The 137,165-nt window shown below is 60.2% G+C and overlaps 5 protein-coding genes and 1 long non-coding RNA gene across 17 annotated transcripts; 3 read left to right on the top strand and 3 right to left on the bottom strand.

Annotated features, from left to right (window-relative positions):
• Positions 1-9,790: 9,790 nt before the first annotated feature.
• CDCA4 (cell division cycle associated 4) lies at positions 9,791-22,319 on the top strand. 8 transcript variants are annotated; one of them, XM_082450840.1, is made up of 5 exons: positions 9,836-9,892; positions 14,392-14,507; positions 14,883-16,598; positions 16,693-16,752; positions 18,807-22,319. In XM_082450840.1, exons 3-5 carry the CDS (start codon positions 16,572-16,574, stop codon positions 19,485-19,487), a joined length of 768 nt encoding a protein of 255 aa, XP_082306966.1. In that variant the 5' UTR covers positions 9,836-9,892; positions 14,392-14,507; positions 14,883-16,571; the 3' UTR covers positions 19,488-22,319. The 8 variants fall into 8 exon arrangements, with proteins under 8 accessions (XP_082306967.1, XP_082306966.1, XP_082306968.1 ...); XM_082450845.1 differs by lacking the exon at positions 14,883-16,598 and having other exon boundaries at positions 9,841-9,892; XM_082450839.1 differs by lacking the exons at positions 9,836-9,892; positions 14,883-16,598 and adding an exon at positions 14,182-14,292.
• Positions 22,320-23,899: 1,580 nt separating this feature from the next.
• Positions 23,900-30,749, bottom strand: CLBA1 (clathrin binding box of aftiphilin containing 1). Its single transcript, XM_082450846.1, is given in 7 exon segments — positions 23,900-24,647; positions 25,551-25,655; positions 26,651-26,780; positions 28,276-28,421; positions 29,550-30,044; positions 30,046-30,211; positions 30,643-30,749. Coding segments are annotated over 6 exon segments (1,080 nt in total). The 5' UTR covers positions 30,085-30,211; positions 30,643-30,749; the 3' UTR covers positions 23,900-24,482.
• Positions 30,750-36,908: 6,159 nt separating this feature from the next.
• On the top strand, positions 36,909-65,137 carry AHNAK2 (AHNAK nucleoprotein 2). 4 transcript variants are annotated; one of them, XM_082450811.1, is made up of 7 exons: positions 36,909-37,144; positions 52,650-52,708; positions 52,824-52,922; positions 53,689-53,772; positions 54,636-54,786; positions 55,249-55,433; positions 55,590-65,137. In XM_082450811.1, exons 1-7 carry the CDS (start codon positions 37,090-37,092, stop codon positions 64,644-64,646), a joined length of 9,690 nt encoding a protein of 3,229 aa, XP_082306937.1. In that variant the 5' UTR covers positions 36,909-37,089; the 3' UTR covers positions 64,647-65,137. The 4 variants fall into 4 exon arrangements, with proteins under 4 accessions (XP_082306937.1, XP_082306940.1, XP_082306939.1 ...); XM_082450814.1 differs by lacking the exon at positions 36,909-37,144 and adding an exon at positions 42,140-42,329; XM_082450813.1 differs by lacking the exon at positions 36,909-37,144 and adding an exon at positions 44,591-44,677.
• A 2,886-nt stretch (positions 65,138-68,023) lies between these two features.
• On the bottom strand, positions 68,024-77,882 carry PLD4 (phospholipase D family member 4). Its single transcript, XM_082450829.1, is given in 12 exon segments — positions 68,024-68,486; positions 68,847-68,943; positions 69,018-69,183; positions 69,348-69,487; positions 70,175-70,375; positions 70,953-71,080; positions 71,520-71,640; positions 71,823-72,006; positions 72,764-72,960; positions 75,392-75,465; positions 75,468-75,570; positions 75,747-77,882. Coding segments are annotated over 12 exon segments (1,722 nt in total). The 5' UTR covers positions 75,855-77,882; the 3' UTR covers positions 68,024-68,283.
• A 4,747-nt stretch (positions 77,883-82,629) lies between these two features.
• CEP170B (centrosomal protein 170B) lies at positions 82,630-108,895 on the bottom strand. Of its 2 annotated transcripts, none has more exons than XM_082450816.1 (19): positions 108,762-108,895; positions 105,774-105,905; positions 98,601-98,690; positions 97,047-97,127; positions 96,150-96,206; positions 94,843-94,981; positions 94,120-94,224; positions 93,488-93,970; positions 92,521-93,245; positions 92,268-92,438; positions 91,713-91,803; positions 89,845-91,560; positions 88,354-88,492; positions 86,030-86,189; positions 85,642-85,785; positions 85,439-85,527; positions 84,884-84,977; positions 84,689-84,740; positions 82,630-84,488 (listed from the first exon to the last, which is right to left on the bottom strand). In XM_082450816.1, the coding sequence occupies exons 2-19, from the start codon at positions 105,876-105,878 to the stop codon at positions 84,253-84,255; spliced, it is 4,677 nt and encodes a 1,558-aa protein (XP_082306942.1). In that variant the 5' UTR covers positions 105,879-105,905; positions 108,762-108,895; the 3' UTR covers positions 82,630-84,252. The 2 variants fall into 2 exon arrangements, with proteins under 2 accessions (XP_082306942.1, XP_082306941.1); XM_082450815.1 differs by having other exon boundaries at positions 88,354-88,597.
• Positions 108,896-110,100: 1,205 nt separating this feature from the next.
• Positions 110,101-117,250, top strand: LOC309655540. Its single transcript, XR_014260882.1, has 3 exons — positions 110,101-110,311; positions 110,694-110,865; positions 116,041-117,250. It is a non-coding gene; the product is annotated as an uncharacterized lncRNA (long non-coding RNA).
• The last annotated feature ends 19,915 nt before the right edge of the window (positions 117,251-137,165 follow it).

The following is a 137,165-nucleotide window of genomic DNA, read 5'->3' on the forward strand; positions in this document are numbered from 1 at the left end:
TTTCTCCTTCGTCTGACTCACGCTGCTCAGGGAAACTTCTCACTTTCATAGTGGGGTTACAGAGCCTGACAGCCGGCCAGACAGCCTCCCCTGCCTCCATCACCCCCCTCCCTCTGACCCTCCCTCCCCCTCTTCCGCCCACCCCCTCCCTCCCTCCTCCCTCTCCCACCCACCCCTCCACAAACTGCTCCCCGCGGTTCCGCGAGGTGGGGAGGGAGCCAGGCACAGTGAGGCCCACCCTTGCTGTCCTGGGGTCCATGGAAGGAGGCAGGGGCTGAGGAGGGGAGCCCCGAGACCCCTCGGGGCTGCCCGGCCACCTCGAGCAGCCCAGCCTACACTCCTGGGCTCTCTCCTCAAGTGTGTCCCAGACCAGCGCTCCCTGGAGGGACACCCTGCTATTTGTTCACTGATGTATTCCCAGCTCCCTGGACAGGGCCCGTTGCTGTTCCCTGAGGGACCGATGGTCGTGTGCGTGGGCGAGCACGCTGCCAGCTGGGGAGACCCACCCAGGCTCCCCCGACACTTCAGCACTCACATGTGTCCAAATATTTGAAAAGCCAACAACCTAACAGCCCCGTCCCACCAGACACACCCCGGCTCCCAGCCCTGCCAGATACACCCGCACATCCGGTGCAGGGTCAGGCCCCCTCGGGGGCCCACCCTCACTCCGCCGGGCTCGCGAGTGGCCGCAGCCCACAGGTGTGCCCACCGGGTGGACCCCGTGGGGACAGGCCCGAGGAGAAGCCACGGCCGCGGCGGAGGAGGTGAGTTCTGAACGGTTTGGCTGGGAATCCTGGGGTCACGTGGTCTGGAGTTGGTCTAGAAGGGGCGGCACAGCCCCAGGAAGACACACTGCTGCCCAAAGCCTCCTGACCCAGCGAGAGGGACCTGCCGGGGAGGCCCTCCTGAGCGGACAGGAAAGCACGCTGACATTCGTGGGAGCGCTCGGTCCTAGCGGGGAAACAGCCGCGCTCCCCGTGTTACTCTAAGACCTTCCGGAAACCCCGGACGTCGGCGGACAGCTCGCTTTGGACGAGGTATTTCACCCCCGCCAGCCCAGCGTCGTCACCTGTGATCTGGGAATGGCCACAGGACCTGCCCGTAGGGTTGTTGGGGACGTTCACTGACATCATGTCTGTCCCCCGCTTAAGCTGTGCCTGACACCGAGTGGGCGCTCAAGACTTAGAGCCTCGTTTCAGCTTCCTGGGTGGTCTTTCCCCGGGGTCCTGCGAAGACCCAAGTTCTTGATGACCAAGGCCCGCCCGTCCCAGTGACGGCCCCTAGAGGGCGCCCGCGAGGCTGAGCGCGCCGTGCATGTCCCGCCCGCGGCCGCCAGGGGGCAGCACCACCCGAGGCGGCGGCGGCGGACTAGGCGGCCCCACCGCGGCCTGGGTCTCAGCGCCCCTTCCTCGCCGGATCCGGACCCCTTAGAGCGGTTCTAACGGGAGAAACCGCGCGGGGCCACGCAGGCAGGGCGTGCGGAGCCGGGCCCAAAGCCCGGTCTGAGAAGGGGAAGAGAAGCTGAGAGAGGCCCTGCGCCCGGTGACAAGTGACAGTGACATGATGGTTGACGGTGACATTAACCGGTGCTCCCGGCCTCGTGCGAATCCGGAGAAACTGCAGGGTCACGGGGCTTCGGGGCTGGGCCCGGGGGATGGGAACACACCCCTGGGGCGGGGAGGGCGGGGACCAGCAGGGCCGGCGGTGGCCCTGTCGCTGGGCGCCGGGCAGAGCGGAGGTGGCCAGGGCCGCGCAGCAGGGAGGCCCTCCCGGGAGGCACCCAGAGCGCACCCGCCACCAGCCGGGGCAGCTGCTGTGGACACGGTCTGCCGGTGCCTCACGTTTACACGTGACCCAGCAACGCCACTCCGAGGGCGTAGCCAAGAGCTTTGAAAGCATCCGTGTACACAAATGTTGGAAGCAGCATTATCCCCAGTAGCCAGGTGTCCATAGCAAAACGTGGTCTATCACACGATGGACTGTTACTCGGCCACGAAAAGGAATGAAGTTCTGACACCTGTTACAGTGTGGATGAGCCTCAAAAACATGCTAAGTGAGAGGCCAGACACAAAAGGCCACATAAAGCATGATGCCATTTCTAAGAGGTGTCCAGAATAGGGAAATCCATAGAGACAGAGGGGAGATGAGTGGTCGCCTGGGGCTGGGGGCGGGGCAGTAGGGCGTGATAGCTAAAGGGCAGGGGGCTTTTTCTGAGGGGATGAAAGTGTTCTAACATTGACTATCTGTGGATACACTAAAAACACTGGCTTGTACACTTTAAAAGGGTGAGCTGTATGGTATGTGGTCACATCTCAATAAAGCTGTTTTGTAAAAAAAGACACATCAGACCCCCTTCATCCAGCCTGCAGCCCCAAGGCCCCTGAAGGGACATTCTGGGGCCACCACAGCTCAAAGGAGGGTGGGCTGAGAGGCCTCAGCCCCAGTGGCCCCCATGTATCCCCCACTCATGGCTCTGGGGCTCCACAGCTCCCTAGTGACAGAGGCCTAGGTTTCAGGCAATGGGCAGGCAGGGTGGGCAGGGTGGCTGAGGGTCCCCAGTGGGCTCTGCCCTCAGCCCTGCCAGACCACCTCCCAGCCTCACCCCAGGGTGTCAGGTGAGGTAAGCAGGGTACCTGTTGTTTCTGATGCTCAGGAGATAATCACCTTCCTCCATCATGACCATTCCTGACCCGCCTGGAGATGACAGCCCACCCTGCCCTGCCCGCCCCTCCACTGCTGGGTTTGGGCTCTGGGTGGGCTCTGATTGCTTCTCAAGTTTCAGCCTACATCAGAATCCCCTGGTGGGCCTGTTGAAACACAGACAGACAGAGCCTAGCCCCAGAGCTTCTGGGTTGGAGAATTTGCATCCATAACAAGTTCCCAGAAGATATCGCTGCTGGGGGGTGCAGGCCTACACCTGGAGAACCTCTGCCCTAAGCCAAACACCACTGGAAAGGCATGTGTTCAATTCTGGCCAGTGAGAGGTGGGCCAGGACTTCAGTTTACCTCCTGGAGGAAAGGCTCTCTCTTTCCACAGAACTCCTGTGAGACTGGGTGCAAGGTCTGGTGCTGCTGCAGCCACTCTGAGACTCTGGGGGCAAAGCCATCTGAGCAGGAAGCCCACACACAGGGGAGGACCTTTGTGCTCTGCACCTGCCCATCCTGCTCCTTGGCCTCTTCAGGGCTAGTGGCATTTGCCTCCAGTCCACCACAGCTCCTGTGCCCAGGGCCTGCTCCACATCAGAAGGTGTGCCAGCCACACGCTGATCGACCCCTTTTACTTCCTTCAGCTCTCTCACGCTGCCTCCCCTGCCGTGTCTCTTCAGTTTTACAAAGACACCGTTTTCTTTCCTTTATTATTGTATCCATGTATACTTATAGAAGTTGCACTTTTCCTAAACGTTTCCTTGCCTATATAGGTACCCATGGAAACTACATAAAATTATTTTGTGTATACACTTTTATCCAACTTTTAGTTTTGAAATAATTTCCAGTTTACAGAAAAGCAGCACACACAGTTTTGTGGAATTAAAGAGACTAAAGTAGGAGCTGGGACAGGCCTGTAGGGGAAGCTCTCATGCCTACTATGCATTATCAATTACCCCAAACAGGAAACGACGTTTACCTACATCTCCCACAAAAGGTGCCTCCAATTACAATCCAACAGGAAGAAGAAAACCTCTCTCTGCCCCACGACAGCCCAGTCAGGGGCTGTAACAGCCCAACCAATGAGAAGCCTTCATACTCGGGACTCTGGGCTCGCTCCCACCCTTTGGGTATCACAGCCCCTCCCAACTCCCTTCTTTTCCCTATAAAAGCAAGTTCCTCCTCCTTGTTCCCTGGATTTGCCTGGGGTCCACCATAGTTCACATAGGCAGAATTGCTGTTCCTCTGGCTATTCCTGAATAAACTCACTTTTGCTGGTAAAATAACTGGCTACTATATTATTAAAGTTGACATATTTGGTGTCAGAAGTGGGGTCCAAAGGAGGCAAACCCCGAGAGATGACAGCTCGTGGAATGCAGTGACGTGCCCACACTGAGCCCCTCGTGCTCATCACGTCTGTGAGTTGCCACCTGCTTTCGGTTTGGTGCGTCTCCTCTTGGATTCCACGCCCCGCTCTTTTTGTGTTTTGAGCTCTCAGACTTTACATGGGACCTGGAAAGGTTTTGTCCTTTCTGGTTCAAGGCGTTGTCCTTGGTAAGTGCTCAGTTGTTTTCTGGAGTGCGGCAGCAGGGTTCTCTTTTGGGGATCACGCTAACCGGGACCTTTATTCCCTTTGGAATCTGGGCTCGGACTCTAGCAACTATCTTGGGTTTCTAGGAGAACTGAGGGAAATGGCATCCCAGTCTCCTAAATTCTCTGAGGGCAGCCCGCCTTCAGGGACTCTGGCCAGTTTCATATTCAAAAACTATGGACCCCCATATGCACATTTTAACTAAGTGGGCCAAACAAATTAAAAGTAATCCGGAATTACAGTGCACATTATGGGGAACTTTTAATCTCAAACTCATTTTTGTTAGGATTACATTGGAGGACCGTGGTCCTAAAATTAAACAAAATGAATGGTAGATTTATTTTTATTGGCACCTAAAAGCTTCCAAATGTGCACAAAACTCTAAAATTGCCTCTTTGCAAGGTACCGTTTCTAAATTGGCCAAAACAACAACAAAAACCTAGAAAAGAACAAAATGGCTTATGAAGCCTGGCGCTCCTTGTGTTACCTCCCCCAGCTTCTTCGTCGTGCGGTCTTCCCTGCCTGCTTTGTCTCAGGCCCCACCCCTTTGTCTCAGGCCCCACCCCCTTGACTCAGACTCCACCCCTTTGTTTCAGATCCCACCCCTTTGTCTCAGGCCCCATCCCCTTGACTCAGACCCCACCCCCTTTGTCTCAGCTTCAGCCCTTAGCACCATCTCCCTCTCTCCTCCTCAGCAAAAACCTGCCCCTTTAAAATTGGATCCAAATGCTAAACCTTTAATTACTGTTTCTACCTTAACTGGAGCAAATAACAACTAGAAGGAAAGATTTAAATAGCAATTGCCCTAGGTTTTTGATTATAGACAAATATACTCCAAAACTTCTAGGAGAAAACTTGCTTTCTGTTTCTGTTTGTTGAAGCCTTTAGGTAAGTCACCATCTGTTCTAAAGGCGGAAACTTTGTTTGAAATAAGTCCACCTTAAGGGGCACCCTTAAAAGAGAGGATTCCAAACGTCTCTGGAGACCATGTAATGCGTTCTTTGATTGGTATGCAGAAGCTTCTAAAAGACAAATTGACTTCATAAACAGCTCTAAAAGGATCCTTACAGCACAGTTTGGATCTAACTATTCTTTTGAGCTTATATCTAAGACATGGCTAGAATTTTAAATGAAACTGTAAGGTCCCTGTTTGCATCTATCTGTATTTTCATGTGTGTCTATATATGTGTTGTAGTTGTGTGGTATTGTTTTTCTCTTCTATCTCTGGTTGTTATTGTTAACATTAATTTGTAAAAGGGCTCTAATTAAGTGGTTTAAAAACAAACAAGTCATTATATGAATTAAAATATAACAGACTGGCCTAGGTGCTTTTGGGGTTTATGTGATCTGGGATTAATTTTGGTGAATTAAAGCTAACTTGGAGTTGTTGGTTTAATTAAAATAAACATGTCTCTGGGGTTATCAACGCTGAAAAGAAGGCAGCCATTCTAAGACCTAAATAGACATTTTTCCAAAGAGGATATACAGATTGCCAACAAACACATGAAAGAATGCTCAACATCCTTAATCATTAGAGAAAAGCAAATCAAACTACAATGAGATATCATCTCACACCAGTCAGAATGGCCATCATCTAAAAATCTACAGGGGCTTCCCTGGTGGCGCAGTGGTTGAGAATCTGCCTGCCAATGCAGGGGACACGGGTTCGAGCCCTGGTCTGGGAAGATCCCACATGCCGCGGAGCGGCTGGGCCCGTGAGCCACAACTACTGAGCCTGCGCGTCTGGAGCCTGTGTCCCGCAGCGGGAGGGGCCGCGATAGTGAGAGGCCCACGCACCGCGATGAAGAGCGGCCCCCGCACCGCGATGAAGAGTGGCCCCCGCTTGCCACAACTAGAGAAAGCCTTCGCACAGAAACGAAGACCCAACACAGCCAAAAATAAATAAATTAAAAAAAAAAAAAAAAAAAAGAGTGGCCCCCGCTTGCCGCAACTAGAGAAAGCCCTCGCACGAAACGAAGACCCAACACAGGCAAACAAACAAACAAACAAACAAAAAAAAGTAGCTATTAAAAAAAAAAAAAAAGAGATATGTACCACAATGTTTATTGCAGCACTAGTTACAATAGCCAGGACATGGAAGCAACCTAAGTGTCCATCAACAGATGAATGGATAAAGAAGATGTGGCACATATAGACAATGGAATATTACTTAGCCATAAAAAGAAACGAAATTGAGTTATTTGTAGTGAGGTGGATGGACCTAGAGTCTGTCATACAGAGTGAAGTAAGTCAGAAAGAGAAAAACAAATACCGTATGCTAACACATATGTATGGAATCTAAAAAAAAAAAAAAAGGTTCTGAAGAACCTAGGGGCAGGACAGGAATAAAGATGCAGACGTAGAGAATGGACTTAAGGAGACGGGGAGGGGGAAGGGTAAGCTGGGAAGAAGTGAGAGAGTGGCATTGACATATATACACTACCAAATGTAAAATAGCTAGTGGGAAGCAGCCGCATAGCACAGGGAGATCAGCTCGGTGCTTTGTGACCACCTAGAGGGATGGGATAGGGAGGGTGGGAGGGAGATGCAAGAGGGAGGGGATATGGGGATATATGTATATGTATAGCTGATTCACTTTGTTACAAAGCAGTAACTAACACACCGTTGTAAAGCAATTATACTCCAACAAAGATGTTAAAAAAAAAAAGAAATGAATATGCTCAAACTACAATAAAAGATTTAAAATTAAAAAAAAAAAAAGCAGGCATTCTACCTGAGTTATTTATTTATTTATTAATATTTGTTTATTTATTTATTTAGGCTGCTCTGGGTCTTAGTTGTGGCACGTGGGATCTTTTTTCGTTGCGCATGCATGTGAGATCTAGTTCCCCGATGACCAGGGATCAAACCCGGGCCCCCTGCTTTGGGAGCCCAGAGTCCTACCCACTGGACCAGCATGAAAGTCCCCTACCTGGGTTTGTTGGTCAGACAAGACAAGTTCATGTTATCTTTGTTAAATAATTTGTCAGCAAGAAAAATAACTGGGTATGATAAAATTTTTCATGAGTGATCTAAATATGACTGTTGAAAACAAATGAATTGAATGGATGTGGATGAGATACAAGTTTGTAGGTAAACCTTTTAAATAGGTTCCTCAGACCTTTTTGGTAACCTGAAACCTTACAGTTTTGCTAAGTTAAATTAAATGATGGGTAGTCATTAAATATCTAGATTATTCCCAAATAAGATAAAATACTGAAACATAACTAAAAATAGTTTCATTCACTTTTGGCTTCCTTTACAAAGGAAATAAAGATATTTGGGTCTATTGGTAAACATGCCGCATTGTAAAATTTACTACAAGGATAATATGCTTTTAAGAATTATGAATTGTATTGATAAATTTCTAGTAACAGACCATTCATAATTGTTTAAAACTAGTAGAAATAATAAAAGAAAACAACTCTATACAAGGAAAGTAGGATGTGTGTTTTTGGTAAGAAAAGGTATGAGGAATGGAAATGCACTTTGTTGAGGGAAAGAAAGTACTTTTGTTCTAAAGTGAATCTGATTGTTTCAGAATAGGAAAAAGGAAAGACAGGACAGAAGCTGGATGGTAATACTAAGTTGTAGGTTTGTGGAAAAGGAATCTTAAAAAAAGGAAATTTATGTGTGGTCAAGATGGCTAAAATTGAATTGCTATTACAAGGGTTTTAAAAATAAGCTTTAAAAAATAAATAAATAAAATAAAATAAAAAAATAAAAAATAAAAATAAGCTTTAAAATCAGTAGTGTACTTATGTAAAACTAAAACCTAAGTTTCATATGCTAACAGGACGAGGTTTTCTTGAATTGTTGCCTGCTTCTGATAAGAGATTGTGAAAGGTTTTTCCTTACCTTTTAGTAATCTGCTTAGAAAACCAAAATTGTGTTTTACCCAGATTATCTCCTGTGTTTCAGGTTGTCTTAATCAGGTATTTGATTACTTAAGAAAACTGAATCTTCTCAATATTAAAATAGCTACATTTTGCTTACAACTATGTAACTTTTAAATTTATCTTTGAAATCTTTTATCATTACTTCGGTCAAATAGATAATTAAGCATCATTTCTTAATGGTCCATTGTCCTGTTTGAGCAAATGTCCAAAATCTTTTGATATTTTTGACAAACTTTCCAAAAGTTGGGTTCTAAGTGAAGTCTTTCTGACCTTGAAGTAACTCTGGGCTCTTCCAGCAGGCCTTTGGAAAAGCTCAAAGGATTTGTCTCTCACCCGGTAAAATGTTAAACTAATCAGGCTTATTTGATGTTAAATTACATGGGACACTTGTTAAAGAAGAAGGAATACTAAACCTTTTAACTTTATATTTGTATACGTATGTATTAATATAACTATTCCAAAATTGTATGAAATTCCCAAAATTCTGAGATGTCCTGATATAATGTCATCAGTCATAATTTAAAAGTAGATGACAGAAATAAGATCTTCGTTGAGCTTGGGGATTTCCCTTGTTGTGTAGTAAAGAAAGGAAAGTTGCCCAAGGAGAGGTGTGGTCTTTGCCCTCGGGTCCTGGGAGGGGATGTCCTGCCAGCTAGTAGTGTTTTGCTGGGGGCCTGGGGCCACACCACATAGTCTAAGTTGAGATTTAGGGTGGGGGTGTGGAAGCCCCGAGCGAGCACGGATCCTCCTGGCTCCAGCCTCCAGCCCGACACACGGAAGATGTAATCTTTATCTCTGCATCTATGCATCCTTTCGCAGTAATAAACCATGACAATGACATCTAGTTTTGTGAGTCCTTCTGTGTATCCTATTTAGGACCTCTCCATTAAGAAGTTATTTTTTAAAGAAACCTCCTCTCCTTTCCATTTCTTTTTAATTTAATTTATTTTTGGCTGCGTTGGGTCTTCGTTGCTGCGTGCAGGCTTTCTCTAGTTGCGGAGAGCGGGGGCTGCTCTTCGTTGTGGTGCGCGGGCTCTCGAGCGTAGGCTCAACAGTTGTGGCGCACGGGCTTAGTTGCTCCGTGGCATGTGGGATCTTCCCGGACCAGGGCACGAACCCGTATCCCCTGCATTGGCAGGCGGATTCTTAACTACTGAGCCACCACGGAAATCCCTCCTTTCGACTTTTGTGATTTCATTTCTTACAGGTAAACCTGAAGCCCCTGGAGGGACGCGCAGTCCAGGGAGCACAGGCGCCGGGCTTCCCTCCCCGACCCCGTCCTCTCCCCCTCCCCCACCCCGTCCTCTCCCCCTCCCCCACCCCGTCCTCTCCCCCTCCCCCACCCCGTCCTCTCCCCCTCCCCCACCCCGTCCTCTCCCCCTCCCCCACCCCGTCCTCTCCCCCTCCCCCACCCCGTCCTCTCCGGCCCTACCAGCCCCACCCTCCGGAGGCCAGCGCAGGCGCACTGGGGCCGCGCGCGGAGACCTGGGAGCCGCCGGGGGCGGGGCGGCCGAGGGCGCGGGCCCAACGGCCAACGCGGCCGCGCGGGAACTCGGGCGCCAGGCCCCGCCCATGGTTTGAACCAGAGGCTCCGCCCCAGCGCCCGGCCAATCAGCGGGCGGGGCGGCCGGCGCCACGGTGAGCCATTGTGGGCGCTGCGCGGCACCGCCCCCGGCGGCCCCTCCCCGGCGGCTCCGCCCTTCCCGGCGGCCCCTCCCTCGGCGGTGGCGCGGGCGGCGCGGACGCGGGCTGCCAGGTGAGCTTCTCGGCGGGGACCGGGCCTTTGTGCGGCGGCGGGGTTCCCGGGAGGGCTCGGCGTGGTCGGGGACCCTGGGAGCCTGTGGGGTCCTTGGGGGGCGGCCTGGGGCGGGGGACCCGGAGGGCTGAGGACAGCCTGGGGAGTTGGGGGTGGCTGGGGGTAGTCCGGGGGAGGGGGCGGCTTGGGGGTCCGGGGGCGCGTCGGAGAAGGGGGCGCAGTCGCAATGACCGGCGCCCCCCGCCAGCTCGACGAGTGACCGGCCTCCTGGGGTTCCCCCTCTGCTGCCGCAGACTAAACTTTGGCTGTTCCGCACCATTTCAAGTCAAAAGTAATATATAGCCTTGCCTTTAACCTAATTGGGGGCTCTTTTTAAGAGGAGAAACAGTTACGATGGGTCTGTTGGGCTCCTCCGCAGGGAAGTCCCTACATTGTCTTCTTACCTGTGACTTGGAAGGGGTCAGTGCAGGCCCTCCTGCTCCTCCTGGTTCCCACGAAGACCCTCCTGGGAGACCTGTAGGGACCCTGGGGAGCCACTTGTCTGGCCGACTTGGATTTACAGCCCTGACCACAGTGCCACCAAGTTGCCGCTCCTCTGTCACTCATCCATCCCTCATTCTACGCCTCCTTCCACCCACCGGTCGATCCTTCCATCCATCATCCACCCATCTACCCACCCGTCCACCAATCCATCATCCATTCGTCCATCCTTTTATCCACCCATCTGTCCATGTTTCTAGGTTTCCTTCCTAATCTGCATTCCTTGTAGAGCGAGGAGTGGGTGGTGAGTGTTAGCGATGAAACACTTGAATTTCATCCTAGGTCCTTTTAGCAGAACTGGGATTTGCAATACTATACTGCCTTCCAGAAATGGCCCCCGGCCAGGGGCACCTTTCTCTGGAACCCCGGAGGGCAGGGCTGCCTCCCTGTAGTAGGCTGCATGCCTGCGAGTGTTCAGTTTGGGTTCTTTTACTTTGTGTCTCAGTTTTAATTGCTTTGAAAAGGAATGTTAAGGATATTTTGCAATAGCTTCCCTCCCCATACTGTAGGAGACCCAGCTTCTCTCTAAGCTGGTCAAGGGGGTATCAGGGAGCAAGGAATGCCAGCCTTGGGTGGCCTGAAGCTGGCGCTCTGTCTGCTTCCCCTGCAGGCTGGCCTAAGCTGCCCAGTCCAGTGGAGACAGACATCAGGGAGGGGAGCAGGATGTGGGGGGAGGAGGACTCCCAGGCCCTGGCTGCTAAGGGAGCTGTCTTCAGTGGGCTCCTTGTTCCGCCACATCCTGCTGCAGTCAGAGGACTGGGAGAAGTACCAGGCACTCACTTCCACAAGTCAGAGGCAAGCGCAGCTCTACATTTTCAAAAGCTTATTGTCCCCAAAGCAGGATTCCCAGGAAAAGCATCCACCAGGTAACTGTTTGCTGGGAGAAGCTGTGGTCCAAGTAGAGGGTTTCCCTCTGCTGGAAATCGCCGTGTTTCCTCTTGTGGGGCCCTGTGTTGCTTACACAGAACAGCCAGACTGAGTTTACTGTTATGTTAAAATGAGCCAAAGAAGATACTGTCCGCTTACAAAATTAAGTTAAATATTATATGAACTTCCTACATACAATTGCTCTTTATTTTCAAGTTTCACCATGTATTATAATTAAAGTAGAAATTCAGAATAAAAAAATCAGTTACGACCTTTTTTTTTTTCTTTTTTTTGGAGAGAGAGAATGACAGGTTTTATCTTGGAAGGAGGGCTGGAAGTTTCCCTCGACTTGCTAGGAGAACATATTCCCAGGCAGAGAAGGTTTGTGTATTTTATTCCAAGTAACAAAAGTACTTGAGGGAATTCCCTGGAGGTCCAGTGGTTAGGACTCTGCGCTTTCACTGCTGTGCGCCCGGGTTCAGTCCCTGGTCGGGGAACTAAGATCTCACAAGCTGCACGGCACAGCCAAAAAAAAAAAGTACTTGAAAACAACTTTTTAGTGCTAGCTTATGAAAGCTGCAGACAGGCGATAGTGGAGGGGTGACCGCCACACAACTCAGAGGCAGCCTTCTCAAAATTTTGTTTTGCCTGCTCTGCCTTCAGTTTTCTTTGATGAGTATTTCAAAGCCAATCTGATAGTGAGACAGAAACTGAGAGTGTTCATGTTGATTTGCCTTAGAAACCTGAAACTCACGAGAGTGCTTGGCCGTGGCTGAAGGTCATGGTGACGAGTCTATCCCCAGCGCCCCCAGCCCTGCTGCTCTGGATCTGGGGATCTGCATTTTCCACCGGCTCTTGGGATGGTGGCCACGTGGCGTGAGAGCTGCTCAGGAACGGGGACCTGGCTGTGACTGGGGTCCCCTCTGCTGGGAGTGCTCGGGGTGGGCGGGTGCAGTGCCCCCCCTATCTTCACCGCCACGTGGAACTCCTGACCTGTCTGTCCGTCTTCATGTTCCTCTGTCCGGCCTGCGCCTGGTCTGGAGGAGGTCTGAGGGCGGTGCTGTGCGGCCACGGGGGTCAACCCTGGCGGCCGGCTGTCCGGGGATGTTGGAGGGTTTTGTGTGGCACATGCTAACTGTGGGGACTCGGTAGGCCTCGGGTGTTTAACCAGCTATGTGGCGAGACGACTGTGGAGGTGACGGAGGTGGCTAATGCCTAACATTTTTTTGTTCAGCACTCAGTGGTGAGTCAGGCTCTGCGGTTAGGACAGCCTCGGAGGCGTAGGGCCTTGTGTCACCCCGTGTTGGAAGGGTTCAGTGCCCTCCGGCCACAATCACTGCTGGGCAGGGAGCTGTGCTCCACCAGGCCAGCCTAGGGGTTCTGGGTCCCCACCTCTGCCCTGAGCATCTCTCAGGGTCCCTTCTGAACCGTGCTCTGTTCTGACTTTGTCCCAGACACAGATGTCTAAGGAGGGGGAACCCTCGCAGGCCACCTTCTGAGATCATCGTGACCCCACCCACTCACCCAGCCTCTGGGTGGCGGGCACTGTCCACGGGCTGCCCCCTTCCGTAGATGTAAGTCGGCCAGCATCTTCTTTGTGGAGTGTGGCACAAATTAACAGTCGCTTAGGCTTTGGAACGTTTGTGGGGAGTAGTTTGGGCTGACTTGGAGCCTGTATGTGTTCTGGCCTGCCCATTGGGGCGCCGGGGGGGGCAGTATCTAAGGTATTTAGATTTAATGTGGTAGCCACCCCCATCACATTGGTTATTGATGCATTTTTGTTTACTATGAAGGTATAATTTGATGCAGTGAAACGAACAGATGTTAGTTGTGCAGTTCAGTGAATTCTGACAAATGCATCCTCTCGTGTGACCCAGGCGCCCATCTGGAGGGGCTGTATTCCCACCGTCCCAGGGAGTTCCCGCCAGTCGTGACTCATCAGTGGCAACAACTTGGGTTAGCTTTGCCTGTTCAGTGAGTTCATATACATAGCAGTACGGTCCCTGTGTTCCTGTTCTTGCTTTGTTACTCATATTCACGTGGTGTTTTGAGATCCATCGTGGCGTGTCCTTGCGTCTCATGGTGGGTTTTGTTTGCCAAGTGGTGTCCCGTTGTCAGATACACCACACTTCACCCATTCAGCTGGCTGATTTTCAGTCTTAAGTAATGTTATGTCGGGTGGTGAAACCGGCTGGTGGGGGGGCCCGAGCAGGCAGAAGTGCTGTGTGGGGTGGGAGGGGTAGGGATGTGGTCGGGGAGGGTCTAGCTGGGGCTGGGACCGTCGGTGAAGCGCAGGGGGAGCTCCCTAGCAGCTGTGACACATCAGTGCAGGAGAAATGGCGGAGGGAGAATTGGTTCCTCCTTCCTTGAAGGCAGCTTGGTAAAGTCGCGCTGCCCCTCGCCCTGCAGATGCACTGAGGAGTCAGTGCTGGAGCTATGAGGGCCGCCTCCACCCGCCTGGAAGGCTGGGAGGGCAGAGCCCTGGGTAAGCCGTCAGTATGATCAGGGCGTTGTATGTTGGGACAGACTCGCGGCTGTCAGAAGTGGTGGTAAAGTTCTGAGTAACAGGGAAGGTGTGGTGAGCAAGGAAAGCAGGACTTGCCGAGACTCAAACACGCAGAGGAGAACATGCTCGGGAAGCGCTGGGAGCCGGCGTGATGACTGCTTCCCGAGTGTCTTTGTCTTGTGCTTTCTGCTTCTTTCCCGATTATCTGCAGTGACTGTGGAGGTGAACGAAGGCTGCCTCGCGAGGAGAGCAGAGGCTGTTTATTCCAAGCTGCTGCGGCCAGGGAGCCGCCGCCACCACTACCACCACCGGGCTGAGCAGGGACTCGGGCAGCAGGGGAGAGGGGGCTCGGGGGTCCTGATGGGGGCTGCGGGGCTGGGGAAGCTGGACGGCCGGCGAGACCTGGGCACCACTGTGATGGCTGGGGCACGTCTGGTTTTCTCCGGTTGGTCCTCAGTCGGAAGCGAGCGCAAAGACCGTGGAAGCCGTGGGTTACTGATCAAGCCAGGCCATTGGGGGGGATGTCACAGGGCAGTGGTGGGGCTTCCTGGGCTGTCGCTAGAGATGGGGGTCTGACTTCTTGCAGGTCTGGCGCGGAGGGAGCGGGCTGCTTCCTGGGCTGGTTCCTGTGATGGTGGCTGGGTGTCCCAGGCGGATCGGGTGTCATCGCTGTGTCCCTTCCGTCTCTCAGAGCGAATAGCCGTAAGCCTGCCCTCTGCCCTTCTTTCCTGGCAGTGCTGCCCCAGGTATTGACTACACCGAGCTGCAGCCGGCCCTGAGCTCAGCCCCCGGGGCTCCCCCTGGGTTGACCACTCGTGAATTCGTGGGCTGGGCGTTCTGAGGACCCCTCGAGGAAAGGGAGGTGGGGTCCCAGGGTTTCCTGGCTGTGGGTCAGCTCTGGTCTCCGGCCCGACCCCGCCAGCCTGAGTGGCCGCTGACCTGAGCTGCATGGGGCCCGTGGAGGGTGGCTCGACTTCCTCTGTCGGTAAACTCAGGCTTAATTGTGTTATTCGAGGGAGTTTGGTTTGGGCCTTAGATAATCTTTTTTTTTTTTTTTTTTTTTTGGCCACGCTGCAGGGCTTATGGGATCTTAGTTCCCTGACCAGGAATGGAACCTGGGCCCTTGGTGGTGAAAGCGCGGAGTCTTAACCACTGGACCACCAGGGAAGTCCCTGGGCCCTAAATTAAATTGGTCGCTGTGCAGAGTCAGGATTTTAGGTTTGGTCGAAAAGATGCTAAAAGCCAGAGGTGATTAACTTGCCACAGAGGAACCCTTGAAACTTAATTTTTTTCACCCCAACACAGGGTGTCTCTTTATAGACATAATTCATATGAATTATAAATTAATTATAGTTAATTATAAATTAATTTATATTATAAATAAATTACGTCTTTATTGACATAATTTATAGTAATTCTCAATATGCTTAGACAATTTAAGCCAGTGACTTTTACACAAGTAACTGGGGGGGAAAAGACTGTAAAAGTTGAATTTGTAGCCAAGACAAAAAACCTGAATCCCTTATTACTAGAAGTCACTGAAGTATTTTTCCTGTATTTTGGTGGTAAGCTGCTGCTTTTGTAAACGCAAGTTCGTGTGCCGGATGCACACTGAGGCCAAACAAACTGAAACACCAGAGTCTGGAGCAGAGAAAGGTGTATTGCAGGCCCTGCACGGAGACGAGGTGGCTCCTGCCCGGAAAAGCCTCGAGCTCCCCCGAAGGTTTCGGCAAAGCATTTTTAAAGGCTGGGCGAGGGAAGGGGCGGGGGTGGGGGGGGTGGTCGCAGGGTACGCGATCAGGTCGTGCACGATTTTCTGATTGGCTGATGCTGAGGGAACAGGGCGCTGTCACAGGGGTTCGCAGGACCAGTCCTCAGGCTCCGGGAGGCCTGGGGCTGCGCGCTCGCTCCTGGCCATCAAGTGGTTAACGTCTTCCATTTGGTGGGGGAGGTTTTCACATCTGCAAAACAACTTCAGGAAATGTGCATCAATTACTATCATCTGGGTACTTCGGAGAGGAGCTAAAGCAGAGGCTGTGGGGGAAGGCCTGTACCGGGAAGGCCCCCATGGTGTCCTGCCCGGTTGCACTGTCATTCACTTAAAGACAGTTAATAAGCGGGTGTGTGCAAGTGTTACGATTGGCTGTGGCCTCGGGGTTATGTTGATAAGTTAGACCTGTTTGCTGTTCTGGGGAAATTAGTCTTGAGGGGAATGAGCTATAGTCACTTAGTTTTTAAACTTTTTGTTTTGAAATATCAATAGTTACGGGTCCAGGGGCGGTTGTAAAGAAGCGTCCTGGAGGTGCATCCTCGCCCTGCCGCCCAGCGTGGGCGTCTGCGTGAGATGCCCAGACACGCATCCCCACCAGGAAACTGGCTTCCGAGCAACCACAGAGCTGATTCGTGTGTGTGTGTGTGTGTGTGTGTGAGTGTGCGTGCGTGCGCGCTTATGTGCGGTTCTGTGCAGTCGGAGCTCACGTAGCACTTCCTGGACCCCCCACCGTGGTCCCCACACGGAGCCATGTCCTCGCCCCAGAGAGCCCCTTGGGCTCACCCTTGGCCGCGCACCCATCTGTCGTGTTAGGGTCCTTACAGAGGTGGAGACTGCCCTGGGCAGCCTTCTGAGATTGGCTTTCTCGCTCTGCATGACCCCCTTGAGACCCATCCGAGTCCCCCAGCCACTGGTCACTCCTCCGTGCTGTGTGCTGGCACCTGAGTGGCAGCCTCTCCCGGCTTGAAGGGCTTGGTTTCCAGTATGGGGCTCTTATGAGTGGAGCTGCTGTGGACATTCTTGTACATATTTTTGTACAAACATTGGTTTTCATTTCTTTGGGATAAATGCCCAAGAAGTCACTTTTAAAAAGTTTTTTAAATGTTAAATACACAGGAGGTGAGAGCTGCGACCTTGAAAGGAGATTCAGACGACAGGGGACATTTTTCCGTCTGTGTAAGGCTGCGGCTGGCGGGGCTGGGGGCAGGTGGGGGCAGGGCCGCTTCTTCCTTCACCACAGAGCTTCCCATCAGCCGGTCAGCACAGGCGCTGCCACCCGGTCCCAGAGCCCCTGGCCACGCCGCAGTCATAGGCCAGCAGCAGCCACAGGGGGCCACGGGATGGTTTTGGTTTTCTTTAAAGAAGGAAATCCAAAAATTAGCATATTTAAAAGATTCTAACTCTCTTGGGACTTCCCTGGTTGGCACAGTGGTTAGGAATCCGCCTGCCAACGCAGGGGACACGGGTTCGAGCCCTGGTCCAGGAAGATCCCACATGCCGCAGAGCAACTAAGCCCGTGCGCCACAACTACTGAGCCTGTGCTCTAGAGCCCGTGAGCCACAACTACTAAGCCTGCGTGCCACATCTACTGAAGCCCGCGCGCCTAGAGCCCGTGCTCCGCAACAAGAGAAGCCACCGCGATGAGAAGCCCGCGCACTGCAATAAAGAGTAGCCCCTGCTCGCCGCAACTAGAGAAAAGCCCGCACCCAGCAGTGAAGACCCAATGCAGCCATAAATAAATAAATTTACTAAAAAAAAAAAATTCTAACCCTCTTGATGGATAACTCAAATGGATTATCTGAAATAAAAATGTTTATCTACTTTATGAACTTGAAAAGAGAGACAGTTCATGCGTTATAACTTAACTTTGTGCTTGGAAGGACAGACCTCGCCAGGGTGCTTGTGGGGGGAATGCTGGGGCCCTTTCTTGCTCCGCTTTTTAATTCCCCGAAGGTCTCCCAACTTGGAGTCTGTTCAGAGGGACAGCTTCCTTGTACTTTTGCCTCTGGGAGCTGAGGTGCAGCGAGCTGGCTGCATCCGATTGGCATCGGCCCGGGTGAGGCCCAGGAACCAGCCAGCAGCGTCACGCCGTGGTGCTGGTGCGGAGTCCACTCTGAGTGATGCCGCCTGGGTGGCCGTAGGCTGCCCCAAGCCCTGGTGAGGACCCCGCCCCTGGGCCTGGGCCTTCCAGACACGGAGGGAGGGGAGGAGTTGGAAGCCGGGCGGGTGGCCTAGTCGAGCAGGCAGAGCCCAGCCTGGCGGAGCCCGCCCTTGGCGGGAGAGCGCTCGTCCCGGCTTGCTCCGCCAGTGCCCCGGGGGCTCCCTGCAGGTCCGGCATCTCCCCTGAAACTTCTGGGGCACAGCTTTTCAGGGGGGCTGTGTGGCACGCGTGGGGGCCCCCTGCTGGTGAAAGCACTGAGGAGCCTGCGCCTGCGTGCAGGAACGGCTGTTGGTGGCCAGGACCCCTCAGTCAGCCGGCTGCGCGTCACTCAGCCCGCCAGCGCCAGCGACCAGCGAGCCGAGGCCCCCGTCCTGCCCGCGGCCCCCGTGCTGTGCCCAAACTCCTCCCTCCCAGGCGCCAACACTCGGAAAGTCGGTGTTCCCGTTCAGCCGAGCTCTTTAAAATGCATTTATGCTATTTTTGGTCCATTTATTATTTTTTTAAATTTATTTTATTTATTTTTGGCTGCGTTGGGTCTTTGTTGCTGCGCGCGTGCTTTCTCTAGTTGCGGTGAGCAGGGGCTACTCTTCATTGTGGTGCGCAGGCTTCATTGCGGTGGCTTCTCTTGTTGCGGAGCACGGGCTCTAGGGCCCGCGGCCTTTAGTAGTTGTGGCTCGCGGGCTCTAGAGTGCAGGCTCAGTAGTTGTGGTGCACGGGCTTAGTTGCTCCGCGGCATGTGGGATCTTCCCGGACCAGGGCTCGAACCCTTGTCTCCTGCACTGGCAGGCAGATTCTTAACCGCTGCGCCACAAGGGAAGCCCCATTTATCTTTTCTGATGGAGACGGTTGCGCTGCGATTTAGAGGTGGCGTCTAGAACAGCCTTTACAGGGTCTCTGTGTCTGGGCTTGAGCCAGAGGCGCGCAGGGGCTGCAGCCGCCTGGAGTTGCCCCTCAGCCCCGTCCCGCGCCCCTGTCTGCGTGGGTCACTCCTGACGTTGAGACTGAACCTGGGGCGGGGTCTGCGGGGACCCGGAAGTGGGCTCAACGGCATCTTTCTCGGTTTCCGCAGGGCACGATGTTTGCGCGAGGGCTGAAGAGGAAGTGCGCGGAGGACGAGGAGGCCGCGCCCGCGTACAGTCTGCAGCGCCAGTCGCTCCTGGACATGTCGCTGGTCAAGCTCCAGCTGTGCCACATGCTGGTGGAGCCCAACCTGTGCCGTTCGGTCCTCATCGCCAACACGGTCCGGCAGATCCAAGAGGAGATGACCCAGGACGGGAGCTGGTGCGTGCCGGTGCCCCAGACCGCGGGGCGGGCGTCACGCGACCGCCTGGTGTCCACGGAGATCCTGTGCCGCTCGGCGCGGGAGGGGGCGCGCCCAGCCCCTGACCCCGGAGACCCGGCCTCTGAGCTCCAAGTGGTCCCAGCAGCGCAGGCTCCCGGGGCCCCTCCCGGTGGCGTTTGGGACGGGGACGGTCCTCGAGAAAACAGAGGAAGCTTTCACAAGTCGCTCGATCAGATATTTGAGACACTGGAGAGTCAAAGCCCCGGTGCGGTGCAGGAGCTGTTTTCCGACGTGGACGGCTCCTACTACGACCTGGACGCCGTGCTGACCGGCATGGTGGGCGGTGCCAAGTCGGGCCAGGACGGGCTGGAGGCCTTCGCCGCCACGGCCGCCCCGTCCCCCAGTGCCGGCTGCAAGTCGGACCTGGGCGAGCTGGACCACGTGGTGGAGATCCTGGTGGAGACCTGAGCCGCGGCCGCGGCACACAGCAGATGTGTTTGCGAGGCCCACGAAAGCAGCCGGCGCGCTGGGGGTGTGGGTGCCCGCTGCCCTGCAGCCGGGGCTGGCCTCTGGTTTGTCTGCGATTAGGAGACCGACCCAGAACAGCATCCGGTCCGCCCGCTCCCCCCTCTCTCCCTCCCTCCCAGGGCTGGGCTGCTTTCCCGCAGGCCGGTCATCGCGGCTGCCCTGGGCCCTCGTCTGTGTCCTGCTACAGCCCCGCTGGAGGATGCCAGCCCCCTTCCGCATCCAGCCTCATCCAACTTTAGATAGGTGAATTTTCTAAAATTAAGTTTTATATGTTTTGGGCAATATTTTGTCTTAAGATATATTTTTAAACTTTTAATACTTTTATCACTTTAGATTTTTTTAGCTATTTTCTTAAAAATATATTTTTTCTATAAACATTCTCTGCTGCTACATTAGAAACTTTTATAACCTAAACAGTTGCAGTTGGTGTATTTCATTTTTTTTAAGGTTTAACACACACTGTTCTTTTTCCAACAAGCGTCACTGCCCTGAGTCTGCAGTGTCCACACATTGTGATTTCCACTTTAGACTCGGGTGTGAGCCTTGCCCATACCCACTGCTGCGGTCAGAGCGAGGTCAGAGTTGAAGGCCTTGCACGGTGGTGCCTTTACCAGATCTGCTGTGCGAGCCACGTCTCAGTTAGACTTCAGTGTAGATTTTGGAGGGTTTTATTTATGCCTATTTATGTATAAGTGTCTTCAGAGCCGACGGTCAGGTACGGTCTACCTGGAGATCATGCGCGCCCTGAGGTGTCTTGGGCGGTGCCTCCAGAGGGTCTGTGACTCGGGGCCCCTCCTGCGCGGGTTCCCAGCACAGCTGACCTTCCTCCCGAAGATGCTGCCCTCCGCGTGCCCCTGCCTGGCCGGGCTGCTGGACCCGCGTCAGCAGGGCCAGTGTGCCAGTGTGTTTGGGGAAGGCGCGTGTCCGTGCACCACTGGATTGGAGAGTGGTGGCATAAATTTAAGTCTAGGGTTAAAGAAGTCTGTACACATGTCATCTGTGGGCCCTCGATCTTGAGGGTCGTTGACGGTGGGGTTGGCTGGGTGGTGTGTGTGCCCTGTGACCCTGCCCCAGGCACCGAGACCGCCCGCGACTTTTAGATCTTTTTCACTTGTTTGCAAGTGAGACTGCACTCTCTCTGCACACCCACCCCACGTTTCCCGTTTCTCGTGCTTTTTCTTCCTTCTCCAGCCCTTAGCCAAAAAGGGTTGTTTTCTTTTGCGCATATGTCATTCTTAGTGTCAGTGGTGTGCACCTCATTTTATTAAATTATCCAACAAAGTGGAAATGTGTTGTCAATTATCTACCATGTCGTAGTCCTCGAGTGGGTCTTTTTACCCTAGTTGAGCTCAGCCAGATTATCTAAGGGAGACTGTGGGGCTGCGAAGGGATTCCCCGTGGGTTGTTGACAGGCAGGCGGTGGGACGACTTCATCATCTGACCTCGCAGGGCTCTGAGGCAACTCTCCCCACCCCAGCTCTTGTGGCAGAAGACAGGTGAGGGACAGCGCCCTTGGATTTGGGCCGATGGTGGGAGCCTAGCCTGGTCAGGAAGCTGTGGGTGAGAGGCACGCTGTGGCTCTCAACATCCAAGGGTTGCTTCCTTCAGAGTTTGAAAGTATTTCCTTGTGGAAAGTAGCTTAAGTATGTTTTATAAGCAACAAACCTAAAGCGGTATTTTGTGTCTTTATGGCATTTCTATCTTTTTAAAACATTTGCTCAGTTTCAGGGTAGCTACAGTGTCTTATCTGGCAGCCTTCCGCAGTATGATACAGGCAGGGCTCAGGGTGGGGAGCGGGCAGCGCCTATAGCCAGGCTTCGGCTTTAGGGTCCCCATGCCCTGAGAGGCTGAGACCCCAGCCTCCTTTCTGCCCCTGCGAGTGACCCCTCCTTCCTCCCTTTGCTCCTCGGGTTCTTTCCAGCCACCCACTCGTTTCCGCAGCTCCCTTGAGGTGCTGATGGCCTAGACGTCCCGGGCAGGGCGAGGTAGGGCCCCGCTGGACACCGATTCCTCTGGAAGCATCAGAGTTTTCCAGAGAGGAGCAGAGGCAGGTGGCCAGTTGCTGACGATGGATTTGAATTGAATATGGAAGTGCGGGGCGGGGCGGGGCTTTAAACCCCCGTGTGCGTGTGGTCACGTGTCTGTAAACTTTGGAAAAGGAAGGCTGCTGCCTTCACCCCACCACCTCTCCTGGGCTGGTCCTGGGCTCCGGGTAAGGAAGCTGGGTTTGTGGGGAGCGAGTCATGGTGTGTGTTTGCAGTTGCTTCTGAGCACAGCTGAGCTCCGGCCAGCTCCTCCCCCGGAAGGACTTGGAATTCGCTCGCTGCTGTCCGCAGGGCCCGATGTCCCCGGAGCACGTGGAGGGAGGAGGGGAAGTGGGGTTTCGTGGAGGGAGGCAGCAGCCAGGCCTCGAAAGGAAAGACTGCGGAGGGGTTCCCAGCCCTGAGGACAGCCCAAGGGACAAGCCTTGGCCAGCGGCGGGTCCTCACACTGAGACTTCTGCACCGTCGCTAATAAACATACATCGGCCTATCTTTGCGGACAGTAAGCGAGACGAGATGATCATCACACGAGAAGGTGATGAAAACGCTCGTAGGCAATGCAGCTTGAAGTACTGAGATGTGTCAGGCAGTGATGAATCCCAGTTCTGTTACTTTTCTGGAGTTTGTGAATTCCACTCTAAGCACTGCTTGCGTTGCTTCCCTCCATATTTTGACGTTGTATTTTCCGCGTCATTCATTTTTAGAAGAAACGTTGTCACGTGTCCTCCTGGCTGTCTGTTGCTTCCTCCCCCATGTGGCTGGTTCCTGGGCTGGCCGACTCCAACACTGGGTCCCTGGGCATCTCTCGGCTTCCGTCTGTGTGGTCACTCAGGACCCCTTCCCTAGCGTGGAGGCATCAGGGAAGCCAGGCTCCTTTTTACACAATGGCCAAGGTCTCTCCAGGCCTGTGTCTCTGAACCCAGCTCTGTGACGCTGATTGAGACTTGGTGGCAGAAACCCCAGAGTGCCCGCCAGAGGGGCTTTCTCTCTGCTCTCCGACCCCCACTTCTGCGAGAGCTGCCTCTGCTCGGGGGGGATTTCTTGCAGCTCTGCCCCTCACGCCTGGGCTGGAGGATGGGCCCAGACCTGCCCGCCGCTGGCGCTGCTCGGGACTGGACCCTGCTGGCCCAGCGTGGAGCTGACAGTCTCCTCGCTCGCCGCTGGGGTGATGAGAGCGGCTGTGGGCCTCTTCTGTTGCCTAACTTCAGTACGTATTTTAGACTTCCTTGTAGTCTTAACCGTGTTCATTTTCAACCACGGTTTGGTAGCTGATTGATTGGGCTTGTTCTGCTCAGGGTGGGAGTGACCGCCTCCTACACCCTGTACGTCTGAATCAGGTGACCAGTCAGCACTTAACCGTGTGCCAGCCTGTCTCTCCCAATTCAAGAAGCCCCCTCCTCAAGCACATGGGCTGGACATGAGGACACAGAATCAGAGGCAGACTTGATGTCTGATTAGACGGGGAGTGAGGGGGAGGGGAGCAGTGGTTTCTGGCTTGAGGAGCTGGGTGGGTGGCGGAAGAGCAGAGCGGGGTCGGGGAAGAGTTCGGATTTGGGGCCTGTGGAGTCTGGGACTCCCGTGAGGAGCAGCTGGAGACCCAGCTGGACGCTGGGCCGGCGAGGGGAGGGGAGAGCTCGGCTTGCAGCCAGGGGGCAGGGAGGGCAGCTGTGAGGACAGTAAAATGACAGCATCTGAGTTTGAATCTCGGGGGGGAGGCAGAATGGCATATTTTGGGTTGTCACGTCTAACTTTAACCAAAGGCTGGGAAACGATGGCACGGCCCAGGTGATCTCTGCCGGTGGGGTCCCGGGAGACCCCAGAGTGGATGCTCCCCTTTGACGGAAGCAGCATGGCAGAAAGCAGTTTCCAAATTCCCACCTCTTTCTGGCTGAAAATGGAAATTAGGCAGATTTCCCAAACATACAGCCCCCCAAAATCTGTTACCTCTTAACAAAGGCTCAGATCCACAGGTGGTCTGTGGAGTGGCCGAGGGTGCTGGGGTGCAGGTGACAGCCAGCCACCTCCTTCTCCCATGTGACAGGTGACATCTGCTGGTCACTGTGACCCCACTTGGCCTCTGTCTGGGTCTGACACCTCCATCGATGGAGCTGGCGTCTGAGGCTGCCCCCGGCTGTGGTCTCCCAGACTCGACAGTGGCCTTGGAGGGACAGTGACACCGGGGTCCTGCTGTGCGTGTGCCGGGCCCCGCCAGCCTTCAATCCCCAGGCCTCCCTGAGGCACTGGAAGGGCTGCCTGCCAGGGTTTCCAGCACCAGTCCCCACAGAGCCGGTGATTCAGCAAGAACACAGCTTGTCCAGGCTGTTGTTATTTAATAAAATTTTACAAAAGTCAGTGCCAACTGCTGGGCTCTGCGGTCATAAGGGGTTCTCTCAGCTGAATCCTGCCGGCAGGCAGACATCACCACTGGGTAGGCACCCAGGCACCGGGCAGGCGAGCACACTTGCTTTGCGGAAACAGCACCTACCCTTGTGAGTGCCCTGCCACGTGGACACCCAGGCCAGGGGCCAGTGTGGCAGCAACGCACGCAGGGCCTCCCGGGTCCCTGAACGGCTGCTCCCGGTGACAGACAGTTCCAGCCACGTGCGAAGCCACCCTGGGGTCCCAGGCAGCCAGGCCTGGGGTCCCGCACAGGTGCCCTCAGAGGCTGGCAACACCTTCCCGGGGGAGGGTCCCTGGAGCCAGGCTGGGGTGGGGCTCCTGGGGACCCGGGTGCCCCCTTCCTGGTGACTGGCTCTGCCGAGGGGCACACCCCCCATCAAAGCGTCAGCCCTGATATGGACCACCCCTCCACCAAATAGCTCTGGTTTCCAGTACCAAACCAAACCGGTAAGAAACCGTAAAATCCCTCATCAAGACACAAAGTCCTCCCGCTTTAGCAAACGTCACTGTTAAACAATGTCATCTTTAGGTTACGAGGAGTGAAAATCTTCTTTTTCCTTGGAATTGTGATGTATTGCCCATTTCCGCGTACGGGGGTCTTGAGGAAGAGGCTGTATGTGATCAGCCTGCCCTGTCTGCCGCCCGGCGTCCCTGAGAGCTGGCAAGAGAGGAGGGACAGGTCGGGGAGAGCACGCGCGCCCCCAGAGACGCCCCCGGCCGCCCGCGCCTGCCCTGGGCCCCCGGCCCGTCTCTGGCGGCGTCTCCTTCCCCTCATCTTGCGCCCCTCCCCACGTGCTGCCACCACAGAGGCGCGCGGGGACAGAAGCCACAGCTTCTCCCGGAGCAAACGGGACTTCGCCGTGAGCAGGGCCCGCTCTGCCCCGGGGCCGTGTCGGCCTCCTGTCCTCCTCCCACCCGGCCGGTGGCCCCAGGGACATTCCCAACGAACGGCCGCGCTGCGGGCCCCGCAGGGGCTGCCCGGGGTGGGGGTGGGGTGCTTGCTGGGGACGTTTCTGTCTTGCTGCTCTAAGACGGCCCCAGGCACATGCCTCTAGAAGGTTCCGCCTCCTGCCCCGCGGTTTCGCAGAGCAGAGGGGTGGCCCCTGTGCCCGTCTCCCGCCAGCCGGGCGGCGCCAACTCACACCGGAGCCCCTTCCCTCCACGCCCTCCTGCCGCCCCAGCTCCGGATCAGGCCCTTGGCCTCAGCGCCCCCTGCGTGGCACCCCACACTCCACGCTGTGCCGTCCCGCCTTCTCCCTGGGGGCGGGGGGCGCGCAGAGCCAGCTCCACATCCGGGCAGCACGGGGTCCTGGGGCGCGGGGGTGGGGACGCGCCCCGCGGGAGCTGGGCTGCTTACGGCGCACCCCTCCCAACACGTGGTCCCAGGGTGGGCGGGAGACCCGGTTCCCGGAAGAGGCTTTTCCTCCAGAGGGGCTGCAGGACGGAGGCCGCCTGCCTTCCTCCCGCCTGCCGCCCCTCTGACTCTCACGAGCCCATGAGAGTTAAAGGATCGAAGCGACTGGAACCCGAGACCCAGGCCCCAGGCGTCCCGGGCGCTCACCTTGGTCTGGATCAGGGCTGTGCAGCGGTGCAGGCGGAAGCCGAGCTCTTCGGGCTCGTGGAGGCCAGGGTCTCCCAGAGTGCGGCCCGGGCCCTCCGAAAGGCTCTGAGGAAGTAAACCAGTGTCAGCAGAGGGAAGGAAGATTAAAAGGTCGTTTTCTCCCGTTTTCCTTTTTTCACCTGGGCCCTGCGGCACGTCTCCCTGGAAAATGGCAACGTGGCCCCGACTCGGGCTCCGCTGGGGGCTGCCAGCCGCCCACCCCGGCTCACGCGGCCCTCCGGCCAAGGACCGCGGTGCCCTTCTCAGCCGAGGTCCTCGCCGCCTCTCCTCCCCCGTCCCCCCACTGTCTCCCTCCCGCGGAGACTCACCAGCCGGGTCACTCTCCAGCCCCGCAGGCCCCCTCCAGGCCAGTGTGGCCACGGCCACCATCCCTGTGCCCCCGTGTTCACCGGGGCCTGCCTGCCAGCCCCTTCTGTGTTTTCCACTTTTGAAAATTTCCATAATACTTAAAAAATGGAAAGAGACCTTTGCCAACTTGGTGCCTGAAAGACGACCATCCTTACAATTTGCGTTTCTTTGATGACTCACGAGCCCTATGGCGTGTAAGTGGCTGTGAGTTGGGTCTCAGTGAGACACGTGGCCTCTGGCCGTGGCCTTCCCGAGCGCGTCCCCGGCCACCGCTCTGCTCCGGCTTGGCTGGCGGTGGACCCCACACCTCCCCTGCACCCCCGCCTGCGACCCTCACAGTGAGCCGGCCCCGCCGGAGCCCCGGCCCCCAAGCCCACTGCCTCCAGTAGCACCTGTGGCGTGTCTGCGCCCTGCGGCCCCCAGCGGAGTGCGCTGCTACATCACTGCGCTGCTAGGGCACCTCCTTCACCAGGCGCCGAGGGCAGGGCTGCGCCTGACGGCCCGTCGAGGAGCTGCCGGAGCCAGACGAGGGCGCCCTGGCTCGCCCTTCCCGCCTTCTGAGACGGCAGCATCCCGGCTGCAGGTGCGCGCCCGACCCCTGCCCCGTCCAGGAGCAGCGCACAGCGTGGCTGGCAGAGATGCTCAAGGTCCAGCCGGCCCCCAGGAGCCCACCTCCACCCAGGTCATTTCACCTTCTGAGCAGCGTCTATTCCGAGAACAAGAAGGAAGTTTTCCCGGCAACGGGACTCGCTCCAGAGGCATCGGGAAGTCATCACGGTCCTGGTGTTCTGAAGAGCTCTCCAGAGTTTTCTGGATTCAGAACTGGAAAAGAGCGGCATTAATTACAAACTAGCCCAGAAGGCCTTCAGAAGGGAGGCAAAGAGGGCACCTGACCCTTCAGAACTCTGACAACAGAGCCCCGGCTTCTCACCACTTTGTTCGTTTACTCAAGCATCTACTGTCCTGCAAGTGCCCAGCACTGCCCCCTCCTCCCGGCTTTATTTCTCTCCACAGAGCACAGCCCTGGCCTGAATGACCAATTTCACCATCCCGTGTCTCCTCCGAGGGCAGAAGCTCTGGGAGGCCAGATATTCCGCAGTCTTGTTTCCTGATGATCTCAGGTGCCTAGAACCATGCCAGGTACCACAGAGATGTCCAGAAACTGAGAGGAGCAGATGCCCTGAGGGATAAACACGAGTGTGAGCCGCAGCCCCGCCCTGCTGCTCAGCCTGGCCTCCAGGAGAGGAGGCGTGGCAGGCGCGCAAATGGCTACAGGGAGACAGACTCGACAAGTGCCGAGTCGCTTCCAGACCACCCCAGAGTAACCCTGACCCTCTGTGTCACCACAGCGTCCAGCCCGGCCCGGTCCCGACACTCAGGACCACCTGTGCCTGCGGGTGCCCCAGGATCACACGGCCCGCCTTCTGCCCTGGACCACGACCTGGGGAAGCAGCATGCCCAGAGGGCACACCAGCCACCTGGGCTGTCCTGGTCATCCAGGCTCTGGCTTCTGTCCCCAGGCCTCTGCTGGGGTGGGCGGAGAGTGCTCTGGGCAGGCGCTGGCTGGGACCCCAGCTCGGACCCCCGCCAGAGCCTAGGAGAGCCCACCTGCAGAGCTGTCTGACAAAGTCTCCGCCTGCCCGCCTGCCCGGCAGCGCACAGGGACCAGGGAAGTCAGCCCCCACACACCTCCACCTCCTCCCTCTGCGGCCTGGGTCCAGCAGGTCCCAGCCTGCTCAGCCGCTATTTCATCCATTCGAGCTAAACTGGTTTTTCACTCAGTGCTCAGTGAAAGGGTGTCTTAGAAAATGGCCATCCACAAACAAGTGCCTTTGCGATCTCCCTTAGGGACCTTGCCCTGGGAGTGTCAGCCTTGCTGGCAGCCCCAGGAGCAGCGGTGGGCTGACCCTGTGGTGGGCCTAGAATGTCTCCAGGGCGCTGGGGTGTCTCCAGGGTACTAGGGGGTCACTCGGTCCAGTCCCCCAGGAGCCCCTGTGCCCGCCACCCAAGCCCACTGGTCCCTCCCTCACCCCCAGCACTCTCACCAAGACCCGAGGAGCTGGCACTCCCTGGCCCACTTTGCTCCGGGTGAGCTGGTGGGGGGCGAGGGGGGGGCTGGACATGGTTCCAAAAGGAGGAGCCGCTGCACCTGTGCCACCCGGTCCTTCGACCCTTGGACCACAGGTGGCGGAACCTCGGGAGGGACAAAGCTCTCTATAGAGGTAAAAACGGAAGACCCCATGCGTCCACCATATCAACCAAAGGCATAAATGCGGAGCTGCCAGAAGAAATGTGAGTACCAATTCAAGTTCATTACCACAGTTTATGCACAGATTCAAGGCCAAGTTTTTCTTCATTGCTTGTTTCTAAGAAATGGTCGAAGGTGGAAACATCTTCAGTTGCCTGTGGGACTGGTACTTCTTGAAAAGCGAACCTAAAAATCTTCTCATAGTTGACAATAGGCTGAAAAAGAAGAATTAGGAGAAATACACACATCATGTCACCTTATTCCAAATTTATAATTTTGGTACAAATGAAATTTGTAAATGATTAGATACCGTTGCTGCTACTAAAACATGACATGTTTGTTCTTAAAAATCACTGCACTGTGCATTGTGCAGTGGAAACCAGTGTGTGTGGAAAAGTGTGATTAGGGGACAATAGTCATAAACTTCATCAGTGGCACATGGAAAAAAGATATGCACACAATAAAAATGTGAGCACTGTTTCCCACGTGTTAATTGGTTGAGAAATCCATTCCTATTACAATAAACATGGCCCTTCCTGGAAAAGAGGTTTGCAGGTTGTGAATTAGTGTGAAGTGCTGGAAGGTGGGTTGTCTGACGTCAGGGTGGGTGTTGGTAGACCGAGGTGGCTGGGAGAGGTGGGCGTGTGCGTGGTGTATATTCACATGGGCCTCAGTTCAGCAGGTGTGGTTTTCTGCATTCACCTGGGGTTTCCTGCAAAGTTCACATTATGCTTCAATTGTTCCCGATACAATAATCGCATTGGAAGACAGTCCTGTCTTCAAAACAAGCATTAAAGCAGAGCTAACTGTACGAAGACTGGATCTTGTCAGAGGTCCTGGTTTAGAAAACAAACGGTCCATCCTTAGAACCAGCACATCGTCTCCTCCCTTGTCTGTCTCACTTTCGGTGTTCGGGGGAAACCGTTTGGGAAGAGAAGGCAGAGAAAGAGGAGGCTGAGAGGAAGCCACACTGAAGGGAAACCCTGGAGGTCAGGGCAGGAAGGGTGGGCGGAGCAAGGGGGCGAGTCCTGGGCTCTCCAGGCCACCTCCAGTGCCCGGTCAGTGCACGCACACTGAAATGTGACTCTTGGTGAGGTTTTCTAAATAAGTAGATTGACAACTCAGATGAAATGCTCTTTCACCCCATGCCCTAAACTGGGGCCAGGAAAACACAGCCTGGTTGATGGAGAGTGGGCAGACGCTCCCCTCAGGAAGGTGGAGGGAAAGGAAGGCGGGGGTGGGATGAAGGCCCGGAGAGAAGCAGACCCCCTCCCTGGCCAGCCCACCAAAACATAGGAGACACTTCCTGTGCAACATGGCAAAGACGAGTACTTTAGAAGTACCTCAGAAGGTGTGATGGCGCTGGTTCCTGTCACCCCAGGTCCACCCTGGTGAGATTGGCGAGAACCACGCTCCTCCTGGGCAGAAATGGTTCTCGGCGGCTGAGGTTCTGTGGGCCTCTCCGGGAGCTCAAAGGACTGAGAGAATTGTTCAGACCTGGCTGAGGATTCCCGAAAGCCTTCAAACTCCCCCCAGGCACCGCTGTGTTCCCCTAGGTCTGGACCACTGGCGGAGGCAGACAAGCCCTCTCCGCTGCGCCCAGAGATCCTGGCTTCCCCATCGCCATCCGGCGGGGGAAGGAGGGAGCGGGGACTCGCCCACTCGACAGCGTCACCGCTCTGTCTCCCAGGTGCCGAGCCTGCACCGCTGTCTTTAGAAACCTGGCAGAAGGAAACCCCGCCTGCTTGCTCTGCGAGGTCACTCAGAAACGCGCAGCGAGGGGGCATGTGGCCAGGTGCTCCCCCCAGCTCCCGCTGGCCTTGCATGTTGGTGCCGCCAAGCCCGCATAGACGCGATGGGAAGATGTTCAGGAGACATGCACACTGCTGTGCGCGAGCTGCCCGGGGCTGGACAGGGCCCGAGGGGGTTGCCTGCTCGCCCACTGCCCAGCAGCTGCCGGCGGCTCCCTCGGGAGTACGGATGGCCTGGTGTGGGTCCACTGTCGCTGTGGAACGGACACAGACCGCATACACAGCCTGGTCACCCAGGGAAAAGTGACCGGAGCCGCTGCCCGGCTTCTTCCTCCACGCGTCTGGGCGAACGGTCCAGCACAGGGGCGTGTCCTAGAGACCAACCAGGTGCTGGGGCTCAGCACTGCCTGGGAGGGTGGACGAACTGCGGGGTCCTGCCTCGGCCGCGGTGGGCAGGGGTCTGCGAGGCCCAGTCTGGCAGAGCCGGGGAGAGTCCGGGCGCCCGCGGGAGGGCGGCGCCCGGGGGTCCCCGAGAGTTGGGTCGGGGGCTCGGGTAGTCCCCTCGCGGGGCGGGCGGGGGTCCGAGGCGGCCGCTGAGGACCACGATCGGGCCTGGCCTACGGCTCCCGAGGGGCGGACTTGGGGCGCGCTGGGGCCCCGGCGTCGGGCTCGGGCCCGCACCCACCTCGGCCACGTCTCCGCCTCCGCCCGCGGGCGCAGCAGGCTGCCGGGGGTCTCCTCGGCCTGCGCCGGAAAGTTGCCCGGCAACGACGCGCGACTGTGCAGCTTCCGTCGTCTGCCGCCCTGGCGTCAGTGCGCCGGCGCCGCGCGGGGCGTGGCAGCGCCAGGCCCCGCCCCCGCGCCAGCGACGTTCTGTGCGCGGAGGGAACGGACTGGCCTGCTGGGACCCGTCACCGCCGCGCCTCTCAGCCGCCGCGCGAAGAGGCTCTGGTTAATTAGACGACTCCTCGTGCTGCCACCCAACGTGGAGCGGGCGCCCTACACTCCCCGCGGCCGGGAGTGAGCAGGCGCGTGTTGCCGCCAACGTCCTTCCCCCCGACCCCGGCGCCCAGCTGCAGCCCTCCGACCCGGGCCGCCCTGGATGCCCTCTCGTGCCCCTGCCCCGCCGCAGTGGGGATGTCTGTAGCTGTGCCATCTGTCTTGCCAAATCCTGAATCCCCAGAAGCTAGTACTTCCAAGCGTGGGTCTCCTGGCAGGCAGGAGCGGGGGCGCGACCCCGTCCCTATCGGGTCCCACGTAGTGCCCTGATTCTCGGCCTGGTCACCAGCCAGCCCCAAGGCAGAGCAGGGCCAGTCTGGGCCATGGACCACCAGCCCCTCCTGCTGCCACCTGCCCCAGGACAAGGGGCACTCATGGGCTAGCCCTGCCCTCCTGCTAGCTCCCTTCCCAGGCGCTCCAGGCCTTTCCCCATCTGCCTAAATCAGCCCTCCACAGATGCGGCCATCAGGCCCCGGCTGAAGCCCTGATGCATACGCGGTCTCCCAGTCTACCTCCGTGCTCAGATTTCTCCACCCTGGGACCTCCTGGGGATCTCCCTGGGCCCTGTCCGGTTTGCATGAATCACCTGCTCTCTTAATGGTCCTTCACAGCTAAGCTACCGAAAATTTCAATTTTAAAAATTACCAGATGAGATCGTTCTCTGAACCCTGGACCGTAGCCATCTGCCCCGTCCCCTGCTTCCCGAGGGGCACAACGGCCAGCAGTGCAGTGTTGGAGCAATGCAGTCAGACTGCCCAGTGCTGGGCAGACACCGGGGTGACCCTGCAGGAAGGTGACCAGACACCGGCTCTCTCCTGCCTCGACGTCACCCAGGGAGAGCGGTCCCGTGCTGTCCACCCACTGCTCGGACCCCCTCATCCACTGTCCTTGCCATCCTTACAGTCCAGGGGCTGGAAAGGGGTAGGAGGGGTGTTGTCCTCGTGTCCCGGTGAGGAAACTGACGCCCAGGCACGAAGGCCTGAGTAAGAAGTGTTGCTGGGGCTGGAGCCGGCTTTCCAGACCCTCGGCAGCTCCCCACGCGCTGTCTGGACCTCAGTGAAGAGTGAGGATGGCACTGTGACCCTCAGGGGACAGAATGAGGTGACCCGAAAAGACACAGGCCCGCGGGTGGGTTGCTCTGCGTTATGTGGTGTGGTAGCTGAGTAAAGCCTCCTGCAGGAGCCCCTGCTGATCCCCAGAACCTGTGAATTTGACGTCTTACAAGGCAGAAGGGACTCTACAGACATGATCAAGTTACGCCTCTCACGATGGGAAGAGGGTCCCGGGTTACGCCGTTGAATTCGATGTAATCCCAAGGGTCCTTACAAGAGGGAGGAGGGAGGGTCAGAGTCTGAGAAAGAAGATGGCAGGACGGAAGCAGAGGTCAGAGTGATGCAGGGCCACCAACCAAGGAGCGCAGGTGGCCTCGGAAGCTGAAGAAGGCCAGGACATGGATCTGCCCTGAAACAGATCCCCGGGAGGAATGCAGCCCTGCTGACACCCGGAACTGTAAGGGAATAAATGAGAGTTGGTTTAAGCCACTGCCTCTGCGTGTGTGTGTGTGTGTGAGTGTGGTTACACCTGGCTGACCCCTGGCTACCCCTCTAAGGAGGTGCTGCCTTGGGGGAGCCAAGACTCAGAGGAGGCAGCAGAGGTGACCCCGACATTGGGTGCCATGCCCTGGACGCAGGAGTGGGTGGGGGAAGCCCAAGGAGCTGACAGGTGGCCCCTGGCTCCTCAGGCCGGCATCTGGGGGCTCTGGGCATGACGTGGGCAGAAGCCGAGGGCCAGGCCTCCAGGCGGGTGGGCAGGGCAGGCAGCTGTTGAAGTTTAAAAGGCTTCACGTGCTGGGGGAGACTGGCCAGAGGGGGCAGGTCCCCATTAAAGTGGGGGCGCAGGGCACACAAGCCACGACTCCCCGAGGTGCTGTGCGGGGTGGGCACAGTGTGGTCAGGAGAAAGAGCCCATGTGGCCCTCCCAGGCTGCTCCTCTCTCGACACCTCGGTCCAGCCCTGAGCCCCTGAGCCCCAGCCCTGCGGAACGGCGGTGGGGGCAGCTTCTCCTCTGCCATTGCCCAGCCAAGCCTCCCTTGACACAGCCTCAGGAAGAAGGGGCCGGCTGCCACTCCACCTGGAGCCCCGCAGTATCCTAGCAACTGTGCACATCGCCTGGTGAGCCATGGGGAGGGGTCACCCGCTCCAGGAAGCACCTAGCTTTCCGCTCCTCAGCCCCGAGTCCTTAGGGTGAGTCCCCAGGCCTGGAGTGGGCACTCAACTTGGGGGAGAGTGAGGCAGTTAGAGGCCGGGGGCCAGCAGACGTGGAGCCCTTCCCCCCGCCTCTGTGCAGAGGACTGGGTGTGAGGGCAGATGGCAGTGGAGGGCGTCCCAGGTGCCCCCAGCACCCTGGTGTGCCCCTCCAGCTGGGCTGGCCTAGGGCAGGGACAGTGGCAGAGCTATTTTTGCTTCTGCTGCCGCGGCTGCTGCAAGGAGGCATCAATCATTGATGCTCTGGGCATCCCTGCCTGCCCGGAGTGGCACGGCGAGCAGCCAGCCAGGCGGGTGGGGCAGGCCTGGGGCTCTGCTGAGGAGCTGGGGCCCAAGGAGCTCCGGCCGCCGGCAGCCCTGGCTCCTCACCCTGTCCCCACCAGTGCACTGCACCGCCAGCCCCAGCACCTGGGTACCCAGTCTGAGACCCGCGACCAGCGGGCCGGGCCAGGGCTGGGGTGTGGCGCCAGCCTCCCTGGCACGGTGGTCCTAGGGAGGAGGTTGAGCAAGTGCGGGCCAGCAGGAGAGAGCGCGGGCCGCTCACAGCCCCTACAGGCTGCCCCCCGCAGGGGTGACCCTCAGAAATGGTGCGGGGCCTCGTGTGTGCCAAGGGTGGCTGTGAGTCAGCCCGCATCTCCATGCTTCTTGAGGGGCAGCTATTCCTGAGCCATGCCAGCTGCTGTGGCCTCCGCCAGCGGGGCGTCTGTCCCCAGAGGGGGACCTCAGGACGGGGCTGGAGCGGAGCGTGACGGCAGGAGCTCCTGGCTGCGCAGGGCTCTGCGGCAGGCGCCTGGCCAGGCTTCGGCTGGGTGGTAGGGAGGGCAGGGGTCAGGCACAGATGGGCTTCACAGGTCCTACCCGGGCAGCCTTCTCCCCATCAGGCGCTGTGACCCCGGGGCCAGGCTGGGGTTCCAAGGCCCCCACGGGTTGGGGGAGGGATTGGTAGGAGGAGGCAGGGCCCAGCCTGGCTGGCCTGGGGGCGGACTCATGGGCAGTCTCCCTCTACACAGCTGCAGTCCGCCGTGTGTGGGGTATACTGCCTGAGGGACCACACCCTTCCAGAGATGAAATGGGCCTACAGGGCCCCAGGTGGTACATGGGGGTGCGCACAGTGGGTGAGGCCAGCCCTCTGCCTCAGGGGAGACAGGAGAGGGGAAGGGGCAACCCCTTGGCTGGGGGTGGGGGGCGGTCCCTGCCTACCCGCATCCTGAATCTGGGGCCCTGAGCCAGTGCTGAGTCAACTCCCTGGCTGCAGAGCGAGCTCGGCCCCAGCAGGAAAATGTAAGCCCACCCAACCCTCACCAAGCCCAAAGGCAGAAGTGGCCCCAGGGAGGGTCCCTGCCTCAGCCTCCCCCAGGCCCTGGCTGGCCAGGATTCCCAGGGAGCCCCCAATTGCCCAGGGACTGTCCCCAGAGGGGCCAGCGGTGCCCGCCTCCACTCTCTCTCAGTGGCCACGTGAGACCCCCTCCTCCTGGCCTCTGTTTAGGTGGGGCAGCCCCCTGGCCTCCCCACCCAAGGCGCCATCCTCCCCCTCCCCGCAGAGCTGACAGGAGCCACCACAGCCCTGTGTGCACCATGCTGGACAATCAGGATATGTCGCACAGGGTGAGGCCACTTCAGCTGAACGGGGGCCCAGGATCCACACGACTTATCCAAGTTCCCATGCCTAATAGGGCGGGGGGACAGAGAGCTTGTGCTGACTGCACAGACTGCCCCTTGTTCCCAGGCCCGCAAGGCCAGAGTCACACACACAGAGGACAGGCAGGCTGAGCCCCCCGACAGGCCCGAGCAGATGCCAGACACACCCAGGGACACATACAGCTGTCTCCCTGCGCCCACAAGTAACTGATTCCCATCCGGACAGAGCAGGCCAGGGTCTCGGGCCCCAGGGCAACGCTGCCTGGCCCGAGAGAAGACACCAGGGCAGGAGGGGTGAGACCCAAGCCCCAGTGTCCCCACCTAAAGGACAGGGCTGTGTCCCGTCACGCCATGGGCTCGAGAGACGGGAGGCTGCCAGGGCCTCTTCCCGGCAGTGATGTGTGTGTCCGTCTGACCGTCTGCTGGAAGGCCGCCCGGCTGCAGCCCAGCTAACGGGAACTGCCGGGCATGAGCCGTCCCGCTGGGCAGGCTCACCTGGGCCCTGCCGGCTGTGCGTATCCCTGAGTGAGCCCAGGAGTAAGTGGTGTGCTCTGTGTGTGCACCTGTGTGTGTCTGCATCCTGTTGTGCACAGCCCGGCACATGGGCCTGAGTGGGTGCATGTGTATGAGCGTATTCCCAAGCATTTGTGTGTGTGTGTGTGCGCACGTGTGTGTGCCTGTCTCTGAGTGCATGCGGACATATCCAAGTAGACCTGTGTCTGTGTATTGGTGTCAATGTGTGACATCTCATCTACAAGCGTTTGTGTGTCTGTGTCATGTGTGTCTATGTGTGTTTCTGTGTCTGTGTCAAGTCTGTGTGGTCCTCCTGTTTCAGCCTGGCCCCTTTCTGCCCCAGGAGAAGTTGTTTGTGTGTGTTTCATGTCTCAGCACCACCGGCACCGTTCCAGGGCAGCCCCCAGGAATGTTGTGGCCCCGGCTCCTCACCCCCAACCCCTGCAGGAGCCGCACTCCCCAAGGGGCCCTTCCTCAGGTCTACACCAGGCTGGGCTCAGGTAACCCCCTACTTTCTCAGAAACAGAACTCTACCAGGCATCCCCACTCCCTGCCCACACCCCCCAGACGTGCCACCCACTGAACGACACCCAAGCTGGAGCCCAGGGTGGCCCCTAAACCTCCCCAGTGGTCTTCCAAGTTCCCTCTGCCAGCTTCCAGAACATCCAGGACCCTCCTCCCTCATCACAATCCCGCCCTGGTCCAGCCCCCACCCTCTTGTGGGGCTCCTGACCTCCAGCACTGCGCCCCTAGGGACATCCCCCAGCCACCTGGTAGTCAGTCCTGCCGCCCCCTGCCCCCAACCCCACTGAGCCTAACTTTCAGCGGCGTGAACCAGCTTCGGCTCTCTTACTCCGTCCGTCCTCTGCACACACACTACTGCGTTGCTTCGGTCCAGAACGCTGTTCCCTACTCCTGAAGTCGGAGCTTAGACTGTCCGCCCGGAGCCTTCCAGGACCCCTCCCCACCCACCCCCACCGTGGCACCATGCTACCCCGCTGCGCACACCTCCAGACCAGGAGCCCCCAGGGCCGGGCTAGTGGGGGTCAGATCACATGCCGTGGCCTCCCTGGGCTCCCACTGCCCCTACGCCCTCGCCCAGGGTGCCCCGCTCCCCAGCTTGTGACTGAAATGTCTTGTCTCCGGACTGGGAGGCAAGACTGCGGCGCGCAGGTCAAGTCCGGGAGTCTTGGCGCGGCGTCCGGGGACCCCTCCCTGGCAGGCGTCCAAAGTCAAACCTCAGGACTCCTTTGGGGCGCGGGGCGGGGCCCATCTAGCGGCGGGGCGGGCCTGCCGCGGAGCCTGTGCCGGTGATCAGACTGGAGGTGGGACGTTGGCTGGGTCGGGACTGAGAGGCGGGGCCTTAGGGGGCAGGGCCTGGGTCACGCCGGTTCCCGGCTGGACAGGGGCGTGGCGTGGCCACTAAGGGCGGGGCCTGGCGGGCAGCAGCCAATGGGCTGAATGAGGCCGGCGGCGCCGCCCGCGCTCGCTCCGCAGTGGCTGGGCTCGGGCTGGGCTGGCCGGGGCGGGGTCCTGGCGGCGGCGGGGTTGGGGTCGCGGGCTCCGCCCGCAGTCTGAGGTCTGCAGCCAGCGGCATCGCAGGGCTGCGGAGGCAGAGCGTTGCGCTCGCCCGACCCCCTGGCCGCCCGGGCGGCGGAGCCGGGATCTGCGACTGGACGCGACGGGTCGCCGCCGGCCAGCACCGCCCGGCCGCCAAGATGTGCGACTGCTTCCACATGGTGCTGCCCACCTGGCCCGGAGCCCCCGGCAGCGGTGCGCCTCCTCCCCGCCTGCAGCCCGCTCCCCTCGGGGCGGGTGGGCTCCGCGCGGGGCGCGCGCCGGGCGGGTCCTGGGGCGCGCAGTGCGGGTGGGCTGCGGCGCCGGCCGGGGTGGGGGTGCCTCCGGGACCGGCCCGCGGCCTCGAGCGCGTTTCTGCGCCTCGGGGGCTGCTCGGGTCTGTGCGTCCCTCCTCCTGCGTCTCGCCTCTTACCTGTCCCTGTCGCTCGGCCTCCCACCCCTCTCCATCCCTGCCGCTCACTTTGTTTCTCTGGGTCGCTGACTCGTCTCTACCACTCTGTCACTCCTCGCCTCTCTCTCTGTCACTCACTGTCCTGTCTGTCTCTCCCTTTCTGTCAACTGTACCCCTGCTGTAGCCCTCTGGGACGTGTGCTGTCCCTAGAGGCAGTCGCCTTGGGAGGGCCGCACGTGTAAGTGGGGCATGACTGCCGTGGGTCACCAGGCGGTGGGAACCTGCCGCCAGGGCTGCCCTCTGATCTGCTTTTGGGGAGAGCAGCCTGGCTGGACCAGGAGTTAGGGTTGTTGGCTTTGGTCCAGGACTGCTGGGCTGGGCTGGGCTGGGTCCAGCGTGCGGCTGCTGTGTGCTGGCTCCCTGGCTAGGTGGTGGCTGAGGTCTGGGGCTTGGTGAGGGGCCTGAGTGGGGTCAGAGCTCAGGCCACAGGGTCCCCCAGTTCTGAGCAAGGGTAGTGGGGGTTCCCCATGGGGCAGGACCCCCTCCCTCTGCACCTCTGGCCGCAGAATGAGAACCAGGTGCTCTGTCTGTCTGTCATCTGTCTGTCCCTGCACTGGGCCTGGCTCCAGGGCCTGGGTGTCTCAGCATCGTGGAGGGCAGGGACAGTCTTTCCAGCCCAGGGTCAGTAATGCCGCAGCCTGGCCACACCCAAGACACCTGGCCAGCTGCCGGCAAGGGGGGCTGGGGCCACACTGCATTAGCACAGGCGGAACCCCACTCCCTGGGGAAAGCAGAGATCGATGATGATGGCACTGCTGATGCAGAGGGGGTGGGGCTCCCCTTCAGCTGCAGCAGGAGCCCCCATGGTCCCTCCTGTTGCCCATTCATCTGGTTAGCACTGAAGCCCAGCTGACGTCCTGTTTCGGGCTCCCTTGCCCAGGTGGGAACCCAAGGCACCCCGATTCTCCCTGGACAGCCAACGGGAGAATGATGGGTCCCCAACCCCCTCCTCCTGACTGTGGCGGGCCTGGCCCACATCCCTGGGAATCTGCCGCGTCACAGGGAGAGGAGCAGGGCCCAAAGGACTTGGGGCTGTTGCTCTGCCTCGCATCCCACAATGGCCTTCTCCTCACTCAGCCGCCGCCTGGAGACTCCCAAGCTGCAGGGTCTCGGGCCACCTTCTCCACCCTCCTGCCTTGCAGAGGCCTGTGCTGGGAGCACCTCCCCAGCCGAGGCCCTCATTCTTACTCTGACGTGTGGTTCTCTGACCTCTGGGGCAGTTCCTCCTTGTGTCCAGCCTGCAAAACCGTCCCCTCTTAGGGAACAAGATGAGTGGCTTTCATGGGGCGTTGGCAGGAGACCTGGCCCTGGGGGGTTGTGTCCAACATGCAGATTCCCAGGCCCTCCCCATCCTTCTGAGGAGGCCAGGGAACATGCATTCCTAATAAAGAACCATGGGGATTCAGTCCAGGCATTTTCCAGCTGCAGTTCCCTCCTAGCAGGCCAGAGGTGGGCAGGCCCTCCCCGTCCCTCGTGTTTCTGCCCAGCCCACACCTGCCCTCCTGGACCAGCCCCTCCAGGTCCTCTGAAGACCCCTCCCACATCCTGTCGGTGCCCCAGACAGGGGCCCGGGGGAGGGAGCCAGGTCTGGTCCAGCCTGCACTCGGAGGCTGCCCCCTGGTGGCTGTGCTGGGAACACACCAGCACAGGACCCGCCTAGCCTCCATCTGCCTGGCCAGTCTGAGTAGCACCCGCTCACCCCCACCCCACTACTGCCTTCCCGTTCCCGCGGGGGAAGGGATCTCCGTCTGGGCGCACCGCCCTCATGCAGGCACCAACCACTCCACCTGGAATGGCCGCCCCCCCCCCTTCCTATCCCAGGGGCAGCTGGTTCCTTCCCGAGGCAGAGCTGGGTCCTAGGCAGCTAGACTACTGATAGGGAGCCCCCAGCTCCCCGGCTGGGGCTCTGCCCTGCAGCTTCAAGCCCCTGGCTTGGCCTGAGGCCCCTCCCACACCCACCCTGAGAAGCCCCCACAAGGGTCAGAGAGCCCCAGGTGCAGATGACACCATGAGGGGTATCTGGGTGGTCTCTCCCTGGCAGGGGGCCGCGGCAACACTGGGGCCTCTCCCGAAAGCAATGCAATGTCGGGCATCCCCTGTGGTGGCCTCACCCTTCTGAACAGGGCCAGTGGCCTCTGCACAGGCCTGGACTCTGGGCTATGGGCTCGATCTCGAATCTATGAACAGGAGTGACCATGGCTGCTCACGGCCCAGGCAGGGCAGAGAGGTAGAGCTGTGTAGCCAGGGAGGCCAAGGGGTGGCTCCAGTGAGCTGTCCAAACTGGTGGCTTTGCCTGGGTTGTCCACACTGGTGGAGGGCTGTGTCCCCATTTTGCAGACAGGGACACTGAGTTTCAGAGCAGTGAGGCAGAGCCCCAAACCAAAGTGGAGCCTCTCTGGCCTCCACAGGGGCCAGAGCAGCCATGCCACACGCTCTGATGCTGCCCTGCCCCCCCAGGCAGGGGACCCACAGGGGCGGGCATGGAGAAGGAGGCCTCAGAGGCCATCCTGGGCAGGAGTACCGACCCTCCTGACACTTTAATGAGGACGATTCTGAAAGCCACCGCTGGTGACAGCATACGTGTTGCTGACAACACCCCCACTTCTCCTCTTTGTGGAGAAACACTGGGTAGCCTAGCTCCAGCCTCAGGAAGCGGGGTGGGGCCCAGGAGTGGATAGGAGGGTCCAGTGCCCCAAACCACCTGCCTCCGCCTGTGTGCCCACTCCACCTGGGGCTCATCAAGGCCTTGCCCTTGTGAAGGCCACGGCCTTCTCTCCCTCTGGCCAATCTCTTCCATCCTGGGCCCAGCCAGGAGCTGCCTCTTCCTGGAAGCCCCCTGGATTGTTCTCCTTCAGACTCTGACCCTCTCTGTATCTTCTCTTGTGACTGCCTTTGCTGAAAGGCTGTGTTTCGGGTTCAGCCTGGGGCTGCTTTGCCTGGGGGTGGGGAAGTGGAGGTGCCAGCGAGGAGAACCCCAGGGAGGTTGGGTGGGGCATGGGCCATCTGGGGGCCCCCGCCACCCATTTCAGGGGTGAAAAGCCCAGATTTCCCCAGCTTGGCCCTCTGCCTGGACAGGGGCAGTAGGAGGCAGACCCTACGCTTAGGGCTAATGCAAAGCGGGGTTGCCTGTCCACCCACCCATCCATCTGTGCATCCCAGGGGCCCCGGGCCTTAGATGTTCACAAATTGGGGAGCAGGGATTCACCAGTGTTCATTCATCAAAGGTGAGACAGGTAGGGCTTCTGCCATCAGTGCCACCTTGGTGCACAGGGAAGTCAGGGAGGGCTTCCAGGAGGAAGGGCTGCCTGATGCGGCATCGTGTGCAAGAGGCCTGGAGAGAATGTTGACTGGGGAGCAGCAAGTAGCTTAACAGGGAGGGTCTGGGGCTGGGGGTGGGGGTTAAGGGTGGAGAGGGGTGGGGACCGTGCTGTTAGGAGGGAGGGCTGTGTTCCAAGGGCTCCGGGGAGCCTCAGAGGGCTTCAGGGCGGGTCCCATGGGAAGGGATAAGGCCCAGTCGGGCCGAGGAGGGGGCACCGGAGGAGCTGAGGCTGAGAGCGGGGAGGGTGGACGGGGAGCCTCACGAGAGCTGGCCACGCGCCCCTGAGCCCCCTCCCCATTCTAAGGGCAGCTGCCCCTTTTGGCCGGGGTCTGGTCACACTGGGTGCCTTCAGGGGCATCTCTAGGCCCTGCCTGCCCGCCCTGCCTCTTCCTCCAGGTGTCCCTTTGTTTTTCTTTTTTTGGAGGCACAGGTGGCCGGGAGCTAAAGGTCCACCTCGCTGGGATAAATATTTAATAGTCAGAAGCACTTTCTAAAATGGAAAGATGGAGCTGGCCCCGGGAGGCCTGAGGGGCTGGGGCGGGGTGGGAGATGGCGTCCCACTGTGCCCACTGCTTGCCTAGTTCCTGCCCTGCGGGGAGCCGGAGGACCCAGTGTGTGTACCTGAGGGTGAGGGGCAGCGACGTTGGGCCCCTCCCCAGAGAGCTTGGTGGCAGAGACTCGCCCGCGTGTCGCGCCCAGGGCTGCTGGTGGAGCGGTAGGCGGAGCTGTGGCTCCCAGCCGCCAGCAGAGGCGGGCTTTCCACCTTCTTAGCTGGTTGAACGCCAGGAGTCCCGGGAAGGTCCTAGAAGGGCTCCTGCCTGGACACAGCACCGGATGTGGGTGTCCGTTGCCGAGAGGATGGCCGAGGCTCAGAAAGGAGCGGCCCAGGATACCTGGGCGGGGTTCTTATTTGGGCCTCCCTGTCACAACAGTGGGGTGACAGGCTCGCTCAGCCCCGTTGTCCACTGGAGGGTCCACCCAGGTGCCGGCGTCTGCGTGGGCTGGAGGCCCTGGAGGTGAGGCCCCGCTGGGCCAGGTCAAGGCTACTTTGTTTGGGGCTCAAGCCTCCGGCTGGCTGCCCACCCCAGGGTGGGGGTCAGACCGTGAGCGGCCCACATTGGGCTCTGGGTGCCCTGCTCCTCCTACACCTCCCCCGACCCTGGCTGATGCCCTTGTTTCCCAAGAGCTGCCAGCGCTGCCAGACCTTTCCAGGCGGGAAGAGGATGGCCCCCCACCAGGCACCTGACTGCGGGACCCCTCCAGGCGGCTCCCCCCGCACCCCCGCCCCGGCAGGCCTTGCTCCTGGGTGGCAGAAGCACCTGCGGGCTCCTCCGTGACACAGCCCCTGAGAATGCCACGCTTGCCACACCTCCTTGCCAGCTGATTCACTATCAGCTGCCCCTGGCCCTGCCATGCCCTTTCCCACGGTGAGTCCAAGGAAGGGCCCGGAGTCCAGGCGGCTCTGAGCTACGGCTGCCTGTGCAGCGGGGGTCGGCGGACACGTGCTGGACAGCTGGCATCCGGGCCTGGAGGTGTGGCAGCTCAGCAGCTGCCCTGCCCCCCGTCCCTTCAGCTGGCCCAGCACCTGCCTGGAGCCAGGGGACCGGCAGGTGGGGTCCCCGGGAGCCGAGGTGGGCGCACAGGGCCTCCTCACCCAGAGCCCTTATCTGCTGGGGAGCCAGGTACCCGCCTGCGGGACTGACGCCAGCCCAGGGGCGGGGTGGGGAGTGGCCCCCTGACTCTTGCCGCTACCGGATCGCAGTGGTCCCGACCCGGAGCCCCGTGCCAGCAGCTGACTCCTTCCCTTCCCAGCCACTTCCCATCGCCCTGGAGCTGCCCCCGCACAGCACTGCAAGGGCTGCTGGCGCTGGGCTCCTGAGGGAGCGAGTCCAGGGTCTGAGCCGGGGCGGGGGGGTGTTGGAGTCTGGAGAGGGCTTGTGGGGGGCGGGGTCAGAGCACAGGGTGTCGGGGAGAGTGTGGTTGAGGCCCCCTCCAGCCAGTGGGCGGGGGGTGTCTGGCCGCAGGAGGTGGGAGCCCGGCCAGGCTGTCACAATGGTCCAGGGCCCGGTGGGTGGCTGCGGGGGAGGTCGTAGGGTTCAGGAGGATGGGGGACGGCTTGATTGGGATGGAGCGTCCAGGCTCAGGAGGGGACGAGGCAGGGTGACCCTGCTGCGTGCCAGCATCTACCCCCGCCTCCCAGCTGAGTCAGCCGCCCGGCCCTGCGGGGGGGCGGGGGCGGGGGATTTGGGGGTGTCGGTAACAGTCTGGTGGGGTGTCGGGCAGTAAACAAAGAATTCCCAGGTGAGAACTGTGTGGGCCGGTGGAGTAGGTGAGGCCACTGGCCAGCAGGCCTGGCCGGTTTTCCTGTCTCAGTGTGACTAGAGTCTTTTATGACCGTTAGGTTTTCAGGGGGGACAGGCCGGGAGGGCCCTGGTGCTTTTCCACCTTCAGGCCTCTCACCCAGTTTTCCCAGCAGTGCCGGCTGCCTCGAGCTGGTGGAGCCCTCTGCCTACCCGGGGGCCCTCTGAGCGGCCAGGGGCCTCCCCCTGCTGTCACCCCACCTCAGGCCGCTCTGGGCTTCCGCTGCCGGGTGGGGGCCCGGCCTCCCGGCAGCTGCTTTCGGTGCCTGTTGCCCTCAGTTACGCAAGGAGCCCTCAGCTCTGCGGCCACCATTGCAGGCCTGGTGTGTCTGGTGGGGGTGTAGGTGCAGGTTCGGGCTGACCCATCGCCACCCTTGAACCCCAGCCTGGGCTCCTCAGCTGTGCCGGCCTGCTCCGACCTGCTCGTGGGATGCAGGTGCCCGCAGCCAGCTGGGCCCCACCCCACGGGGCTGTGAGGTGCAGGACGGGGCAGCCCCGGGACCAGCAGCAGATCTGCAGATAGGCCAGCCCGTGGTCCTGCCTGGGCCTGCCGGGCCTGCCCGGGCTCCTGAAGCTGGGAGGGGCCTTGGAGCCAGAATCCACGTTCTCCCACCCCCCTCAGGGGTCCCCCAGGGCAGGGGCTGGGAGTCCTGGGGGGCAGAAGGGTGAGGTGACAGGAGGGGGTGGGCCAGGCAGGTGGCCTCTGGGGAGCGGGGGAGTTGGGGGGTCTTCAGCACGTGTTCCTCAGTTGCCACTTATATCCAACGACTGGGGAGGGGTTGGTTAAAGCTGCTGGTTCCGGGGACCCACCGCACTCAGCTCATCAGATGCCCTGGAACTTTGAGGGATGAGTTTTGGCTGAGAGGGCTAGAAGGTGGCCGGGGTCAGGCTGCCCTCGAGGGGCATGGGCAGGGGGGCAGTGGCCAAGGCCACCTTCCCCAAGGTCACTGGCCCAGGCCATGGGTGGGCTTGGTCTTGCCCTGCTCTGGCCTTTGTGGCCTTGGCTGTGGAAGGGGCTGGCTGTGCCCTGGGCAGTGGTCTCAGCAGAGCCTGAGGGTCTGTGCAGCACTGAGGTTCCAGAGGGAGCAGTAGCCTGTGCCCATCCTGGGTCCCTCCTGGAAGGGCCTCCGTCCCTGCCTTGGGCTATGCCTCCACATCCCTCCCCTGCACCCCCAGCCCGACAGCCCTCAGCCTCTGTCCCAGGCTCGTGCACAGCTTGCCAGGACGGTCCTGTGTGACATCTGAGCCTGTCCACACAGCAGGACTGGACTGGACCGGGCCGGGCGGGGCGGTGGCAGTGACTCACACATCCCCGAGCTGGGCGGTGTTTCCTCCCCGAGTCAGCTGCTCGGCCTGGGGGGGCGCTCCGGGGGAGGGGTGGGGGCCTGGCCCCGCTGCGGGGTCCTGTAAGGGGACCCGCCCAGTCCCTCTGGTAGGGCGAAGGGGGCTTGGCGGGCTCTGGGCCCCGCGGAGAAGGGGGCCTGTGGGCGGGGCAGTGGAGGGAGGGGCCGTGGAGGGGAGGAGTTGGGAGGACGGCCAGAGGGAGCTGCAAACCTGGGATCTTCACTTCGGGGCAAGTTGGGAGGACGTCGGGTTCGGTAAGCGGCTGCGCTGTCTTCTGTACCCACCCTCTGCCCCCTGTCCCCTGCCTTCTTCCTGGGTTTAGCCCTGGGGCACCTGACCACCTCACCACCCAGCAGGTGGAGGGTGGGGGCACAGGGTTGGGGGGTGGCAGAGCTGGGCCGGGCATCTCCCTGACTCTGCCCTGCTTCAGCTCCAGCCCATGTTGGAGGGTGCCCAAGGGCACCAGCATGGCCATTTCAGTCCCAGGACAGGCAGATCCCCAAGGCTGGACCGTGTGGCCTGCAGGGGGTCCTCAGAAGATGGCCGTTTGGTGCACTGGGAACCCTGGGGGTTGGCGGGACGGCGCTTGAGACACGCTTACGGGCAGGTGCCAGGTGGGTGGTGGGGGCCCGTGGTGGTGGGCCGCCCTGTCACAGGGTCACACTGTGCTGGGCATCTAGGTGCTGGCCTTTCAGCCCAGACAGAAAGAGACTCGGGCCCACTGGTCCTGTTGGGGTGGGCAGGAGGTGGGGACGCCCCTTTCGGCTGCCGGGCCCATGGAGGTTGGGGACTGGAGTGCCTGCTTCAGGTCTCGGTGTCTCCAGGTGCAGGAGGAGAAGCGCCGGGCCCACCTGCTGGCCCTCCCAGCCCTCGAGACCCCACTGCACCCTCAGGCTGGGCGGGACTCACCTTCCCTTCCTCTGCCCACCTATGCCCAGCACTAGCATGCACCTACTGGGTGCCGGGCTCTGAACGTTTGTGAGAATGTTCTAGGGACCAGGGACCAGGCAGTGGCCAGAGGTGATGACAGGGTGGCCAAGCTGGACCGTGAGATGGCGGAGGAAACTGCGTGTGGAAGGGACAGAGGTCGGGCGAGAGCCTGCGCTGGAGGTCAGCTCCGAAGGTCTGGGGCCCAGGCAGCCGCGGCACAGACCGGGGAGGCTGCCGATGATGGCGGGTCAGGCAGACCGACAGGCCGGAGAAGGCGATGGGAAAACCTCCTGGCTGCAGCGGTGGCTGCAGTGGCAGCAGCTGCGGGGTGGGTGAGGAGTCCTGGCCCCCAGGCCCCGGGCGGGCTGAGGCTGCTTCCCGAAGCCTTGGAGGCAGAGCAGGAGCCTGTGGGTGTTGCTTCAGAAAGTCTGACAGTCTCATGACGAGTCAGCAGAGCTCGGCACTTTCCTTGTGAGGTTCCAGGATGGGGTGAGGCCAAGCGTCCCGTGTGCTGTGGGCACCGGGCTCCAAGCCCGAGGGCAGCGTCCCCCGAGGAGGGAGCCTACATCCGGGGCTCCCACCCCCTCGGCTCCCTGGGCCGGCTGGGGGCCTCAGCTGCGGCTGTGCACATTCACACACACACCCAGCACAAGCACGAACACCCCGTGAGCAGAGGCCCTCGTGCTCGTAAACACACACACGCACGTGCGCGCACACCCAAGGCTGGACACTCAGGCCGCTACCTAGGGCCCTCCTTTGTTCGCAGCTCTCCTCCCCACCGCTCTCACAGCCCCCCAGTCCCACCGCGGCCCTCGTGACACCCCAACTTGCTCCCACACCCGGCCCCACTTGGAGGCTGGAGCTGGGCCCTGGCAGCGGCCAGTTTGGATGCAAACTTGGGTTCTGTTTAAGCAAAACTGCCACACCCACGAGTGGCCCTGCTCTGGGCCCCCTAAGAAGCCGCACTTGGCTGTGGGCTGGCGGGAGAGGCCCCAACTCAGTCCGGGGCCCAAAGGGCAAGGTAAGTATGGGGAAGTCATCCAGGCAAATGCCCCCTTCCTGCGTCCCCCTCCTCCTGGTGCCCCTCAGCCAGCATCGCACATCTCCTCGGCTCTGCCCCCTCCGTAGACTCACTTCCTGGAGGTCCCACCCCGGAATATTACAATTCCCGGGAGTGAAGCTTTTCAGCTGACGTGGTGCCAACCCCCCTCCCCCAAGTGCCCCGCTAGGTAGTGTTTGAGGCCATGGAAGAGTTAGGGTGAGGGGCTGGGGCCACAGCAGGGCCTTGAGCCTCGAGGAGAAGGGGGAAGGGCATTTGGCTAAGTACCAGGTGCCAGCAGCGGGATCTGCGGGGCCTGGCTCAGCATGTCACCTCCACATCCTTCTCTGTAAAGTGGGGCTTTGGTGACCTTATTTTATTAGTCATTATTCGAGGTGACTGCGGGGCCAAGGCCAGGCCAGGCAGGCTGTTGGGACACCTCCCATGCACTCGGGGTGGGGCCCCAGGACATGGGGGCTCGCAGGCCAGTGCTCTGGGGGGTACTTGAGTGCCTCCTTTTCCTTCCCCAGGGGCATGTCTGAGGCTGGCAGGGCTGCTGGCGGTCTTGCCCCGTGGCAGGCAGGATTTCCTCCTTCCTGTTTGTGCATCTCTGGGCCAGGCTCCAGCCAGCCTGGGGTTCTGCCCTAAGGGTGCAGAGGGACCCTGAGCTTAAAACCACAGCCGGGCATCTTCCCAGCGGTCTGAACTTGGGCGAGGCCTGTCCCCGCCTCCCTGAGCCCCGCTTTTTGTTCCTACCTTGGGTGTAGGGCTCTTGCACCCAAGGGGGTGGCTGGGAGGGCAGGACTGGGCCGGGTGGGGGCCCAGAGGCAGGAGCGGTGGTCCAGCTGGAGCAGGGCTGGCTGAGCCTCCCCCGTCCCCAGGTTCCCGGCTGTTAACACCTTTCCTCTCCCCTGCCCTGGAGCGGATCTGGGGGTACGGCTTCTCAGGGCCCGGGGGTCCCTGCCCGAATTCGGGGCCTTCCACCGCATCCCCCCTGGCACACAGCGCCCGGCCCAAGGCCCCGCTGGCTGGCCCGACCGCACACCCGCCCGGGGTCCCCTCCTCCAGCAGCCGCGGTCCAGAGCCTCCCCAGGTCTGGGCGGACCCGGACCGCCGCGCTCGCCCCCAGGGACACGCCTGCCTGCCCCGCGCGGAGGGCGGTCCGGGCCTTGTTTTGCTGTGACTCAGAGAAGGCTGCGGGGCTCAGGGGAGGCCGGGCTGCCTTTCTGGGCGCGTCCCCGCAGCTCCGCAGACCTCCCCGCCCCTCTGCCGGCTGCCGCAGCCCCGAGCCCAGGCCGGTGGGGACCCTCCGACGCCCCCAGCCGGGCACAGGGCGGGAGAGGCAGCCCCGCAATGACCGGTCCCGGGCTGGCCGGGGGTGGGAGCGCGGCCACCCTGGACTCCGCCCGCCGCGTCTAGTCCCCGCGCCGCCCCGCGGGCTGAGCCACCTCGGGCCAGTGGCTTCCCCTCCCCCAGCCTCAGGTTCCTCGTCGCTCACCCACAGCGCGCCCACTTTGAGGATGGGGGTGAGGGTCTCGGCACAACTGGAAGGGAAACTGCGGCCGGAGAGTGGGGTCAGCTGCCCTTGCCCTTGGCTCCCGCGCAGGGCAGCGGGCTCGGTGGGGAACAGGCTCTGATCTCCACCGCTCCCGCGGGCGGGGCCTGAATCAGCCTGCGACTCGCTCCCCCCTCCCCGCCGCGCTCCCCCCCCACCCCGCCTCCTCCACAACCCCCTCTCCGCGCCGCCCCCCCACTCCCTGCGGTCCCTCTGGGCTTCCTGGTGGGCAGAGTAGCCCTCTGACATCCATGGGGAAATCAAGGCTCAGAGAAGGGACAGGCTTGCTCAGGGTCACACAGCAAATTGGCCAGAGTAGCAGCCAAACCTGCACTACTGCCAGGACTGGGCTTCCCCTGTGTGCTGCACGGGGACAGGGACATACCTGGTGCCCATGCCGGCTGCCCGGCCTGTGGGACAGGGATTCCCTCCCGGCTCTGAGCCCTGCTGGCTGCGGTGGGTTGGGAGTGGGCACCCGTGTCCCCTCCTCACCAGCAATGCAGTCACAGCCACAGAGGCTGAGGCTGAGCCCAGGGCCAGACCTAGTGTGAGATCCTGGGCTGCTTCTCCTGGAGTACTGAGTACAGTTCCGGGGGCGCTGGGCCTGGAGTTGCTTGTGGACCGGTTTTAAGGAAGGGCTTTGGTTGTTGAACCATCACAGGACTATTTACGTAGCCTGTTTCTCCTTGTGCGGTGCTCGCAGCGTTGTTTCTCTAGGAATATGTCCAATTCCTCTACATTTTCAGATTTTTTGGCATAAAGTTTATAATTTCCTCATTTCAATTTTATGTAGAATTTAAACATTTTGGGAGAAAGGTACAAATCATGTGTGTGTAGCTGGATGCATTTTCCCAGAGTGGACACACTGGTGGAACCAGTACCCCTTACCCCCACCAGAGGCCTCTCCCCCACTGGTCTGCCCCCTCCCAGAGGACTTCCAACACCAGTGCACCTGTGAACTGCGTGCAACGGGTTCTGTTTGAGTCTAGCTTTATTGCCGCACTAAGTTTGTGAAATTCACCCACACTGTCTGTGGACGCAGTTCATCGGACAGAGACTCCCAAGTTTTTTTCATTCTACTGGTTTTTTTGGCCGTGCTGCACATCATGTGGGCTCTTACTTCCCGACCAGGGCTCGAACCCGTGTCCCCTGCATTGGCAGGCGGATTCTTAACCACTGCGCCACCAGGGAAGCCCCTAATTTAATAATTTTGACAATTAATCAGTTGTTTCCTTTAGGGCTGGTGTTGTCTGTGTCCTGGTTAAGAATTGTTTCCCTATCCCCAGTGTCATTTCTGTTTATCTTCTGGAAACTGTATCATTAAGCTTTGGATCTGCAATCCACATGACATTAATACTTCCTGGGTCTGACCTAGGGGTCGAGATCAATATTATTCCTTGTGAATTTCCAGTGGACCTCACACTGCTGACTGCAAAGATCATTACTTTCCCACAGCGCTATATCTGTATGAGTCTGGTTCCGGGACCTTTGTTTTGTGCCATTGGTTTTATTAATAATTTGCATTTCCCTGACGACTAAAGAAGTGGACCATCTTTTCCGTGCTTACTGGTACACCTTTTGTGAAGTGTCTGTTTAAATCTTTTGCCCACTTTTAATTGAGGTTTTTTTATTTTTTGTCTTTTTCTATTGATTTGCAGAAATTCTTCTGGATGCAAGTTCTTTGTCAGATATACTGAATTGCCTTTTCATTTTCTAAAGAATGTCTTTCAAGAGAAGTATTTAATTATGATGAAATATGATTGATCAGATTTTCTTTTATGATTCACACCTTTTGTATCCTGCCTAAGAAAACACTGCCTCCCCCAAGGTGGTGAAGAATTTCTCCTCTGTTTTCTTCTAGAAGTTTTATAGTTTTAAGTTTTACATTTAGCTCTATGATTCATTTTGAGTTAATTTTTACATGTGCTATGTTGTAAGGGTCTAGGGTTTTTTTCCCCAAATAAATATCCACTTGTCCCAGCACCATTGTTGAAAAGACTATTATTTTTCTATTGAAATAATTTGGCTGCTTTGTCAAAAATTAATTGATCTTACAAAGTGTGGGACTATTCTGGACTTTCTATTCATTTTCACTGATATTTGTGGTTATACCGTACTGTCTTGATTCCGTTGAGAGTCAGAGAAAATACATAGTTGATTTGAAATGGTCTTAATTATTTTAAATTTACTGAGACATTTAAATGAGCCAGCATATGATCTATCTTGGTGAATGTCCCATGTGCACTTAAGACGAATGTGTACTCTGCTCTTGTCAGGAGGAGTGATCTGCACCGTGGTCTCATTGGTTGATGGGTGGATCACTGTTCTTACCTATTCTGTTTTGTAAGGTTATCGATTACTGAGAGGAATGTTACAATCTCTATTGTAATTATGGATTTGCCTTATTTGTCCTTTCATTTTTGCCAGCTTTCACTTCAGTGCTTTTAGCCTCTGTTATTAGGTATATACAGACTTAGGTTTGTTATTTTTTTTATGAATTGTGCCCTTTATTATTATGAAATGATTAGTTTTTGCACTGTATGTATTTTTTCTTTCCTTTTTTTTAACTTCTTTATATTTATAGTCCATTTCTCCTAGATAGCATGTAGTCAGGGTTTGCTTTTTAAATTTAATCTGATAATCTCTACCTTTCTGATTGGAATTTTAAGTCGTTTTATATTTAATGTATTGTCAAAATGGCTGGTTTAAATCCTACCATCTTGCTAATTGCTTTCTATTTTATTCCATCCATCCTTTGCTCCTCTTTCCCTGGTTCCTTATCTTGTTTTAGAATTAATTAAATATATACACAGGTATATAATTACTTAATAACATACATTACATATATAAATATAAATTTTGTATTTATAAACTAATATAGATGTATACCTTATAATTAATTATATATTAAATTTATATATTAATGTAAATTATTTATATACATTATATATATGTATAAAAACAATGTGTATTTTTAGTATTGCATTTTATTTCCACTATTGGCTTATTAGCTACACATCTTTTTCATCTTTTTTTTTAAATAAATTTATTTATTTTATTTATTTATTTTTGGCCACGTAGGGTCTTCATTGCTGCTCAGGGGCTTTCTCTAGTTGCGGCGAGCGGGGGCTACTCTCTTCATTGTGGTGCGTGGGCTTCTCATTGCAGTGGCTTCTCTTGTCGTGGAGCACGGGGTCTAGGCGCGCGGGCTTCAGTAGTTGTGGCACGTGGGCTCTAGAGTGCAGGCTCAGTAGTTGTGGCACATGGGCTTAGTTGCTCTGTGGCATGTGGGATCTTCCTGGGCCAGGGCTTGAACCTGTGTCCCCTGCATTGGCAGGCAGATGCTTAACCACTGTGCCACCAGGGAAGTCCCTATCTTGCCTTTATTTTTGAAGGACAGTTCGCGAGATATAGAATTCATGGTTAACAAAGTTTTTCTTTCAGCAATTTGAATATATTGTTCCACTTTTTTCTAGTTTCCGTGGTGTCGACTAGTAATTGTATTGTTGTACTATTAAATGTGATGGGCCACTTCTCTCTTGTTGCTTTCAAAATTTTCTCTTTCCCTTGAACATTTTGATGTGATTGTCTAGGTCTGGATCCCTTTGTGTTTATCCTACTGGGGTTTGTTGAGCTTCTGAGATCCGTAGATTGTTTTTAGCCATTATTCTTTCAAACATTTTTTCTGCCTCCCTCTCTCTCTCTCTCTCTCTCTCTCGTTTCCTTCTGAGACTTCAACTACACATATATTGGTGTTCTTAATGTCATCTCACAGATCTCTGAGGCTTTATTCATTTTCCTTCAATCCTTGTTCTTCAAATTGGTCAATTTCTATCAATCTACAGGTTTTTTGTTTTGTTTGGTCTTTTTTTTTTTTTTTTTCTGGCACACTGTGTGTCTTGAGGGATCTTAGTTCCCCAACCAGGGATTGAACCTGCGTCCTGGCAGTGAAAGTGCCGAGTCCTAACCACTGGACCACCAGGGAATTCCCCTAATCTACAAGTTTTTTGCTTCCTTCCACTGGCAGCTCAGCTTTGCTATTGAGTCCCTCTAGTAAACTTTCAACTTCAGAGTTTCCATTTGGCTTTTTTTTTCTTTTTCTTAATATAATTTCTGTTTCTTTATGACATTCTTTGTTCATTGGGCCCTTGTCATCATATTTTTCATTAATTCTTTAAACATGGTCTCCTTCACTTTTTTGAATAAATTTATGAATGTTGCTTTGGAGTCTGTGCCAAATCCAACAGCTGTGGACATTCAAAGATTGTTTCCATTAACTGCTCTGTTCCTCAGTGTGGATCATACTTTCTTGTTTCTTTGCATGTCATGTAGTTTTCTGTTGAATGCTGGACATTATAGTCTATATATTATAGTAACTCTGGATTCTGACTCCCCGTCAGGGTTGTAGTTATTGTTTTATCTGTGTGTTTGTTTAGTAACTTTCTTTGACTAAGTCTGTGAAGTCATCTGCCTTGTCTGAGCCCGCCCCCCCATCCTGGCTCACTGCCATCACACCTGATCTCGCAGCCCCCCCGGCTCAGTGGCTGTGGTCCTCCCCCGACCCCTGCATGTGCTCCCAGACCCAGTGTCCAGGGTTACACCACCGCTGTGGTATCCAGCCTCTCCTGGGCCCCTACCCCCAGCTCCACCCTCTGCTCTGCCCACCTGCAAGGCCCCACTGACTCATCCTCTCCCTTTGCAGTGTCTGGCCGGCAGTTGCAGCCTGAGGAGCCAGATGCAGAAACCGAGGAGGACCACTGTGTAAGTGAGGTCCAGGGAGCATGTGTGCCCCACTCGTAGCCCCCACCCCCCTCCTTTCCTGGACTCGAGCAGAGCCCGAGTGGCTGAGGGTGACCTGATTCTCTCCTCCTGCCAGGTGACTGAAGGGTCTGTGGATGAGATCATTCGGCCCCGGCCACAGGGGTCCTCGCCTGTCTACGAGTACGTGACTGAGGGTGCCAGCTTCGGCCTCCCGGTAAGCCTGCTCTACAGACACCCACAGGCTTAGGGGAGGCTCAGGTGTGCGGCCACAGGCGACCACGCCTCCTGCGTCCCCCTGTGTGGGCAACTCACGCACGCACCTGTGCAGCCACACTGCCCTGCCACGGCGGTGTCCACTCGGCTGTCTTCTCTGACTCCTCGGTCCTTCACTGGAGCCCTCCCAACAGCTGGCCAGGACACACTTGAGATGGCACACGTGTGTGTGTGAGGGGGGAACAGACCTTGTGCTCCTGTGTGCGACGGGGCACAGGATACGTGCACACACGTGCCCTCTCTGACGAGGAGACACAGACAGGGTCCTGCGGCCGCCTCTGGAGACACCTGGGGGAAGGCATGGACCAGGTGTGTTTACTAAAGGCCTCATTCTTTTTTCAGAATTGTTTACGTACTTACTTCTTTTGGCCGTGCTGTGCGGCATGTGGGATCTTAGTTCCCTGAGCAGGGATCGAACCCGCGGCCCCTGCAGTGGAAGCACAGAGTCCTAACCACTGGACCGCCAGGGAAGTCCCAAAGGCCTCATTCTTGTACTATTTCTTTTTTGCCCCCTCTACTTGCGGACACGGGGACTGGGCCCTGTGGGACTCACCAAGGCCCAGAGTCACCTTCCCCCTGGAGGAACTCAGCTCCCCTTGCACACAGCGCACCCTGGGGGATCTAGCCCCTGAGCTGGGGCCTCCCCGAGTCCCTCCCGTCCCCTGGGCTGGGGCAGGTTGGTGACCCGCTGTCTGTCGCTGCTGCAGGAAGACACGCCAAGGAGGCGGAGGTCCTGGTGGAAGCGGGATTCGGGGGATTCGCAGACGCGTTCCAGGATGAGCCGTCTGGAGGTGGGTGTGCCGGGAGCTGACGTGGGGGGGCGGCCCGTCCACACGGGCTCCAGCGGGGGAAGCCAGGGCCAGAGCGAGAAGGCGAGGAGCCGGAAAGCTGGCAGCGCGCCCCTGTGCCCTGGCGAAGGGCGTGCCACCTCCCTCATCAGGCCTGGGGGTGGGGAGGGGCTCCAGAACACTGGTCCAGGCCTCCCCCAGACCCCTCTACTCTCACGGTGAAGGGCCCAGACTGCTGACCAGATGGACCCGGGTGCACGGACCTCAGTGTTCTCAGCTGTACAGTGGGTACGGCTGCTGCCTGCTGCATCCAAGGCCACGGAAGGGGCTGGGTTCTGTAGGCTCCCAGCCAGGAGGGTGCGCTGCCTGCTGTCATTGGCGGCCCCAGCAATTCTAACGCTCTCCCAGACCCAGAGGAGCTGTCGTGTCCGAGGTCAGGCTGGCCCTGCCGTTTCCGGTATTTTCCTCAGCATTTACGAGCCGCCTTGGTCTGAGCGCCGGCTGCCTTGTATGTGACGGGCGCTTGGAGTGAGTGTGCTGGTGAACCAGGAGCTGATAAAGGAACGCTTTGGCCACGTGCAAGCAGAAGACTCTCCCCTCTGCTTGCCAAGCCCCGCTGGGCCCGGATGGCCGGGGCCGGGCTGCTCCGGAGTCCTGGCAGGTGGGGACGGGGACAAGGGAGGCTGCTCCCAACTGAGGCGGCTGCAGCTGGCTTCCCGCGGAACCTGGACCCTGCACCCGGGCTCAGCTGCCCAACGATGGGAGGACTCTGGGGCCCCTGGCCGCAGGGGAGGCAGCCTCCCAGCACCAACGCCCACTGGGGGATAGGCGTACGCTCACTAAGGCCTGATGTGCTTCCGCCCTAGTCCACGCAGGAGGCGACGGGGGGGACACTGAAGACCAAGGTGGAGGCCGGAGCCAGTGGCTACATTGTCACGGGCGGCGGGGACCAGGGGATCTTTGTCAAGCAAGTGCTGAAGGAGTCCTCAGCTGCCAAGCTCTTCAGCCTGAGAGAAGGTGCCATGGCCCCATCCCCATGTCCCCGTGGTCCCATCAGGATGGGGGGCCTGGAGGGGGACAGGCCACAGTGGACTCAGCATGGCCCCATCCCCATGTCCCCGTGGTCCCATCAGGATGGGGGGGCCTGGAGGGGGACGAGCCACAGTGGACTCAGCATGGCCCCATCCCCATGTCCCCGTGGTCCCATCAGGATGGGGGGGGCCTGGAGGGGGACAGGCCACAGTGGACTCAGATGAGCCCCTAGCGACTGCTGAGCTGTGTCTAGGCTGGGGCCACTCGCTCTAACAGGTTTTCTGCTTGGAAATGGGGGCTCCTTCCCACCCGGGGCTCAAGAGGAGGAAGGGGCCGGGCAGCCCGAGCGGGGTCGCCTTCTCGGTCACGCACCCCTGTGGACCCCTCCCGTGAGGCCCGACGAGGTCCGGGACACTAAGGGGCGGGGGCCGCTCTGTCTTTGTCTAGGGGATCAGTTGCTCAGCACAACCATCTTCTTTGACGACATTAAATATGAAGATGCTCTGAAAATCCTTCAGTACTCAGAGCCTTACAAGGTTCAGTTCACAATCAAACGGAAACTTCCTGCCAGGGAGGACGAGGAGGGAGCTTCCGGCGGCGCTCAGCGTGGCTCAAGGGGCAGCAAGGAGCAGGTGAGTTTGCGTGGCCCCGCAAAGCTGGGCCCTGGCCGGGCTCCTGGTGCCCAGGCTGAGGCTGGGATGGGACCCCCACTGCCCGCTCCCATCCCCCGAGCCCCTGCCTCCGACTCCCTGTACGGGGGGCCAAAAGGTTCTCTCTCCCTGTTTCAGGAGCAGGATATCGCCGATGGGTGCACGGAGACCCCCACGAAGACGCTGCCGGAGGACGGAGACCAGGAGAGGCTCATCTCCAAGCCCAGGGAAGGCAGAGGCAGGCAGCCCCAGAGGGAGCGGCTCTCCTGGCCCAAATTCCAAGCTCTGAAGAGCAAGCGTGGGCCAGGGCCCCGGAGGTCACACAGCTCTTCGGAGGCCTACGAGCGAGGGGACGTGCCTGACCTGCCCCCCACGAGCACAGGCACGGAGGCCCAGCTCACGGAAGAGGAGCAGGTGCCGGAAGCAGGGCCGGGCAGCCAGCGGAAGAGAAGTTTCCCAAACCTGAGATTCCGGGTGGGCTCAGGGAAGGGGCTGTCGGGCAGGGGAGCCCACGGTGGGACAGTCCAGGCTGGGGTCCTGGTGGAGACGGGGCCCTGGGATGCCGGGCGCAAGGCTGCCAGGGCTGCCGCACATGGCGAGAGAGAGGACAGGACGGCAGGGGTGCCAGAGGAGGCCGAGCCCACCATGGAGCCCGGCCTCCCCAGTGAGGGAGCCCCGGGGGAAGGGGCCGGCCCAGCCCCAAGACAGAGCGGGGAGGGGGCCAGGGAAGGCACGCAGGCGCTGGAGATCGGCATTGCCAGACTGTCTCTGCAAGACTCAGCAGGCCGAGGCAGCCACCAAAACCACCAGCCAGAATTTCACGTCCGCATACCCATTTTAAAGCCACCCAAGTTTGGACTTTACAAAGAAGAAGTGCTCGAGAAAGAAGGGGCCACGACAGCTCTCCAGGGGGGACCATGGCAGAGAAGGGTCTCTGGTGAGGACGCGGAGGCCAAGGGGGAGGACGCAGGTGAAGCAGAAGCGCACAGGACCAGACAACCCCCAGTCCATCAGGATGCTCTGCCAGCACAAGCGGGAGGAGACACGGAGGAAGATGCAGCCCGGAAGGGAGAAGAGGACAGCGAGGGGGGGGACCCGCACACGGAGGAGAAGGAGGGAAAGACGAAAATGCTAAAGCTCAAGCTGCCCTCCTTTGGGTGGTCACCAGCGAAGGAGGCAAAAGGAGACAAAGTGACACAACTCCAGGAAGTGGAGAAGGAAAAGGAAAGCAGCACCACAGTAGTAACATCAGAGACAGACATAAAAGGCAAAGATGGACTAGAGACAGACAGCAAGTTCAAAATGCCCAAGTTCAGGATGCCGTCCTTTGGGGTGTCAGCATCCAGAAAGTCTGTCGAGGCCGCCGCGGAGGTGTCCGTGCCCAAGGCCCAGGCCGAGGTGACCCTACCCTCGGTGCAGGCCAACATCAAGACCAGTGACCTCAGTATCAAGCTGCCCTCTGCCGAGCTGGAGGTCAAGGCCGCCGAGGTGGGCGTGAAGCTCCCAGAGGGCCACATTCCCAAAGCGGAGCCCAAGGAAGCGGCCGCGGGAATCGGACTCAAGGGCCACCTGCCGAAGGTGCAGGTGCCCAGCATCAAGGTGCCCAAGGGGGACATCAAGGCACCCGAGGTAGACATCAAGGGCCCCAAGGTGGACCTGAAGGATGCCAAGGGCGAGGTGATGGCCCCCGAAGTGAAGGTATCGCTGCCCAGCGTGAAGGTGGACACCCAGGCTGCGAGCACCAAGCTGGAGAGTGACATGTCACTTGGGGAAAAGGAGGTGGCCGCCAGAGACAGCAAATTCAAGATGCCCAAGTTCAAGATGCCGTCCTTTGGGGTGTCAGCGCCCAGCAAGTCCGACGAGGCCGCCATGGAGGTGTCTGTGCCCAAGGCCCAGGCCGAAGTGACCCTGCCCTCGGTGCAGGCCAACGTCAAGACCAGTGACTTCAGCATTGAGCTGCCCTCCGCCGAGCTGGAGGTCAAGGCCGCCGAGGAGGGCGTGAAGCTCCCAGAGGGCCACATTGCGGAAGCAGAATCCAAGGAAGTGGCAGCGGGAATTGGACTCAAGGGCCACCAGCTCAGGGTGCAGATGCCCAGCATCAAGGCCCCCAAGGTGGACATCAAGGGGCCCATACTGGACCTGAAGGACGCCAAAGGCGAGGTGACGGCCCCTGACATGGGGTTGTCACTGCCCAGCGTGGAGGTGGGCACCCAGTCCACAGGCACCAAGCTGGCGGGCGACGTGTCCCTTGGGGACAAGGAGGTGGCAGTCAGAGACAGCAAGTTCAAAATGCCCAAGTTCAAGATGCCGTCCTTTGGGGTGTCGGCGCCCAGCAAGTCCGTCAAGGCCGCCGTGGACGTGTCCGTGCCCCAGGCCCAGGCCGAAGTGACCCTCCCCTTGGTGCAGGCCGACGTGAAGACCAGTGACCTCAGCATCAAGCTGCCCTCCGCCGAGCTGGAGGTCAAGGCCGCCGAGGTGGGTGTGAAGCTCCCAGAGGGCCACATTGCAGAAGCGGAGCCCAAGGAAGCGGCAGCGGGAATTGGACTCAAAGGCCACCTGCCCAAGGGGCAGATGCCCAGCATCAAGGTGCCCAAGGTGGACATCAAGGGGCCCAAACTGGACCTGCAGTACGACAAGGGTGAGGTGACGACCCCCGACATGGAGATGTCGCTGCCCAGCGTGGAGGTGGACACCCAGGCCGCGGGCAGCAAGCTGGAGGGCGACGTGTCCATGGGGGACAAGGAGGTGGCCGCCAGAGACAGCCAGTTCAAAATGCCCAAGTTCAAGATGCCGTCTTTCGGGGTGTCAGTGCCCAGCAAGTCCGTCGAGGCCGCCGTGGAGGTGTCCGTGCCCAAGACCCAGGCCGAAGTGACCTTGCCCTCTCTGCAGGCTGACGTGAAGACCAGTGACCTCAGCATCGAGCAGCCCTCCGCCGAGCTGGAGGTCAAGGCTGCCGAGGTGGGCGTGAAGCTCCCAGAGGGCCATCTTCCCAAAGCGGAGCCCAAGGAAGCAGCAACGGGAATCGGACTCAAGGACCACCTGCCCAGGGTGCAGATGCCCAGCATCAAGGTGCCCAAGGTGGACATCAAGGCCCCCCAGGTGGACATCAAGGGGCCCAAACTGGACCTGAAGGACACCAAGGGCGAGGTGACGGCCCCTGACGTGGAGGTGTCACTGCCCAGCGTGGAGGTGGACACCCAGGCCACGGGCACCAAGCTGGCGGGCGACGTGTCCCTTGGGGACAAGGAGGTGGCTGCCAGAGACAGCAAGTTCAAAAGGCCCAAGTTCAAGATGCCGTCCTTTGGGGTGTCAGCGCCCAGCAAGTCAGTCAAGGCCACCGTGGAGGTGTCCGTGCCCAAGGCCCAGGCCGAAGTGACCCTACCCTCGGTGCAGGCCGACGGCAAGACCAGTGACCTCAACATCGAGCTGCCCTCTGCCGAGCTGGAGGTCAAGGCTGCCGAGGAGAGCATGAAGCTCCCAGAGGGCCACATTGCCGAGGCAGAGCCCAAGGAAGTGGCAGCAGGAATTGGACTGAAGGGCCACATGCCCAAGGTGCAGAAGCCCAGCATCAAGGTGCCCAAGGTGGACATAAAGGGGCCCAAACTAGACCTGAAGGAGGCCAAAGGTGAGGTGACAGCCCCCGACATGGAGGTGTCACTGCCCAGCGTGGAGGTGGACACCCAGGCTGCGGGCACCAAGCTGGAGGGCGACGTGTCCCTTGGGGACAAGGAGGTGGCCATCAGAGACAGCAAGTTCAAAATGCCCAAGTTCAAGGTGCTGTCCTTTGGGGTGTCGGCGCACAGCAAGTCCGTCGAGGCCGCCGTGGAGGTGTCCGTGCCCAAGGCCCAGGCCGAGGTGACTCTGCCCTCGGTGCAGGCCGACGTGAAGACCAGTGACCTCAGCATCGAGCTGCCCTCCGCTGAGCTGGAGGTCAAGGTCGCTGAGGTGGGCGTGAAGCTCCCAGAGGGCCACCTTCCCGAAGCGGAGCCCAAGGAAGCGGCAGCGGGAATTGGACTCAAAGGCCACCTGCCCAAGGTGCAGATGCCCAGCATGAAGGTGCCCAAGGTGGACATCAAGGGGCCCAAACTGGACCTGAAGGACGCCAAGGGTGAGGTGACGGCCCCTGATGTGGAGATGTCACTGCCCAGCGTGGAGGTGGACACCCAGGTAGCAGGCTCCAACCTGGCGTGCGACGTGTACCTTAGGGGCAAGGAGGTGGTCGCCAGAGACAGCAAGTTCAAAATGCCCAAGTTCAAGATGCCATCCTTCGGGGTGTCGGCGCCCAGCAAGTCCGTCAAGGCCCCCGTGGAGGTGTCCGTGGCCAAGGCCCAGGCCGAGGTGACCCTGCCCTCGGTGCAGGCCGACGGCAAGACCAGTGACCTCAGCATCGAGCTGCCCCCCGCCGAGCTGGAGGTCAAGGCCGCCGAGGTGGGCGTGAAGCTCCCAGAGGGCCACATTGCAGAAGCAGAACCCAAGGAAGCGGCAGCAGGAATTGGACTCAAAGGCCACCTGCCCAAGGTGCAAATGCCCAGCATGAAGGTGCCCAAGGTGGACATCAAGGGGCCCAAACTGGACCTGAAGGACGCCAAGGGTGAGGTGACGGCCCCTGACGTGGAGATGTCACTGCCCAGCGTGGAGGTGGACACCCAGGCCGCGGGCAGGAAGCTGGAGGGCGACGTGTCCATGGGGGACAAGGAGGTGGCCGCCAGAGACAGCCAGTTCAAAATGCCCAAGTTCAAGATGCCGTCCTTCGGGGTGTCAGCGCCCAGCAAGTCCGTCGAGGCCGCCGTGGAGGTGTCCGTGCCCAAGGCCCAGGCCGAAGTGACCTTGCCCTCTCTGCAGGCCGATGTGAAGATCAGTGACCTCAGCATCGAGCAGCCCTCCGCCGAGCTGGACGTCAAGGCTGCCGAGGTGGGCGTGAAGCTCCCGGAGGGCCATCTTCCCGACGCGGAGCCCAAGGAAGCAGCAACGGGAATCGGGCTCAAGGGCCACCTGCCCAGGGTGCAGATGCCCAGCATCAAGGTGCCCAAGGTGGACATCAAGGGGCCCAAACTGGACTTGAAGGACGACAAGGGCGAGGTGACGGCCCCCGGCGTGGAGGTGTCACTGCCCAGCTTGGAGGTGGACACCCAGGCCGCGGGCAGCAAGCTGGAGGGCGACGTGTCCCTTGGGGACAAGGAGGTGGCCGTCAGAGACAGCAAGTTCAAAAGGCCCAAGTTCAAGATGCCATCCTTCAGGGTGTCGGTGCCCAGCAAGTCCATCGAAGCTGCCTTGGAGGTGTCCGTGCCCAAGGCCCAGGCCGAGGTGACCCTGCCCTCGGTGCAGGCTGACGTGAGGACCAGTGACCTCAGCATCGAGCTGCCCTCGGCCGAGCTGGGGGTCAAGGCTGCCGAGGTGGGCGTGAAGCTCCCAGAGGGCCACCTTCCCGAAGTGGAGCCCATGGAAGCGGCAGCGAGAATCGGACTCAAGGGCGATGTGCCCAAGGTGCATGTGCCCAGCATCAAGGTGCCCAAGGTGGACATCAAGGCCCCCCAGGTGGACATCAAGGGGCCCAAAGTGGACCTGAAGGACGACAAGGGCGAGGTGACGGCCCCCAGCGTGGAGGTGTCACTGCCTAGCTTGCAGGTGGACACCCAGGCCGCGGGCAGCAAGCTGGAGGGCGACGTGTCCCTTGGAGACAAAGAGGTGGCCGCCAGAGTTAGAAACATTAAAATGGAAGGCGGAGGTAATATCCAAATCAAAAAATCACATTTTAAAATTCCCAAATTCTTCTCTTCATCTGGCAAATCCTTCAAAAGTTCTGCACCACTAGATGTTAATTTTGGGGTTTCTCTGCCCCCAAGTACCTCTGTCACGTTCTCAGAATTTAGTGGTGGTGGATCTTTGACGCAGGATGCGGCCACCAGGGAGCCGTCCGTGCCTCTTCCCTGGTTGGGTTGGCCTGGTTTTTCTGGCAGCCTTGATCCCAGTGGTACCCATGCCGAGCCTGCCTCTCTGTCTCCCGCCGAGGGCATCATACTCACAAAATACCAGGTGACTCTCCCCGGAGCCGCCATCCCCCCGGAGCTCCCTCTGGAAGCAGCCCCTTGTTCCCAGAACGATGCCCATCTTCCCAGCACAGAAAGTTCTGCCCATCTCCCAACCCAGGAGAGAGTTGCAGTGTCCCAGACTGACCGTCCCGCAGGCCCTGTGGACCCCATGTTTCTTGCATCGTACGGTCGGGTGAGTTTTCCTAAGTTTCATCCACCAAAGTTCGGGTTTTCTGTCCCAGAAGCAGCCGATGCAGAGGTGGAGGCCGGTGCCGGGGATTGTGCCCCCTCTCTATCCACTACTGGCCCTGCCCAGGGCCTGGACTCCACAGCTGTGCCGCGCAGCGCGGGGCCGTTGGCAGTGGCTGCAGGTGAGACCCCAGCTAAAGATACTGAACGTGGAGGAAAAGACAGTCCCTTAAAAATGCCGTGGATCAAGCTTCCGTCATTCATGTGGTCCCCAAAGAAGGGGACGGTGCCCCCCGGGGACCCTGAACGCAGCCTGGACGCCGCAGAGCTCGGCGTGGCTGTGGACACGGGTCCCAAGGGCGTGCCCCCTGGGTGTCCTGTGTCTGCAGCGGAGGTGGCAGTGGACGCGCTTCCGGACAAGGACGGAGAGGGGAGAGGCATGAAGTCGCCTGGCTGCGCCGTGCTGGAACACGCGCCTCCCACAGCGCCCGCTCCAGAGGGGGGGCCCGGCCTGCCACGGGGAGACCCCGCTGCTCCACGCTCTAGGCCCCCGGCGGGCGGTGGCGCCCGTGCCACAGAGAGGGCTGGTGGTGCAGCTGGTGCTGGGGGCACCGGCACGGTGGTCGGCCCCCCAGAAGGAGCAGGCGCGGACCTCCATCTGCCACAGGCCCCCGCTCCCCTTTTGGACTTTGCCAGACCCGACCTCAGACCCAGCAAGGCCAAGGTGGGGGTGGGCTCGTCTGCTGGTGGCCCTCCGTCTCTGGGACACAGCAGCCAAGGGCACGGGCTTCGGGACAGCTTGGCAAGCCAGCCTCTCGGCGAGGCGACGGCCCCCTCAGTAGGAGACCCCCAGCAGCCGTCCTGCAGCCCAGCAAATGTGGACGTTCCTGCGGTGGAGACTGCGGCCTCGCCTGGGGGCTGGTTCAGGATGCCCGCGCTCCGCCTGCCCAGCATCCGGCGCCCCGCCAAGGAGAGGGGGGCGGCTGGGGCTCGGGGGGCGCCAGTGCCCGCGCCTGCTGCCAGCGCACTGAGGGAAGGAGAAAGGCCAGGTCCAGTCAAGGGTCAGGGGGTTCCTGGGTCAGAGGTGGAAGAAGCCATGTCCCTGCAGCCCCCAGAGGCAGGGGCAGACGAGGCAGCTGCGGAGCTCGCGTCCTACGCAGACGCAGACATTCTAAAGAGAAACCTTGAGGAAAAAGGCTCAGAGCCGCACCTCTCTGCTGCAGGGGTGCCCGCTGTGGACCTTTCCCCTTCCGAGGTCAGGGTCCGTCCAGGCGAAGGCTCCCTGCCTCTTCAGATGCCCAGCGGCGGACTTTCAGGAACCCAGGCTCCACTGGGAGAAATGGGCACGGCTCCGCCTGCTGGGCCTGCAGGACTGGACCTTGCTGCGGGGGAGGGGAGGGCAGAGGAACGGTCCTCCCAGCCTGAAGGCCCCATTAAACTGAAGGCGTCCAGGACCGACGGGCCGTCCCAGGTTTCTGTCGTTAACATGGGTCAGCCCTGGGAAGGCTCCGTGGTAACTGTCAAACTGCCCAGGATAAGCGTGCCAAGGTTCGCCTTTCCCGACCCCAGCTCCGAGGCTGACATCTTTATCCCCGCCGTGACAGAAGTGCGGTGCCCAGAGAGCAGCCTTGCCCACGCCCTGCACGAGGAAAGCCTGGGAGTCTGGGCTGCCAGCATCCTGAAGGCGGGTGCTGGGACCCCCGGGGAGCAGCCCATGACCCTTGACTTCTCCCCGGAAGCTTCCCCCATTTCCAAGGTCAGAATGCGCACTCAGCACGCGCAGGGAGAGAGCCCCGAGGTCGCCGTCCACAGCAGGGTGACGGCAGAGTTGGCTGACCTCTCAGGACCCGAGGCTATTTCCACCCGGGTCGTGCGGCAATTGGAGATCCCCGCCTCCGAGATCCAAACGGCTTCTTATGGGTTCTCGTTGCTAAAGGTGAAGATGCCGGAGCCCCGCACGCAGGTGAGCGTCCGAGACTCCCGGCTGAGGGAGCGCCTGCAGGAGGCTTCCAGACAAGCTACCCCGGGAGCAGACCCCGCTTCTGGAGATCTGCAGCCGGACACCGGAGAACCGTTTGAAGTGATCTCGTCCGGTGTCGACGTGCCTGGACGGCCAACACTCACGCCCAAAGTGCACTCTGGCCACCAGGGTGCCGGCAGCTGCTCGGACGACGAGGAGGCTGCAGAAATTCTCGAATTTCCCCCTGAAGACGAGAGCCGGGAGGCAGCTGCCTGCCTGGCAGAGGAAGGCAGGGCTCCAGAAGAGAAACCAGAGGGTAAAAGATCTTCCGGGCTGTTCAGGTTCTGGCTTCCGAGCACTGGGTTTTCTTCCTCTGCCGAAGAGACACGTGCTCATCCCAAAGACGAAGCCCGCTGGTCTGCTCCCGTCCAGACACAGCCTGGGGCACGGCCCGAGGCAGAGCCACCTAAGAAGCCCGAGAAGGCGGGCTGGTTCCGATTTCCCAAATTAGGGTTCTCCTCCTCTCACACCGAGAAAAGCAAAAGCTCTGAAGACGAGGCAGCTCTGGCAGAGCAAAAACTCCAAGAACAAGCGGTCACGTTCTTCGATGCCCCAGAAAGCTTCTCCCCAGAGGACAAGGGGGCCGGGGAGCCGGCGGAGACTGCGGGCGCCAGGCCGGGCGCCAGAGCGGTGACCACGTCCACAGCAAGGACGGAGCTGGGCCTGCTGGAGCAGGACCCAGAGGGTGGGATGAACCTGCACCCGGGCCCACCACCAAGCGAGGACAGACGGACAGACGAAAGGAGGCCCTGCGAAGCCGCCACCGTGAGGGCGCGTGTGTCCACCTTGATTCACAGCACCGAGAGCGGAGCAGAGGTGCCTGAGCGCGGCGGGGCCCCACCCTCACACAGCCCTCCCAGAGCGGGGCCCCAAACGTGCCGGCGCCCCAGAACCTCGGCGGCAGAGGCGGCGTCCGGACTCCCCACGAGGCCCTGCGCTCCTGAGGGTCCTCATTAGACACGCGTTCCTCGAGATCCCGGCCCGCGAGGCCCTTGCGAACACAGCTGCTGCTTGCAGAAGGGGCTGTGACGGCTGTGGGTGCAGAAGTCGTTTGGGGTTCAGCTCCTGTCCTGCTGCTGCTTCCTGGTGGAGGTAGTTTCCCTGTTTCCGGCGAAGTCTGGCATATTCCAGGAAACCCCCTTCCCTGCTCGCTTAGAACCAGCTCACTCCGCTGTTGGATGTCTCGCCGTGCAAGCTTTGGGATGCGTTGTGTGACGCGATGCACGCGCCCTGGGCTGGGGGCGGGCGAGCCAGCAGAGGCCGTTCAGACGGCCGTGAGTTCCCACGAGACATCTGTGAGCGTCCGCTTGCCCGCCGGCACCCCGCCCTGCGTGCCCGGCCCCTCAGTGTACCCGCCGCAGCCAGGCTGCAGACGCGACCTATTTGGCTGCTCCCGGGACCCTGGACGGGCAATAAAGGAAGTGCTGCTTCCCCAGTGATGACTGCGAGGTGTTTTGTTCTGTGTTGGAATTCAGCCCTGCTCTCCCCCAACGCGCTCTGTCCTAAACGCTCCTAGGTTGCTCTGGAAAGCAGAGTCAAGGGCGGCTCACTCATCCGTTTGTCCAGACCCTCCTCTGAGCCAGCGGCTGCGAGAGACCAAGAGGAAGAAGGCGAGGGCCCAGGAGTCCACAGTGTGGCCGGGGACACAGACACCCCCCCCCACCCCCAGCTGGGAGGCAGCGCAAGGCGTGGGTGGTGGGCAGAGCAGGGACAGCACACAGAGGGGCCCTTGGCCTCGGGGGCGGGGGATGGGTAGCTGGGTCCTGGGCCAGGACGGGGGCCCCACTCAGAGGCTTCCTTTGCCGTGGTGGCCCTCCTCCCCAAGCAGCCCACGGGAAGCAGATTCAGAACAAGGTTGAAGGAGTTTCCTACAAACTTCCAGGGGTCAGATCTCCTCCCGGCTGCCTTCAGACGCCCCTCAGGGGCCCGTGGGCATGAGGCGCTCGGAGGGGGAGCTGGAGCCTGGCCCACCTCCCTTCTGCTCAGAGAGGAGGGGCTGCCCTCATGGCTGAGGCTACAGGAAGAAGAGCAGGGCGGGGGCGGCGGGGGGGGACGCTGGGCCCAGAGGGCATCTTACTGCTGCCAAGGCTGCTCCCCCCAACCCCCCTCCCCGTGCTGCCCTGAGAGAGCCTGGGAGGCTGGGTCCTTCCCCCTGGCCACCGTGGGAAGTCCCATCTCCCGTGGCCGGCTGGGGGTCCCCCAAGGTAGGGGATGTGGAACCCTCTGGAAGGCAGGGCGGGGGGAGGGAAAGCTCAGTGGGGACTGGGTCCCGCAGTCAAGGAGGCTGCAGCAGCCTCTCCCAGCCCCAGCCTCGCCCTGCCCATCAGACCGACGTGGGGAGCACAGCCCCCTGGGAACACTGCGGTGGGGGTCTGCCTGTCTCCGTGGGTTTCATTCCTCTCCGAACCCAGAGTCAAGGCATGAGATATCGTAGCCTCGGTGCTGGAGGCCGAGCAGGCAGCTGTCAGCCCGTGGGGAGCCGCTGACAGCACAGGCCCTTCCACCTTCCATGTGGCCTCTGCTCTGTGTGACAACGTGCGTGAGCCACCTGCACTGTGCCAACATCACCGCAAATGAGTGGCTTGAAACAACACACATTTATGATCCCCCAGTCTCTGTGGGTCAGGAGTCCAAGCACAGCTTAGCCGGGTCCTATGAGGCCGCCATCAAGGCACTGGCCGGGCTGCCGTCTCATCTCCAGACTCAACGGGGGAAGGAACCACTTCCCAAACTCACAAGGCTGCTGGGTGCAGGCTGGGTGCGTCCTGGGGCCCTGTTTCTTGCTGGCTGGAGGCTGGAGGCCACTCCTGGGGCCCTGCCCTTCGGGCCTCTCCATAGGACAGCTCACGGGAGTTTCCTTCATCAAACCAGCAAGGGTCGGCCCCCCGCAAGATGCTGTTACCACCTCATGTCACATAACCACCTCTGCATTCTACCTGTTGCAGGCGAGGTAGCTGGTGCCCTCCCTCGAGGGAGGGGTCACACAAGGGCCTGGGTTCCAGGGTCCCAGGAGGCAGGGTCTGTCCCCCACACCCCAGAAGGGGTCCCTGGGGCCTCTCACGCCTCATCAAACTGGGCCTCCTGTGATGGGGGTCTGCTTTGGAGGCCTTTGAGGCTGCCACTGAGGTGTGGCCACCAGACCCACAGTGTGTGAAGTGGGCCTTGCACTGGCTGCGGCCTTTCGCCCTATTGCCCCGCCATAGCCTGGCGCACAGAGCCCTCCTGGACCACGGCTGATCAGCCTAGGCAGCAGAGGGCCTGGGGTCTGCTGCTCCTGGCGCGCTGCCCTGCAGCACAGTTGCGGTGGGAGCGGGGTGCCGCCAGGGGCAGCTCACGCACAGACCAGCTCCCAGAGGCCCCGGGCGCCTCTCAGGCCGCTTGGAGCCGTGGCACTCTCTCCAGATCCCCGCGGGTCTGGGCAGGGAGACAGGCTGGGTTTGGGGATCTTCCTCGCAGACAAGGACACTCACGTCAAAGGCGTCCAACAGTAACCCAGCCAGGTCTCTCTGGGGCCAAGATGACGTGGGGGCAGGGGAGCAGCGGCCTGGGGTCCACTCGCTCAGCTCCCTCAGCGGCCAGGGTCTCTTGGACATTAAGCCAGCCCCCAGCTCTAGCCTCGGGTGCCCTGGGGGCCTCTGCGAGGGCAGGTGGGCTCTGAAGCCGAGGTCAGAAACCAGGAAGTGGCGAGGCCAGGGCCGAGACAGGCTTCTGACCCAGCATTCCTAGCGGAACCGAGTTGTCAGACCAGGATTCAGCTCCTGCCTCTGCAGGGCAGGTGCTGGGCGAGGCCCAAGAGAGGGTGAGGTCCAATGGGGCTGCATCCAAACCCCATCCTGGCTGGTGTCACCCTCCTGCCAGCTCAAACCCAGGTCCTCTCCACTCTACAACTCTACCGCCCGGTTCCTGGCCCCTTATACACCAGGACTGGGTGCCACGAGCAGGTTGGCCTCTACAGGCCTGGGCCCACCACCCCAGGCGCCAGCCCTGCCCCCATCAGGCCTCCCCCCAACCCCATGCCCCCATGCCCAGCCCAGGCACCAGCCCCGCCCCCATCAGAGCTGGGCCCAGCCCAGGCACCAGCCCCGCCCCCATCAGACCTGGGCCCACCCCAGGCGCCAGCCCCGCCCCCTGCTCTGTCTCTGGGTTCCTGTGGGCAGGAGGCTGGATGCTGGCAAGAGTCAGGGGCTCGCATGGCGGAAGCCCAGCCCCGTCTCAATGTGGCCTCGTGGACACAGGCGCCTCGCAGGTGGGTAGAGGCTGAACTCCAGCCTGGGGCTGAGAAGGTGGGACGCAGCCTGACCCAGGACTCACAGGAGAAACAGGGAGGCACACAGTATTGTAAAGGCTCCGTGTGTGGGCAGGAATTGCGGCTCTGTGGGAGCCAGGGAGGGCATCCTGGAGGGCTCCCTGGAGGAGGTGGGGCTTTAAGAGGGTCTAGATTTGGAGAGCAAACAGTTTGCGCCTGCCCTGCATTGGGCAGTCCTGCCCCTGACCAGGGCTTGTGCGGATGGAGCTGCCCGGGGTCCAGACTGGGGGCCAGGCAGGGAGGCCTGGTCGGGAGCAGTGGGGCTCCGCAGCCAGGAAAGGCTGGACGTCAGCCCTGCCAAACACAGTCCTGGCCCTGGGCCTGTCCGTCCAGGCCTACAGCGTAGCGGGAACTCCAGTCTCGCTCAAAGAGTTGCCGCAGCTGCTCCTGCACGGTTGTCACCCCTGGCTGGGTGCTGGGGGCCCTCTGGCTGACCACCAGGCCCACACCCGAGGTGCTGCTGAAGTAATCTTCGGACCAGTTGGAAGTGCCTGTGGGCGGAGACGCTGGGTTACTGGGCCGCACGGGGGGGTCCTCTGCTGCCTGGCCCAGCCCGATGGCCCCAGAGGCCACTCTGCCGTGGTCCGACTCCAGCCCTGCAGCCTCTCTGGCGCCGAGTGCAGCCCGCTCTTCACGTGAGGGACTGCACCCCAGCAGCCCACGGACTCAGTGCTCGGGGGGCTCGGTGCCAGGGGTCCCCACCTGCCTCCACGGGGGAGGGCCTGAGCCCTTCAGCAGGTCCCCGCCCGGGGTCCGCGCTGGACGGAGAACAGCGCCCCCTTCAGCACGCTGGCCTGGCCCACAAGGACTCAGGTCCCGAGCCCCTGCCCGCAGCCCTCACCCCTGCTCACCTATGTAGGCCGCCTTCTCCGTGACCATGAACTTGCTGTGGTTCACCCTGCTGAAGGGGATGTTGGAGTGGTTCCTCACGGGCACAATGAAGACTTTCTTGGGGGAATAGAGAGGGCATGTCAGCCAACAGGGAGGCTGCTTCCCGGCCCGGCCAGGGGGCGGGTCCTCACCACGTCCACGGACACGTTGGCCGCGGGGTTGCTGAGGGCCTGCAGGGACCGCAGGTAAGGGAACATGCTGGGGTCCGTGTTGAGCCAGCAGCTGACCAGCAGGTGCACGCGCACGCCCCTGCCGACGGCCGCCGCCCGCAGCGCCGTGTCCAGCACCGGCCAGTACCTGGGGGGGGGTGCGGGGGAGGGTCAGGGTCCTCAGGTCAACCGGGCCCTGCCCACACGCCCCGAGTGGGCAGAGGTCCTGGCGGGCGAGGAGACAGGCCAGGAGCTGCCCACGGGCAGAGGGGCCTCCCCCGTCCGGGGCTGCCCGGCTCCCGCCCGGCCTACCTGGCGGGGTGGGTGAAGCGTGTGGTGGGGAAATACTCCATCACCGAGGCATAGATGAACTCCCGGGCGCCCCCCATCACCGCCAGCAGCGCGTCCAGGTCCCGGGTGCGGCCGTGGGGGCAGAGTGCGGGCGGCGATGCCTGTGTGGGCAGAGAGGTCCCTGAGGGCACTGCCCACCCGGTTCTGAGCCACTGGGTTCTTGGACCCGTGACGCCACGGTGCACCCACCCTCCAGCACTGGGAACCAGGAGGAAGACAAGACGTCGGGTCTGAACAGGGGCCCCGGGCTGGCCTGACTCCGGAGGAAGCTGCCCGCGCGGCTCAGCCTGGGCCCCCACGTCTGGGGAAGCGTCCCTGCCTCCGAGGCAGGGTCTCCACTGTAGCCCAGCACGGGGGCAGCTGCCGTGTACCCTGAGGGAGGGTCGTGGCTGGTGCGCATGACCGCCCGCCCCTCAGTCCCCCTCTCCTCCCCGCAGAGTGACAGAATTGCCTGATGCACAGGTCCTCCCCCCACCCTCCCTGGGCCTGAGTGAGACCCCATCCAACAGTGTGCTTGGAGGCCCCCAGGGCCGCAGGACGACCCCCACAAGCACTCAGGTTGCCTGTCTCCCGTGGATGACGATGACCGCGTCCTCTCCTGGGGCCGGGCCTGCCCCTCACCCTGGGGCCGCAGTGCCGTCCACGGCGCTGGCTCCCGGAGCCGTGGCCCCGAGGACCTAGCAGACTCTGAGGTGTCTGCAGGCCAGGCCCAGGGTGGGCGGGGCTCCCTGTGCCTCTGGCCAGCCACGAGAGCAGGGGCTCCAGTCGGCCCCCCTGACCACTCTTACCGAGAAGTAGGCAGTGGTGGGCACCCCGTCAAAGTAGTCCCGGAGGGGCTGGAAGCAGTTGATGTGGGAGGAGAAGTTCCGAGGCCAGGGTTTGGGGAGGACAGCCTTTGGCACCCCCAACACCCAGTAGGTCTGGAAGGTCTTCTCCAGGTCCTGGGCCAGGCGGCTGCAGTTGTAGATGATGGCGCCGAGCTCCTTCACCTGCAGGGACCGGGGCAGCGCTGCGGGAGGGGCCCCTCTGGGGCCGTGTGGGCCCCCCGGGCCGGGGGTGCCGGGCAGGTGCGGCCCCCGGCTCGGCAGCCGGCCCACAGCAGCATCCACCCCCCGCGAGAATCCGTGGCAGATGGTGCGCTCGGGGAAGCCATGGAGTGGGGTGCCCTGCGGGTCCCTGTTTTCCTTGAACATTGTATTCCAAGGGCAATACGTGTTTATTACCAAAAGACAATAGAAAACGCATAAATGCCCAGAGAAGAACGAAAAAAAAAATCATTCTCCACTGCTAGATGACAGCTGCTGTCACCGTTTTGACTCATGGTTAAAGCACTGCTTTCCCTAGAAGGGATCGTGCTTTGTCTGCATGATTTCCCGGATAAGGTGACCTGAGCATCTTTCCGGGCGGTTAAATGGCGTTCCGCAGCAGGAGTTCAGTGCCGTTTGAATCCGGTAACCAGTCTCCGGGTGTTTCTACCACAGCGATGTTACAGACATGGCCGCTTCCCCCAGGGTGACTGCCCGCATGGGGACATGGGGCCTCCCCACTCGGGGCTCGGGGACTCACCTGTGTCAGTGACCGCCAGTCCATGTTGGCACTGCCCACATAGACGTGCCGCCCATCCACGACCCAGAACTTGGAGTGCAAAACGCCGCCGGTGAGCCTTCCCATGGGCACATGTCGCACCTGGGCGCCTGACGAGGGTGCAGGACAGTGCGGTGAGCCCGCTTCGTGCTGAGCCAGATTCTCAGCTCTTTCTTTGCAGGTGGGCGGATTCCTTTCTCCTCACAGCAGTCCTACTCAGTTGATGTTGTTATTCCCATTTTACAGGTGGGAAAACGGAGGCATTGACCAGCCGGGGGTCCTTCCAGGCAGCCCGGCTCTGTGAGGATTGTCCCTGCTGCCTCTGGCTCCAGGCCAAGCCGCCACCCACAGGCTGAAGCGTCTGGGCTCAGCAAGGCCTGGAGACCACCCTGTGCTCTGCCCCCTGGGAAATGACACGTCCGGCTCCCTGGAACTGGCCCCCGGGGAAGCCCACTTGAAGGCGCTTGCAGCCCTGGGCTCCCGGCCTCCCCCTCCCGGGCAGCCCCACTGCTCTCTCCCGTCCCCAGGCCCAGGATGGCAGGAACCTACCTCGGGCCACCAGGACCTGCAGGTCGGTGGAGTTCCGGACCAGTGTCGGGATGCTGGTGGCCACAGCCAGGGAAACGTTTCTGTCCAGCAGCTGCTGCAGCTTCTGCAGAAGGGCCTCTCCCTGTGAGAGCAGGCCAGCGGTGAGAGGCCAGCCCCATCCCACCAGGAAGGGCCCAGACTTCCCCAGGAGGCCGCCTCTGACTGCCCACAGCTCGGTCAGACAGATGCGCTGCCCGCCGGGCTTGCTGTGTGCCTGGCCCCTGGACGGCCCGCAGCCCCCGAGTCGGGGGAGGGGTGGCGCACCAGCTGGGAAGAGGAGTCATTGACCCCAGTGTCGGACCCCGTGAGGGACCAGTAGAAGGAGGCCACGTGGACACTCTCCCGGGCGGCGTCCAGCAGCTGCAGCCAGGCCTGGGCCAGGGGCTGGGCAGACGGGCTGCCTGCTGCAGGCGGCAGGTCCTGAGGGATGCTTTCCACGAGGACAAGCCTGCGGAGGGAGGTGCCAGGTGTGAGCGCAGGAGCCACCAGCCAGCCTCGCATCACCTGCTCCGCCCCGTCCAGCCAAGCGGGAGGGTGCAGGGAGGGGGCCGCAGGCCAGACTGGGCAGGGCAGGCCGGACACCCAGGAGCGCCCTGGGGAGGGGCCTGAGTGGGGGGCCTGAGAGCAGGGCAGATGGGGCCCAGGCCCCCCCCAAGCCCAGGCGCTGTCTGCTCGGGGCTGTCGCTTGCGGAGCCCGGCAGAGGTGTTGGGTCTGGGCTCCTGCAGCTGTGGAGGCCCTTGGAGACGCCCGGGCTGGCCCAGAGGGGAGGGCTGGGCCAGTGGGGGCTGGGGGTAGGCTGGGGGTGTGCTGGGATTCCAGGACCCCACAGCGGGGCGGGAGGGGCGGGCCCTGCGACTCCACCCCAGGTGGAAGGGCTGCGATGGTGCCACCTCGGCCCAGGTAGGACCCGGGCTCGCGGCCTTGTCGGAGTCCCTGGCTGGCCGCCTGCGTTTGCTGCAAAGAGCGCCCCAAGTCGTCCCCGTCCCCCGCCCCGACTCCGACTCCGGCCCATACAGTTCGGGGCTTCTCCCCCTCCCCCGACCACGCCCCCTGCCTCACAGCCCGCCCTCCCCGGAACCTGCCTCTTCCAACAGGAGGTGGCAGAGGGCGATGCTGGTCCCGCTGGGGAGCCCCAGGGGGAAGGCAGGCGGCGGCCTGGAGCAGCGACGCGCCGGCCACCCTGGAGACCTCGCGGCTCACTCACCGGCAGGAGTCGTTCTGCTGACGCCGCCAGGCCTCCCCTCCCAGGGGCGCCCAGGCCAGGCTGGAGCCAAGGCCCCAAGATGTGGTGGGCCCTTCCTCGGGGCGCACGTGGCGCCAGGTGGAGGAAGAGAGCACTTGCCACAGCACGTAGGTGAGGGTCACAGCGCTCAGGCACAGCAGGGCCAGAGTCCCCCGCACCTGCAACCGGAGGAGGGCGTCACCACGGGGTCCCCGGGGCGTGGCCGCGCTCTTCCGGGCGGGCCTGACGGCCTCTCCAGTGCTGAGACAGGCCGTCCCTGCTGCCAGGGAGGCCAGGCCTGCAGCCGGGCGGGGCTGGCGCAGATGGGGCCACGCAGGCCCGAGCCCACCGCCGGGGCCCAGCCCGGGCCCGCACGGTCACTGGCCATCTTCCCAGGTCCCCCGAGACAGGGCATGTGGCCGGTGCCGAGCAGCCCACCCGTCAGGGTGCCCCAGTTCCCCCGTGGCTAGTTCTGTCCTTGCCACTCTGGCCCAGGGGTCCTGTGAGGCTGCTGAGCCCCCTCCCTCAGGTCCCCAAGTCCTGCTGTGCGGGCCTCCCTGTCCCGTGGGCTGTGGGGTGGCATGGATCGGGGCCACGCAGGGGCCACCGATGCGCTCTGCAGAGGCCTCCGCACCTGCTTGGGGTGACCTGGCATCACCCACAGCTCCAGGCCCGGCTGCAGTGGCTCCACGGTGCCTGGGCAGCTGGGCACCAGGGCCACCACCTCGTGGGGACCCCTACAGCCACCACTCCTGCCCATGGTCGCACCCTCACCACAGCCTGGCCTGAAGCTGGCGAGTCCCTTGCTCATCACTGGTGCGTGTGCATGTGTGCGTGCATGTATGTGTGTGTGTGCGCCCCGGTCTCTTCCCGGGACACACGTGACCCGCTGTTCTCCCTCTTGGACCCCCTCTCGGCGGGCATGTGGGTGTCTGAATCTCAGTTCCTTGTTTCAGTCACAACCTCAACGAGTCTGATGCCATTTCTGCTCTCCAGCTTGGCCCTCTCAAGGCTGGCCTATAAATAGCTGCTTCCCTTCCCAGGCTGGGCGCCCCCGTCCTGGCCCCTTGCAGCCCCTCCTGGGCGCCGGGCAGCAGCCCTTGTCCTGGCTGGGGAGACCCGGCACTGACAGAGTGTTGCTGTTCAGGGGGCTGGGGGCTGAGTCGGGACCCCTTGATGCTGGCAGCGGGGCTCTCCCTGTGCAGCAGGACTCTGCAGCCAGCTGGGGACGGAGGATGCGTCTCGTCCCCTCTGAGTGGTCACTCCCACGAGGAGCTGGAAGCCAGGCCGGCTGGGCCCCGGCTGGAGTTGGGCCCCTCCCCAAAGCAGCCTCCAATGACGCCGTGAGGGGGATGCCCCCGATCTCAGCACGCCCGCCCCGGAGTGCAGGGAGGGGCCCACGCACAGCGACAGAGATCCCCCCCCGCCCCGCCCGGCCAGCCAACCGTGAGGGGTGGGTGCAGCCCTCCCTCCTGGCCTTGGTGGGGAAGTGGCCCCTGCAGCCTGGGGCCTGGGGGCTGGGCTGCGCTGCCTGCCTGCGAGTGCAGCTTGGCCAGGCACTGGGGCCCAGGGAGCAGGTGTCCTTCCACAGGACCCGCTGGCCCGCCTCAGTGTGGGGAAGGGGCGGCCATAGGAGCTGGGCCCGGGGGCTGCGTCTGCCCTGAGCCAGAACCATTACCGGGTGGCGGGGGCCCCAGAAAGCAGAGTGAGAGGGGGGACTCAGGCAGAGTGCCCGAGGCCCGGCACCCCTCCCTGCCAGGAGCCCCCAGAGAGGGCAGTCAGGGTGCTTCCCCACCCGCACGCCGCAGAGGAGCGCTCGGGGGCCTGCCACTCCCCTCCCTGCCCGGGGAGGGCTCGGGGCCGCATCAGGCCTTCACGGTGAACAGGTCCCAGGCCCCTTCACTGACCCGCAGGAGAGGCAATCGGGGTGCAGTCCTGGGCGGGGCCCCAGGGCCATCCTTAGACAGACGCTGCCCCTGCTGCACCACCCAGGGCCCCAGGCAGACAGGAAGGTTGGAGCGCGGCAGCCCTGCCCCCACGGCCCCCATCTGGGACTCGGAGCACGGCCGAGGCACCTGCCGGGCCACCCATCCCCTTGGGAACTACAGGGGCCTGGGGAGGCCAGCCGTCCAGGGGGGCTCTGGGCAGCTGCAGCCCTGGGGACCCTGTATGTCCAGGGGTGGGGCTGGCTGTTGGGCAAGGATGACCCACTAGCGCTGGCATCTCAGGGCCGTGACGGGCTGGGAGACTCCCATGCGACAGCTCTGAGCTCCCCCCCAGCCCTGTGTTGGGCAGCCGTGGGACCCTGCAGGCATCGGAGGTCACGGGTGAAGGGGTGAGACTTCCTGCCGTGCAGGGCATGTGGCGCAGCTGCCCGGCCCAGGCTGGGGCGGAGGGAGGGCCTGCTCTGAACTCTAGGAGACCCCGAGGCCCTGGTGGTCCTGGCTGCACAAACCGGAGGAGGAATGGGTGCTCTGCGGGCCCAGCTGGAGACTTTATGACCCTTTGGGCCCAGGGCTGCTGGCAGCACGGGGCCAGGGGGCAGTGGACCAAAGTCCCCTTCTCAGGGTCTTTGGCCTGACTCTCCCATCCGGCTTCACTGGCACTTACCTCTGGGGGTCCTGCCTTGGCGTTCATCTTGGCTTTGCCACAGACGCAGGCCCTCAGCTCGCCAGCGAGCGCCCGATCAGGTCCCACCTGCCTCCTCTCTGCAGCCTGCTGCTTCCCCTTCTGGCCACTTCCTTTTCTTCCTGAGTACCTCCCTCCGCACCCTTGACAGACATCTGGAGCTGGGTGGGCCAGCCAGGGGGTGGGGCTGAAAACTTTCACATCCAGAGAAAATCCCTCTCCACCCCCCAACCCCAAGTCACAGGCTTATGCATCTGAGTTAGTTTTGGTGCAAACCACCGAGACTCTTGACTTGAGGAACCAGGGCTTGAACATTGTTTTTCTCCATCACACTGACCAGATTCTGGGGCTGGCAGCCTAGGGATGGTATTGGTTCCACAGCCATCAGGAGCCAGGTCCCTCCAGCTCTCAGCTCCCAATCCCTAGGGTTGACTGGCAGCCTCATGGCCCCATAATTGCTGCTGGAGCTCAGCCATCACCTCATGTTCCTAGCAGAGCATAAGGGATATCCCAGAGGAGACATCCTGGAAGTCCCACAGGGCACTTCCATTTATGTCTCATGATTCAGAACTTAGTCACATGGCTGCATCTAGCTGCAAGGGAGGCTGGGAAATGGAGGCAGCTAGGACCCCCATCCTGGAGAATGCAGGTGGGCGGCTTACTGGGCTGCCTGAAAAGGCAGGCCTGGCTATAGTTTGCTGGTGCTCAACCTGGGTCCCCAGCAAGGACTTCTGCCTCCGCCTGCCCCATCCCACCACCACCCCTGCAACCAGGACTCTCTGAATACAGGACCCTTTCACCCCCAGCCCTAACCCATGCCCCCTGCCCCCTGCCCCCCCGCAGACAGTGGCCTTTAGAATAGCCCTTCTCTTTGTTTTTTGTTTTGGATTTGGCTTTCTTTTCCTCCCTTCGGCTGCTCTCTTCATTCCTTCCTTTTTTTTTAATAAATTTATTTATTTATTTTATTTTTGGCTGTGTTGTGTCTTCATTGCTACACACGGACTTTCCCTAGTTGTGGCCAGCAGGGGCCTACTCTTCATTGCGGAGCACAGGCTCTAGGCCCACGGGCTTCAGTAGCTGTGGCATGTGGGCTCAGCAGCTGTGGCTCGCGGGCTCTAGAGCGCAGGCTCAGTAGTTGTGGCGCACAGGCTTAGTTGCTCCACGTCATGTGAGATTTTCCCAGACCAGGGCTTGAACCCGTGTCCCCTGCATTGGCAGGCGGATTCTTCACCACTGAACCACCAGGGAAGCCCCCTGGATTTTTTTTCTTGTTCCATTTTCTCCTATTCCCTGAATTCTAGGCTTTGGGGGATGATGCTTTGTGATGGACACTCACACAGACCTCTCAGACGCAGGGGAGGATTCTCTGCCCTGGCCACCCTGCGGTCCAGCAGGTCACCGGCCACCCTGCAGTCTGGCAGGTCACCGGCCACCCTGTGGTCCGGCCGGTCACCAAACAGGTCCTGACCGATGCATTGTGAGTGAAGGGGCGTTATGTCAGTTCTCTTCTGAAGCCTTTAATCTTGGGTGTAGGAAGTACCACTCTTCCCTCCTGTCTGTTCTGGGCTCTGACAATGCAGCCCCGATCGGAGAGCTCCTCGGGCTTGATCCGCAGCAGACTTTCCATCAGCAGTAACTATTCTTCGGTTGTGTTGATCCACTGACGTTAGGAGGTGGTGTGTTTCCACACTACCCAGCTTATCTTTAAAATTTTGCCCCACAGACATAAGAAGATATATATATAATAAACATCTTTCCCTCTTCCTGAATAATGTGAGGGCGTTTGAATACTTCAACTCCAGTGATCTCCCCCTTATATTCTGCTGTTGTCATTTTTTAAAAAAATTCCAGCTTGTAATACTATTATTATTATTATTTTAAAACCCCAAAGGGAGTTCCCTGGTGGCCTACTGGCTAGGATTCCGGGCTTTCACTGCCAGGGCCCGGGTTCAATCCAAGGTCAGGGAACTGAGATCCCACAAGCCGTGCGGCACAGCCAACAACAACAACAAAAAGAACCCCCCCCCCAAATTATGCATCTTATAATTATTTTATGCACTCAGGGTGTGTTTAAGAATTACTCACTTTTATGGATTTTTATCTACTCATCTTTCCTTCTTTTATTTCAGAGCTTCCCTCTGTGGTCACCGTCCTTCCTCCTGAAATAATCTTTTAGAATGGACTTGATATAAAATTGATATTTTAAGGCAGGACAAGAAAAAATTAAACGTAAAGTTCTCTCTCTGTGTTTGTTTGGGCCTCCTCCCTCCCTGTGTGCCAGGTGCGTCTGCGTCACACCTTAGCCAGAGCTCCTCACAGGTGGGCGTGCCTGCCCCCCCCCACCCTGGGAAGATGGGTTTTTCCTTTCTTCTGATGCGAGAATAACGTTCCTTCCCAGCTCCGTAGGGGTCACGGTGACCCGCTGCCCACTTTGTACGTGCTTCCCTGGGCTGTGCCTCCTTGGTGACCTTAAGGTAAAATACCGCATGTCATTGTGATGTACACGATCCTTTGTCTCGAAAATGTGCGTGGCTGTGTCTTCCACTCCGAGCAGGCAGAACCGTCCTCAGAGCTTCTGAGAATCTGCTTCCCCAGTTAGAATCCTTGGTTGGCTTGAATAAAGTTCCCTTTTTTTCTTCTTAACTTGATAGTTTATTGAATTTTCGTCAGCAGACTTCACTAATCGTTCAGCTGGGGATAAAATTCTCAGTTGCCAATTATTTTCCATGAACTGGGAGTGTGTTGACAAATGCTCAGTTTTTAGTAACATGAAAATGTCTCTAATTCTCCTTCATTACTGAAAGAAGTTTTCTAGGGACAGAATTCTTAATTGACAGTCATTTTCTCTGGAACCCCAAAATCTTTAGGGTTCCATCATTGTTGGGAGACCTGCTGTCACACCTTTGTAAGGACTCCTTTGCTCTGCTTGTTTTTAACAGATTCTCACTGTCGATGTCTGTGTCTATCCTTTAGTGTTACCATGATGTAACCAGGTGTAGTTTTCTTTTCTTCCTTTTATCCTGGCATACATTATGCTTCCTGTAGCCGTGGATACATGTGGTATTAGTTTGCTAGGGCTGTTGTAGCAAAGTAGCACAGACTGGGCAGCTTAAACAACAGAAATTGACCGTCTCCCAGTTCTGAAGTCTAGGAGACCCAAATCAGCGTGTCGGCAGGGTTGGTTCCTTCTGAGGCCAGGAGGGAGAGTCTGGTCCAGGCTCTCCCCTAATTTCTGGTGGCCCCTGGGGTTCCCTGGCCTGTCTATGGCGTTCTCCCTGTGTCTTCACATCATCTTCCCTCTGCACACATCTGTCTCTGTGTCCACATTTCCCTTTTTCTAAGGACACCAGTCATATTGGATTAAGGTCCATCACAATGACCTCATCTTAATTTGATCATCTGCAAAGACCCCATTTCCAAATAAGGTCACATTCGCAGGTCCTGGGTGTTAGGACTTTAACATCGTTTTGGTGGACACAATTCAACCCACAGCACATGTCTTTCCCAGTTCTGATAAATTCCTCTCTGTTCTCTCTGTGAATACGTCCTCTCCCCTGTTCTTCCCTTTCCCTTGTCAGGAACGCCAAGTAGATATGTTCCACTTTGTCACTCAGTCCTCTCTGCCATCAACCCATCTCATAGCTTCTACTGCCACGTTCCTGTGCGTTGCATTTGGATAACTTCCTCTCGTCTTTCTCATCATTGACTTATTCTTTTCTTTTCTTATAAGTTTATTTATTTATTTTTGGCTGCGTCGGGTCTTCGTTGCTGCGCGTGGGCTTTCTCTAGTTGCGGCGAGCGGGGGCTACTCTTTGTTGTGCTGCGCGGGCTTCTCATTGCGGTGGCTTCTCTTGTTGCTGAGCACGGGCTCTAGGCGTGCGGGCTTCAGTAGTTGTGGCTCATGGGCTCTAGAGCACAGGCTCAGTAGTTGTGGCGTGCAGGCTTAGCTGTTCCATGGCATGTGGGATCTTCCCAGACCAGGACTTGAACCCATGTCCCCTGCATTAGCAGGTGGATTCTTAACCACTGTGCCACCAGGGAAGTCCCCAATGACTTATCCTTATTTTAGCTGTGTCTAACCTGTTATTTAATTCTCTCTTTTTTTTTTTAATTAATTAATTAATTTATTTATTTTTGGCTGTGTTGGGTCTTCGTTTCTGTGCGAGGGCTTTCTCTAGTTGCGGCAAGCGGGGGCCACTCTTCATCGCGGTGCATGGCCCCCTCACTATCGCGGCCTCTCTTGTTGCAGAGCACAGGCTCCAGACACACAGGCTCAGTAGTTGTGGCTCACGGGCCCAGTTGCTCCGCAGCAGGTGGGATCTTCCCAGACTAGGGCTCGAACCCATGTCCCCTGCATTGGCAGGCAGATTCTCAACCACTGCGCCACCAGGGAAGCCCCTAATTCTCTTATTGAGGTTTTTACAAAGTTTTCTTTAGAGTCATTATCATTCTCAGTGTGATGCTTTTCCAACTCTGGCTATAGTTTATATTCTTTTGCTCTTTTCTAATCTTTTTTTGTTTTCTTTTGACCACTCTGCATGGCATGTGGGATCTTAGTTCCCCTACCAGGGATCAGACCCGTGCCCCCTGCATTGGAAGCACGGAGTCTTAACCACTGGACCGCCAGGGAAATTCCAATACAATTTTATTTGTTATTTCATGCTGGTGTCACTCATGGTGTGTTTTATGACATTTGACCAGGAATTCGTCCTGGGCTAGACGTACTGTGGGGCAGTGGAGGGCCCTGGGCTGAAGAGGCCTTTCTCCAGACATGATTTGCATTTGCTTCTGTGGGAACCTGGGATCGCGATCAACCTAGAACCGCTTTGAATACATCACTTGTCCTGGAGGCTCTTCACCCACCTGGGCTTGTGTATATAAATTTGAGCCCCGGGCCCACATGACACAGAGGAAACTGAGAAGAGACACGCGTGGGTGGCCCTCACGGCTCTTCTTTCTTTCTGTAGGTTTGGAAGATGCTGGCGCAACAGTTCCAAGTTAGATTAACAAAAGAACAAGCTGACATCGAGTCCTGGACCCAGAAACTCTTAATACGAGTCTGTTACCCAGCCAGGAGGCCCTGCGGCGGGAGCTCCCAGACGGCGTCTGCCCCCTCTCCCACTGAGGGCATAGAGATCTTCAGGGATGTGGTCTGTCTCCCTGTTTTTTTCCCGCTGCGGTGTAGTTGACTTACAATGTTATATTAATTTTAGGTGTACGACATAGTGATTCAATATCTGTATAGATTACACTCCATATAAAGTTATTATAATTCCCTGTGCTGTACATCACATTTTTGTAACTTTCATTTTATACCTGGTAGTTTGCACCTATGCGCCCAGCTCCACGGGGAGAGGATAGCTTACCCCGCGGGGCACCCAGGGCGGTGCTGGGCCGGTCACAAGGCAGGGGGCGAACTGTGCGGAAGTGCCTCTGTCGCGGTTTCTGCGGGGAGCGGGGGTGAGGCAGGGCAGGCAGGCTTAGGATGGGCCAGTTATGCTTGAAGGGCGCCCCTCCCCAGAAGCTGGCGTTCACTGTGAGTGTGCCGAGCGTATAGTTTGAAGCTGTGTGAGGACTCCAGGTACCCCAGGCGAGTCTTCATTTGCTTAGCGATGGCTAATAGGCCCTCAGCTGGCTGATGAAGCATCAACTGACAGATAGTGAAGTGTGGCTACTACCCTCCCTGACGCCTGTTTCTAGCGCATCCGGCCCGGCAGTACCCGCCTGAGCCTGCCTCTCTGCACGTCTGTGGGGACCTACAGGACGGGGTGCTGTGTTCCTCCTTCACTTGTGTGTTTAACCCATTTTCCACTATGTTCCACACATTCCAGGCAGGGCCTAAGGCTTTCTGTTTGGCTTCCTCTACACGAGAGAGTTTTGGCGGGTTTTTTTTTGTTGTTGTTTTTTTTTTCATCCAAAGCTGGGGCAGAGACAGATAGGTTTCTTCAAGTTTGAAGGCAGGTGGATTTTTGCCTTTCTATCCTGACACACAGAGTGTAGGCCCTACAGATGTCCCAGATTTGTGTAGCACCCCCAGCTTGGGTGGACCTGTGGCCTGGGCCGGAGGTCATCAAACTACAGCCTTGGGCCAAACCCAGCGGAGTACGGTCCTTGGCGTTCATCTCATCACAGCAAACCTCCCCTGAAAACAAACTCAGTGGAGGTCTTTTGGAAGATGATCAAGGAGGGAAACATGGAAATCCAGGAGGCAAAGAAGAACACCAAAGGTACATGCAGCGAAAGGGCAAATGGACTTTAAAACCGACAGCTGACTCTGGGGTTTACAATGTGTGCGAGGACAGAGCTCTGTGGAGACACAGCAGGGGAGGGGACAGAGCAGGCGTGGGGACAGAGAAGGGGAGGGGACAGAGGTGTGGGGACAAGAGAGGGGACAGAGGAGGGGACAGAGCAGGCATGGGGACACAGCAGGCGTGGGGACAGAGGTCTGGGGACAGAGCAGGAGAGAGGCAGAGCAGAAAAGGGAACAGAGCAGGCCTGCGGACAGAGCAGTCGAGTGGACAGAGCAGGCGAGGGGACAGAGCAGGCTTGGGGACAGAGCAGGCCTGGGGACAGCACAGTCATTGGGACAGGGCAGGCAAGGGGGCAGAGCTGGCGTGGGGACCTGCTTGGGTACAAGTGACTCCCGCGCAGCTGGCCAAGTGACCTGCGAGCAGGCTCCGGGGTGGCTTTGCCTCGAGGACGCTTGCTCCTGCTGCCTTGTCCCTCTTGCTTCTGGGTCCGCCCTGTAGCAGGAGGTGGGGGACAGTATCGCCCCTGGGCTGGAGGGACTGAGTGGTGTGACGTCACCCCAGAGCGGGGGAGGCCTCAGACCCCTCTGAAGCCATAAAAAGGGAGAAGGAATCGGGAGCAGCTGGGCCCCGGCACACAGGGCCTGCGCCCCTCCTGTGCTACGTCTACACGGGATGGCCTACCTTACAGGGTGCTCTTGGACGCTGCGTCACTGAACGGCTTGAATAAAATAACTTTTCTCTCTTTGAGGAGCAAACCTCCGGAAAGTTCCCTGCTTTGCTTTCTTGCCTAGGTCTCCCCCTGGTGGCAGCACGTCTGCATCGCACCGTCCCTGGTCTTGGGGGTCAAATGGGATTTTCCAGCCCAGGAAGGGAGACCCCTGGGCTGAGCCCCCAGGGGTGGCAGGGAGCCCCCTCCCCACCCCAAACACCACCACTGGAGAAATGAGGCCAAGGCGACCAACGCCGGCATGTTGCCACATGACAGAAGAATGATTTATTAGAACAAATTCCGTGACAAATCATATAAAATAACCATTTTCTGAAAGACATCCATAAGACCACCTGAGGACAAAACGCACAGAGGTGCCGCCAAGAAGCCAGACAAATAAGTTACCAATCCCAAGGCGAAGGCTGGAGGGGGGAGGAGCATGAATTTGTGAATAAAAAAACTGTACGGCGATCACCGCGGGGGGTGCGGATGGAAGTGTGGTGGACGGACGGCCACTGCTCGTGCCCGGGGGACAGGCTGTGGGCAGCTGTGCGGAGCATGCGGGGCGGGGCACCAGGACTCGCACCTCCTCCGTGTGCACACAGCAGGCTCGCGGACGGGGCCGGCCGCGGACCCCACTGCCACTCACACACGTACACATCGGGGAGGGGGCGCAGGGCCCGGGCATGGGGCCCCACGTCAGCTAAATGTAAACACGGACACACGCGTCACCCACCGCGGCCCCAGACCCGCGCCCGCTGGCCTCTGGTCCAGCCTCGGTGACCCCGCCCCCCGCAGTCGGCCCTGTCCCGCAATCAACATCAGCGCAGGTGCCAGGCAGGGTGTGGGGCACCCCAGCCCCACCTGCCGCAGCCAGTGGGCTCTTTGGCTTCGAGGCTGCGGAAACATCAGCCCCCAGGAGGGGGCTGGGCTCTGCTCGCCTGGCACGTTCCCAGCTGAAAGAATCCTGAGAAATAAAACTGTTCCTGGGGGGCTGTCCCTACCCCCCCCCCAACAGGACCTGGAGCACAGAGGCCTGTGAGGCACCCAATTAATGCCCACAGAGTCCGCAGGACAGCAGGGAGGGGAGCGGGGGGAGGGCACGTTGTCCAGGGAGCTTCTGAAGCCCGGTTTTTGGCCGCTTTGGTTAATCGCTCCCCTCCATCTGGCCCAGAACCATCGGAAGCCAGGTGCCGGGCTCGTGTCGGGGGCTGAGCCTGGGATCGTGTGAGCGCAGGCGTGCCTGGTTTGTGCATGTGCCTGTGTGCACAGCGCCCGGCCCACGTGCTCAGTGAGTTTGGCAGTTGTGTTGGCACCAAAGGCTCAAAGCGGTGGGGTTCCTGCCACAAATGTTTCCACGGGCTGCGTCCCCGCCCCGGGCCACCGGACTCTGGGGCAGCTGGGAGCTGCCATCGCCCTGCCCAGCCCGCACTCTGCCGCTTCAAGTCCCGGGGCGTCACGAGGCGTCCCCCCACCACCCTGCTCTGTGTTTGGCACTGAAAGACCGCATCGTCCAGTCTGCTCCCCCCACCTGGTCCCGGCCAGCACAGAGGGGCAGGGCGGGTACGCACGCATCCCCCAGACCACGAGGCAGAGCGGGACCCTCCAGGCCGGGGAGCCTGCTGCAATGGCACAAACTACTCCTTCCTTGAAAGCTAATGACAAAGTAACAGCGATGGAGAGGAGGCTGGGCACACGCCCGGACACTGGCCCGTGGCATCGGCCACAGCGGGAGCTAGGCCAGGAGGCCAGTGGGGCGGGCGGGGGGGGGCGCTGGGAGCTGAGGAGGGGGCCTGGGCACCCACGGGGTTATGGCACGTGTGGGAGTCTTTGTGGTGAACCGTCCAGGCCCAGGGTGTGGGGAGGCCGCCCGGCCCCACCACCTAGATCAGGAACCGCTCTGTGTCGGGGAGGAAGGAGGGAAGGAAGGAGGGGTCCGGGAGGCCGGGGGTCCCGCAGTTTGCCCGCTGCGGGAAGCTCCTTGCTGGCAGGGCCGAGGTGGGGGAGGACGGACTCTGGGAGGCCGGCCGGCCTCTCCCGAGCTGGGCCGAGCCCACAGAACCCCGGTTTCCAGTCAGCAGGTCGAGGTTCCCACTGGGGTCCACAATGGCGTTGATGACTGGGGGGGTGGGGAGGGTCAGGCCGGCCGGAGGGTCCTGCCCTGCCTCCCGTGCCCACCTGGAGGCCTCCCGGCCGGTTAGCTGTGGGTGTGAGCCAGGCTCCACCAAGGCCCCCGCCAGCCCTCCCACCACCTGCGCCCCACCCCCCGCACGGCCAGAGGCACCAGTGCAGCCCCCCCAGGGTCTTGGCCACACCCACCTTCCAGCTGCTTCTGCACTCGCCTCAGTTCCTTCAGGATAGAGCTGATTTCCTGGAGGCGGACGAGGAAGAGGCCGATGGAGCAGGACCACCCAGCGCTCGCCTCTCCCTGGGGTTCCGGGGGCAGGAGTCGGGGTCCCAGGCTCAGGCAGCTCCCCCGAGTCTCCCTGCAGCCGGGGCAGAGGGGCCCCTCACCTTGTTGGACGTCTTCAGGATGGGCACCTCGTTCTCCGCGTTGATCCTGGCCTCCAGGTCCTCCCAGGCTCGCCCTGTGTTCTGAAAGAGGATCCTGTGCCCCGAGGGGCGGGGGTGGGAACAGGCAGAGGACAGTCACCAAGAGACCCAGGCATGGCGCCCTCCCAAGCCACCCCGCCAGTCACGGGGAGGTCCATGCCACCCCCTCCTGGGCACAAGGGCAAACTGAGGCCTGGAGCAGGACCTGGGCAGGCCGGTACCAGTGTCCTGTCTCTGGGCCTAATGTGGGGAGGGCTGGGAGGAAGGAGGGGGCAGAGGGAGGGGCGGGTCATCCTGGGGGCTCTGGCCCTCCCAGGCCCAGGGTCTGGTTGCCAAACTGCGCGCGTGTGTGTGTGTGTGTGTGTGTGCGTGTGCACACGTGGCACAGTCCTGGCGCACAGGCACTTGTCTGTACCCGTGTCAGGGCCTTGGGCTGGGTGTCCGCTAAGCAGCGGTGGCTCCCCGGCCCGTCCCCCAGGGGCTCTCACTGGCCAGCGGGCACGCGGACCGACTCACTTCATCTTCTCAGCGAGGTGCTCCGTGTTCTCGCGGATGGCCTGGGACAGTTGGGACACGGGGTTCAGCATCAGGTTATCGAAGATCACCTGCGAGGACCTGGCATCAGCCCGGCGCCTGGACGCCCCAGGAAGCCCTGTGCCCTCCACGCCCTGACGCGGCCCAGAGCCCAGAGCGAGCTCTCTGCGGGGAGGGGCGCCTGCCTCCTCACGGTTCCGAGGCCGCGTCTTGCCGGCCAGGGGGTCCTCACAGCGGTCGTTCATGTTCTGGTCCAGGTCCTGAGAGCGCAGGGAGCCGGGCGGCACCTTCTGGAAGTTGAGGCTGGCCTCGGGGATGCGCTGCACGAGCTGCAGAGGTGGGGGAGCAGGGGTGTGGCCTGTGGGACGGGGTGGCCACCAGGCGGTGGACAGAGCAGACGCCACCCGGCCGCTCGGGGTCCCTGGGCGCCCCGCCCTCGTGGAGCAGGTGCCGGGCCCGCGCTCTCAGGGTGACCAGTGGTGGACGGTGCTGGGCACGGGGTGCGCCCCGGGGAGGGCTCACAGCCACGGCCCCCCAACTGAGCGCGCAGGGGGCTGCCGAGGGCAGGCTCACCTCCTCGCGGGCGGAGATGGTGGAGGCGGGGGTGCCGGGCGCACTGGCGCGAGAGGGGCTGTGGGCAGGCCCCGGGCAGCCCGGCGAGTCGCCGTCGCCGGCCACATCATGGATCTCGCGGGCCAGGGTGGCCACGTCCTTCACCAGCGTCTGGCTCAGCCTGCAGCGGCAGGAGAGAAGGCAGGTCCTGCGGGGTCCTCCTGGGCCTGGCTTCAGTGCAGGGAAGTGTGGGGACAGGAGCCAGACGGGACATGATGTCATCCCCCCACAGGCAGAAACGCTCCCGCCCCGCCCAGGTGGGGAGGGACTCCCTCCCAGGAGGCAGCCACTGGGTCAGGGGCAGGGCCAGGGGTACACAGCCTCCAGCCCGGCCCAAACTACACCCAAACAGCCACCAGCAGTGCCAGAGGAACTCCCAATGGGCGCCTCAGCGCCCGACCCCCTGAAGGTGGGGGGGGGTGCTGGGGCTGGGCCCTGGGAGGAAGGGTGGGCAGAGACACCCACAGGCTCCTGGCCACACCCACTGCTCCTCTGGCCACCAGGGCCACACGAGCCCGCTCCACAGGCAGGGAGACGGAGGCAGAGTCACTGCCAAGGGTCAGAGCCAGGCAGGCCTGGAGGCCAGGGACTCCACAGGGCAGGGAGGCCAAGCCTGCAGCCCCAGAGACAGCCTAGACCTCCGTCCCCTCCGCCCTGACGACGGTAACACACGCTTCCCTGAGAGGCTCCCGGGCCACCCAGGAAAGGACACAGGCCAGCTAGGGACCAGCTCCCTGCCCCCGACTGCCCGTGAAGCCCGAGGGCTGGAGCCAAAAGCCTCCGTCGCCCGCCCTCGGAGCACCTCAGCCCCACGGCCGGTGCGCTCTGCGCTACTCCAGCCCTTGGCTAGGCTCGGGGCGGGGGGGCGGGCTCCGGCCTCTGACTCCCTCAGCCCTCCAACACCTGCAGTCACTCCAGGGGCGGGACCCCAGGACCCACCAAGGAACAAGGCCCAGGTCTCCGCACGCAGCTGTCCCAGCTCTGCTCAGGGCTCCCCCCAGCTGGCCCTCATGCCCGTCCACTCTCGGCGGCAACTACAGCCCCTCCCGACAGGTGCTGGGCACAGCTGGAGAAATTCCCCTGGCTGGCCTCTGCCTCCTACCAAGGGCTGCCCCAGGCCCCCTCAAGATAGGGGTCCCCGACTTGCTCCCACCCTTCCGACATCAAAAAACACAGAAGAACCCCCTTCGAACTGCTAGTGACCCGTGCCCCTGCCCCCCGTGCCTGCCCCCAGCCAGCCCTGCCCTCCGCTCCCTCTGTTCTCCGCACCCTGCTTGCTGGTGTGTTCAAGCTCGCCCACTCGGGAAGCCCCCGGGGGCCCCCACTTCCCCTTCCTCTCTCCCTCCACCTCCACCCCCTTCCCCTCACCCAGGTGCGGCACCCCCCTCCAGAACCCCACACCCTGTCTCCTTGGCCGACCCCTCGGCCCCCCCGCAAGCATCACTCTGCACAGGCAACTTCCCTCCAACCACCCCCCAGGTGTCCCGAGAGCTCTGTCCCCAGCCCTCTTCTCTTCGTGCTCTGCACATCCTCACACGGCCCACAGCCTCGGTCACCGTTTTCGTGCTGATGACGCCCACACCTCCATCCCCGACGTGGGCCACTGCTCTAGGAGCCACCTGCCCCCGCTCACCTCCCTACAGGTGCCTCACCGGCTCAAGCTCAGCATCCTTGGCACCAAAACTCACCACTCACCAGCCCCAGCCGTTCACCTCCTGCCCTCTCCACAAGCCCTGCAGGGCCAAGCCATCACAGCACCGACCACTGCTCAGCGAAAGACCACTCTTTCCCTGCCACCTCTGCACCATCCTTTTCAGCGCCTGACCTGGAGGCGATGCTTCCACTGAATGACTGCATGAAAGACCTCATCTTTAATAAAATTCTTGGAGAAGACCTTCCTGTACCAGAGGTTCCCCCACCCTTCTGGGCAGATCTGCATCCATCCATCCAACCACCCACTGCCCATCCAACTGCCCATCCATCCATTCATCACGCACTCAACCATCCAACATCCATCCACCCAACTGTCCATCATCCATCCACCCAACCACCCATCGTCCATCCATCCACCCAACCACCCACTGCCCATCCAACTGCCCATCCACCCAACCGTCCAGCATCTATCTATCCACCCAACCATCATCCAGCCATCCAGCCATCCACCCATCTATCCATCCCCCTGACAAGCATTTCCCAAGCCCTTTTAGGAACTAAACCCCTAGCCCAGTCCCAAGGAGAGGCGCCCTGTGGATCAACAGCTTGTGCTGTCAACTGGCACCACTCACCTGGCAATCTCAGCAATCTCGGCTGTCTGCACGATGAAACCATAAGGGTCGGGCTCTTCTTCCTCGTCATCTGTGTCCCGGAGACCAGGGGCCCGGGGTCGGGCCCGGCCAGAGCTGCCAGCCCGTGGGGTCTGCGTGGCTGTTGAGGCATGGGGGCGTGCGTGTTTGGGAGAGCCGTGGTGGGAGCCATACTCCTCCTCGGATGTGGATGTGCAATCCGAGCCCTGCTGCCGGCGACGCACGTCTCGGGTGAGTGAATTGGTTCCAAAAGCAAGAACAGAACAAAGCAGCCCTCAGCACCTGCGGCAGCCCTGGGCCCCTCCAGGCAAGGGTCCGGTGCTGCAGGGCGAGCTGTGTTGCGGCTGGCACCCCCGCACCCAGACGCCCTTTGGCTGAAGCGCCAGCAGCTGCTGGGCTCCGGGGACTGCAAGGCCACCGCGAGCCCAGAAGCACGTGCACAGACGGGCAGCCTGGCGTGTCCATGGGCCCTTGTGGAGCAGCCCAGGGTCGTGGCTGGTTGGCAGTGGCAGGGGCCACGTTCCGGGGGAGGGGTCTGTGCCCATCAGGCGGGAACCAGCACCCTCAGTTAGGGTTAGGGAACTGGGAATTGGTGCCTGCAGACACCCGGGTGGGGGTAAACCCCTCCACGTGGATCAGCCACGGCCCTGGGCTGGGCCGTACACGTGGCCGCACACAGCCCGTGGTCAGGACCCAGCTCAGCCACCGCAGCCCCTCCCTGCACCTGCCCGGCCTCAGTCCCGACGCCTCGCCCACCCCTGCGCTGAGCCCCTGTGGCGGCCGCAAACGTGCACAGTACAAGGAAGGGGGGGGCAGGGGGTTCCCACCAAGCAGGTGTGGCCCTCACCCCTCGGCCATGGGGCAGATGCCACCTCGGCCCCCTGCAGCCCTGGCGGGCAGGGAGGGGCCCAAACTCCAAGGCCGTGGGTGCGGGAGGGGTTGGGGGCTGGGGCAGGTGTGGAAGCAGCAGCACGGGGCTGGGCCAGCAGTGCTGACACCTGAGACCAATTCATTCAGAGGACGGGTCCGTCCCCCCGCAGGGCTAGCCTGGCTGCAGGGAGGCCCACATCCACCCCGGCAGGAGCTGGCTCCGGTGCCACGGCAGCCGTCCCTCCCTGCTGCACACGTGGGGTCCGCAACTCCAGGAAGGACCAGGCCCAGCCCTCCGCCTGCAGTCACCCAGGCCTGCTTGCGAGTCAGAGGCAGTCCCTCCAGGCTGGAGATGGTCGGGGTTTTCTGCGCTCACACCAGGACCGCCTGGGGGCTGCAGGAGGCCCGCCACCCGTGCACACCCGGGTGCACGTGTATGTGTGTGTGTGGTGGGGAGAGAAACACCCGCCGATGGGAAAAGGGGCTCCTCCAGGGCCAGGACTGGGGGCCCCGTAGCTGGTGCAAGGCCGACGCACAGGAATCTGCAGACACACTGCCCGTGCCGACCGGACCCGGGGCCACCCTCCCGCTCCCAGCACTCACTGGGTGAGGAGTATCGGGCGCTGCCCGGGCGGGCCCTGCTGAAGGGCTGGCGGGGGACCGTGGTGGTGTTGGTGGCCTTCCTGGCGGTGGCCCGAGCCTCGGCCATGGCGGGCTTGCGACCGGTGCAGTACAACTCGACGCTGCGGCCGGAGAAGCCGGAGCGGGTGGGGGCCACCTCCGAGTCGCTGGGCCCTGTGAAGGAGCCGGCCCGCTTCCGGGGCATCGCCAGGATGTCCAGGCGTGACAGCTTCCTGGCCTGCTCGGCAGCCGGCTGCCCCGCCAGCTCCGGGTTGGCCGCGGGCCCCCGTTCGCCATCTGCGGCCTCTGTGTCTGAGGCATCCCCCAGCCGGGCCCGCCTCAGCCGGGAGGCCCGCGTGGGCCGTGGGGTGGACAAGCTGTTGGAGCGGGTCAGCGCCTGCTGCACCTTCTGGACGCCGGCTGAGCCGCGGCCCTGTTCTTCCCGGGCAACAGGGGACGGCGGTGGGGCCGTGGGTTTCCGGCGAGGCCCCCGCTGCCCTGCCCCCATGGCCCCGGAGGTCTCGTGGTCAGAAGTGACTGTGTCCACACCGGGCAGGTGGGCAAGGCTGGAGCCTCGTTCCTCATCGGGCCAGTCCAGGGACCCTCGGGGCCCGTGGCCACGCCGTGTGGCCAGGCGCCTTGCCGGCTCTCCGCGGCCCCCGTCCGCTGGGCCCAGCGGGCGACGCTGCTTCTCTGAGAGGCGCTCGCGGGCGCTGCTCAAGCCGACACCCCCCAGGTCCTGCGTTGCCGGCGGGGACGGCAGCTTCTCCTTCTGCAGCCCCGTGGGCTGCGGGCTGGGCCCGTTCTTACCGCTGAGCAGACTGACGGTGCTGGCCGTGTCCACGTCGGAGTCCCCGGACAGGGAGTCCTCTGGCGGCCCAGGGGCGCCGCCCAGCTCACCCTCCGGCTCCTCCACGGACTTGGAGAGCAGTCTGGCCTCCAGGGCGGCCAGCGCCGTCTCCGTCTCCTTGAGGATCAGGTGGGTGTCCTGAGTGCGCAGGTCCGTGCGTGAGGCCCGGGCCGCGGCCAGGTCCTGCAGGAGGGGATGGCTGCTGATGGACGGCAGCTGGCCAGGAGCTGCGGGGCCGCTGGCCGGCTCCTTGGTGAAGCTCTCCTGCCGGACGAAAACCGGGGCCTCCTTGGGGGGGGCCGGGGCGGGGCCCTCAGGCTCCGGGGACCGCCCTGTCCGCAGCTGGATGACCATTCTCCCGCTGGTGCTGACGTACACGCTGTCCCGCGTCAGGGGGCCGGGCTGGGCTGCCCGCCCTGGGCCCTCCGCCTGCCCTGGAGCCACAGTCGCTTTCCTGGGGAAGGCCGCCTCCCCGTTCTGGTCCCCAGCGAAGAAAGAGGTGGGGGCCGGCTCCCCAGGGGCCCTCGGTGAGCGCCGGCCCCTCGTCCACGCCAGTCCCTCCTGGGGGCTCCCGCGTCTTTCTTCCTGCAGGCCCCCGCCTGGCTCAGGGCCCCGCCCTCCGTCCGACCCACTGGCGTCACTGAGGCTGTCGGGCTCCAGGTCTTCCTGTCCCAAGAGGAGGCCGGCCTGCTTGCTGCCCAGCTCCGGCGGCCCCGGCCCGCTCCTCCTGGTGGCCTCGGGGCCGGCGGGGCTGTCCGCCCTGTCGCCGGGCAGCTGTGGGAGCAGTCGTCGCTGGCGCACAGGCAGGGCCCCCTCCAGCTCTCTGGCTTTGCGCCCGGGGCCGTCGTCTGGAAGACACGGGGGCTGGTTAGAGGGTAGCGCTGCCCGCGGGCCCACACGAGGAGCTGGCCCTCCCCCGGGCACGGTGACGTGCGCGCCCCTCTGCCTAGTTGGTGGCCTCAGGCTACCCCCTCCCTGCTGCGGCACTGGAGCCACTTACCTGACAGGCCTGGGTCCGAGTAGCTGTCGGCCAGACTGGCCCAGCGGGACACCCACTTCTGACCCCCGGGGGAGCCCGGTACTGGGAGGCCCTACGGAGAGGAGGGCAGGAGCGTGTCCACGGCAGGGAGAGACAGGAGCCCCACGGGGAGCTGCTGGGGGCAGGAGGGGGCGAGGCAGCCCACCGCAACACCTGGCCCCCACACCATCCCCATGCCTGCCACCTGCCCCCAAGAGAAGCAGCCAGAGAGCCCCCGTGGCCTCACCTGGCTTGCAGGACGCTGACATAACTAGCCACGTCTCAGCCCGGCTGAGTGGCTTGGAGATCAGTGGTCCCCACACCCCAGACTCAGCCAAGCCCCGCCCATGGGCACATATACCTGGGCACCCTTGATCCCTCTGCACAGGTGGGCACCAGGGCCCGGAGCCCACAGCTCGGGCATGACCAGAGCCTCCGAGTGCATGCAGGAGGCAGTGACCGGGGCCCCGGCCCAGACGCTGTCCTCGCCCCGCCCAGCCCCTCCCCAGGGAGGTGTCTGGACTCAGTGCCACACACCTGGAGCTCCACCTGGGGGGTCCCGCCCACTGGCCGGGAGGCAAACTCCTGCAGCAAGGCCATCCGCTGGGCCACTCCGTCACCAGGCTCGTCTCTGTGCCCTCTGATGACTGGACGGAAGGTGGCCGAGGACGCTCTGGAGAGTTCAGGGGACTCCCGTACCCCAAAGACCTGCCAGGAGGGACAGCCGGGCAGCAGGTCAGAGCCCATGCCCGAGGCCGGACTCCCAGGCCTCCCGCGCCAACACGGGTACCTGGTCAATCATCTTGCGGGCCTCCTCCACCTCCTGGTCCTGCGCCTCCGTCTCGATGGTGTAGGTCCCTGCGTCACTGAGGCTGTCGTCCTCCTCCTGTTTGCGTGCCTTCGTCACTTGGGGGTCAGCAGGGGGTGGCGGTGGGGGCGAGGGGGCCACGGGGCTGGCCCCGCGGGGTAGTGGCGGGGTGGGCAGCGGCGGGGGGGTCTTCTCGGGGCCTGACCGGGCAGCCGGGGAGCCATCCCGCAGGCAGTGGGCCATGAAGTCCTGGGCCAGGCGGGAGCGGCGCCCCACGCTGCCGAAAGGGCGAGCAGGGGCCCGGGCGGCGGGCGAGGGGCTGCCCAGCCGCTCCTCCGTCTTCTCCCGCTTGAGCGAGCCGGCCCGCTGCGGCCCCGAGCTGCTGCCCGCCCCCCGGGCCGAGGACGGGGCGGGGGCGGCCGGGCGGTCCCTGTCGGCCGGCCCAGGGCCGCGGCGCCTGTCGGGCCTGGGGTCCCCGGGTGGCGTGTGCGTGAAGGACTGAGAGCGCTTCTTGCGCGGCGTATCCTCATCGAAGAACTCGATGACGAAGGCCTGCTGGCCGTGCAGCAGCTCCTGGGGGTCCCGCTTGAGCTGCCTCTGTAGCCGCACCTGCTCCCCGCCGGCCTCCGAGGGGACCCCAGCTGCCCCGGCCGCCTTGGCCATGGGGTCCTCCGAGTCGCTCTGCGTGCCGTCCTCGTGCTTGTGGCCTGGAGGGGGCGGGGGCCCAACTCATGAGGCCGAGGGAAAGGAAACGCCCGGGGGTCGACACACAACCACCGCTGTCGCGTGGTCGGGGACACACTGCCCCGCCGTGAACCCAGCACACGTGGCCCAGAGGAGCAACAGGACCACACTGGACGGCCCCCGACGGGGCAGGCGGCTCTCGGGCAATGTAAACGGACCAGGGGGACGAGGCCGCTGAGGCGAGGGCAGGCAGCCGCGCACTCACCCTTCAGGGTGCGCGTGTGCACCGGCAGGTCGCTCTTGGTGCTGTGCCGGTCGTCGGCGGGGCCGGCCCGGTGCAGCAGGCTGGGGTCGTTCTGCACCAACCAGTCGGCCACCTTGGTCTCCGCAGAGACCACCTCGATGGGTGTGGGCTCCTTGCCAGGGGGCCGGCGCTGGCGCAGAGAGAACTTGGTGACGTGGTCCTTGATCTTCACCTTGCCGGGGCTGCAGTCGTCAAACTCGATGGTGAAGCAGGCGTGGCTCTGCACCACGGGGGCCACCCCGCCCCCGCCCGCCTCTGCATCCTTTGTGGGCGCCTCGTGTGCCGGCACCTCTGGGGCCCGCGGCGGGGGGGCCTCCTTGGTGGGGATCTCGAAGTAGCTGGGCTCCCGGCGGAACGGGTAGCCCTGCGGCTCCGCGGGGGCCCGGAAGGCGGCCGGCGTCCCCACGAGGTCACTGTCCCGCTGAGCCAGCTCCTTGGGCCGCTCTGTGGGGAAACACGTGCTCAGGCCAGGCACGTGCTCATGGGTGGCAGCCTCACCCCACCCACCTCCGCAAGGACCATCAGCTCCGTCTCTCCCGCCCACGGCCCCGCCGCGAGGGCACCTCCAGAGCAGGCTGCCCTCCAGGACTTACCCGTGTCGGGCTCGTCCTGGCGCCGTTCCTCGGGCGGGCTGCTACCATCGTCCTCACCCCACCAGGAGGGCTGCCCGTACAGGGGTGTGCGGTAGGCCGCCGCCTCTGCAGAGGGAGAATTTGACCCTGGGTCCCTGTGGCCCCAACACAGACAGAGGCGGAGGCCCGGAGCCGGGGAAGATGCTGGGGTCTGCAGGGGGCCCCGGCACCACCTCCCAGCTCGGATCTGCAGCTGCCCAGAACCTTGGCCAGCCACCCTGAGCCCCATTTCTGCAACCCTGGCGGGTGACAACGGCAGTGACAACCTCCCCAGGGGGCGGCTGTTCCAGGGGAGGCTTGTCCCTGGGATGGCACTGTCCTCAGCATTCCGGTCCTGGGGCAGGCAATCCCTTGAGCCCGGCCTGGGCCCTCCGCCCCCAGGGCCTGCCCGACAGCAGCGAGCCCCACCCAGGGCTGGTCTCTGCCCCAGGGCCCGTTAAGTGGTTCGGGCCACTAATAGGTGACCTGGGGGCTGAGAGCCACTGCAGTCTGACTGAACCACATGGGGCAGGGGTGTGGGAGTGCACAGTGAGTGTGGCTACAGGGGTGCAGAAATGCAGGCACACGTGCTGGGGGGCCGTGCGGGGAGGGGAACATGTGTATGTCGGGGTGTGGGGGTGAAAGGTCAGCTCCTGGATGAGGTGGATCAAGGCCCCTCCCGCACCCCCCTGCACACCATCCTACCTGGCCCCGGCCTCCGGTCCCCCCTCTCCGGTCTGGGGCTCGCGGCCTCGCAGTAAGGCACCTGCTCCGGCACGGCCTCGCCCCTCTTGGGCGCCGGGCTCGTGGCGCTCACCTGCAGCTGGCTGGTGTACTTCTCGTGCTGTGGGCAGCGGCCGGGGTGAGGGGCGGGGGCTGCCTCGGGAGGACGCCCCCGCCCAGGGCACCTGCCTGGCCGCTCCTCAGCCCCACAGCGGCATGAGGTCTCCCTCACAGCCCCCGCGGAGCAGACAGCCCAAGACCTGCCCGCGTCACGAGGCTCGAAGCTGGGGGTCTGCACCCAAGGCTGGGGGCGTCCTCAGGTCCACAAGCTTCCAGGAGGGAGTGGACAGCAGCCGTCAGAGGGGAGGCTGCCACCCACAGGCCCCTCCAGAGGGAGGGGTGGGACAGCCCTCAGGAGCAGTGGGCGGCGGGGAGCAGCAGCCTGTCCGCGCTTGCGTGTGTGCGCGTGTGTGCGTGCACGTGTGCGTGTGTGCGCGTGCACGGGTGCATGTGCGTGCGTGTGTGCGTGCACGGGTGCGTGTGTGCACGCCGGGCCCCAGCTGGCTGAGCTCGGTGGTCATCGGCGCCGGGCTCACACTGGCCCTGCCCCTCACTGGCCGTGTGACTCCAGGCAGGCCACCCACGCTCCCTGTGCTGCCCACGGTTACTTTGGAAGATGGGACTAAGCCTCCCCCCAACCCCCCGCCATGGGGCTCCTGGGTGAGGCTCTGGGCAGGGTCCCCCGAGTCTGCTCCATGACTCCTGCACAACCGAGCAAGGGGGAGGGAGAGGCTCCACCTGCCGTGAGCCGACACTGGGACCTTCGAGCCCCAGCTGAAGGAAGAGTGCTCGAGGGTGCCCCTCGCCCAGGACCTCCCACGAGGCCGTCCCCTAAGCTGCCCCCCTGCTCGCCTCCGGCCTGCTCCTGGCCACCCCCACCCATGGTACCCAAGATGCCGGGTGGGCCCTCCCTCCACCCCCCTCCACCCCCCTCCACCCCCCTCCACCCCCCTCCCGCTGGGCAAAGCAGCCTCCTCTGGGGCTCCAGCCACGCCCGCAGTCTGTGGCTGCATCAGCCGGGGGTGGGGCGGGGCGGGGGGGGGGGGGGACGTGACTATCTTCCCCACCTGCCAGACTGGGCCATCCAGCAGGGCAGGCCAAACCAGGCTGACTCACGGCACCATATCGGGCCAGGGCGGCCCAGAGGCCTGGGGGAGATGGGCAGTGGGAAGTGGAGGGCTGTGGGGACACAGGGATGCAGGGGCCCCAGGCCCAGCACCAGCACTGACCCTGAGCGCCTCCTCAGGGACGCGGTGCTGCACCCGCTCCAGCACGTACATGTTGGAATGTGACAGCGCGTTAAGGAGAACAAGGAGCAGGAAGAGGCCGGGGCCCTCGGACGGCGTCCTCTGCTCCCAGGCGCGGTGGATGAAGAGGGAACGCGGGGTGGGGGCAGGGCTGGTGCAGATGCCTGCAAGCTTGCCCCCCGACGCGTGAGCACTGGCCACGCGTCCACACCGCAGGGACCGCCTGCAGGCCGTGCTGTCCCCGGTCAGGGGACAGGACAGAGGCTGCTCCAGGTCACCGCACACATGTGCCCTAGGTCCGCGGGGATGCTCTCCTCCCTACTTTCAGCCCAGGAACCCAGCGGGGCCCCAGAGGCCATGCCACATGCACCCAGCTCCAGCTCCCATCCCAGACCACCCCTCAGCCCTGGGCCTCCTGAGACTTCAGGGGTGGGGAGGGCCTCAGCCAGCCGCTGGGTCCACACCCGCCAGCGGGTGTGCCCAGGTGAATGCGGATGGAGGAGAGGATGCATTCCTGCCACATGTACGGGTCCCCGGCTGCCCAGGGCGGAGGCACGGCCCCCACTCACCCACGTCCTGAGCACAGAAAGCCATGCCTGGGCGGCCCCCAGAAACACCAGGACTCCGGGTCCCGGGAAAGTTCTCCCGTTCCCCAGGTCCTGTGTGAGCTCAGCCCAGAGGGCGGGCAGAAGGTGTCCATGGCTGGGGCCTTGGCTGGGGGGCAGGTGGCAGGGGCTGGAGTTCAGGCCGGAGCCTGGCCCGGGCTTCACCCTCTTGCCTCTAACCCCCTGAGGCCCCCACCCATTTCCGGCATAACAGGGCGACTGAGGCCCTGGGGACAGAGGGAGAGGCCAGGAGGGGTGAGCGCCCCGGAAGGATATCGTAGCCGAATCGGATGACATCGCTGAGCTTCAGCGTGACGTATTTCTGGTCCGGGATGCGCACGTCGTTCACGAACGTCTGCGGAGTAGGCAGGTGGCGGAGATGAGCCGGGGCCGGCGGGCCGACGACTCTGGAGCCCCCAGAAGCGGATCACCAGGCCCTGCTGTGCCGCCGCCCTCCCAGCAGGGGCGCACCAGCCTCACAGCCCAACGGGACCACAGGACAGATGGCCGCAGGAGGACCAGCCGAGGGGGCCGAGGCGCCAGACCCCACCCAGCACCCAGGGACCCTGACACAGCCCCTCAAGCACAGAACCCGTGGACACCCCTGTGAGACGGCCCCGTCTCATCCACACAGAGCCTCGTGCCGGGCCCCAGCCCCCAAAGCCCTCGGGAGCGCCGAGGCACACCCACAGGGGGGCCCCGGGGCAAGGCCGGTCAGACTGTGCGGCCCACTCAGGCAGGGATGCTTCATCCTACGGGGTGCCGAGGGAGGAGGGGCTCAGGGGGCAGATCCCAGCAGAGCCTGAGACCCTCGGCGGGGGGCACTCTGAGGGAGACCGGGGGGTGGCACGCAGCACTTGCTGGAGTGCTCACATGGCAGAGGCAGGGCCAGCCTGAGGCTGCTGCGGGACCCCCAGCTCAGGATGCAGGGGACCAGACTTCACAGGCTGGGAGGGAGGGAGGAAGGGCCCTCCTCAGCTGGTATACGGGGGTGGAGGCTGGTGGTTTGTTTTCTTACTGAAACAGCCTCGCAGGGCAGGAGACCAAACACAGAAAGAACAAGGCACCCAGACAGATGTTGGACCTTGGGGAGAGCCCCTCCCTGTCCCTCCCGCCCTGTCTCCACCTGAACCCCTCTCTGCTCCTGCAGCCAGGGACTTCTTCTTGGTCACCTCCTTGTCCCTGTTGCCCCCAACTCACAAAAGAGCTCACATATACCCCTTAGGACAGGATACCCCAGCACAGCCCTATCCATCACAGGAGCCCCATTTCCCAGCCTGCAGGAGGTCCCAATGCCTCCCCTGCCCACCTGAGGGCCCACTTTCCTCCTCACCCAGCAGGCAGCCCCACCTCCCAGAGGCCCTACCCAGTGGGAGCCCTCCCAAGGAGGCCACCAGGGCAGGAGGTCCTGGTGGGAGCCAGGTGGGGACAAAGCAGAGGGGTGGGGCCATGATGAGGGGGCAGAGCCAGGGTGAGGATGGAGCTGGGGTGGTGCCAGCACTGAGGGAGGGGTCATGAATGGGGGTGGGGTCGTCACAGGGGGAGGGTCATGGAGGGGGTGTGGCCATGGGGGGGCCCAGCTGGAGTGGGGAACCAATGCAGAGGGGTGTGGCCATGAGGGGGTGGTGCCAGCACTGTGGGAGGGGTCATGGAGGGGGTGGGGCCAGCACAGGGGGCGGGTCCTGGAGAGGGGCAGGGGTGGGGCCACGATGAGGGGTGGAGCCAGGGTGTGGGCAGAACTGGGCTGGGAAGAGGGGCGGGGCCAGCACAGGGGGCGGGTCCTGGAGAGGGGCAGGGGGCGGGGCCAGCACAAAGGCCCTGCACTCACCCCATTGAGGCTGCCCAGGTCCTTGACCCAGTGCTCGTCCCTGTCGTGGTCGTAGTTGATGACAGCATGTTGCTTGTCCACACTGCGGGACTGGGGAGACACAGAAACCCTCGGGCGGCCGTCCGGGCCAGGCGGCCCAGGAGGCGGAGGCACCCCGCAGAAGGCCCCACTCTCTACTCTCCAACCCTCCCCCACCCGACCACAATACCACCACCAGGCCCCTGGCCACGCAGCCCACGAGGTCCCACCCACGCCTCCACACCTCAAGCGCGTGTGCCCCAGAAAGCCCACCCAGGCCTGACCCGGCCAGCCGTCCTGGCCACGGAGCAGGCCGCGGGGTTCCTCCTGCCCCAGCCTGCCACCCGGGCCCCTCCCGTTATGATCAGCCCTCCAAGGCACCGGGAGGCCAGTGCCCCCTGCCATCCCAGCCACTGCTCCCGGGTCAGCGTGGGAGGGGCTGGGAACGCTCGGAAGATCTGGGACACGCCGTTCACTCCCAAGGGCAGGGCAGGCTGGCCGGGGGCGGCAGGATCAAAGGGCTATGGACGCTCAGGGGGAGCCCGCCCCCGCCCAGCCTGGCCCACAGCGCACACCTCTCGGAGTGACGGACACGTGCACACACGCGTGACGTGCCTCAGGCCCCACTGCCTCTGCTCGCGTGCACAGGGCTCACACGTCCTGAGCACACCCTCCACCCAGATGCCACAAGCGCGTGAACACATGCAGGTAGCTCCGCCCCGAGCACTGCCAGCTCTGCCCTGGCCACCAGCCGACCCAGGACCCCTCCCCAAGGACCGTCACCCAGCTCCCTCACACAGTCAAGCTGGAGGGCCACAGCCCCTCCACTCCAGGGACACAGAGGCAGGGACAGGGCCACAGGGTCACATTCTGCTGGATCAGGCACCGCCAGCACGAGCTGCCTTGCCCAGCCAGGGGGCCGGCGGTCTTGACACAGAGCGCATCACCACCGCCCAGCCCGCTGCCCACACCTCACTGCTGGAGGTCCCGTGTGTCCGGGTGGCAGCTGCATCCCTCCCCCACCACCTGAGGAGCCCAGGCCTGGGGCAGCCCCAGGAAACACCGGCAGGACCGGCCAACCGCGGGGTGCTGGGGCCCAGCCCTGGGCAGATGACAGTACCTGCCCGGCAGGGCTCCCACGAGACACCCAGGACCCCCACTTCCAGAGTATGTCACGGGAACAACGAGACCCACACACTCACTCCCCACCGCCTGGGACAGGACGGCCGGCCCTTGGGAGGGTACCCCAGCACCTGAGTCCCTGCATCATCACCCTCCAGGCTTCTCAGCTCTCCCAGGTGAGTGCCCAGACCCCTTCCCCCAGCCAGCGGCCACCTCCACAGAGCCACTTTCTCTCTGATTCTCTCCACCTACCCAGCCCCTCCGGCACCATCCAGAAATGGCCAGTTTCGGGGGGGGGCCCAACACCCTCCCCCGAGGACTGGAGCTCCCAGGGCTGGGCCTCCCTCACCCAGACACAGGAGCGCACAGCAGGGTGGGGTGGGGTGGACGTGGGCTCTGGCCCAGCCCCGCCCCCACCCAAGGTCACGCCGCTTGGCCGAGGTGCCAGGGCAGGGCCTGGCAAGGAGACTGCAGCAGGCAGGGCTGTGAGGCTCCAGCCTCTCCTGGGCTCAGAGGCCTGAGGTGGCTGGCTTAGTGCACAATGCTGCTGCTGCAGCGGGGGCCCAGCAGGGGCTTGCAGGCCCACACCTCATGCTGCCATGGACCCTGGGTCCTCCAGAAGGGAGCAGGGGTGCAGGGGAGGTTTCAAGGGGGGGCGCAGAGTCTGCGGGGCCAGCCAGGGCCTCCTGGACACAGAGGCCAGCCCGGAGCCGCCTGCCCCAGCACCATCCCCGTGGGCCAGGGGAAGCACGGGCCTCCCTCCCCGGGAAGCCCCCAGGGCTGATCCTGGCGGGGCTCCAGTGCCAACTCACCTGCCTCCCAAAGCAACGGGTCTCTGGTGAGGAGAGTATGACCTTGAGACCCCCTGCCCCGTGCCCCCGGCCTCATCTCTTCCCCCGTCCCAAATTCCTCAAAGTCGGCACCCACAGCTAGACAGCTCTGGGCCACCCTGGCCGCAGCCTGTACCCCGGACGTGGGCACCACCTCCTCCACTGGACTCCCCCGCTGGTCCCCGAGGCAGCCCCTCCCACTGGCCTGGCCCAGGCAGGGGTGGGGGCAGGGCACGCTGGGGGGCCCCACATGCCCTTCCTCTGGGCCTCGGTCTCCCGGTTGCAGGTGCTGGCAGAGCTTCCCCAGGACCCAGTCCCCGGGCGGCCTAGACAAGGACCAGCAGCTGTCCCAGGGGCCTGCGTGCTTGGGCTCGCCCCACCTCAGGCCAGGGAGCTGCCCCGCTGGGTGGCCCCGTGGGTCAGGCATTCCTTAGAGTCCAGCCTGGCAGCTGGGAGGCCTGGGGCTCACTGAGGGGCTGGGGGCTCCCCTCCTCCTGCGCTCCCTCCGTGCCCAGCCACCTGCCCACCTCAGCCCTGCCCAACACCTGGATGCCACTGGGGCCAGACTCTGCCCTCCACGTGGCCGGGTATCGGGCTCCCGGGGACCGCGGGCCTGAGAGGGGCTGCTGGTGCCTGCACACCGGGACGTGGCGGGACGGGGGCTCTGCTCGGCCTGAGGCAGACGTGGAGGACGACAGTGGGAGGGCACTCTGTGCCTCAGGCTTGGCCGCTACCTTTGCCGAGGTGTAGCCCCCTAGAGGGGCTTCTGGGCTGACCTTTCTGGCCTGAACACCTCCCCCCACTCCAAGCTTCAGACCCCCAACTCAAGCGCAGCCCGGCCAAACCCAATTCCTCCTCCCTGCCCGCCTGGCCCTTCAGCCTCCCCGAGGAAGGCCGCCAACCAAGCGCCCACCCGGCTGCTCCGGCCACACCCCCTCAGCCCCAGGCAGCGATCCCCGCTGGCCTTCCTGGTCAGCACCCCTCAATCTGCCCCCCGCCTGCATCCCCGCAGCCCTCCCCAGACCTCCCTCTCGCCGCTCTGCCCCCGCCTGCCTGCTGGCCAGACGCTTTGCCTCTGCAGGTGCCACACCCTCTCCTGGGCCACGCTCTCCCGGTGCCCACCTTCCCTTTCCCAGCAAGACGCCCCACCCTGCCCCACCCCCGCCCAGCCCTGGGCTCCCCAACGCTTGTACCCAGAGCCTGGGCTGCCCCACCCCCTCCCCAGACTGCGGGGAGCGCCAGGACCCCTGAGCACAGGCAGGGAGGGTCCCGCATCCAGAGACCTCCCTCCCTCCCGGCCCGAGGCAGACCCCACCCCCGCCCCAAGTCCAGGTACCCAGAGGCTGGAGGACCATGCCAGAGGGGGAGGTGGTCCCTTGGCCCAGGCAGGACTCAAGACTTAAGAGGACACAAAGCAGGCCACGTGGCAAATGGAGTGAATGGGGCACAGACGCGTAAAATAGCCTTAAGAAGCTCCAAATACACGGAGTTTTGGAAAAGGACCTAATTGTTTGTAGTCACTTTAAAATGGAATAAAGATGTGCTTCCAAAATTTGGGTCTGACGCCCTCCATGGGTGAAAGCCCCGCCCAGGCTCTGGCAGCGGCCCAAACCCCAGGCTCTGGGCACACCCTCCTGCCAGCTCACGCCCAGCGCCACCCCAGCGGGGCCACGGCGCCCATGGCCTGTGTGTGTGCAGGGGGATCCCGAGCTGGGTCTCTCGGGCCGTGGTTTCCGGGTAAGGATGCGTGCAGATGAATCCCAGCTGTCACCCGTCCCACGTGGCAAACCAGGCGAAGGCAGAGAAGACACCTTGCCACAAACACGCACAGGCTCTCTCTCTCACACACACACAGACATGTACAACATCCACACACGTGTGCACGCATGCACGTGTGTGCATACGTGTTTGTGTGCGCACATGTGTGCACAGACGTGTGCCGACGCACAGGTACTCGCCCGTGCACATCCACACACGTACATACACACACGCCCTGCACCAGAGCCCAGGGACACAGGGGCAGGAACCGCAGCAGGCAGACCTGGGCCCGTGTCCCCGCTCACGTCCTCACTGGCCCAGCTTGTGCCAGGCTCGCCCTGGGGGTCAGGACCCTGGCGAGCGGGTGGCCCGGCTGAAGAGCATGGCGGCACGAGGCCAGGCTGGCAACTCTGCCGCTGGGACACAGCGCCCCTGCCCCCGCCCCTCCGAGGTCCACACGTGGGCACTCCTGCCTGGGTTGTGGTACAGCCTCCTGGACGGCCCCTCTTCCCCAGCCTCGTCTCCTCCCGCCACGCTGCCTCCCCCTCCCCGCCGGACAGAGGGCCCCCCCCCGCCTCCGCCAGCGCCCTCTGCCAGCACCGTCCCCCATGCTCCCACTCCTCAGCTCTCAGTACAACATCGCCGTGTCCAGTCGGCCCCCTAGCCCCCTGTCCCAAACCCGGTGCCGCCTTTGGGTTTGTCTCCTGGGGGGTCACCTGGCTCCTGCTTATGTGCTTGTGGGCAGCCCAGCCCTGGAGTGGAGACCCCAGGCTCCAGCGTGGGGTCAGTGACCATCGAGTGACAAATGTGGGAATGGACGCGAGGACACACAGAGGGCAGGCCCGGGTGCCCCGGGAGCACGTGGCAGGGAGAGGGTGAGGATGGGGCGGGCGTGGAGGATCCCGGAAAGCCAGGCAGGTGGGGAGAGGCTGTGGCCCCGAGGCGGCCTAGCGGCCGGGGGTACCCGTCCCTGCACCCGGGTGGGGGTGGGAGCAGTACTCGGGGGTGCCTGAGGCACGAGGTGGGGAGAGGGAAGGTCGGGGTTTGCCCCTGGACACCCGGCGGCGTCAGAGGAGAAGGGGGTTTGTTCAGCAGCACCAGGCTCGGGCTGCCTCTGAGATGTCCAGGAGCTGATGACGCAGGAGACTGGGGACAGCACGGTGACAGACACCATTTGCATCACGTGAGCAGAGGTGGAAACCGAGGCTGTGGGTGTGGACAGGACCTCCAGGGAGGGGTCTCGTACACCCAGAGCCCAGGCCAAGGGGGAAAGCCGCAGGGGCCGCCAGGCAGGAGCCAAGAGGCCCGGGAGCCTGGAGCTGCCATCCTAGGGGGAAGCTGTCGGGGGGGACGGCGTGTGCAGTGGCCATCCGGGCGGTGGCGTGGGGACTGAGGCCGTGGTGTGCAGGAGGAACTCCCTAGCAGGGGCTCCACAGAAGAGTACAGGGTGAAGGGGGCTGGCAGGACAGCACAGCAAGAGGTTGGGCGTCCTGAGCAAGGGGCAGGTGGGCTGGAGGGGGGAGGCGTTGGGAGGGGGCGGCATTCCCACACCTACTCTGCAGCTACGTGACCTCCCTGAGCCTCAGTCTCCCCGTGTGATGGAGACACGGCCACGCTGCCCAGGACAGCCTGGGGCAGAAATGCAGGTGCACCCAGGCCAGGGCCAGCCCAGCATGGAGGGCTGAGGATCCCCCCTGCCTCCACCCTGCTCAGGGCTCCACAGTGATCGGCCCAGAAACTAGGAATTGGACCCCAAGCTCACACTGAGCAGCCTGCCCACCCCCTGTCCCGGCAGCCTCTCCCCCAACCCCTGGGAAGAGAAGCAGGCAGAGTGAGGGCCCGGTGCAGGGCACAGAGCGGCGGGCGGGAGGCAGGAGGCGCAAGCGCGCTGGGCCCCCAGCACTCACAGGCTCCCATCAAGTGCCACCTCCTACGAGAGGCCCTCCCAGCCACCCCGGTGGAAGGGCAGGGCCATCGACAAGCCACACAGTCACAGCAGGGAACACACAACTCCCTGCCAGGGGTCAGGGCCAAACGTGGTGACCCCTGCGGATCTCTCGCCAATGGACAGACAACAGAGGTCATGTCACGTGACACCATCAGGGGGCCACCGGCCACATCAAGACCTCGGCATCGGCCACCCCAGGAGGCCGGGGGGGGGGGGCGACCTACGGCCTCTGCTTGCTTTACGTGGCCTGAGAACAGTCTTTACACTTTACGTGGTCAAAAAAAAAAAAAACTCTTTCAGGACAGGTGAAAATGATATGAAATTGACATATCAACATCCACAAAGTTTGACTGGCGCGCCCGTTTGTCTTCGCAACAATAGCAAAGCTGAGTGGCTGTGATGGAGGCGTGTGGCCCGCAAGGCCTCAAATGTATACCCAGCCCTTTACAGAAAACATTCACCCAGCCCTGCACAGACCCACCGACTTCCAAAGGCAAGAAGCAAAGAGAAAAAGAGAGAGACTGCTCTAGATCAAAGATACTGAAAAGACCGAACAAGCAAGGGCGGGTCCTGCTGGGTCTGGAGTCAGGCAAATTAGAGGACGTTTGGGGAGAAGTCAGGGTGTCTGGACATGGACAGGCCTTGCATTTGCTGCCCAAGTAGACATGCACATGGTTGGGACCCCCGGCTGCAGCCCAAGCGCCGTGCATCCCAGGGAGTGAGTGGGCAGCAGCAGCCAGGGCTGCACATGGAACAGGGGAGGGGGTCTCACCCTGCACCCAAGTGGGCCGCTTGGTTGGACCGGGCAGTGCAGCCCACCTAGGACACCTCCTGAGAGTCCCATAGTGGGAGTGTGGAGCTTGGAAGGCTTGGGGACAGGGACCCAGGTGCCACGCTGGGGAGGGGTCAGGGCTGCAAGGAACCCGACTCAATCACCCCATGAGGATGGGGAAACCCTGTGGACCCTACAGGGTCAAGTCCCCCGCCCCCTCCCCTCCTCATTCCTAGGAGCCGGACACGTGCACCCCATGGAAGCCAAGGTTGGCTCAACTCAAACTCAGGGACGGAGAAATTCCCGATTGCCGAGTGCCTGGTGTCCTGGCTCTGAGTGCCCTGCCAGCCTCTCGAGCCTGAGAAAGGCCCCCACCCTCCACCCCAAGGCACTAGCCTTCCACTGGACAGCTCTGATGGTCGGAGCTGACCCTGTGGCCCCCTGATTCACGGCCCTGTGGGGGCCCCCGGACAAGGATGTGGACAGATCTGCTTTCAGGCACCCTCCCAAGGTGGGCCCCGACACCTTCAGAATCCGATAGCACCTTCCCATCAGAAACGGTCCAATACGCAGAGGCAGGGACCCTCACCCACGAGTGCACACAGCCACCCGAGGCCCCCGAGCCCAGGTGGAAACGCCCGGGCCTCCTCCCCAGGGGTCCCGCAGCAAGCGGGGTGGCGCCCTCCTGCCCAGCACCCCGCCCCGGCCCAGGTGCCCGCACTCACCTGCAGCACGAGCTCACACTCGTCGCGCCCCACGAAGATGAGCTCTCGGGGCAGCCGGTGGCGAGTGCCACTGCTGCTCACCAGGAACCAGGAGGTGACGCTCATCTTGGCACTGGCGAGGCCTGTCCGGCCCTGGGGGGGGAGGCGTCGTCAGAGCAGGGCTCCCCTGCCCGGGCCCAGGCCCCCGGACACCCCAAAGGCCAGCACAGATCCTGCCCCGGTGAGGTTCAAGCACCTCCACGGCACCACAGCAGTGGCCGCTTCCAGAAACGCTGGGCTCCGGGCCAGCCCCTCGCCGAGCGTGCCTGTCCCCTGTGGACCCCTCCCAGGCTAAGGCCGCCCGGTCCTCCCTTACACTCTAGGTCCACACATCGCCTCTTCTCTCTCTTTGGGTGCCAGAGGCGCTAGCCACACTGCCTGCGTGTGGACCCACACGTGTCCCTGCGACCTGCACGAGCTGCTCCCAGGCGGGACTCAGCGTGGCCCTTCAGGGTCCCCACAGGCTAGGTCCACACCCAGGACAGACTCTGAACCAGAGGCTCTGCCTCCCCCTGCTGGACACTCTGGGGTGGGCCCAGGCAGGGGGCTGGGAGGAGATGGCTGAAGAGCCCTGAGCCATCAATACGCCTGCCACTGAGAGGGGGTTGAACGTCCCTTGGTGGCCACCGTGGACGCCCTGAAGACGCCCCCAGGCCAGGACACTACCGGGTGGTCAGGGCAGCAGTGCCCAGGAGGGAGGTGCTGCTTTGGGGGCTGATATGGTCAGGATAGACAAGGGAGTATCATGGTGCCTTGAGGGGGCACAGTGGGGGCAGCCTGAGTGACGACAAGGGCCAATGTCACCCGAGACCAGGCCCTGGGGCAGCCTGAGGCCCCACGCAGCCAGTGTGCACATGCTCTCACACAGATGCCAGTTGCCCAGAGCCATGTCACAGGGGCTCAGGTACCAGGATGTGCAGACACACCTGCACCCCACACATGTGCACACAGCTTCCACACACACCCGGAGCACCACCTACAAGCGCCCTGGCCGCTCTGTGGAAGCTCACACACGCGCACGCACACACACGCACACACACACACACACACACACACACACAGACGCACTGGGTAAAACGTGTCCTGAGCGCTGCCATGCGCCAGGTGGTGTCCTGGGCTCTGAGAGACACACACTGTCTCCGCATCACGGGGCTTCCCTCCAGCCAGGAGGGGGGGCAGCAAGAAGGGAAACAGCTTGTGACAAGGTGCGGGGTGGGGACAGCAGCACAGCCGCGAGGGGTCCATCTAAGGAGGGTGGTCAGGGAAGGCTCACTGGGAGCGGGCGGAGGCAGGCATGTGAACATCTGGGGGCCGTGCTCCAGGCAGAGGGAACAGGCAGGGCCGAGACGCTGGGCCGCATGCTCCCAGGAGTGCTGTGGCTTGTCCGGGAGCGAGGGGGGAGGCCCTGGAGGGCCCAGGACATGCTGCATCCCTAAGTGCAGACTGCAAATGCAGTAGGCCTGTTCCAAAATTATGAAGGATTTCAAAACAGCGAGAGCAGAGTGCTAAACCCAGCGCAGGGTCTGAGTGCGGGGCCCATGCAAGAGCGTGTGTCACACACCCGTGAGGCCAGCCCTGGAGGTCCTGGGTCCAGGATCTGACTCACAGTGTGCAGAACAGATGGCAGGTCAAGCAGGAGACTAGTTAAGACGTGAGACAATAACCAGGGAGAGAGAAGATGGTGCTGGCACCTGGCGGGAGCACAGGACGCAGGGAGTATCCCCAGGCCCTGTCCCTGCAAAGCCCACACCCAGAGCCTCAGCCTGAGGCTCCTAAGAGCCAGGTCTCAACACCAGGCCCCACCCATCGGTGAAGGCCCAAGTGACCACGTAACCCAGGGCAAACCCTCAGGTCACCTCGGGCAAGCAGGTGGGAAGATGTCGAAAAATCCACCCAAAAGACAGCCCCAGCCGGCTAGAGCCCCTCATCCTGGGACCCCTGCCCTTCCTCAGGGTCCAGCCAGCGGGGCAGGCTCTGGAAGCCGAAGGGGCGGGGACTTCCAAGCCCCTGCAGCCTCCGGAGGCCTCATCAGCACAGCCGGAGATGACAATGCTCTCTCTAGGCGAGTCCCCACCCAGCCCCCAGCCCAGCCCAGCTCCCACACTCTGCCATCACCTGCCACCAGGTCGTGATGGGCAGTTGGGAAGGGGACCCCGCCCAGAGGAGGCCACAGCCTCTGCTTATGGCAAAGGGAGGCCAACCCCCCCGGAGCCGGGTTATGCGGCTGTGGCGGGCAGGCCGCCCCTGCCGCTGCCAGCCCATCTCGAAAGGGCCCAGGCCTGGAGTCGAGGGCGCTCCCAAACAGCCTGCGGCCGGTTCAGGGCTAGGCTGGCCATCGTTGCTAGGAGGGAGAATACTAAACACCCCAAACTTGTCCCCCAGAAGGGCCACCCGCCTGGAGGGGAGGGGAGGAGGTGGAGTCGCCCAGGGGCAGGGGCGGCGGCGGGCGGCTGGAAAGCGCAGACTGAACGGAGGCCGGGACAGCGGAGAGGCGGCGGCGGCGAAGGGAAATGAGGAGAGAGGGAGGTGGAGGAAGACGGAGGGAGGGACCGCGGGAGGGGAGACCAGGCCCGGAGGAGGCCGGGCGGGAGCGCCGGGCCCGGAGGAGGAGGGAGCGACGCCTTCTCCTGAATCAGCGCTCGCCGGGGGCGGCCAGGGCCCAGCCGGTGCCTGGGCGGGGACCCCGGCGCCCGGGCCAGCGCCCCCCTCTCCAGGCCGCGTAGACGCGCGCCCGGCGGTCCCTCCCGGCCTGACGCAGACCTGGGCCGCCTCCGCGGCGGCGGGGACCGACCTGGCCAGGTGCGCCAGCAGCCCCCACCCCCGCGCCTTTGTCCGGCCCACCGGGCTCCGCTCCCCCGCCCCCTGCCCGCTGCCCGCGCGGCCCCGTCGGCGCGCAGGTGCGGGACCAGGGAGGCCCGGCCGCCGCGGGCGCAGAGCGGCGCGTCTTACCTGCGGCTCGGTCCCGACTCGGCCCCGACTCGGCCCCGGCTCGGCCCCGGCCCTCCCGCCCGGCCGGCCGAGCGCTGGGCGGGGCCGCCGCCTAGGACATGCCCGGCGCGGCCCGCACGCTCGCGGCAGCCCGGCGAGCCCACGGGCAGAGCGGCGGCCCGGCCTCGCGCGGCGGGTCCCTGACGTCTGCGGGCGCCCCGCCCCGCCCGGCCAAGCCCCGCCCCCGCCCCGCCCCCCGGAAATCCAGGTTGGGGCGGGCCCGGAGCGCCAGGTGAGCGTGGCTCCCGCCCCCGGCGGCTCAGCGGGCCCCGCCCCCGCGCCCACCCCCACCCCCCCAACCCCCGCCGCCCGGGCCCAGCCCCCTCCCCCACTCGCCCCCACCGGTCGGTCCCCAGACCCCTCCCCTCACGGTCTGCGTACCGCCTCGGCTTGGGGACCCGCCCCTGCGTGCCGGGCGCAACCCGGTGCCCGCAGCAGCCCCGCGTCTTGGCTCTGAGCCCGCGGTTAACGCTTAACCAAGCTCCGGGAGCCCGAAACTCGAACCGCACCCCTGAGCCCTAACCTTTGGCCCCGCCCGCCCAAATGAGGGGTGGAGGGCGAAGGAGGTGTGGTGAGCCCCAGAGGCCCGCCCCGCCCTCTCGTGCTCCACGCGCCCCAACCCGGGATTTCGGCCGGGCTGGGTGAGGTGGGTCGCGGGCGTCGACGCAGTCCTACCCGCTGCTGACTGCGGGCCGGGCCCCGCCCAGGGGCGGGGCGTGGATCCCGGGGTGAGTTCTCACGCGCCACTCGCTCCGCGCTGGGCGCTACAATAGAGGTGTCCGGTGTCCCGAGAGCGAGAGGGGGAAAGGGATTAACACTGCGGGCGGGGGCGCTGTGGGAGACGCCTTGGTGGGGGTTTGCCCTGCAGGCATTCCTGCTTTACTGGTGGGGACTGACCTTGACCGAGGGAGGAGGTGCGCAGCGAAGCCAGGGGAAGTCCTCCTGGGAGCTGGGGTTGAGGAGGCGTGTGCCGGCGAGTCAGGGCTTCGTGGCCTGGCCGGCTGGCGCCTCTGAGCGTTCACGGGCTCCCTGCCCTGCACCGGGAGCACAGCCCCATGGTCACCAGCCCCCGACAGAGCCAGGCCTGGGGGTTGGAGTGCGGAGGGGGTCCCACACCCTCGAGTACAGAGGGGAGCCCCATACCCACTACGCAGGTGGAAACCCACCTGCAGAGGGAAGAGCTATGAGGGTGCAGGGAGTGTGCCGGACGGTGGGCGGTGCCACCTGCGCGGGACTCACCGGAAGAACCTGAGTTGGGAGCGCGGACTGCTACGGGTTGGGGTGGTGGGGGGAGGGGCAGGCCAGGGGAGGGACCTGTAGCCAGGTGATCAAGGAGCTCGGACTTCGTCCCAAGGACAACGTGGCGCCCAAGGAGCGTTTGCTGCTGGATGAGACGTGCTCAGATGAGGCTTTCAGAGAGCTCCGGGTGCCAAAGGGCATGGAAGGAAGAAGAACAGGACTGGGGGGTGGGGAATGGTCAGGTGTCCAATCCTAGTCCTGGAATGGAAGAGGTGGGGGCAGAGAAGTGGCCTGGGTGTTCCCGGTTTGCCCCCAGACCCACCTTCCTCCCTCCCCATGGCCTGCCCTCTGGGCCGCATCGGTGGCCCCATCCCCCACTCTCCCCTGGCTTCCGGGTGAGTTTGGAAGCCAGCCCAAAGGTTGGGGAATTTCCCCAGCTCCCTCCCGGCTGGGCACAGACGTCTGCTCTCCCTGAGGTCCTCTCCCTGAGGCCCCAGTCCCTGCCCTGAGGCCCTTTCTACCCTCTTAGGGCTTTGAGACCAGCCCCCACCCAGGTCTTCACCACCCTGTTGGTTTCGCCTACCCCTTGCCTGCACCTTGGTAAATGGACCTTTGTAAAAGTCCTTTTCTCTCTTTGCATCTTTCTCCTGCCAGGACCCTGACTTCCTCCAAGGTGAGGAAGAGAGAAGGCAAAGACGGAGCCCAGTGGTCACCTGGACCCCCTACTGTCACTGGGAAACAGGTGAACAGGCCAGGAGAGCAGGTGTGCAGGGGTCAGCTGTTGAGAGTTTGATGCAGAAGGATGGAGAGACCTGGGGACACTCAGGTGAGCTGTTCGGGACAGAGCTAGGGGCAGCTGGAGGCCTCATCATGTGTAGGTGATACTTGGAGCCAGAGGGAGGGGGTAGAAAGAACAAGGTAGACTAGCCAGGAATCCACAGTGAGGACTGGAAAGGAAACCCAAGGAGGGGTGAGGCCACAGTCTCCCCAAGGTTGCATTGAATGCAAGTTGCATTCAATGTAACTTGTAAGAGTAGCTACAGGATTTTTTTTTTTTTAATAACTATGTGAACCTATCCTGAAATCCATGAGGAAAATAAAGGTGCAAGAATAATTAGCCTGCAAGTACTTGAACAGACATGTCTCCAAAGAAGATAACCAGATGGTCAACAAGAACATGGAAAGATGCTCAACATCATTAGTCATTAAAGAGATGCAAATCCAAACCACAGTGAGATACCACTTCACACCTGTTAGCATGACTACTATCAAAAAATAATAATAATAATAATCAGTGTTCGTGAGAATGTCTGTGGAGAATTGAACCCTATGCATTGTTGGTGGGAATGTACAATGGTGCAGCCTCTATGGCAAACAACATGGCAGTTCCTCAAAAAATTAAAAATAGAACTACCATACAATCCAGCTATTCCACTACTGAATATATGCCCAAAAGAATTGAAAGCAGGGACTCGAATAGATATTTGTACACCTGTGTTCATAGCAACGTTTTTTACAGTAGCCAAAAGGCGGCTGCACCCCAAATGTCCTTCAGTGGATAAATGGATAAGAGAAATGTGGTCCATCCTTACAATGGAATATTATTCAGCCTTAAAAAGGAAAGAACATGGATGAGCCTTTAGGACATTGTGCCAAGTGAATTAAGCCAGTCGCAAAAAAGCAAATTCTTTATGATTCCACTTCTACGAGGTCCCTAGAGTAATGAAATTCTTAGAGACAGAAAGGATGTTGGTTGCCAGGGGCTGGGGGATGGGGATGGGGAGTGAGTGTTTAATGGAGACATAGTTTCAGATTTAGGAAGATGAAAAAAAGTTCAGGGGACTTCCCTGGTGGCGCAGTGGTTAAGAATCCGCCTGCCAATGCAGGGGACATGGGTTCGAGCCCTGGTCCGGAAAGATCCCACATGCCACGGAGCAACTAAGCCTGTGCGCCACAACTACTGAGCCTGCGCTCTAGAGCCTGCGAGCCACAACCACTGAGCCTGCGTGCCACAACTACTGAAGCCCGTGCGCCTAGAGCCCATGCTCCGCAACAAGAGAAGCCTCTGCAATAGGAAGCCCGCGCACGACAACAAAGAATAGCCCCTGCTCGCCGCAACTAGAGAAAGCCTGCGTGCAGCAACAGACCCAACGCAGCCAAAAATAAATAAATAAACATAAAAAAAAGAAAGCTCACATTTCTTGAAAAAAGGTAAATTTTATGTTCTTTATGTGTTTTACCACAATTTTATAGATTATTTCTATTTATTTATTTTTGGCTGCATTGGGCTTTCGTTGCTGCACGCGGGCTTCTCATTGGGGTGGCTTCTCTTGTTGTGGAGCATAGGATTTAGGCGTGCGGGCTTCAATAGTTGCGGCTCGTGGGCTTAGTTGCTCCGCGGCATGTGGGATCTTCCCGGACCAGGGATCGAACCCGTGTCCCCTGCATTGGCAGGCGGATTCTTAACCACTGCGCCACCAGCGAAGTTCCCACAATTTTAAAAAGTAAAGAAAAAAAACAAAAACAAAAACAGCCTGTATAATTCTAAAAAAGAAGGCGCCAGTCTTGCCAGAGGGTAGAATCTGTCACAGAACCGACTAGAACATTCTGTGATAGGTGGTTGACTGGACACACAGATCAGAGGTCCGTGTGATCATTTAGCATACGATTATTTGGCATTTAAAATCTGCGAGGAAAAGGGCGTTCTTTAATAAAGGGTGTTGGGACAGCTGAGCAGCCATCGGAAGGAAACATGACATTGGACTCCTATCTCACTCCAAAATAAATTCCACACGGACCAGAAACAGACATGCCAACAACAAACCCACAAAAGCATTTGAGGAAAACACAGGAGGCTGGAGACAGTTTAACGATCTCACCACGAGGAAGGCTTTTCCCAGCCTGACAAAAGCAGAAGTCATAAAAAATTTTTTTGATAAATTTAAGTAAATTACAAATTGCAACATTTTGCATAGGTCTAACCTTTTAAGTCCTAGGATGTGCCACAAACTGGGAAAAGCTTGTTGCTAACTCATATCTCAACGGAAGGGCCAACTCCCCAGCAGAGTGGGCCTATGAATTAGTAAGGATGGGGGCCGAGCGTCACACTGGAAGTTGGGCAAGCAGCCCAGACGCATGCAGAAGGAAACCCGCATGGCTGTTAGCTGAAAGATGCTTAACTTCACCCGTGATCAGAGAAATGCAAATGCACGTGACCTTCAAACTTTGGAGATTTTGAAGAGGGACGGGACGGGAGCGGTGGGGAGACGGGCCCCCAGCTAGGGTGTGAGTCTGAGGTTGAAGGTGGGGCGACAGTGCCCATCACCTTACAAAAGCCCTTGTCCAGCCCGCCTGTCTGCTTCCCGGGATCTGTCCTGCAGGAATACTCGCGCGTGTGCACCAGGCCTAGTCAAGATTTTCATCGCTGCTTTGCCCCTAAAGCAGAGCTAGAAACGGCTTGGCCTTGGTCCACCCAAGGGCACCGCTGAGGGCCGCCAGATGCCGTGCAGCTGTGGGCACCACTCGGTGGCTCCCTGGGGGGCACAGAACCATCTCCTCAGTGTTCTCAGAGAACCCACAGCCCCTCTCCCTCCTCTGCACGGTCTGGTCACGGGGTGGCCCCTGCACACGGGAACTGGGGATGGGGAGACCTCGTTTCCACCCTTGGCCCTTGGCTCTGCCTGAATTTTTTAAACCAGGAAGCTGTATTAACAATGACAAGATTTGCTGTTTTCTTTAGGGGATAGTCAGGAGGGGGCACGGTCCCCATGCAGAAAGAGGCAAGGGAGTGGCCAGCACATCCTGTGGACACGTGGCTCCAGGGCTGGGCAGGGCTCTGAGGTGGTGCCTGGGGCTTGACGTAGAGCTGCAGACCCCCTTGGGGGTGGGAGTGGAGCCAGGGGATGCAGAGAAAAGATAAAAGCAGGCCTCCCATCCTCCTCCCAGCCGATCCCCAGCCCTAGGGCCTTGCTGCCCTTTGAAGCCACTGGACTCAGCGGCCTCAGGCAAGCCCACGTTCCTTTGGCCTCCTCCTCAACCCCATACCCCGCTCTCCAGGATTTCACCGGGGTTCTCTGGTTGAACTCATATAACCTGAGCATCTGCCAGCCTAGCGGCCCTGTCCTCTGTGGTCGAGAACCATGGAACCCCTTTGCCTTTGGATTTTTGCATTTAGTCCCTAGTTTCACGTGCATTTGCTGCTAGTGGGAGAAAGAAACCTCAGTGCTGACACAGAGGTGACGGGCCCAGCCCCTGCACCTTCCCAGAGTCAGGCCCAGGGCCCGTTCTTTCCATCCCGATTGTCTGTCCGGCCTTGCTGACCAGACACCAAGGTCAGCTGCAGCCAGGAGCTGGGCCTTCGTGAGGGGCCGGCCTCCCACTCGTGTGTCTGCTGCGTGGCTGCCCAGGCCTGTTGGAGCTGCCCGGCCCAGGACACGACAGGGATCGCCTGCAGGCCTGGGCCCCGCCGGCCCGCACCTAGGAGAGTCCTGCGGGGCTGGTCTGGGCCAGGCAGCTGGGGCAGGGAGGCAGGTGGCCCGGCGGAGGCGGGAGGGCCCCTGGCCACTGTCTCTGTCCTCCTGGCTCAGCCTCAGGGCTGAGGTAATTATCCTAATTATCCACAGACGGCAGGAGGGCCAGTCCTAAAGCCTGGGCCTCACTATGTCCATGTTTCATTATTCGGCCCAGCTGAGCCCCGCAGCTGAAGGGTTGGGCTCCGTGCTGGGGGGTGGGGGGCACCAGTCCTGCCAGGGCCTAGCATGGGAGCAGCGGGTGCTGGGCTGTGGCAGGACAGTCATTGGCCCCCGCACCCCTAAACCTGAGGGCAGGTGGGGGGGGCTGCCGGGCTATGTCCCCATAACCCCTGAGCCTCCCTCCTGAAGGGCACAGTGTCGGCCTGCACCCCACGCAGAAGTCACCCCTCAAAGGGGACCCAAGGGTGGGCAGGGCAGTGGCCACGTCCCACACGCCCCGCCGGCTTCATGCCCCCGTTCTTGCCCCCTCCCCCCATTCGCGCCGCCCTTGCCCCCTCCCCCATTCACACCCTGGCCACGGGCTGTGAGCATGTGCTCCTGTGCTGTGGGTGTCCTCGCGCGCGCGCCCTCAGGCTGGAGGGCAGAGTCCATCTCTGCTCGGGGGTCTAGGCTCTCATACTCCCCCCGCACACACACACCCCCATAACCCTGCAGCTCCCGGGACGGACAAGGCGGGTGAGGAAGGGCTGCAGGAGTCACCTCCTCCCGACTCGGGGTGACCCTTTCTCAGGGAACCCCCAGGGAACTAGGAGTGTCTTTGCTCACATCTGCAGCACCGCCTCAGCCCTCCCTCCACCATGGCAATCCTGAGGGGACCCACTCCAAAGCCTCCCGCCCTGTTCCTTCCAACAGAACCAGGTGCTTTCAGCCATCAGTGCAGAGCTCTTGATCTCAGGGAGGATGCGCCAGACCCAAAGCTGGGTGTGGGCACAGGCCCAGTTTTTGCCCAAGTGAGGTGACTTCTGCTGTCGGCCAGGGAGTGGAGAAGGGTGCTTCTGGGAATGCTGTTTCTCCCATTTAAGAGATGAGGTGAGGTAAGACACTGCCATCTGCTCACTGCCTTTGCTGGCTGAGGTTGTGATGCTTGGAGCTCCAGCAGCCATAATATGACCAAGAGGAGAAGACCAGGAGCTGAGCAGCAAAGCCAGTCCAGATCCCTGCCTTTGCTGCTGAACTGGACCCAGAATAAACATCTTATTCTTATTAAGTCAAACAGACAAAAAAGCCCTCATTGTCTTTTAAGCTACTTTGGGTTGAATGTTGTGTTAATTGCAGCCCAGCCATCTATGTAGCATAATATGTTCAGATTGGCTTTCTCCAAACTGTTCCTTGGAATGTTAGTAATCACTATATCTATGAAAGAAAAGTCCATTTTGGTGATATTTATTTTTTAAAATAAAAATGTGTTACCTGTGCCCGCCCTCAAGCATGACCACCTGGAAACCACCGATGAGGTCCCTTTTCTCTAGGGATGGTGACATTGGAGATAGGCTCTGTTAGCCCTCCTCCAGGATGAAGCATGTGCCAGAAGACCTGGAGCACCCCGCTGGGCCGAGCTTTTGAGAATCTGGGTGTCGTCCATTCCATCAGCCCACACACCTCAGGGCAGGAGCACATGCTAGGACGGAAGGCGAAGAGCACGTCGACATCTGCAAGACGTGCTGCTCCTCCAGAGCCTTTGACCTCGAATTTGCAGCATCGCTGTTGGACGTTAGACGTGAGTTAGACGTGAGTTAGACGTGAGGAGTTAGACGTGAGTTAGACGTGAGTTAGACGTGAGTGGAGGCATCATGAACATGTCGGAGGAAAGGTGGGTGGCATCCCTTCCCCTCCCTTCCTGTTGCAATAGACTCGTTTGGCAGTTTTCTGTCATGTTAATTCTTGCAAATGCCCTGTGCCACCCACGCTGGTGACAATGGTGACCACTGCCATTGTAGTAGCAGAGGTGACACTCTTGAAGCTCTTCTCCCAGCGGGGTGGTGGTTGGCCAGGTGCTGCCATCTTATCAGCCATCCTTCCCCGGGCTGAGACCTGCCTGTGGATCTCCGAGAGTTACCTCAGGAAGCAGCAGAAGAAATCAGACTCCCGACAGGTCAGGACGCTTGAGAGAGTGGCACTTGGACAGCCTGGTGGCCTTCCTCGTGGCCACTTGGATTCTCCTCCTGCATCTGAGGTGGGACAGTGAAAAACTGCCACTAGAACTCCAGGCAGTGAGGGTCACTGGAGGAAGACAGTGGCTGGAGGTAAGGTCTCCCCGTTGGAAGGTGAATGGTGACATCCACGGGTGATTTGTTGAACAGCTAATAAGAATGGATTCAGTGTACAACCCTCCAACGTGGTGCCACGTGCACATGCGTGTGGCAGCCTGCGGGGCTGCCGAGGTAACGCCATGGTCCCTCTGCAGTCAGTGAGACTGAATCTGGTCTTTAATGAGTCGTGGCACAAAAAATCTGCAATAGCCCTAACCAAAGACTTCTTAATATATTGAAATGCCCCTTTTTATTAAGCAAAATGCCTTTTTATTTTGATGCACAGAATGGAATTTTTTGCTTTATGTCTCGGATTTATATTATTTTTTTAACTCGACATTTACTCCCTTTGTGTATTTTAAGTCACGCACATGTACTCTTTGTACAGTTGTAAAATTTTAATAAAAATCAACGTATTTTTTTAACTGCATTACATCAGCATTTATAGACGTTGTTATGCACAACCTACCTTGGAGTCCCATGTGCACACTGGCCGGCGCCCGGCGTCTGCTCTGTCCCCTGGCAGCGCCCATGGCCCTGTCTGCTTGTTGCTCCAAGCCAGGTACCTTGCTTTACAATTTCAGCCCATATCATGATGCCCGTCAATGTTTGTTGCACCCCAAACACAAAACACTGTGCAGACTCGTTTCTCCTGCTTCCATGGCTCAAACAGGAAAGTATTAAAACGCAGCAAGATCTTATGGTCTCAAACTGGACCCAAATCAAATAAGCAGAAACCAGAATTCTTCCAAGTAAAGATAAGTGGTTGCAGCCTCCCTGAGGCAGGAAAGGCCTGATGAACGAACTCCCAGGTATCAGAACAAGACATTGCATGTGGCTAGCATTGCTGCTTCCCTTTGTGGTCCATAAACGGCTTTCAGACTATTCTGGAATGGGACTAGGGCTGAGTTAGGTGTAAGATTCCCATACAGAAACCACTGGCCCGGGGAGTCACACAGGCTTAAGATTCTTGTGCTCTCTCAGGTGAAGTTTCATGAGCAGGAAAAGAAAAGAAAAATAAATACTCTATCTTGATATGTTTCCTTTCTTAATATGGTTCTTACTAAAATAAATGCAACTTGATTTCTCTTATTACTGTTATAAAATTTAAAACACACAGGGACTTCCCTGGCGGTCCAGTGGTTAAGACTCTGTGCTCCCAATGTGGGGGACGGGGCATGGTTCGATCCTGGTCGGGGAACTAAGATCCTGCATGCCACATGGTGCGGCCACACACACACACACACACACACACAATTTTGATAATTTCTTAACGTCAAGTAAATCAAGTAGATTATTTTACCACGTACCAAGCAAGTCCATGGCACTCATTATAGTTTATAAGACCACGTAGTGTTTAATCGTGCTTCCAGATATGACGGATAGCAAACATCAGACAAAACCTTGTACCAAAGACAACTCTAAAAGCCATATTTAAAAATACATAGCTGGGGGTACTTCCCTGGTGATGCAGTGGTTAAGAATCTGCCTGCCAATTCAGGGGACACGGGTTCGAGCCCTGGTCCGGGAAGATCCCACATGCTGCAGAGCATCTAAGCCCGTGCACCACAACTACTGAGCCCATGCGCCTAGAGCCCGTGCTCCACAACAAAGAGAAGCCACTGCAGTAAGAAGCCCGCACACCGCAATGAAGAGCAGCCCCCGCTCGCCGCAACTAGAGAAAGCCCGCGCACGGCAGAGAAGACCCAACGCAGCCAAAAATAAATAAATTAATTAATTAATTAAAAAAAAATACACAGCTGGGGACTTCCCTGGTGGTCTGGTGGTTAAGACTCCATGCTCCCAATGCAGGGGGACCGGGTTCGACCCTGGTCAGGGAACTAGATCCCGCGTGCCGCAACGAAGATCCCATATGCTGCAACTAAGACCTGGCGCAGCCAAAATAAATAAATAAATAAACATTAAAAAACAAACAAACAGCTGTTTGAAGGCATTGGCGAGCAGCCGAGGCAGCCAGGACTTGAGGGGCTGAGACCCTGACCAGAGGGAATCACCTTGAGGTGAGCTGTCATTCGCGGCCACTCTCCTCCTTGGGGGAGCTTGCTGATTCGTGGATGCTGCTGAGCCTGGAGGCCAAGGGGAATGTGGCAGCACAGCCACAGCCCGGGGAACGGGCCTGGAACCACTGGGCCAGGTGCTGGCCCGGCAGAGGAGGGGCGGCCTGGGGCTGCAGGGCCAGGAGCCACTGAGCATCGAGGGGAGCTGGGAGACCCCGTTCCAGGGGCAAGGTGTGGAAGCCTGGCCAGGAAGTGGAGACAGATGAGAAGGTTTTACTTATTTATTTATTTATTTAAATTTATTTTATTTATTTATTTTTAGCTGCGTTGGGTCTTCGTTGCTGCGCGCGGGCTTTCTCTAGTTGTGGCGAGCGGGGGCTACTCTTCGTTGCGGTGCACGGGCTTCTCATTGCAGTGGCTTCTCTTGTTGCAGAGCACGGGCTCTAGGCACACGGTCTTCAGTATTTGCAGCATGTGGGCTCAGTAGTTGTGGCTCGCAGGCTCTAGAGCGCAGGCTCAGTAGTTGTGGCACATGGGCTTAGTTGCTCTGTGGCATGTGGGACCTTCCCGGACCAGGGCTCGAACCCATGTCCCCTGAATTGGCAGGCGGATTCTTAACCACTGCACCACCAGGGAAGCCCGAGAAGGTTTTAAACATGTGCTCTTTTCCAATTTGGGAGAAGGTGGCAGAACCGGACTTTGAGACACCTCCGCACGCAGTGGAGGGACCTGGGGAGATGGTCCCTCTGTTCCTTCCGAGTGGCCAGATCCCCAGCCAAGACCCTAGTCTCAAAGCCAACCCACTTCTCCTTTTCAGCAGCAGGTACTCATGGAGAAGGGGTTTCTGAAGTCTGAGCCACAGCGTGGCTCTGCTTTTCAGGGGCAGGCCCTGGACTAGCCTGCGGGGAGGGGGGAGGGGGCTGGGGCATGGACAGCTAGTGTCCTGCCACCCCGAGAGGCCCTGGGGTCACCGCGGGGAGGAGAGGACAGGGGAGTCACGAGGCGGCCGGGAAGCTCTCTGCTAAGCTGGTGGCCACTGTGTTTCCGCAGAACTCCTCGGGGCTGGAGGACCTGAGCCCAGGACCCCGAAACCGGTCCAAGCTCAGCTCCGCCTGCCAGGGTGTCAAGTACGTGAGACCCCCCCCCAATCCCCTACCTGCCCCCCACCCCACCTGGGGAAGAGCACGGGCCAGAGGAAGCGGGAAGGCGTTGATCCACAGGGAGCGGGGGAGGAGAGGATGGAGGCCGCTGAGATGAGGAGGCTGGGGTTGCCGGCAGGGATGCGCTCAGCCCCATTTCCTTTTCGGGGACGGGAAGGGCAGTGAAGGGCTTCCGTGCAGAGAGTGCAGGTGTCGGGAGAGGGAGCCCAGACTCAGTAGGAGGGGCCCTGGGGCCTGGGGTGGAGAAAGTCAGCACCAGCCCCAGGCGGGAGGGAGGGGCACCCCCAGGACTGAGCACTGCCGTATGCCTGTGCCGTATGCGGGGTCCCTGGAGGCCTGGCCTGGCCTCATCCCTGAGGGCCTCACACACCACCTCCACTTACAGGTGGGCCAGCCAGGAAGTCTCTGACCCTGATGGGTGACAGCATGGGTGACACGCGCAGCAGCGGGGCTGGCCTGTCTCCTCCATGCCCCGCCCCGGGGTGGGGGGCAGGCTCTGGGGTCCTCCTCCTCAGCCCCCAGACCTACAGGTTGGGGGCTCACAGTTACACCCCAGGCTGAGAGGAGCCATCAGCTAAAGGACCCCTGGCTCCAGGTGGGCAGGAACCGGTCATCAAGGCCTCCCGTGGTGAGCGAGGCGGGCCACCCGGGAGCTGGTGGGGGCAGCTGGTTTGCCCTGCAGGAGCCCAGGCCGGGCGGTGACGGCTGGGGGCTGAGCGGAGCTGCAGGACTTGCAGGCCTCTGGTCGCCTTCAGAGAACAGACAGTCTTGAGCGCTGACTCTATTCCATTCCACAGGGAAAGGCGGGACCCCTCCCCCGCAGCTGAGGACAGATGGTGCAAAACGATAGCCATCCCACTTATGAATACAGATGGAGGTGGGAGAATTAGCGTAAGCAATGAAAAAGAAGAGTGAAAAGCCACCTCTTGTTGAGGATGATATGCTTGAACACCGGACAATCTAAGAGGCTCTAGTAAAAACTACTGGCGTGAATAAAATAATTTGGTGAATAGTCAGGAAGAGAAGAATATAGAATAATCCATCATTTTTTCTATTCCGATAATGAGCCTTTAGAAATGAATCTATTCCATTCCCTACAGTGACAAAACAAACAAACAAACAACCTTCAGAAGTCCACTAAGGAGGGCACAGTATCTATATGAAGAAAGCTATAAAATCTTATAGAACTATATAAAGCAAGATCTGAACAAAAGAAAGGAGTACCATGCAGAGCCCAAGAAGGTCTTTTCAATGGCTAAAATAATCTTAAAATTTATATGTAAGAATAAATGCCCAATAACAGGCAAGAAAAGACTGAAAAAGAGCAAGGGAGGATCTGCCGTCCCAAATATGAGGCCAGTCTCTAAAGCTACTAATCTGATAAATATGGTATTGATCTAGGAATAAATAGACCCATGCACCAGAATAGAAATGCTAGAAATAGTCACCATTTTCCAGCAGAATTTCATTCATGACAGAAAAGGAAGGTAAATTCAGTGGGAAAGGATGGGTTATCTACTAACCATGTGCTGGCACAATAGATAACCATCTGTAAGAAAAATTTACATAGTGTGTCAACTTTAGAGCCAGATTGATTAAGTAATAAATGCAGAAACCAACAGAACTGGAAAAAACACATACGTAATCAGCACACATGTAATCTAGGGTCAAGAAGAACATCCTACCTCAATCCAGGTACCCTAAAGTTATACGAGAAAGGTAGATATATTTGACTTTGTAGGAATATTAAATTTTGTGTGGAAAAAGAAGCCATAAACAAACAATATAAAAATAATAAATTTGGAAAAATACATATTTGTAAAGCAGACGATAGACAAATGATGAATACCTATAATAGACCGAAGGCTGTTGGAAATTGACAAGAAAAAGATTTTTAGGAACCAGTAGAAAGATGGACAAAGGATATAAATAAGCAATTCACAGAAGAGCAATTCATTGACAATCTGTTGGGAAACAGAAGACGTTCAAAGTCACGAGCCATCAGGGAAATGCCAATTAAAGCACCACTGATACAGGGCTCCACCCTCAGGCTGCCAGACACTGAAAACGGGCCTAGTGGTCCTGAGAGTATAAGGGATCAGGGACCCTTGCATGCTGATGGCAGAAATGAGAATCATTACCACACCTTGGAAAGCAGTCTGAAAACTGCAGATACGATTAAAAAAACAGATGGACATCAATCCCCTGATGGAGAATTTCTGCCATAAAAATAAAACCTCCGTTGCAGGAAATATATGTTCACAGCTATCCAGTGCAGCATTCTTTGTCATGGCACAAGAAAAAAGCTATGGTAAATGAAGTGAATGCCGATATAGGTAAATGGGTCTGTCATTATTAATGCTCTCAACAGTTACGTACTGAACTATGTGCCTGACACTGTTAAGATACCATGGCAATAAACAAATCCAAACTCTAGCCCTTATGGAAGTTTATTCTTGTAAAGGAGACAGAAGATAAGCAAATATATATACTTATTTTTATTTATTTATTTATTTTTTATTTTTGGCTGTGTTGGGTCTTCGTTTCTGTGCTAGGGCTTTCTCTAGTTGTGGCAAGCGGGGGCCACTCTTCATCACGGTGCACGGGCCTCTCACTATCGCGGCCTCTCTTGTTGCGGAGCACAGACTCCAGATGCGCAGGCTCAGTAGTTGTGACTCACGGGCCTAGTTGCTCTGCGGCATGTGGGATCTTCCCAGACCAGGACTCAAACCCGTGTCCCCTGCATTGGCAGGCAGATTCTCAACCACTGCGCCACCAGGGAAGCCCCAAATATATATACTTAAAATGTTAGGTAGTGGAAAGTACCTAAGACCACAAATAATTCAGGAGATAAAAGGAAATTAAGAAAGCAATTCCATCTAAAATAGCATCTAAAAGAATTAAATACTTAGGAATAAATCTAACCTACTTGGTGAAAGCCTTGTATGCTGAAAACTACAAAACACTGCTGAAAGAAATTAAAGAAAAACGAAATAAATGGGAAGACATCCCGTGTTCATGGACAGGAAGACTCAACATTGTTAAGATGTCAACACTGCCCAAAGGGATCTACAGATTCAGCACAATCTCTGTGAAAAGTCCAACAGCCTTTTCCCACAGAAGTAGAAAAGCCAATTCTCAAATTCATATGGAATTGCAAGGGGCCCCAAATAGCCAAAACAGTCTTGAAAAAGAATAAAGTTGGAGGACCCACACTTCCTGATTTCAAAACTTACCACAAAGTTACAGTAATTAAAACAGTATGGTACTGGCATAGGACAGATATATACACCAATGGAAGAGCACAGAGAGCCGAGAAACAAACCCTCACATATGTGGTCAAGTGATTTTTCGCAAAGGTGTCCAGACCCTTTAACTAGGGGAAAGGATGGTCTTTTCAACAAATGGTGCTGGGAAGTTTGGATATCTACATGCAAATGAATGAGGTTGGACCCTTACCGTACACTGTATACAAAAATTAACTCAGAATGCATCAAAGACCTAAATGTAAGAGCTAGAGCTATAAATCTCTAAGAAGAAAACATAGAGGTAAATATCCATGACCTTAGATTAGCCAGAGTTTTCTTAAATAGGACACCAAAAGCACAAGCCACAAAAGAAAAAATAGATAAATTTAACTTTTCAAAAAATTAAAAACTTCTATGCTTCAAAGGACGCTATCAAGAAAGTTAAAAGACAACCCCAAAAATGAGAGAAAATATCTGTAAATCTTATATCTGATAAGTCTAATAACCAGAATGTATAAAGAACTCTTACAACTCGGCAATAAAAAAATGACAAGAAACCTAATTAAAACATGAGTGAAGGATTTGAATAGACATTCTCCAGTGAAGACACACAAATGGCCAATGAGCAGTGCTTCATAGGTGCAGAGGGGGAATGTTCCGGAATTAGGTCTTGGTGACGGGTGATGCTTGCACAACTCTGAATATACTGAAAACCACTGAATTATACACTTTAAATGAATTTTACGGTCTGTGAATTATATCTCAGTTCAAAGTTCTTAAAAAGAAAGAGACTGAAAAGAGGCATCAGAGACGTTGTGTTATAGCCAATATTCTACAGGCATTTTTCAACAGAGATCTGCGCCTGTCATTGTAAATTATACTGAATTATATGTCAACAAAAAATAAAGGAATAAAACATAATAACAGCAAAAGGATGCTCCCAATGCAGTGGACCCGGGTTCGATCCCTGGTCAGGGAACTAGATCCCACATGCCACAACTAAAGATCCCACATGCTGCAAGGAAGATCCTGCGTGCCGAAACTAAGACCTGGTGCAGCCAAATAAATAAATAAATAAATAAATAACCTATGAAAGGGAAAATTTTAAAATCGAACCTATGATCAATCAACAGGAAATCAGAACTATTGGGTTGGCCAAAACGTTCATTTGGTTTTTTCCATAACATGTAATGGAAAAACCCGAACGAACGTTTTGGCCAACCCATACAACAAAATAAAGATGTGGCAAGAAAAGGAGTTAGGGTAGAGTTACCTTTTGAAACACAGAAAGCTTGGAAATTACTTTAGCACCTTATTGGAACCTGTATCCGGATAAAGATCAAGTCTCAAAGGGAAAACAGATGAAGACTAAGCAGAAAAGTGAGAGTCGACATTTGAGGAAAGATTACTCCATTTATGGGGAGCTCTTAAAATTGGGGGCTAGAGAAATATACCAACGTGGCAGGTAAGGTAGAAGCATAAGGGACTCCAGGTGTGAGAATCGCAAGATCACGAAAGAATAAGTGACAAAATGGCTGTCGTTAAGAAGAAATGTTAAGGAAACATCCACTGTAAATGGTCTTCCAATGCAAACATAAAATCCTACATTGAACTGTGATCAAAGCACAGGAAAGTCTCCATCTAACTGACAAATCAGTTTTAAGCAAGCGAAAGTCCTGCAAGTTTTTTCCAAAACATGTGAGGAAGCTTGATAAGGAAATTATGGAGTTTAAGGTCAATAGATATAATTTGGTTTCAAATAGGAGGAGCTCATCGAAATGACTCAGATGATCTGGAATACACTGTCTCAAGCTGTATGAGCCTCGCATTGCATACCTAGAATATTGGAGGGTCTGCTGTTTGAAAGTCTATTTCCCAAACCTTATGAAAACCAGATTGCATTTTTAAGTGGAACACTGTTTGCATTTCCAGTCCCTGGGAGGTCAGGACGCTTGTTTCTCTCCAGTCTGTTTTGCCTATTAGGCTGTGAGCTTCTGGAGGCCCAAGATTTTGTGCTATGCCCTCCTCTTTCCATGGTGCATTGTAAACTTTCTCAATAAAATTTTCATGAATGAATGAACAAAAATGGAGAGATTTGCAGTAAAAATGAGTGAGTTAAGTTAAAAAAAAAAAAAGTACAATAAGCACATGTTTGTATCCACCAAAAGAATGTACAAGAACCATCAGAGTGGCTTTATTCCTAAGAACCCCAAACTGGAAAAATCCAAATGTCAGTAGATGGGCCATCAGCTGCTGAACCATGAAAAACCAACTACTGTTCCTCGTACATCGTGGATGAATCTCATGGACATGTTATTGGTGAAAAAAAAAAGTAGGATGCAGAAGAGAATGTACCCTGAGTCCACTTAGAGGAAGTTCAAAAACAGGCAAAGCTGGTGTGGTGTGAAGGCCAGAGAAGTGGTCCCCTTGGGACCGCGCTGAGTGGACACAGGGGTGTCCAGTGGGGGCACGGAGAGCGCGGATGTTTACACGGATGTCTACACAAGTAAAAATTATCTAACTGTCCACTTAAGATTTGGGCGGGTACTGCGTGTACAGGATACCGCAATAAAAAATGCGTTACATGAAGAAAGAAACAGCATGCTTTTTAGCACGTTGCTACTCTTGTAAGTTTGAAAATCACACAGGAAACAAAATTAAACACTTTTTTAAACCAACATGAACACTTTATCCTGGGAGCGGCCGAGGCCGGGAGGGACTCCGGGAGGGGCCGAGGAAAACAATGGAGGAGGTGGCGGCGTTGGGCACCCGGGGGCGCTGCCCTAGCCCTGCAGCCACTGAGGCCGGGTCACCGCCTCTGCCACCCCTGACCTGGCCCCGCTAACCTAGCCGGCCATCCCTCTTTCTCTCCAAACTCACCGGGGCCCTGGGTCCCTGAACTCTCCTCCGGCCTCCCTGGGTCCCCAGCCCGCTCGCTCCTGCGCAGGTAGGGGGCAGTGAGCCGCGCGGTCCCCGCCCCGCCGTCCAGGCCACCGCGCCACACCCCCCGCCCCCCGTCCCCTCTCGGAGGACCCGACACCGCGAGAAGCTGCGGGCAGTTTCCCCCCCACGAGGGATTCCCACCGCACCTGGGGCCACCCGAGACAGGGCCTGGGGCACGCGGAGGCGCAGGCGGGTCCAGAGACCCCAGAGGGAGCGGCTTTGGTGATGGCTTCGGAGAGAATCGAGCAGATGGGGGAGCCCGGGGCGCTGGTGTGTCCCCACACCACCAGGCCTCAGCCCCGGGCTGCCCGGGCTCCCGGCGAGCAGAAAAGAAGGAAGGGGCAGAGGGCAGGCTGGGTGTGGGCACCGGAGCTGCCTTGAGGACACCACCCCGCCCCCTCCCCCGGCACACGAGACCGTTGCCGGATCCCCACCCGCACCTGGCGGGGGGCTAGCCCTCCGGGTGCCCCCTGGCGCTCCTCCAGCCCTGCCTCCACCCACCGGCGAGCTGGGGTGGGCGGCCGGCCCAAGGATTCACCACAGGCCCGTGCTGGCCGCTCCCAGACCCTGGTCACCACCCAGGCCTCTCTCTGCCCCTCGGGTTCCATCGAGGTGCCAGAGCTGAGGTGCCCCCGGGTGCCCTCTATCCTTCTCCGTCCAGCTGCTACCCAGCCCCGGGCACCCTCCTTCCCTCCCTCCGTCCACCGACCGCCAAGGCCTTCAGCACTCGTGGGGGCGTCCAGGACAGCCCCCGCCTCAACTCTCCCAACCATTCTCCGCTGAGTGCACAGGGCAGCCCTCCCGCGCGCAAACCCGACCGGGTCGCGCCTGCTTAAATCCCCCGTGCTCCCCCATTTCTCCTAGGACCCCCCCCCACAGTTTAGCCCCCGTTTACCCCGCTCCTCTCTGGTCACCTGCAGCCCCAGGACAGCTGCTGCGCCCGGGTCAGGCCGGACCGAGCGTCGGGGCTGCCGGTGTCTCGGCAGGTGCGGCCCCCGGCACCGCCCCCGCGACGCCCCGCCCCTTCCCGGAGAACTGGGCGCAGCCTTCCAGCTCCCCCCGTGAGCTCCCCCCCCCCCGCGGACCCTCGCCGCCCTCTCCCACCCCTCTGGCCCAGCGCGGGTGGACCCCGGGCGCCCCGGGTCTCCACCCCCAGATCCTGCGGACCTCCCCCCCCGCGGGGGGCGGGAACCCAGATGCCACCGGCGTCAGCTGTGTTCAAAGAGCTGCGTTTGCTCACAGTTCTGCGGTCCGGGGGCCGCGGGTTAGGGGTTTCCGCGGAGAAGCGCGTTAGCGGCAGGGAAAGAGGGGAGGCCCGCGCGGGGCGCTATGGCGGAGCGACGCCGCCAGGTGGCGCGCTGGTTGCGGGAACCAGGCGGGGCTGCCTCGCGAAGCGCCACGGGATGCTGACAGCGCCCCCTGATGCTGGCAGCCCTCCCTCCGGGATGCTGAGGGCGCCTGCGCGCCGCCGGAAAGGGACCTCTCCATGCAGACACCTGGTTCCAGGCTGGCGCTCCTCTGCGCAGAGCAAGAGCGCAGGGCCGGCCACTCTGTGGCCTGAGGATGACTTGGGACGCACCGCCCAACTTTCTCAGTCCTCACAGCTTCCCAAATAGACCAAATCTTTCGCTCAGGAGCCCTAATTTGGAAACTTTAAAGCCCTCGGTTTACCCTGCAGGGTTTGGCTGAGTGAGCCCTCGGGGCGGTGCCCGCCTTGGCCAGAGCGTAAGAACCGAGATCCTCCAGCCTCGCCGACCCCCGCGCCCAGCCCTCCCTCCGGCATCCCCCCTGTACTGCTGTCCTGCTCTATCGCAGCGGCCCCTTCGCTGTCCCCTGCTCCTTCCGTCTTTGCCCTGTGTGCTGTCCACACAGCAGCTGATGCAGTCAGAATCCAAGTCCGATCTTGTCGCTCAGCGGATTGAACCCTCCAGAGGCTCCCACTCAAAGTAAAAATCGAAATCCCTACGATGGCCGCGAGGCCTCTGTGCCCTTCTCTGTCCCCCCTCCTCTCCCCGCCTCAGCTCCAGAAACGCTGGCCTCCTTGCTGCGCCCGCAACACACCAACAGTCTCTGCCTGTATCTTCCCGCCTCTGCTCAAACGTCCGCGGTCAGCCAACCAGCCCTGCACCTCCCACCAATATGCCAATCTGGCATCCCAGATATTTACTTTTCTATCTGCTTATTGGGCCACGGGATTCTGCCACCTGCCTTCATGACTCCCACCCAGAAGGACCCTGGGGGCATTCTAGAATCACCTGGAGTCCCCAGGTGAGCCCAGACCATGCCCCAGAGTATACCTGCACCTCTTTCTTATCTGTGCCTCACCTCTGCCCCCAACCTGGCCCAGGAGAAAGCTGCCCCCCTCCTGCCTTCTCAGCCCATCAACAGGTCCCTGAGTCAGGCATGAGCAGAGGGTAGGGGGGAGCAGACAGGGTAGCAAAGTAACCCACTGGAGGCCGTGATCCAGGTTTCCGAACCTCCCGGAGCTCGCAGGCAGCACCCCTGCTGATCCTCCGTCCATCCCAAACATCCATCCATCCATCCAGTCATCCACCTGGACCAGTTCTTTCGAGGCATCTCAGCTCATTAGGGCGTAATAAGCTGTCTCTGCCAATCCCCCCTTTCCCTCCCATAATTACATCTCAGGCTCAGGCAGGGGCCACAACATTCAGGCATCAAAACAACCCAGTTAGTTTAAAATACCCATCTCATACCCAAATTCAGCCCCGCTTCCCTCCCTAATCCCTCACTGCTGGCCACACCTGTGACTCACTGGATCTGAATTAGGGTGGGGCGGGGTCAGCTCACTTGCTCTAGAACCTTGGGACTGAGGAGGAGTGCAATGGATCGGCCCCTGGGACAGGCCTTTACCTCCCTCTCCTGGGTTTTGGGCCTTCTTGTTTCGGGGCAAGGAGGTGTGGTGGGGAGGCAAGGGCCATCGCAGTGGGGACACGTCCCTGCTCTTGCTCTGGCCCGGTCTTATTATCCCTACAATGTGATGTCTCCGCAGTAGTGGGGGTCATTTATGGTCGTCCTGGGGCAGTAGTCAGCTTCAGCCGGGCCCCTCCGTGGCTGAGCCCCCAGAGGGCAGCTGCGTGTCCCATGGGCCCCAGCAGCAGTCCCTGGCTCCAGGCCCTTCTCCAAGGTGGCAGCCCCCAGCCAGCCGACCGCCTGGTGTCTCATTTCCTGGCCTCCCTTTAACCCCTCACTGGAGCCTCTACCCTGCTCTGTGTCCTGGGAGGCTGGCCCCTGTGGACTGCATCAATGCGGGCTCCCACGCCAGCCGGCTTCTGGCTGGTTCAGCCCGAGGGGGACACGAGCAAGTGACCGGGGAGGGAATTCTTTGGTAGTTTAGGTGTTTAGGTAATCTCTCTGAGCTTCTGCCCAGCGTTAGTGCCAGGTCTCCAGCAGCAGCCACGCCCCTCCATGACAACAGCCCCTGGGCAGCCCTCCTCCATGGGCCCAGCTCCTCGTGGGCTCTGGAAACATTAGCTGCTACCCTTATCCATTCAGCTTGAAAGATGGTGATGGTTTCCTGACTTTGAGAGGCTCCAGTGCCTCCACCTCGCCTTTGCTTCCCAAGGCACGCCCACACCTCCATAAGTAGCACCTTTTGTAACGTGTCTGCATTCAAACTGTCTGGGATGAAGACGGCTTCCTGACTGATCCTGTAACCGGTGCTGGTTACAGGAGTGTCCCCAGGAAAGAGACCTTCCAAATGGATCTCGGGACTGGTGAAAGCCCGGGCTCCCATGAAGGGGCCGTGGGGCGCCGAGACTCCATGCCTGCAGTGACCTCAGTTACGCAGGTCATCGTCAGAGGTGGGTAAGATGCAGCTGCCTTTCTGGAGAAACGGGCCTGGCCTCCTGACCATCCTTCAATAACGTCCCTGGGGTGGACAGTCACCTACTTCCCTGCCCCACCACTGTCACTGCCGTCCCAGCACGGCCCAGGGGACCACTGCAGATGTGGTCCAGGAGGAGCTAATGGGACACCAAGTGAGTTACCAGAGCTCCCTAACTCACATCGGCAGGAACTCCGGAATCATTCTGTCCATGGAAGGATGAGACCAAAGGGGTGAGGCCAGGGAGGGTGGCATGCGAGACTGGGTGGGGCCCCGTGGGTGTTCATGTGGGTGCACCCAGGCAGAACTGGGATTTGCCGTCGCGGCTGAGTTGCTGGGAGAAGCACTAAGGGTTCGCTTCGTTGCTGGTTGAAGCAGAACAGGCTGGAGATCCAAGACCCTCGCCCAGCTCCCCCACCTGCGTCGGGCCGTAGACCCCAAGCTCCGTGATGGAAGGGAGGCCGGGTCGCCCTGAGGAAGGGTGCTGCTGTGAGGTCACGTGTGTCTGCCTCAAACCCTTCTCCAGGCCTGTCCCAGAGGACCGTGGCCACCAACCACGTGAGCTGGGGAGGGAGGACAGCCACACCCTCTGGGAGTGGCCACATACTGGCTCCGAAGTAGCCCCTTGGGCCTCCAAGTGCGACCATGTCAGAGGGGAGGCTTAGGGAGGTCAAGTGATAGAAAAAGTTTGACCCAAGTCCATCTCATAGTGAGGCCAGTGGGCCGTGGACAGTCCCGGTCATTTCCCCGCTCCTGGATGTATTGAACTTAGACAGACGTGGCACGGGAGTGATTTCCATATTGGCTCCCTGACCTATGGAATAAGAGCTAAGAAACTAGTTTAAGGGAAACTCATTTCTTCTCACAACACTCTGGACCCCAGGTGTGGGGTTTTCCCACACCAAGCACCCTTCCAGTTCTCAGCGGACACCCACTGGGTGTCCTACAGTTCAACTCAATTCTGAAACTATCTGCCTGGAAATAGCACAGATCCCACAGGTTAAGGACTCAGTCCCACAAGGCTGCCCCTTACCGTACCAGTCACAAGTCCACGTTGTCACCTGTGCTTCTGACCCAAAGGCTATAAGTCAGGGATCCCATGATGCCCTCCTCAGGTTCAATAATTTGTAGAATGGCTCACAAAACTCAGGGAAACGCTTACTTACATTTACCAGTTTATTGTAAAGGATACAGGAGAAAAGTCAGATGAAGAGGTCCATAGGGTGAGGTCCAAAAGTGTCTTGGGCACAGGAGCTTCCATCCCCATGGAACTGGGGTGCGCCACCCTCCTGGCACCTGGATGTGTTCCCAACCCAGAAGTCCATCGCATCTTGTTGTTGGAGAGTTTTCATAGAGCTTAATCTGAAGCACCCCTCCCCCTTCCCAGGAGGTCAGTGGGTGGGGCTGAGCGTTCCAACCCTCTACCACTGGGCCTTTCTGGTGACCGGCCCCATCCTGAAGCCATCTAGGGGCCTCAACCCAAACCACCTCATTAGCATAAATCCAGGTTATCAAAAAGGGCTCCTTATGAAGAATAAAAGACACTCTTATCACTCAGAAAATTCCAAGGGTTTTAGGAGCTCTGGGCCGGGAACGGGGACAAAGACCAAATACATTTTTTATTATACCACGGGTAGAAAGGGCCGAGCAGAACATCCGAGGCTGCACTCCAGCCTCGCCAAAACTGTAATGCAAACCCACAGCATATCCCTGAGGGAAGTGAAATTAATGTCACCTGAAAGTCTTGAAAAACACAGGGGTGGTGATTCTTTGAATAATGGTCCCCTAAAGACGTCCATGTCCTAATCTCTGAAACCCTGGAACCTGAGGATATGGGACCTCACATGGTAAAAGGGACTTTGCAGCGGTGATTAACGCAAGGATCTTAAAATGGGGAGACGCTTCTGGGTTATCCAGGTGATCTATAGTAATCACAAGGGTCCTTACAAAAGGGGGGACTGGGGGGTCAGAGTGAAAGGAACCAGAGGTTAGGCGGTGCCTTGAGGATGGAAAAAGGGCCTTGAGCCAGAGGATGCAGGTGCCTCGAGAAGCTGGAAAAGACGAGGGGATGGATCTTGCCCTCAGAGGCTGCGGAAGGAATACAGCCCTGCCGACGCCTTGATGTTAGACTTCTGCCCACCAGAACCGTGAGAGAATAAACGTGGGTTATTTGAAGCCCCTGAGTTTGTGGTGATTTGCTACAGCAGTGACAGGAAACTAACACACATCCCATTCCGTGTGTTTATTTCCCCTCTGCATTTGCAGGTTGGGCGTGAAGAACCACAGGATATTGTGATAATTTTAATCAGGTGGCGACATCTGCAGCTTTTCCAGATGTTGTGTGTTCATGGAGCAAACCACTGCACCCTTTGCACCCAGCGCGCGGCTAGTGACCTGTCTGGTGTTTTGTTTTGCTTTCCCCTCAATCCCGACTAGTCTAGAAAATCAGAAGCCGTCTGCTTTCACTTGGCAGGGGTACCAGTAAACCCTGCTGGTCTCCTCATGGCAATGTCCCCACCCCCCCGCATTTGTCACAGCATGGCTCCCGGGGAACTTGGTCACATTGACATCCCACAATTGATACATTGCCCTGTGCCCCTGCATTGACTGTATAACGCTAACTGGATCCCGTTATTAGGAAGTGGTAAGGACACCAGATGCCTTGGTAAGACGTGTGTCAGAGGGTGGGAGGTGAGCCTCATGGAAGTTCAGGTGGTGATATTTCCAGGGTCTGGTGATCTGGAGCGTGGTGGTCAGCCCTCCCTGCAAAGTGAAAGATGAGTCGCTGTAATTTGTGCCGCTCACCTCGAAAAATGGGGCACCGGGCTTGGCCAGCCGCGCCTGGCGGCTTGCAGGATCTCAGTTCCCTGACCAGGGATCGAACCCGTGCCCCCTGCAGTGGAAGCGTGGAGCCCTAACCACTGGACCGCCGGGGACGTCCCGTGGCGAGTCATTTTGGATTTTGGAGGCAGCACGTACCCTGTTCGGATATGTTTCCCCAACGTATTTACTGAGTGACACGTGGGCTTCCAGGTCTGGGTGGGGCTCAGAGCGGGAGAGAGAGCTCTTGCCTGGGGCCAGGCATGGTCCAGGCTGTCCTGCCATCTGGGGCTTATGACTCCTTGGGCTTAGCGCTGCTGAGGGGCCCGCAGAAGGTGGAGTTCTGTGGGGAGCCTCTGGTGGCTCTAACAGGAGAATCATAGGTAAGACCCCGAGATGTCTGGAGCGAGGTCGTGCTCCCTTCAGCTCACAGCTCTCCGTGCGAGAGGCAGCTCCCGGCTGGGCTGCTGAGCCCGGGAGACGAGACGGTGGGCCCTGGGGTGACTGCCCGCGCTGCCCTCGCACCCGCGCTGACCGTCCATCCACACAGACGTAAAACTGAACACGCCTCGCAGCACGCTCATCCCTAACTGAAGACCGTGGATGTGAGCCCAGGCCGCCCGATCCAGAAGGCGAGCGTTTGCCTGAGACGGCTGCACCTCCTGAGACGGCTGCACCTCCTGAGACACTGAGGCCGCTGCTCAGACTCCTGCCTCCGAGTGTGTCTGCGGCCTCACGCAGCGCCCAGTTGACAGGTTAACAGAAGAGAGAAGAAGGGAACGAGCTGACGTGGGGTCTGAGCGGGCAGCTGTCCCCACAGCGCCGCAGCCCCCAGGGAGGCCCCGGAGGACAGCGGTGAAGCCATTACCAGACAGGTCACAGGACAGCCTGGGGCACGACTGCCCTGCTTCACGAGGCGTGGCTCACAGGTGGGGTGGCAGGCGGCGCGGAGGGTCGGCGAGGGGTGTTCTAAGGAGCCACTTGAAGTGGGCAGAGCCTGGCGACACCTGTGTTCTGTGGAAATGCCCCCAGAAGCACCCCTGCCCAGGAGACGCTCGAAGATCAGGTCAACAGAATGGCCCCTTCTGCGGTGTCGGTCACCTCCTCACCCTCGCACAGCGGGCTCAGGGCAGCAGGCACGGTACACACAGCAGGCACCGGGCCGGCCCGCACCATACCCCTGCAGCGGCCCTCACTGCCAGGTGCCCGTCCCACCAGCAGAGACAGGGTCTGAGCCACTGATGTGGCTCCATCCCCAGGGACCGCCTAGCTTCCTGGAAGCAGGGAGAGTGCCGCGGGCCCTCCCGTCGGGGAGGGGTCAGGGCTGGTTGTGCCCCAGGATTGTGTGTTTCCTACCTGGACGGCCCCCGCCAGCACTGCCATCGCGGATGTGCAGGGTGCCTCATTCGCTCTCCTGCTGAGGAGGACTGAACATCTGTGTCCCCCACACCCAGATGTTGAACCCTCACCCCCCAAGGTGATGCATTAGAGAGGTGATTAGGTCTGGGGGGTGGAGCCCCCGGGAGTGGGATTAGTGCCCTCATAAAAGAGCCCCTGCAGGGCTCCCTGGCTCCCCCCACCACTCGAGGGCACAGCAAGAAGACACAACAAGAAGTCGTGAACCAGGAGGCAGGTTCTCCCCTGCCAGCGCCTTGATGTGGGACTTCCAGCCTTGAACGGCGAGACATCGATTCCTGTTCTCCGTAAGCCACGCAGTCTATGGCATCTTGTTACAGCAGCCCAAATGGACTAAGACGCTTGCATTCTACAAACGGCACCTCTAATCAAGGGATTCATCTCAGAGGAAGGACGTGTGGCAGTGGCCTCGTGTCCACGAGCTTCTCTGGGCTCGTCCCACACCCCTCACCCAGACGCAGGTGGCCTGGCCTCCTGGGGGCCCAGTGACGCTGAGGTGCGTCCAGCGGGACGGGGTACAGTCTCACACCTGAGACCAATGCACGACGTGTCTGGGAGCCACGGGGTAGAGGCAGCACGACCACTTACTGTGACGTCTCATAATCTAGCAGAGGATCCCTTCCTTCCATCCTGGCCACGCGGGATCCACAGGACGGGAGGTCCCGGTCCCCAGTCGTCCAGGGAACGTGGACTGTTCCTGCACGTGAAGCAGAGACTGCCCTTGGCCGCTGGGCTCCTCCTGCTGCCGGACCAACGGCTGGAGAAGGGGGCTAGTGTGCCAGCCAGGGGGTCGGTCCTCATCGCTAGGGGGACGTGGGGTGGGAGAGAGCCCCACGTCAGGGACCCAGGGACTTGGGGGCCACATGACAGCCTCCCGGGTGGTGGTAAAGGGCCGTAGAAAACTGTGGGACGCAGAGAGAACCACTGAGGACTCGGAGCTTCACGAATGAGGGTTCGGGTCCCACCATCTGGTAAAAACCCCAGCCGGCTAAGTGCTGGCAGAGAGAGAGAAGCGTGTGGCACCTGGGGGAGAGGAACGAGGCTGTGATGGGGTGAATTGTGCCCCCAGTTCACAGGCTGCAGTGCTGACCCCGGCACCTCAGCGTGCTGCCTTGCTTGGGAATAGGGTCCCTGCAGATGAGATCAGTTAAGACAAGGTCCTACTGGAGCGGGCGGCCCTCATCCCACATGACTGTGTCCTTACAAAAGGGGACATCAGACAAAGACACGCACAGGGAGAAGCCACGTGAAGACTGAGGCCGAGACCAGGGTGGTGCTTCTACAAGCCAAGGAAAACCAAAGATGCCACAACCACCAGAAGCTCAGAGGGACGCACGGGACAGAGTCTCCCATGCAGCCTCAGAAGGAACCAGCCCTGCCGACAGCCTGACCTCAAACTTCTGGCCTCCGGGACCACGAGAGAAAAAACCGTAGCTGTAAGCCACCCAGTTTATGGCACTTTGTTATGACAGGCCTAGCGACCCAACACAGAGCCTGTGGCCAACGGTGGCCTCACGACCAGCTTCTGACGTGTGGACAGCAGTGGACAGTGCAGCCCTTGGGCCCAGAAGCTGCGGCCCGTCTGGGGCCGCTCACCAGAGTTGCCTGCAGCCGGGGGATGTGTCCCTCACAGCCCATCCCCCTTGCTGCCCGACCAGGCGCTGGTACCTGGGCCCCAGAACTCTAGCCCAGACGGCCCGAGCTGCTCCCCCGGTTGCCAGGCCCTTCTTGGGGTCCGGCCCAGGGCGGGGGGTGCGCTGGTGTGTGCAGGCGGTGACAGGCTGGGGTGCTGACACTCTTCTTGGGGGACCTCAGGGTGCAGGTTGGGACAAGGCGAGGGTACACGCAGTGGGACCTCCCATCTGTGCCTGGTCCTGAACTCAGCAAACCTTAGGGCTGAGGCTGGCGGGATGCAGGCTTTAAGGTTAATCTGCTGTTTCTTTTGACGCCCTCTTTCCCCCCACTTCCCAAGGAGCAGGCAGTGGAGGCCAGCACTCAGCTGAGGGCTCAGTTGCGCGTGTGGCCTCGCTGGCCTTGCCTGGTGACTTCGCTTCCTCCTGTTCGGTGGGGGGACCTCAGCCCGGCAAGGGGCGGGAATGGCCACACAGGGCTGGGCCTTGCTGGGGCTCTGTCCCTCCCTCCCGCCCCCCGACCGCCGCGTGCTGCCTGCTGCCCGCCTGGCTCCCGGGCCGCTGGATTCCGCGGGTGTGGCCAGTGGGCCTGATGAGCACAAGTTTCTGAGCTCTTCTTTAAGAAAAAAAATCTTTTTAATATATATATAAAGAATATATAAAGATACAGTTATAGCTATGGGCTGAATTGTGTGTCCCCCAAATTTAAAAATTCATTGTTGGAGCCCTAACTCTGAGCACCTCTGAATGTGACTGCATTTGGAAATAGGGTCTTTACACAGGTAATCAAGTTAAAATGGGGTCACTAAGGTGGGCCCTACTCCAGTCTGACTGGTGGCCTTTTTTTTTTTTGGCCACACCACGTGCCTTGTGGGGTCTTAGTTTCCCAACCAGGGATGGAACCCGGGCCCTCAGCAGTGAAAACGCGGAGTCCTAACCACTGGACGGCCAGGGAAGTCCCAAGACTGGTGTCCTTATAGGAGGAGGAGAGGAGGACACAGACACACGCAGAGGGACGACCACGTGAGGACCTGGGGAGGAGACGGCCGTCTACATGCCATGGAGAGAGGCCTCAGGAGACGCCATGCCTGCTGACACCTTGAGCTCAGACTTCCAGCCTCTGGAACAGGGAGACAATGGATTTCTGTTGTTTAAACCACCTAGTCTGTGGCACTTTGTTTTGGCAGCCCAAGCGCACATATATATACATAATATATAATGTATATATCTATATGTACATATACACACACGTATATATCTTTCAT

This window comes from Balaenoptera physalus (genome assembly GCF_965194825.1).
Source record: "Balaenoptera physalus genome assembly, chromosome: 2".
NCBI classification, from domain to species: Eukaryota; Metazoa; Chordata; class Mammalia; order Artiodactyla; family Balaenopteridae; genus Balaenoptera; species Balaenoptera physalus.

Coding starts and splice junctions, on each gene's coding strand:
- CDCA4 (XM_082450839.1), top strand. CDS start 14,223: ATGGCTGGGGCACGTCTGGTTTTCTCCGGTTGGTCCTCAGTCGGAAGC. Junction 14,293..14,391: donor GCGCAAAGACCGTGGAAGCC/GTGGGTTACTGA, acceptor GACTTCTTGCAG/GTCTGGCGCGGAGGGAGCGG. Junction 14,508..16,692: donor GTCTCTCAGAGCGAATAGCC/GTAAGCCTGCCC, acceptor TTAAATACACAG/GAGGTGAGAGCTGCGACCTT.
- CEP170B (XM_082450815.1), bottom strand. CDS start 105,878: ATGAGCGTCACCTCCTGGTTCCTGGTGAGCAGCAGTGGCACTCGCCAC. Junction 94,982..96,149: donor TCCCTGAGGAGGCGCTCAGG/GTCAGTGCTGGT, acceptor CGCTGCCCACAG/CACGAGAAGTACACCAGCCA. Junction 91,561..91,712: donor CTCGGACCCAGGCCTGTCAG/GTAAGTGGCTCC, acceptor CGTGTCTTCCAG/ACGACGGCCCCGGGCGCAAA.
- AHNAK2 (XM_082450811.1), top strand. CDS start 37,090: ATGTGCGACTGCTTCCACATGGTGCTGCCCACCTGGCCCGGAGCCCCC. Junction 54,787..55,248: donor GCTCTTCAGCCTGAGAGAAG/GTGCCATGGCCC, acceptor GTCTTTGTCTAG/GGGATCAGTTGCTCAGCACA. Junction 55,434..55,589: donor CAAGGGGCAGCAAGGAGCAG/GTGAGTTTGCGT, acceptor TCCCTGTTTCAG/GAGCAGGATATCGCCGATGG.